The following is a 141,627-nucleotide window of genomic DNA, read 5'->3' as shown; positions in this document are numbered from 1 at the left end:
GTAATTGCCAGAGTTATGAACTCAAGTCCAGAATGTAGTGACAATTTTGATGACTTTGAACTCGACTTGACAATATCATCAAAGACTTGCAACTTGACTTGGACATTTGACATTAACGATTCCGGACCTGACTCAGAATTGAGTCTGATGACTTCAGATCATTGGTTTATAGATGAAAGGTCAAACAATTATTTGGAGGATGGATCGTAAATGACATGTGACTAAACTTGAGGTCTTCTGTCAGGCATGGTGGGATAGTCTGATAAAATACAAACAGGCTCTCTTGGCAAAACACAATTATTTGTCTCAATCAATTGAACTTAAATACTAAACACAGTAGCATTGCTAACACAAAAAGCGGGTTTCAAAAACAGACAACATGACCTGAAAATCGTTAAAGAGCTATATTAGTTCCTTCAATCTTGAATATTCAAAATTCATCGCTGTCCTCAGCTTTCAAGGCTGCAGTGATGAGACCTCCACTCAAAAAACAAACAAACCTCGACCCTGAATAGTATTTCTAATGATAGGCCAATGTCTAACCTCCCATTTATTTGGAAAAATCCTTAAAAACATTGTATCACAACAACTTAATGATCACATGGCCTTGAGCAATTTATTAGAACCTCTTCAGTCTGGTTTTAGGGTGAACAACTCTACTCAATCTCCCCTTGCAAAAGTGCCAAATGATCTTCTGTTATCTATGGATTGTGACGCCGCCTCAATATTATTATTACTAGATCTCAGTGTGACCTCTGAGTACTGCGGTATCCCCACAGTCCCACAAGGATCGGTGCTCGGTCCTGTTTTATTCACTATTTACATGCTGCCACTCTGCGACATCATTTGCAAACATAAGATTAGCTTTCATGCTGACGACAATCAGCTATATGTGTCATTAAAGCTAACTGACAGCACTATGAGTTGTGATAAAAGCACAATACCAAAAGTGGCTTAGCAAAAAATTAGCGGTGTGATATTTGATTCGACTCATTTTTTTCATCTTTGCAACATCACAAAGATGTTCAATCTATCTAACACTGACACAGATTCCAGAGTACATGCATTTGTCATGTCATGCCTTGATTACTGTAATGTGCTGCTTTCTGGTCCTCCAAAGTCTAGTTTGCAAAGCCTGCGGTTAGTACAAAATGCATATATGCATTTAAGATGTGACTTAAAGTGACTTAAACTATTACCATACATCCATTTTCTATACCGCTTATCCTCAATAGGGTCGCCGATATGCTGGAGCCTATCCCAGCTGTCTTCGGGCGAGAGGCAGGGTACACCCTGGACTGGTCGCCAGCCAATCACAGGGCACATATAGGCAAACAACCATTCACACTCACATTCATACCTATGGACAATTTGGAGTCGCCAATTAACCTAGCATGTTTTTTTTTTAAATGTGGGAGGAAACCGGAGTACCCGGAGAAAATCCACGCATGCGCGGGGAGAACATGCCAATTCCACACAGAGATGGCCGAGGGTGGAATTGAACCCTGGTCTCCTAGCTGTGAGGGCTGCGCACTAACCACTCGTCCACAGTGCCGCCGGTAAATATACAATCAAGATAAAAAGGGTTTTTACATTCTTATATCCTTCTTTTCTCTCTTAACAATATAATTTTTGAAGGTTTAATCTTCCCTAGTCTTCCACTAACTGTCTTCCACTTCATTTATAGCCGTCTCCCTCTGGCTGTATCCGATGTCCGATGTTCAGGATGTGGTGCAACAATTCATCCTCGGATTGATTCACTTCCTATTGAATTGCCCCCCAAACTCTAGATGTAATTCAACCTGTCCATGTTAATCCTAGACCTCACTTTACTCACTTTGAAAAAGGAATCAAGGGAACATAGCAAGCGTTTAGTCCACATTTTGTGCAGAGTAATTCTTCTACTCCTGAACTGCTGCACACAAAAGGTTGAAAAAAACAAAAACAATCACCTCTAAGGTTTTGTTTGCTATATTATTATTTTTTTTACGACAAATACACCGCTATGATTAAACCTTCAAGTCGTATTGCTTTGAAATTTCTCACACAGCTCAATGCACTCTATAAACATTCACAGGAAATAGTCACCTTAGCTGAATCAACCAAAATCTGGCACATAGTTTTAAGGGACTGATGAGCACATCTATGAAATTTGAGCAAGCATTTGTAATTTACAACCATTTACTTGACTGTAGCATGAAATGGGGGTTGCTGGTTACTCACATCTTGCAGCAACTAAAGTAAAACTAAGTACAATACTTGTGTTCAACCAGCCGCGGCACTCTGGATTCTATTTCTAGTAGTTTACTGCTTTCATTGTTTATATTTACATTTTCTGCTTCTGTCATAGTACCCCCCACCACCCCACCACCCCATTCCCCGCCAGCTCGTGGCTTGTCTTTGAACCGCATGCCACTAGCATTGCAGTGCTCTCTGTTTTGATTGACAGTCCTGATCTTTGATACTGGCTTTGACCTTGCCTGTTGTTAGGATGCCTCTGGCCCAATCCCTTATCCTTAGCTGCCTGTTTAGAGCTTATATCTTTTACACCTCAATCTGAGTTGTGTACTTTCTGATATTACTAAATAGCATTTTTTTTAGTTTTACTTAGGTTAAGTGATAATCTGTTTTGATCAAATAATCTTTTTAGTATTTGCAAAACAACATGCAGTAGTATTAATAGCTTTAGTTTAGTTCTGTGACACAAATGATCACCTAAATATAATATTCAAGGTGAAAGAAGATGAAAAACACCTTCGCTGTTATTGAAGGAGTATCTGCAAGATTTATTTAAATTGTGCTGCAGGTCACATTTTATTGATGCGGTGGTTGGAGTAGCAAGAGAGATAATATATTTATTTAAAAGCCTCTCGTTGCAATCGATCTTTCTTCAGGGACATGAAGAAAATGCCTAAATAAGTGTTGTCAGCAAGAGCTTTTTATGGCCCACGGAGTCCTGTTCATCATGACTATAGGGCTGCATTAGAGGGCTTCTTTTGATTGTAAGAGAGGCTCATTTGTGTGTTGCTCCGTCAACTAAGATGGCCTGAACCGCTGAATGCTGTGGACAGTATGTTTTGAACACCACTGTGAAACATGAGACACTAACAATTCTAATTCTGCTTCAAAGGCAACGTACTTGTGACAAGTCTTTTTAAAAGCGAGAAAGTGCCAGAGGGACAACCTGAGGGGTGTTCTTTGATGTCGCCTTGTCTATCACTTTTGATAAAACCTCTGACACGAATGAGGAACGTATTGTCACGCCATAATTTCACTTTATGGTGTGTTAATTCATGTGAACTACTTATAGTAGACTCGACTTGGAAGGGGTTTAAAAAGGCAAGATATACCATTTTCACTCATGTTACTTGCATGGATTGGAGTTTGCAGTTTTCGTATAACTTTGTGTTTGTACATATAATGAAGCAGGAAGGCTTTACATTTTGGTACATATCGGAGTAAAATAATGTTTGATATGATATGAATCTATTTTGATTAATATTATTAACATTTTTTTATTTCCAGAATTCATAGTGTTCAGGCGGCACGGCGGTCGAGTGGTTAGCTCACAGTCCTCACAGCTAGGAGACCAGGGTTCAAATCCACCCTCGGCCATCTCTGTGTGGAGTTTGCATGTTCTCCCCGTGCATGCGTGGGTTTTCTCCAGGTACTCCGGTTTCCTTCCACATTCCAAAAACATGTTTAAAAACAGTAATGAATAAGTAATGAATAAATTATTGCTGTTTCCTGGTTGGCTATGGCCTCATAGAAAAAGGTTAAGAATAACTCAATTGTTGTGTACATAACCTGAGTACAGGTAATATTAGAAATGCAGTGAATTTATTATGTCCAGTGAGAATTCGGTATCAAACAGTTCATTTTCTACCGCTTATCATCGAGGGTCACAGGGGTGCTGGAGCCTATCCCAGCTGTCTTTGGGCAAGAGGCGGGGTACACCCTGGACTGGTCACCAGCCAATCACAGGGCACATATAGACAAACAACCATTCACACTCACATTCATAGTCATAGAGTCACCAATTAAACAAATGTTTTTGGAATGTGGGAGGAAACCGGTTAATCATGAAATAATACTTGTGTAGAAAATATGGATTTCTTATGGTGGAATTCATGACACAAATCCATCAAACATTTTTTTTGACATAACTAGCTGCTACAAGAGAACAGATATTTGTTATAGATACAGGCATTTTACCATTGCCATTACCAATAAATAGACCCTACTTACATTATCGATCAACCAGTAATTCACGATCGACATGATGGGCATTAGATGTCATGTTATACTGTCATTTAACTGACCATCCCATCCCACTTGCCCATCCATTATCATCCATGAAAAGAATTAATATTTTCAGTCTGCTACGTCGAGCATATTTTCAGGACAACTTAATTTGAGACCCCCTCAGGGCAATTTCAATCCTATTTAGAGCAATATCCTGCTTCTGTTTGTGTGCTTTGGTCCTTCAGCCTTAGAGTACAATATTTTTCCTGGAAAGCTTACAATCTATCACTTACGGAGGGAAAAAAAATCACTAAAATTTCTTCCTTTTTGGAATCTCAGGACAGCTGGCCTCCAAAAGTGAAGAACAAACCGTTTCAAGCAAATGCTGTCATAAGACTGATGGGGATTCAGCCGGAGACAAGTAACTGTGAACATGAGATGCATTGGTCACTGATCAATAATGAGCTTATGACAGTGATGGACTGCCGTGAATGCAGAGAAATTGGAGAGATAATTTTTTTCAGAGCTCAGAATACAGAGCTCCAGCTTTCAAGGTCATTGTTGTCATCTAGATGTTTATCTACATCGGTGCTTCTCAAATAGTGGGGCGGGGCAGGGAGTACCTTCAATGTTAGTGAAGACCTGCCGACATCTACTGTACATCATATCGTATTCAAAACACTCTTCTAACATTATATTGTCCAAAAAAACAGGCACTCTCCGTTTAGCCAGAATGTAAAAACCAACAGTGGTCAGTTGCTGGAAATTCAACATTACTTCTGAAAATGTAAACGTGCATCTGGAAACCTTATGCTGCAGCATTAAAATTAGGACTGTAACTAATGACTATTTTAATAACCGGTTAATCAGTCAGTTATTTTTTGATCAATCAGATTAAAAGGAAACCCACATTTAGAAATCGAAGATTTGAACTGAGAGAGCAAATTACTGCAGAAACACCAGGTTACCAAGTGAATATTCTGTTAAAATAATGTTAAAGAATAAAAATTTTAAAAAGAGTAAAACTTTAATGTACTCAAAAATAAAATTTTCTTCGTTAATTAAACTGAAGCTTGTTTCAATTACTCATTAGGCCATAGACAGACCAAATTAATATGAAGCCAACACCAACATTTAGTGCCAACAAATCCGAAAAGAGGCAATAATGTCCATCACTGTTCTGTTTTTTCATTGTTTTTTGGGGGAAATATGTTAACTGTCAATTAATTGATTAATTATTGCAGCTCTACACTTAATCTAGGTTGCACTAAACAGGTACAGAAAACACATATGTTTAACTTGCGGTTCTGTGGTCATGATCACATATTTCCTTTTTGACTGGTATAAGTGGAGAACTCAAAATAGCCAAAGAAAAAGCAAAACATACTTGCAGAAGTGTTGCGAGAAAACTGATTTTTATGCGATCCTTTATACATATTGTTCCTGAAAGATTTGGTTGATTATTGTACTGTTTTCTACTGTTAACTTGCAATACTAATAGAAACAGAAAATGTTAGTGAGGGTAATAGTATTTGTCATAAAGGTAGTAATCACAGTATGGTTCTGTGTATTGAAGCCATGGAGGCGTCTGCTGTTATGCTCAATACAACACTAACTTGGAAACAGGAATTCAGAACAAACAAAGAGCGATGCTCCCATTAAAAATGATATACTTTATAACACCTTTTATTTTATATTCATTTTGCCTTATCAGCCCTCACTGTGGTTATTTACTATCCAACAGAAGCAGAGAAATAAACAATATTGGCTTTAGAATTAGCAGGTTTGAAAGCACAAGCATGGACAACATGAGGCAGAAAATCAATACAAGTCTTGGTACATCGTCACGCTACCGAATTCTATCTAATGCTCATACAGACTTGATCCTTAAGTAGTTCAGACCTTGAATCACTTCAATTGATTCTCAAAGGCTATAATAATGTCATCACTTTAGAAAAAACCTGTTTACAAGTACAATTTGTGCCGTTATTGTCAACACTAGTCCTAAACTCATAAACTGTATTAAGAGTATATGACTCTATTACATTTGTATGGATGATGGTGAGAATGATGATGTGTGTTGAAGCTGGGAGCAGAAGTCGTTGAGTATCTGCCAGGAGAAGATTGCATCAGATTTAGGTGACAGCATTGCTTTCTTTCAGCATGGTGGGAGATGGAATGATTTGAAGCTACACTGAAGTTTATGGGTGATGCTGCAGGGTGTCAGCCAGTTTATGTCAAATGCAAGTCTTTTGCCACACACACAGCTTCTCTGATTTCCCACCAAATACAAATTCTTCCAACTCAGCCACTCACAGTCGCAGTTTGGCGCCCAGTTGAAAACAAGTGGGAAAAGTAAAAGAGGGAGGGAAAAGTTGGAAAACCTTTGTCGGAGTTTTTAAAATAATGCATACAGTGAGTCATCACGGACTGTCTAGAGTGAAAGGAGTCGCAAATACCGCACTCATTGGTCCTGTCTGCCACATTGGAACAGGATTCAGGAATGTGTTGGCGGTGTTAGAACCCACACATCACTTTTCCACAATTTCAAGCCATTTCTTGTGATAATAACACCAACACCCTTGTTTCTTGTCAGTTTTCAGATAAAGCCATACAGCATTAACGGTACTTGATTAAACAACATTGACTTTTAAAAAAAATATATTTTTTTTGTCCCGTTCAGTCATTGGGGCAGATAGTATTGTTGATCTAAATGCCCTTACATGCTAAACAGATTTGCTCTGTGTCAGGAAAGGTGTACCATGAAATTGTATTTGCCGCTATATAGCGACCGGACCGGAGCAAGAAGAAACACAGAAAAGAAGAAGAGAAACGGGGTGGGGGGGCAGTAGAGAGAGAGACAAAAACAGCAGCAACAACAACAATTCCCATAACAACAACAGTGACAAACTTTTTACTTTTGCTTATCTTATGCTACTTTCTATGCTCTTTGTCATTTCCTATGACAATTGAACTTTATCAGTAGTATTTGATGGTATTTCTAGTATGCTGCTACATTATAGTCCACAGTCTCCACTTTGCTGAAGTGGTCAGTTTTCTTGCTGTTCTCGGATAAAACTGGTCATCTTACCAAATGTTGAGACGTTAATACAGAATACCCCTATTCTCTTTAATTTTTGTTTGTTTGCGTGTCTCTTTAAGACTGACCGGAATATAAAATACCCATTTAATTATACTGTGGCTCCCCTGTGGCCAAAATCCAAACATGAATTACTTTTAAATGTGCAAATGAATGCAGGCTAACTTTCTCTATGCTTCAGTTCTTTAAAAGTTTGCAGTTTCAACTTTGCAAAAAAAAAAGAAAATGCCATTACAAATCAGCCCATTCAGATGCATGCTATTCCTTCCTTCATTAGATTTCTGGCCATGTTTCTTTTTCTTTGCTTCTCATTTCTTGTCTAGAACGCAGAAAAAAAATATCTTCCCACTCGTCTAACTGCACTTTCTTGCTTTGAGAAGGCTTATGTGTACGTTGAACGCCCTTGAGCACAAACCTTTCTATACAATTCATTTCAAGATAAAATCTTTGGACCCCGAATAACACTTTTCCACCACAAATATAGCAGATGGCTTGTCATAGCAAAAAAAGAAAAGAGTGATAAAACGGTCATATATGGTACATTTCTGGGCTAGACAGCTCACTTAGTGTTGCTCACAAAAATAAACAATCTTTAAACATGCACATGGGCATGCACAGGCCGACATACTGCCACAAACAAAAGCAATTGTGGTCAGTAGTAAGTAATGTATATTATTGATAAAGTGCTCTGTTTTGTTTCAATGTACCGTCCGTCGTCCACTTTTCGCAACATCACTCCATCACAGTTAAGAAAAATATATATATCAATACTTCATACTGATTTGTGGTTGAATATAGCCTATTATTAATCAAAACATGTTGAAGCAAATTGTACATGTTTTGCTTAAATTAAGCATTTTCAAACATAAAAATGGCTAAATTAACAAAAATACAAATATAAGACATTGATAAAATACGTTCAAAGGCACAGAATGTGTAAGATAAGATAAGATAAGATATGCCTTTATTCGTCCCTCAGTGGGGAAATTTGCATTGCACAGCAGCAAGAGTACAGAATCAGTTAAGCAGTACAAAATACACAATATAGAAAAATAAACAATATAAACAACCCACGTATTAACAAAATCAACAGTTTTTCCCAGAGTTATATACAATTCAGTATGTAGATGTATTGTAAACAGGTCACTAGATGTCAGTAATATTACTGTAATATTTGGTTAGAGACACACACACACACACACACAATAAAACACAAGCTACTGTTGCAGTCGCAAACAATGCAAGCTAAAATTAAACTCCGAACCCCCTGTGCCACTTCCTATCCGCCTGCCGCTCAACTGCCCCACGGAATACATTTATAGCAACACACAGGAGCATGAGTCTTATTTATTGTATTTACTTGACCTACTTACTCTTATTATGTTGTCTATTATATTGAGCAATATGAGTGTACCTGTAGGGGTGTTAGTCCATGTCTAGAGGGCTGTAATTGTGTAAAAAACTGTATTTAAAGTGTTATAAACAGTTTTTGTATGCTCTAAATATAAAAATACAAATGGTGTAAGATGTTTTAAAAAGCATGACTCTTCTTAGTAAACAGGAGATTAATATTAAGTAGCAGTTTTGAAGATATTTGTATGGTAGTAGATTCAAATATTGAACACTATCAATTCTGGAAAAAATATAATGTTAATAATATTAATGAAAATAGATGAAAAAAATGAAACATGAAAGAATCCTGCATCAATAACTTTAATAATGATTTGGAATGCATGAGAAAATGGATAGAACACAAAGCTCTCTTTGGCTACATTATTAACTAATACTAGTGTAACCCGACTGGTCCACCTTTGTGCACCAGGTGCAAAGAGCTAAAAGCCCAAACTGTCAAGTCATCGTCCAGCACAGCTCTTAAGGCACCAGGGAGTGATGTTTAGCAATGTAATGTATTGTAATCCATTACATGAGTATATTGCATAACACAGCAGCAATAGAACCAATGTTATCATTGTGTTAAGGGGCAAACTGCAACACTCTAATGATTTCTCAATGATTTTCTGCTCTGACAGATATTGTCAAATTTATGTCGTTTTTTGTAATACGTATGTGATCTACAGCCTGGCATAATATCAATCTATATTTGACTCTTAATGAGAACCATGCATACATGCAGTGAATGTTTCCAATTGTTGAACGCTGCTAACTGGTTTAGCTGTTTACAACTACGTCAGTGCTGTCTTAAGAAAAGCCAGATGTCTTCTCCAGTGGTGAAACACCTTTGTGCAAGCATTTGGTTTTTTTTTTGTGTGTGTGGCCGGAGTAGTAATAACAACAAGAAAGTACCCATAGGGAAAAAAAACAAACAAAGCAGTCCAATAAATCATTACATGCTGAGTGATGTACTAACAAGGTCTGGATTATACAAGGTGGCTTTACTGTAATCAATGCAAGAGTTCACTTACACTCTGCTGTAATCCTTCTACAGCCTTTTCATTTCAGATCAATTTGTCTTCCTTTTGTGGGTACTAGTGGGTACGCTTCCACAGTTCCAGTTAAAGGAAGTAAACATAATACATTTAGAGTGCTTGTTTGTGTCAAAATCACACATTCATGAGCTTTCCTAGATCGTAATAAAAAAGACACAGCTGTTTAATTTGAAAAAGCGCTACCATGGCGATGATACAGTGAATTACCTGTGATTTGTTACGGGAATAGCAAATCTACACCATCTGGATAGAACAAAGAATTTCGAAACCTTTGCTGTTATGGCATAGCTAATTGCATCATAGGTGTGTGTAATAAGAACGCGGGATAATGATCCATTACAGCGGGTGGAGATCATCAGGACATGAAGCACCTAGTGGGCTTGCTTAGTGCTCTCTGGTTGTAAACATATAATAGCTTAATGGTGGGACAATTTGGAAGCAGCTGGAGGCAAAGTCGCAGAGGCAGCTGTTTCAATTTAGACCAGAAGAGGAGAGGCGGGGAGGGCGAGGTGAGCAAACAACATAGCCATGACACTAAATTAGCATAAAGCTCATCTAAGACCGTGTACATGCACATGCATAAACACATTTTCTCATGGGAAATAATAGTCAGTTGCAGGCATAAACTGTCACCATCATAAAATGTTACATTTTTGATAACATTCATAGCGACAAGTCAAGTTGCTTTTTGAAAAAAAAAACATGCATTCCCTCAAACTGTAGGGCTTCGGGTATGTTTAATATAGTAAAAAAAACAGTAATAAGAAGTTCTACCAACATTTTAAAATTGCACAATTAAAATGTTCATCACTGTCAAAATGTTTTCAAGGTTACCTTTTAGCATAAAATGGTATATCGTAAATTTCGGTGTATAAGCTCTGCCCACTAAATTTAGAGGAAAAAAACAACTTTGTATATAAGCTGTACATAATCTTATAATCTGCACCTGCACATGTTCATGTCATAAAATGGCATGGTACGCATGAGTCTGTGAGGACTCATGAGCTATGAAAAACTCACAACAAGCTTGTCAACCAATTGAAATCACAGGAGGTCATTACTCATTATTACAGTCTGACCCACTGTGTCATCTTACAAAACTGACACAGGAAGGAAGGAGGGAAGGAAGGAAGGAAGGAAGGAAAAGAAAGAAAGAAAACGCTCAACTCATCACACAGCAACTTAACACTGAACATTTACCTAAGAAATATACAGAGTATAAGTAACAATACAAGTTTAAAAGGAAGGAAGGAAGGAAGAAAGGAAGGAAAAGAAAGAAAACACTAAACTCATCACACAGCAACTTAACACTGAACATTTACCGAGGAAATATACAGAGTATAAGTAACAATACAAGTTTAAAAGGAAGGAAGGGAGGAAGGGAGAAAGGGAGGAAGGAAAAGAAAGAAAGAAAACACTAAACTCATCACACAGCAACTTAACACTGAACATGTACCTAGGAAATATACAGAGTATAAGTAACAATACAAGTTTAAACGGAAGGAAGGAAGGAAGGAAGGAAGGAAGGAAAAGAAAGAAAGAAAACACTAAACTCATCACACAGCAACTTAACACTGAACATGTACCTAGGAAATATACAGAGTATAAGTAACAATACAAGTTTAAAATTTAAATATATATGCTGTTTGCCTGTAGCCCATTTAGTAGTCCAAAGCATTTATGCCAACCAGTCCGGTAAGTAAAACAATAAATTATGCCAATACGGTGGCCAACTAAAATATCCAGCTAAGGTAAGGCTGTGTACTTTTTCACGAAAACCTGACGTTGACGCGTCAGGAAGTTTAGCTTTAGCCAGGAATTTGACCAGAACATCCAGTTACTGTACTATTTTGATATTCTGCGTAGGATCTAATCGCTATACAAAGGAGAGATGACGGAAGAGTAAACTATACATGCATCAGTTAGAAAAGGTGCAGCACCCTCTACTGGCGGTAAGCACCATTTGGGTGCGTGGTTCCCAAAACCAAATCCAAAGTCCAAGGAAAAAAACCTCAAACCCGTCACTACCATTAACTTCCCCACAAAGCCTAAAAACCATAATTTTGTGGCTTGGACAAAGTGTTTATCTTGGATACAATGTCTGAGGCTTAATGCTTTACTGGATTCTGCACCATTCTCTTCTTGTTTGTTGGCAAGGAGCGTTCAAGAACGCCATTTGAGTGATCCAGCTTCAGCATAGAAGTGTGTTTGCGAAAATTGTGGCCTCAGAGGATTAGAGAAGGACTACACCGTGTCACAGTGGGTTGATTTAAGCCGTCCTGTCTGTTTGATACTCGTTTTTTGTTGGAGTGTGGTGATGCATCTATCCTTGGAACGTGTGTAGAGCTGATTTTCTTTTTGGCACCTGTGCAAACACGCACCATGCTCCACACACCACGCAAAGGTGACTGTGTTACTTCCATTTCCTACAGACAAGCTAGTCATCCTAAATCATGTCTGGTGTTTAGTTTATGTTGCAAATGGACAAATCTGTTTTTATTCATTGCATTCTGCTTCCATTGCCTGAAAGAAGGGACTGTTTGAAGAGTGTTAGCCTCATACTGTGAGACAACAGAGATATCCTACAAAACCACACGGCAGTGCTGCGTTTACTGTCCTCTGTTCCAATAGATAAATGTTAGCTACACACAAAACACAAAGGATGAACAAATAGGGGGATGCAAACAACTGCAGTGATTCTCCGTCTGCATCAAGTCAACACAGCTTTGCTTTTTGCCCTTAAAAAAATGTGAATGTGAATATGCATTCATAACCTGTGAATGTGACAAATAGGAAGCAGACTCTTGGTTACAGCTGTGACCAATTACAAACAGTCAATGGAATTTCTCCCCGAATTCTCTCAGGAATGTGCATCATTACCCTTTGTCCTCTCGACAAATTGGGAATCCACCTGGGGGGGGGGGGGGCGTTCGGTGCATCGCATACATGCATAGATAGATGTACTTTATTAAGCTCACTTTTTTTTTTTACACTTATTTAGCCATTAAATAAATAGGTCATCCAATTACTTAGAATATGATTTTAAATAGTCCATAAAAAAAACATTAATATGATTTGAAAAAACAAAAAAAAAGATTAGTCATTAAATTATCTAAAAGGCCATTAAATAAATACTGACATCCGTGAAATAATGAAATATTGCATTAAATAAAAATAAATGTTATTAAATAATAATAATATAAAATATAATAAAAAATATAATAACATTGTTTCAGTATTGATAACTAAGCATATATAAAATATTATATTTCACAATTGAATTAATATAGAATAATGACATGATGAGATTGATGTGATTTGTTAATATGTTAATGAAGTGTATTGCTTATTTTAGCAAATAAGTATTTTATTATTATTATTAAACAACACCACAACATGTTTTATGAAGTCGAGTCTGTCACTCGCTGTCTCTTTGACCTCAGCCGGCAGCACCGAGACTCGTGAACTCCCTTCAGTGGCGTAACTAGACAAATTGTTGTCTTCCTGCAAAACAGCCCCCCCTTCCCCCCCAAACCCACCCTTTCCATGACACGAGGCATGTCAGCACTGCAGGTGCAGTTGGGCTTGAAATTGCTTTGTTTAAACTTGTCAGTTTGGAATGGAGAGGACACCTGAGGAAACTTGTAGATCTACAAAGATCCAACACTGTTTTTCCTTGAAAGAATGAAGACAATTTATAATGAAAAACGATTCAAGTAAGTTGATAATTGCAGCGTTCTGTGCATTGTATGCATTCGATGAGCAAACAAGATGTTATTTTTAGAATTTAATGAGTTGACACATGTTGGACGTGCATGTTTTACCATGAACATGAGGAAATGCAGTGGTGGATGAGGAGTCATAAGCGGGAAGAAATATTGAGCACAAAGAAAATGGGGAGTCACACTTCCTATCCCCCAATTAATGTAATATGTGCTGGAATGTTCTGTAATGTTACACCCCAATTTTTATTTTTTTAACATCTTAGACCAGTGGTATCCACATTTTTCTACATGCTGAAAAAGGAAAGGATGGAAGGACCACTTTGATATTTTGTAAAGCAACACGTTTTCTTCTTGTAATTTTGGATTTATTCCCATAATATTGTTATAACAACCAAATGTTCCAAAAATTATAACTTTATTTTGTTTGTATTTAAACTTTATGCTACTAAAATGTTGTGGTGTCACAAAATGTGACAAGATTAATCACTTAAGGGTCGTGGGGGTGCTGGAGCCTATCCCAGCTGTCTTCCGGTGAGAGGCGGGGTACACACTGAACTGGTCGCCAGCCAATCACAGGGCACATAAAGACAAACAACCATTCACACTCACATTCATACCTATGGACAATTTGGAGTCACCAATTAACCTAGCATGTTTTTGGAATGTGGGAGGAAACCGGAGTACGCGGAGAAAACACACGCATGCACGGGGAGATCATCCAAACTCCACACAGAGATGGCCGAGTGTGGGATTGAACTTGGGTCTCCTAGCTGTGAGGTCTGCGCGCTAACCACTCGATCACCGTGCAGCGTGACAAGATTATAAATTAATTAATTAATAAGAAAATAAATAAAAACAGGCTGGAAACATGCCGTTATTCCGTGGAATAGGGCTCTTTTGCCAGTCATAGTCTCTTTGTCTCCGTGGGTGGAGGCGGGGCTGCTAGCATACACACAGAGTGGAGAAGAGTGTAATGTTGTTTATTCTCATATATTTTTTCCACATATATTTTCATATATATTTTGTTGTTGTCTTTAAAAGTAAACTTAAACTGTAGTCTCATCTAGTAGAACCAATCTCATGTACCCTCTCATCTCATGAACTGTCTACGCCAATGACATTACATTTCCTCATAATATTATAAATGTATTATTGAATATTTGCCAATTTTTGTTCTCCATTCTTCTGCTATTTTGTGCTGTGCGACAATTAGAATGGCTAATTAAAATGTAAATGGCTTCTGGGCCACACTTTGCACACCCCCGTCTGAGACCATTTACTGTTTGCATCTGATTGACAACAAGGAACAGTGGGATTACTTGCCTTAACCTTCAAAGCCCTCAAACAAAAACATTGTGCTTATTAGATTTCAGGTATTATTTCGCTTCTTCCATAAAGACGATCACATTTCATTTTTCACTTCCTCCCGTCAGCTGGAGGGCGGAGGCTGCTAAGCTATGGTGGCGATCGCTGTGGTGACGTGATGTCCCCACTCTCTGCCCAAGGCCTGATTCTCACTCATCACCACGACCGAGACATACACAGGTGCTCACGCACGCATGCACAATACAATCCCAACGTTTGTACACACACACACACACACACACACACACACACATGCACGCAGGAAGACCTCTTCTATCCGGAGGTCTTTCCGTGGCAGGGCTCTTATCACAGAGAGGCTGTTGTCACTCACTCATTGCTGTGCTGAGAGGAGCTTCAATAGTCTGACCTGATGAGACTCACACAACACCTTGGAAAGCTCTCAGGTGTCAAAGAGAAGCAGATGGTGACAATGACGCGGCCCTGGAAACAGCAGCAGCTATGTTATGTTATGTTATGTTATGTTATGAACAGATAACACCATCCGTTCATAAAGGGTGTGCAGATTTTACAAGTAAGCTCAAAAACACACCATGCATGCTTTAATTTCCCTGTTCCTGAATCTGCTCTAGTTATTTTTATTGATTTTGTGCAGTTCAGTTTCACCATGGAAACAAGCTTGGATTTTGGTCATGATTTATGGCTCTAATATGCAAACAAAATATAACACCCAACTAAAACACATTAATATAACATATTGAGAAACAAAGGCTTCAGGATGTGAAACCAGGAATGTTGCTGTTGCTTTTTCATGCTCCTAATTGGAAAAATAGATTTTTTTAAATGCCATTGTGCGTGAACATCAAACTTTTTGACCCTAAATGGGTTATATATCGATTTAAACTGTATCAATAGCCAAGTGACCAAAATAGCTTAAAATAACTGAATATGTTTTTAATTGGGCCGCACGGCAGATGAGTGGTTAGCGTGCAGACCTCACAGCTAGGAGACTAGGGTTCAATTCCACCCTCGGCCATCTCTGTGTGGAGTTTGCATGTTCTCCCCGTGCATGCGTGAGTTTTCTCTGGGTACTCCAGTTTCCTCCCACATTCCAAAAACATGCTAGGTTAATTGGCGACTCCAAATTGTCCATAGGTATGAATGTGAGTGTGAATGGTTGTTTGTCTATAGAGCCCTGTGATTGGCTGGCGACCAGTCCAGGGTCCAGTCCAGCACCCCCCGCGACCCTCGTGAGGAAAAGCGGTAGAAAATGAATGAATGAATGTTTTTAATTGTTCTTGCAAGTCAAACAACAAATAAATGGACAAATAATTATTCATGAATTGATACAGAGATGTGCAAATTTTAATATATATAGTAACACATTTTAAGCTGTACAACATCTGTGTATTTAATTTTGTCATTTTTTCTTTGAAATTCATAAATGTATGCAGAAACTATATGCAAGTGGAAACCTTTTTCCAACCTGACAGATTTAGAGCTCTGACTAACAGAGTCATAAATAAATTCCTTGTGTTATCCAAAATCGTCCCTTTAAAACAAATCTCCATTTACATTGATATTAATATATTCCAAAAATATTATAGCCGTGAGTGTGAATGGTTGTTTGTCTATATGTGCCCTGTGATTGGCTGGCGACCAGTCCAGGGTGTCTCGCCCGAAGACAGCTGGGATAGGCTCCAGCAACCCCGGCAACCCTTGTGACGATAAATGGTAGAAAATGAATGAATGAATATTATAGCTCAAAGTAGTCATTAGCTCACTGACTGACAATAAACAACAAAAATAACAGCAGAGCAGCAGCTGTAGCTAAATACCCCAAAGCACACATACCTACTGGTTTAAATAGCTCAGGGAATTGTCATCACGTTGAGACACACACACACACACGGCATGTGTACAATGAACCTAGGAGCATACAATGGAATCATGTTTTGCATTCCGCCACTCCTTGTGTGCTGCAGCTGTATCCATGGGCACGCAAACCAGGTCACAACATGAGGCGAGACATATCGACATCACAGTGTCCTGTTTTTAAATAGTTATTATTATATTTATTATTATTGACAAATTATTATATTTTGGTAATATTTTCACTTAGAGGTTGGACAAATAATATTTTTGCATTGCTATGGGCCGCACGGTGGACGAGTGGTGGTTAGCATGTAGGTCACACAGTCAGGGGATCTGGAAGATCTTGGTTTGAATCGCTGTTTGGGCATCTCTGTGTGGAGTAATTGGCTGCCGAAAAAACAGCATCGACCAGCTACCAGCATGACCAGCATAAACCGGTATACGTTCCTCCAAACCAGCATAGACCAACCTCCAGCATAAACCGGCATACGTTCCTCCAGACCAGCATAGACCAGCAACCAGCATAAACCAGTATACGTTCCTCCAGACCAGCATAGACCAGCTACCAGTATGACCAGCATAAACCAGCATATGCTCCTCCACACCAGCATAGACCAGTTACCAGCATAAACCAGCATATGCTCCTCCAGACCAGCATAGACCAGCTACCAGTATGATCAGCATAAACCAGCGTATGCTCCACCAGACCAGCATAGACCAGCTACCAGCATAAACCAGCAATGCTCCCCCAGACCAGCATAGACCAGCTACCAGTATGACCATCATAAACCAGCAATGCTCCCCCAGACCAGCATAGACCAGCTACCAGCATAAGCCAGCACAGCATATGCTCCACCAGACCAGCATAGACCAGCTTCCAGCATGACCAGCATATGTTCTTCCAGACCAGGATAGACCAGCTACCAGTATGATCAGCATAAACCGGCATATGCTCCACCAGACCAGCATAGACCAGCTTCCAGCATAAACCAGCATATGCTCCTCCAGACCAGCATAGACCAGCTACCAGTATGACCAGCATAAACCAGCAATGCTCCCCCAGACCAGCATAGACCAGCTACCAGTATGACCAGCATAAACCAGCAATGCTCCCCCAGACCAGCATAGACCAGCTACCAGTATGACCAGCATAAACCAGCATAAACCAGCAATGCTCCCCCAGACCAGCATAGACCAGCTACCAGTATGACCAGCATAAACCAGCATAAACCAGCAATGCTCCCCCAGACCAGCATAGACCAGCTACCAGTATGACCAGCATAAACCAGCAATGCTCCCCCAGACCAGCATAGACCAGCTACCAGCATGACCAGCATATGTTCTTCCAGACCAGGATAGACCAGCTACCAGTATGATCAGCATAAACCGGCATATGCTCCACCAGACCAGGATAGACCATTTACCAGTATGATCAGCATAAACCAGCATATACTCCACCAGACCAGGATAGACCAGCTACCAGCATGAACCAGCATATGCTCCACCAGACCAGCCTAGACCAGCTTCCAGCATACTAGCCCAAAAACCCATATATCCTGGTCTATGCTGATCATGCTGGTAGCTAGTCTGTGCTGGTTTTTCTCAGTAGGATTTATGAGCATGTGTTTATGTTTATGCGTGTTATCACTGCATTTCAGTAATATTCTGCAGTCACCAGACAGATTTTCCATTTGTGCAGCCCAAAGTGGACTCTTGATGACCCCTACTTTGTGTGTTGTTTTCCATTTAGCATACAGAAGAAAACACATTTGTACTTACTTACTCTTCTAACAGACGTGTTCTGATTTAACACTGCAAGATCTGGTAGTTTGTGGAGCCTACGTGCCACAATGCATGTCCAATCTAATTCTTCTTGGGAGCGTCTCATTGTGTTCATTGGTACAGGTTACTATAATCGATCGTGTCATTTGACGTAGCCATTTCATCGGATACTTGAAATGCCACACAGATTTCAGGGATACAATTCTCTAGCCATCTAGTCTTAATGGCTCACTTCTTTTTCTTTATCAGTTCTGCTATGGTAGGCCTTTCAGAAAAAAGGGAAGACGCTGATAAGAAGCCTGCATTGTATAGCAGCTTGGAGTCCGCTGTCATTGTACAGCAAGTCCTTTGTCGTATCTCGATTGTATGACCTCTAACATGGAGTGACAGTTTAGTTCCAACCTGCCACTTGGTTATACTGTATCACTTGGTATATAGTGGTGTGGAAACAGACGCTCAAATGACGTCATGTTGTTTTTCAACAGCACCATTTTGTTTTCTGTTGATACACTATAATGTTCTTAGATGTTGCTGAATATAAGTAGCTTCTTATACATTCACATTTACTGCCTTATTATATTTTTTATAGTAAAAATGTGACCAGGTAGGAATTACAGTAGAATAACACTATTTTGAGTATAGCTCCTATTGTAAGTATCTCATATTAGCCCTTCTCTTATAGCCTCCTATATTAAACGCCAGTTTTCCAAATAACTTTTCCTTTAAACATTTTTTTCCCACTCCTCGAACATCTGGCAGGAAATTTAGCATCTTTCAGCATCATGTGCTGACTTTTTTTTTTTTTTCCAGATGAGCCCCCAAAAGCTCACTTGAATTTATGGAGTCCCAGCAGCAAGTGGTTCTCATTACCTGCGAAGACTTCCAAACAAATTGCTTTGCTCTCAACTGGGGGGGGTTCATGTTTCTACAATACCTACACAAAATAGTTGATCTGTATACTGTACTTGAATGGCAGCTTCAAAAGACCACCATCAAGACCATTAACCCCACTGACATTTTAATGGAATAAACCAAAACAGCACACATATTACTTCGGAACAAAAACCTGGTTGCTGTTTTGCACTTGTGTCTGCAGCTTAGATCAAATATTCTACCTTCGTGGTAAAACCATGAAATGCCTCAAAGGCAAAAAAGCGAAAAAGGAGAAAAAATGCTGATGGCAGTTGTTCCAGAAGCAATCATTCCAAAGGTAGCAGTTTGTCGTCTCATAGCTTGTGGGAGAGATGAAAAATACTTTGAATGGTATTCTGATTCAGTATTTGATTTAGTTGGTGAATATTCTGCATAAATGTATATAATAATGGTGTTGGTAGTAAATTAACATCATTATTAATGTAATCTACAAAGAAAAAGTGAGATACTGAGGATGATATTGTTTGTGGCAAGCAGGTGGTCGTTTGAGTTGCATCCAGTGATTTAGAGCCGCGTGTCCAACCCATTATCCTTTCTTCATCCATGCCTGTCTCCCCGCATTCCTTCCTCCTGCCAAACATTGTTTTATTGTCCCTCACATATAACCACTAGATACTACTCTGTGTGGCGTTTAAAGTACACAGATAAAATAGATGTTATTTTTGTAGGAGCAATGTCTAAAATTTAGAGAACATAAAAAATAAATGGAGACATTTTTGTGCACATTTACGGAACATTTTAAAGAATTTAGAATATATATATATTTTTTTAGAAAATATTGAATATTTCAATAGACTATAGGGAAAAAACTAGTCTTTGACAACATTTTTGCTGAAATACATGAAAAAATTACTTTATTGATTAATTATTATTTATAATTATAATCATTATTTATTAATTAATAAATTTGTGAGTGCATATTGTAGACATTTTAGATAATTTTTAAATAAAATATTATTTGACTAACAATTTTAAATGGTTACAATAATCTTGCATTACAGTATATTTGTTAATAACATAACCATCATTGTGACAACAGTCAGGGTGATATGTGACATACGCAATATTGAATAGAATTTATTCCAATTATATTTTCTATTTAATCTTGCATTGCATAGCCAAAAATGCCCCCCAAATGGTGTCTTACTTAATCTGTGTACAGTATCCGTTGGGCTGAAGTATTAGTGCCATACTGCAAAGATGTTCACAAGTGTTTTTCTGCAAGTCCAAGTCAAGTCGCAGGTCTTTGTGCCATACTGAGCTAATTCATTTTAACAAGAATTGCAAGTATATAATATATAATGTGCACCAATATCGTGAATAAAATGTTCATGGTACAATTCCCTGAAATATGACAAATGAACTCCGTAGTTGTCACTTTGAGTACATTCAGTTCCAGAAGAAGTGTACTCTCCGTGCTCCTTATATGTGTAAGGATTAACAGAAATTGTTCTTCGAAGTGAAGCCTCCTCAAACTCTTAGTGGAATGTAAAACAGGTGCTGCACAATTGGTTCCTCCATGGAATGGGAAGAAAAACAGACGCCCCTGCAGGAACATGACAGCCAGAACATCACATTCTCCAGCCAGCTGTGTCTCCAGATGATCCCTTAACTTGCAAAAAGCATGATTTAAAGGATCACATATAGTGGGGGGGGGGGGGACTAAAGATAAAGATACTTTACTAATGGACAGATATTTAAGACTGAATTAGTGCAGCGCAAACAAACACAACGTTATTCTCTTTGCTTGACACCTTGTGAGTTCACTGAGTGGTGCTGTAACATCTGGCATGGATTTTACCATCCGAGGTCTGGCTTTGGATTCAAAGAGGTTTTTTTTTCAAAGCCACTCCGTCACGTCTGTGAGACTGAAATGTATTATGGAGAAACGCCTTCAAATCCATCCATATGTTGCTTTTGTGACCTCTCTGACACTGATTGGAACGTAGTACAGAAAAGTACTGAGTGTCTGAAGTTGGTATTTCTGGTGGTATTTTAGTACTATGTCAGTCTAATATAAGTTTGATTTTGTCCAAAGTTGGCCTCTCTGGTGTCATGTTATCACCATCACATACTTGGTGATGCATAAAGGCGACAAAATCTGACAAATGTGTTAACCCAGAAGTCGTGTTAAAGACGGTTTTTCAGACATCATTTGCAGACATCCCTGATTTTGATTTTCTGGTGTTATTTTAGCACTGTGTCAATCTATTATGTAACATATGATGTTGCATAAAAAGTGCAGACCACAATTGTAAGTCAAAAACCTGACAAACGTGTCAACATCGAAGAGTGATTTAAAAAAAAAAAGAGTGATTTTGGGCGGTACGGTGGTCAAGTGTTTAGCACGCAGACCTCACAGCTAGGAGACCAGGGTTCAATTCCACCCTGGGCCATCTCTGTGTGGAGTTTGCATGTTCTCCCCGTGCATGCGTGGGTTTTTTCCGGGTACTCCGGTTTCCTCCCACATTCCAAAAACATGCTAGGTTAATTGGTGACTCCAAATTGTCCATAGGTATGAATGTGAGTGTGAATGGTTGTTTGTCTATATGTGCCCTGTGATTGGCTGGCGACTAGTCCAGGGTGTACCCCACCTCTCGCCCGGAGACAGCTGGGATAGGCTCCAGCACCCCCTGCGACCCTCGTGAGGAAAAGCGGTAGAAAATGAATGAATGAATGAACTTTTATACTTGACTGCTGTGCCCCGCTTTTACCCATGTTTTAACTGCGTATAAATGAATGAATGTTGTATTTTAATGTATCTTTTATTCTGTTTCAAGTCCATTTTTCTGTAAATCGTCTTTGAGTATTTTGAAAAGTGCTATACAAATAAAGTGTATTATTATTATTAATAATATGCATCCTGGGATCATGACTTGAGCCAACTTTTTGATGGTTTAAGTAGCTGTTTGATCAATTTTGTTATTTGATGGGGTCTGTTGTTTACAAAAAGCTCCTTGAAAAGGGGACATATAGCAGATTGCATGACATTTTTATAGATACAATAATTCCAGGTGGACTGTTACGTGTAAAATGTATAGTATGCCCCCCCCTGTCAATTTTGTTAAATCAATGCGGCCCGCGAGTCAAAAAGTTTGCCCACCCCTGTGCTATATATATCACTATATTGACAGTTACTATGGTACACATTATGTCATTGTATGGTCATATCACCTCGTACTTTGGTATGTGACAAAAACTAAAAAAAACAACAACAAAAAACCCCCAAAAACTATATTAGGAAAGCAGGAAGTGAACAAATGTAACAGTTACTGATTGTAAAAGTACCAGATGGAGGGGTAGGATTTAATGAGCTTTGCTTCTCCCTACTCCTTTTGGACATGTGGAACTGTGAACTGATTATGTGATGCACTCAATTGTAATCTGATGCATGTTCAAATGAAATAAAACCATTACCATTACCATTACCATTACCAAAGTTGGTCTCAGCAGCACCTTTTTTCTCCAAACTTCTTGACTGATGTTATTTTGCAACATTTGATGTTGTTTACAAGTGCAGTCAGCACTTAAAAACAAACAAAGAAAAGCTCATGCATTAAACCAGAAGTAGTTTTGCCTCCCTTCCAGCCATCCGGCCCTGACCACAACACACATACCACCACAACACCATGTGCAACAATACACACATTCACAGCACACAGCAAATTGCTTCTCTCATTCCCCACCACACCCTGCCTCCATTCTCAGCCACCTGCAAAACAAAACTGAGCTGGAAATTTCACTACAAATTACCCTGTGTCTGCCAAATCCCCCCGGGAGTGGAGGAAATCAAAACCCTGGATCTGCCTGGTCCCAACCCCCCACCCAACAGCACAGTCACTCTCACAGAAAATGTCTTCATTGTAGCTTAGCCTTATTTTTTTTTTTTTTACATGAATAACCATAGAATATACATTGTGGTCAACCGACTTTTCAAACCACAAATCGATACGGTGCAGAAGTTTTCCAAATGCACAGTAACACTGATTTAATCCTAAACATTTGAGCATATGTCTATGTCAACGTGACATTGTGAAACCGAGCATGCATTCCTGCAAAGAAAGCAAGAAAACTGAGACCTGTTTCGCTTCAGGGAGAGAATCAAAGGGAAGCACATAGTTGAGCAGTGAATAATGAGCCAAACTGCTGTAACCCACAATGGTTGAAGGGTCACACTGCCTCCTGGTGATGGCGATCCAAACAGGCGCGAGGAGCGTCACAGTGGCCGGGAGAGAGACATGAGTGTTGAAAGCTGCTTGGAAAAATGGATTAGTGCTGTTTATGTTGGCCAAGTGGACTGCTGCCAGCTGCTCAAATGTATTCAAGCTGCACCGTTCTCCTCCACCCAGTCTACATAGCGTGTCCCTGCATGGGAAAGCCCCCTACTTCACACCTTTTAAGCCTCAAAAATATGCTTTAAATACTGTGGTTATTTTAGGATGTGTAGTGAAGCCTGGTTTTCATTTTTTTAGTTATGTCCATGAGCAGAGGTGTGGATCACGTCGATCGCGAGTTCAGCAAAGGTAGTGTGGGTCACTTGAATAAATATCACTTTGTACATGTCAGGTGACATCGAACAGCTAACATTAAAAGGGGACCTATTATGCTTTTTCTACTTTCCTGTCCTATAAATGTAGTTAAAATGTTGTATTCTCGTGTTGAACGATGCTAAAGTTTCAGATAATGAGGTTGGAATAATTGGAAGTGAGCCCTGAAAGAAGTTTGGGATGGCTCAAAACGCTTGGTTTTCAGAAGGTGTTGCAAAACTGTTCCTTTGTGATGTCACAGAGGAGCTGGCGCAGTTATAGGCACAATACACTCCCTGCCGAGTCTCCCCCAAACTCTGTGTTTACGTTGCTAGCAATAGCAAGTGTTTCTTTGGATGGAAAAGCCACATTTGTTTACAATTCCTAAAGATGCAGAAATCCAAAGAAATACAACTGAATAGGTGCAGATTCTGAAAGAACTAGAAAGCTTTAGGTGCTGATTATCGTGTGTAGCTGCTCTATATGAGTCCTCAACTCAATACAAAGGGTCAAAAATTACCATAATAGGTCCTTATCTCCAACCTTGACAGCCGTGCACCGAGAATAGGATGGCCTCATTTGTTGCCAAAGGTAACCGTTTGATTTTACGCTAATGTGTATGCATGTGTTTGAGGTGTCCAGAAAAAGTAACATTGCAATTTGAATGTCCTTAAAGGTGTACCGTTACGAATTGCTTAATTTCTCCATAGTTAAGAGGTAGATATTTGGGACTTGGTCATTTTAAAAGTAGCTCGATGTCATGAAAACTTTGGACTTAAGGCTTTAGGAACACATATATTAACACACATTGCCTGTTTGAGCGTTATTTGAAAGTCAATTTTGCATCATAGGGGTTCTTTAATTATGGAGAAATTAAGCAATTCCTAATAGTACAGCTTTAAGGACATTCAAATTGCAATGTTACTTTTTCTGGACACCTCAAACACATGTATAAAGGACGTTTTATACACATAAGCGTTAAATCAAATGGTTAGCTTTGCTAACAAATGAGGCCATCCTATGCTAGGTGCAAGGCTGTCAAGGTTGGAGATAAGGAAGAGTGGTTTATGTATTAAAACTGTAATCAGACCGCACAGTTTTGGTAGCTTACCAGAACTCTGGGCCTGGAATGAGATCAGACCTCAGTTTTCAAGATGGTGTGTCAAGTTTTGGAAGAATAAAAGTACAATTGGAATGGAGCGATAAGCAAGCCTTGATAGTGTTTGCTACCTGCCCAATTCAATTTGCAGTTTTTAGCTTATGCTGCCCTCTCCCGGTGAAGATCATGCACTACAGCATCACCAATTTCAAATATCTAACTTCAGTTATGTTTAAAAGCCAACTGAATTGATTTTTGATCGCAAACTGCTTCTAGGGTGAGCAGAGAACTCCTTTTTAGGGATTAGGGGAGGCCATTTACAGGCTTATATTGAAGTCCAAAAACAACAGTCATGATCCTATATCCTTGTTTAAGACTTAATTACACCAAAATATAATCAAACTCAGTCTAACACAATCCATTTTAGCACATCAGTTTAATAATGTGAGTATGGTGTGAATGGTTGTTTGTCTATATGTGCCCTGTGATTGGCTGCCGACCAGTCCAGGGTGTACCCCGCCTCTCGCCCAAAGACAGCTGGGACAGGCTCCAGCACTGCTTACCCTCATGAGGATAAGCAGTAGAAAATGAATGAATGAATGAATGAATGAAGGTTCAAGGCATCTCTTTTATGTCACATGTATAGGCATCTAAGTACCTCGTATGTTACAAGGTATTGTCAAAGTAGCAGTAATTGTAAACACAGTACAGTGGATCTCTGCACATTCGTGATTCAGCTTTCTCTGCCCCACATTCTGTGATTCTGCTTTCTGTTTTGCTAAAAAAAAGCAAAAGTTGCTTAGTCATTATTTGTGTGCCAAAAATAGACAATCTTTTTTTTCCCACACAAAACATCTCAACCACCCTAAATCATAATAATTTACTAATACAGGTCAAATGTACTACCTACATGTTAAATAAAACAAGTTATGCTTCACTTTTTTCATCAAGTATTGATTTGGCATTTTTTTTCAGCAGCCCTTGAACACACCACAGCTGCTCTTGAGATGCAAAAGTTAAAGTTATAATTTTTGCACAGTGACTCCCACTCCATCTGTCCATCAATTGACATTACCATGTATTGGTGTAGCGTACCTGTATGTTTTATCCATTAAGTGTATAACACAGGACGTTTCTGAAAGTCAATCTATGTAATACAGTCTAATAATTACCAGAGTCACTTTTTACTCCAAATGTAGATTTTAGATGTGAAATCAGTATGTCAAGTTAGCAGGAGGGTTTAGATGAAGAGCCACGTGTCAAAAATAGATATGTTTATGGATGGCCGTTACAATTACTCACAATTTTCCACCATTCACTAATGGTCCCCATACAAAAAGCAGGGATCTACCATATACCGTATACACTTTAGCCAGTAAAATCAGGTTCACCAGACATGAGGACAGACATGAAAATTCCAAAAGCATACAGACCAAAACTGAATAAACTTCTGCCTTACTTTCACATATATTACTGTAAAAAATTAAACTTTTTTTCCATTGTAGATATTTCCAATTAGCGAATAATCCATCCTTGTGTCAAATAATATCGAAGACGCACGCAAACACTTTCAAACTTCAAACCACATGAGGACCAGTAACAATGACTCGAAAAGCAAATGCAGTTGGCATGAATGCAGTGCACTCTGATTCACTCCGAAAAGATTCAAAAAGGTATTGCACTTGATGACAAGACATTTGGCTTTATGTACTCGGCACATTCTATCCTGGTTCTTGAGTTTTCCCAGGTCCACTAGTACCAAAAGCAGTCCCTGAGCTGTTAGACATGATTGATGACAAAATGCTGCCATCTAGTGGAGAGTTTCCCCCGCTGGGTTTAGTTTTAAAGTAAATGATATAAAACAATGGTAAGATGATGCCAATGAGTAGCATGGCGATTACAGCGTTCCACCACTGGATCCCCCAGTCCGAACCGTGACCCTTTAGCTTCCGTGCTCTCAGACCCGACCTATTGGGTTTGTCATCCAACACATCCACGTCTTGATCATCTGTCGTTTGAATCAGCTTCTCAATGTCATTGTCCACCTCGATGAGGAAGTTTGTGACCTCGTGTCTGTATGGTAGGGCTCCGGCCCTCTCCTGAGGCCTGCAAGATGAATGTGGAGTTTCCTCTTGAGAGTTACTTAAGTTGGTGTATGTCTCTGTCAGAAAGCTGTGCCTGGGAATGGGGATTTTTATAGATTTCAGTGCAAATAAATCCTGCTCCTGTATGAGGTTGTTCACTCTTTTGATATCTGCCACCTGTAGAAACAAAGTGGTAACGGGACTATATGGGGAATGTAAAGGATGACAGTAGAAATCAAACCATCCTTACCTTGCAGCCATATTGCAACGCCAACTTGTTGAGATTGTCACCATCCGACACTTCAAGTTCCAGCAAGTGGACATTCCTCAGCCTGTCCTGTTCCTGTGCATGGCACACCTGAGGTCTCAACTCCATTAAACCGAGCTCTTCCTCATCCGACGACATAGCCGTCTCATGGGCCTTCCTGTTGAACATGTACACCTGACCATCCGCGCTGGCGTGGACATCCACGGGGGCCTCGAATGCCTGTGGAACATACTCCCCTCGCTGCATAGCTCAGCCTGGGGGAGAATTATCACAACATTAACATGAAGCACTATAGAGGAAATGGCGGTGGATTCGCAAGAAAATACACTGTTAAGTCACACAAAACTTGTTAGCTCAATGTTGTGTGCAACAATTTTACTTTGTATTTCCTTTGTTTTTTTATATCAGTGGGTTATCTTTTTTGTACACTTGTATGACCATCAATAATGTTTTTACCAGTTAATATTGACAATGGTGAAGTCATTTAAAAACTTCTATTATATTTTAAGTATGTTAGCAACTTAAAATACTTCCTAACTAGGTAACGGATGGTGACAAATTGGGGCTGCACGGTGATCAAGTGGTCAACATGTAAGCCTCACAGTCAGGGTTAAAATCGCCATTGGACAGCTCTATGTGGAGTTTGCACATTCTTGCTATGTGTGTGTGTTTTTTATTTATCTTATTTTATTGTTTTGTCAGCACAAATTATATCACAAAAAATTCCATGACTCCATAGGCTACATCAAACTGGTGTTTACTCCTTTGATTTCAGGCTTTGAAAACAGTGGTTACTATGGTTACCTGCGTTACTATTACTTTACCTGTTACCAGGAAAAACTGTGGTGAGAATTGTTGTACAGCTAGCAATTTAAAGCAAAACCAATATTAATGACAAAAAATATGAATAGTTTAAAGTCCTTTTTTAATTAGCACGAAACCTCTGACTAGCAACATGACATCATATCCGGTCTCCAATGCATCGCAGCGACCTGCTAGCTTGAGCTTATTTAGCATGCTAGCTAGAGGCTGCGTAACATGTGTTGTCCACACGCGCCCAAGCCACTGACATGTCACTTCTGCTACGATCGTCTCAAGAGCTGCTGACTCGGGTAACATATGGCACAACAAACAACCACAAAGTCACCGAACTGTCCCGGTTCCATGTAGTTTACCTTAAGCAACCAGAGGCCACCTCTTCTCTCTTAATGAGCTACTTTTCCGCTGACAAACTAGTTCAAGTTGACGTGAGTGACGGCAACAAGCTCGCCTTCTTCGATGTTTACTGAAGGGGGACACAGGACGCTCGAGTTATTACTGCCACCACATGGTCAACTCTGGAACAACAACTTGTTTCGGTCTTAATAATAATATTTCTATTTTGAAATTGAATATCAAATATATAGGCAAAAATAATTATAAATCATGTAATAGTGTAAATTGTTCTATATTATAATTTTTCTTCATCAAAGAGTAGACAAAATGATGGGTGAAGTATGCTTTTGTTACCATTGTGCAATGCAAATAATGTATATACTAAATTTATAAAAATAAATATTCAGAAAAATGTGGTGTATTGTTTTCACCAAATGAGAGTGTCATGAGGACATATTTAGATACTTATTCATTAAATTTCATAAGCAAAGCGAATTAGAAACACCTCTTTGTAGTCTGTAGTCTGCAAACTGCAGCCATAATAATAACACTACTGTTAAATAATTAGCTTATTGAAAATGTCAATCAAAACTCATCAATTAGAAATCTCCTGAGTCTAGTAGGCAATAGCCTCCACTTGAAGCCTCTGGTCGAATATTGAAATGTTTTGCAGAGACCTGCAGATTCTTACAAAAATCAATCTAAAACATGAAAACCACTGCATTAGTATTTTACATTAAACGTGTCCTCCAGCTACAGTATGATCTTGAGCTTCCACCTGTATCCTCTGCCAGCAACCTGCAGTTTCCACCTTCTGACAGCTGGAGTCCTGCTGCCGCAAAGCCTGCCTCAATAATTCACAGCTGCATGCAGAATATTCTGCAGAAGCTTGAGGTTAGGTGTTTCCTTGCAAGATCTGCACTTAGAAGTGGCAACCACAGGATATATGGCCAGAGGCACGGGGGCCACAGATGGTGATGGAGGCCACTGTTGGTGAATGCAAGTGGTAGCTTTTGCTGTAGTCTGCACTGCAACCTCCTAAATTAGCACCTTCATGTTGTATCATTTAAATAGCAAGGTCCAATGCCTCTCTGGCTCCCCATGTCATTGTTTTGTATGATTGAGAGAGAGAGATCACGTGCAATGTTCTATGCAATATTAGTACACAAAGATGTTTTTGCAGCCTCCTGCCACGTGAGGGTGCAGCAGGACAAAACATTTGATAAAAAGAATAGAATAAAAAAACAACCCAAACATGGTTGTTCACAGTAATCGCATGCTATCAAAGCCAAATAGCCCTATTAAGTATTTATGTGTAAATCTGTGTAAATCTTAGCTTGCATTCTGATAGCATTAGTATGCGACTTCTACCATAGGCTGTCATACTATAGTTGTGAAACTGAAACTTCACAGAGAAACCTGAATAATAAAAAGTCTACATCACATCCATGCATTTTTCGGTGTGATATAACAATCATCAGTATAATGAGTTCACTCAAGATCTATTTGATACTAATGCTCAGTTTTGGTCAAAACAGGTGCAGAGGGAATGCAGGAAACATGGAAGGAAAAACAGAAGGAATCAGGTAAGAATTACTTTACTGTAACCAACTCATCCAAAATCTGGTATATACTGTACAGTATGCATATCATTACATTCACTGCTATATCTTGGAGTTGTAGGATGTCTTCTGTGATACATGTAATAATAGTCACCACCATTCATTTACACTTGTTATGGTTTCATTAGGACTGACATTGTTACCATAGCTGAGATCCAGCTAATCCATTATCAGTCAATCAGGTAATTATTGGATACAAAATACAGTTTAGTAAGTTTTTTAGTAAGAGCTGATAATGGAAAAGTCCACTATATTGTCAATTTTTACACTTCCATAGCATTCTATTCATTCATAGGAAATCATCATTTGTTTTGCATACATTTTTGCCACCTTATTGTAAAATGTACACAACCACAAACACTGAGGTCCTACCTATAGTGTACAGTGTACAATAAATGGTAATGGAAAGGGTTTCCATTTCCGGGTTTTTCCTGTCCTTCAGTCTTTCTTATTGTATCGTATGCCACATTGTATGTAGAAGATACATGGGTTCCTAATTTGTGTACTTCTTGTTGAGCAGGCCCTTGCTACGTAGTAGTGATGTCAAATGTTATTGAATTGTCTTGTGTATTGAATGATCTTTAACATCAAGCACTCTTGCCTGAGCCGGTCCTCTATTTAGTTTGATGTAGATTTTGCCATTGTGCTCCAAGTGCTTTGTATCTTTCCCTGCTTCCTCAAGTCTTGCACTTTCTTGGTGATTCAGCATTGTGTTTTGTCAAATACTCATTCATGTAGACAGTGTGAAATTATTTTGACTTTATTTTTACAATATGTCTTGCAAGCCCAAATGTTGCTTCACTTTAAAGAGCAGAGGTGAAGAAACACTTTGAGGTCCGGCCATCTTCGCTCACATCTTTTGATCCTCAACTCCAATATCACTCAAGGAGGAAATCCTTTCACATGCTCACAGATACGGGCGGCACGGCGGTCTAGTGGTTAGTGCGCAGACCTCACAGCTAGGAGACCAGGGTTCAATTCCACCCTTGGGCATCTCTGTGTGGAGTTTGCATGTTCTCCCCGTGCATGCGTGGGTTTTCTCCGGGTACTCCGGTTTCATGAATGAATGAATGTTCACAGATACCATCTTTATCCTTGATGATGGCCGCGACAGTGGATCGGCTGCCGGTTGTTGTTTCTGCACATAATTTTTTCCACTTTCCTTTTCTTTGACACAATACTCAGGAAATCAGGATATTGTATGTATGAAGTTGTATAACACCCTCATAAGCAGTGAAGTCCGTCAACAACAACTCTCTCCCCACATTGTGTCCTGAGCTGAGTTCTGGTCTAATTTTGGTGCTGAGGAAAATAGTTCCAGCTAATTGCTGGGGACAGTTAAGTAAAGAGTTTGGCTTCTCAAAACAATATGCGTTCAAAAGCATAATATATTTGCATTACAGACATGACTCCTGTAAAACAACAAACCTCACAAATTGCACTGCATTATTTTCTCTGCCGAGTTTATATATAAGGAAGTCTGCTCTTCTGTGACATCACAAAGGTACAGTTTTACCACGCCTTTTCAAACAGAGCGTTTTGAGCCATCCCAAACTTCTTTTAGGGCTCACTTCCAAATGCGCAAACCTCATTATCTGAAACTTTGGCATCGTTTAACACGATAATACCACATTCTAACAACATTTATAGGTCAGAAAAGTGGAAAAAGGTCCCTTTAAAGAAACAACCAAACCAAGTCAAATGGAGAGGAGGACAGGTAGCATTCCCTCGGTCTGGAAGGAGAAGGAGTGAGTCAATACTTTTCCACTGGAACTTAAATAACCTCTGAAATCCTGGGCGACACAGGTGTTCCAGGTCACCTAATCAGCCAACTGCAAACTACAGTAGAAAAGCCAGTCAGAACCAGCACCCCCAAGAGGACCCCAGGGGCCGTAACAGTAAGCACGCACTTAACTAGTTCTCTTTTTCTTTTGTAGAGTATTAATAATAGATGGGATGGCATCATATCCATGAAACATCATAACACGGAATGTCGTAAAATGCGCACTACGGACAGTATATGTAGTTATTGTGGTTATTGGTCTAGAACAATGATTTGTATTACATTTTTGTTTTTTTGGAGAATATAAACATACATTGTACAGTAAGTCTGTATTGTCCCAAGTCCAATGTGATACAGAGCTAAGCTACAAGCGGTTATGACTAATAGCAGTCATGCATATTCTAGTGTTCCTCTCCACATATGCATAACCATTCAGCTGGAAACTACCGATGACCTCCAGTTGACTCCAGACAGCACAGTCGACTAAAGCGTCATATTGTGTCTAGGCATATTTGTCAATGTACAAAACCATCTGATATCTTTCTGTAGTCCTATATGACAACCTATTTAAACCTTTATTGTTGCAAAAATATAGTTTATTTAAATAATTTTGTCCATCATATACCAGCATGTTGAAAAAAATGAGCCGGTCCTTAGATCATCGTCTGGGGAAGTCAACCTTTGCACTTGCAAAGGCGTAACGATCGTAAAGTTAATGTAGCCTTAGAGGGTATCATCATATCATTTACATTGCATTCAGATTCAGGGTGTAACGTGAATGATGAGCAACAAAGCGGCATAATGCGCTATATTTCAGGGCCACTGAGCAGCTTGTCTAACTGACAGAGGGAGTGAGAGAGGACACTAGAGTGGGTGGCAGGAATGGGGGGTGGGTAGGTGCACACACTGCTTGCACATGTTGCCTGCCGAACAACAGAAAGGGCTTTTCTTTGAATGATTTAGAGCAAAGATGAAATATTGATGGAGGTGAAAGATTCATGTATGGCACATCTATGAACTCATTGCAGTGAGGCCGCAATGTATTGGCTTGACTCTTATGTCAAGTCAAGTTGCTGTTTAAATACTTAAAACTAACCCAACCATTTGGAATTATGTAGTACACACTCAAGTCAGAGCTGTCCAGCATAATTAAAAAAACATATACAGTATATATAAAAAAAACAACATATACATACATGCCACATACATACGGTACATACATTATACATACAAATAGTGGTGTGAAAGAGTTTGCCCACTTCCTGATTTCTTATTTTTGTTCATGTTTGTCACACTTTAAGGGGACCTGTTATGCTTGTTCCACTTTTCTGACTTATAAATGTTACAATTCTCGTGTTAAACGATGCCAAAGCATCAGATAACAAGGTTTGGCATTTGGAAGTGAGACCTAAAATACATTTTGGATGGTTCTTCATGCTTGTTTTTGCAAGTTCTGCTAACTACATTTTATATGGGCTGCAGATACACTCAGTAAATGCTGATGTGCGTATCTGGTTTGGAGTGACCAATAACAACGGAGTGGACGTATCCAGAAGAGTGCTGGGGGAGTAAATTAAACAGACCCTCACCTTAAGAAACTACATGGCACAGTTCCATGACGAAAACCACTGCTGAACAGAAAGAACATTAAAGGGGAACTGTACAAAACATTTTCCCCATCACAATCCTTATGTGAAACATTAACATTAACACATTAACAACATTTCTTTCCCTTTTCTGTGCAACCGAGTTAATATGAGCTAGCTAACAATGCACGTCATTGGGAAGTTCCTGTTTCGATTACAAAGCCCTCTAAAATAAACCTCTTACAACATTTTATATACATGCTGTGATCATGCACTAACAAGTACATTGAGGATAACATTTAACACTTACAGTATTTTGCCGTTTGATGACGAACTAAATTTGAAACCCTTATATGCTAGGACTACGTTAAAAAGCCATAGCATTTCAGTATTTGGAATCAAACTATGGAATGGATTGAGTAAAACCCATAAACAATGCACAACAATGAGCCAATTCAAGAAACAATACAAGCAGTTGATGTTTGCTAAATACAAGGATGAAGAGTCTTGAACCAGTCATGATGTGCTATATATATCACTATATTGACACTTACTATGGTACACATTATGTCATTGGATGGTCATATCACCTCGTACTTCGGTATGTGACAAAAAAAAACTATATTAAGAAAGCAGGAAGTGAACAAATGCAACAGTTACTGATTGTAAAAGTACCAGACGGAGGGGTAAGATTTAATAAGCTTTGCTTCTTCCTACTCCTTTTGGACATGTGGAACTGTGAACTGATTATGTGATGCACTCAATTCTAATCTGATGCATGTTCAGATGAAATAAAACCATTACCATTACCATGATTTAACACATTACAGACAATGGAACTGCTTTCCGAGGCGCATTGATTTCACATACATAGCTCCATTGATGGAAACTAACTCTACTTCCCTCAACAAGGTATGACGCCACCTCGGCCCAGGCAGAGAATAATGTTGCTGTTTGCTAGGCAGGCTATTCGGCTATAGTGAAACACACACATACGCATGCACCCCCCACACACACCAACATACAACCACACACACACACACATGCACCCCCCCATATACACAACCACACACACAAAACAATGTCTGCTCTCATTGGGATGCCGACTGATGTAATAAACTGTAACTGTAATAAACTGTGTAAACTTTTCAAAACTAACAACACAGTCCCATCACCAGTGGAGAGTGTTACCTAGGGAATAGCTTAGGGCATAGTGAGTGAGCAAGAAACGTCACACCCGTAGCGTGGTGTTGTTGTGCCAGAAATATAGTATTTCGTGTTAGTTGCTGCAATAACAATATCGTTGTAGCTTAGTGAATATACAGGTCAGTTATGTGAATGGTTATGGTTGGCGTTTGGTTCCCTTTTTTTGACATTTTTTTGCTGGGAAAGGTCATTTTCGGACATGTTGTGCATCGACGTGGCGCCCTCAAGTCCGGCTTTTGAGCTCCAGTGCACCAATGGCGCCTCTGACAAAGTGTGTCCAACAATGAGCAATCTTCCTCGGGCAGGTAAGGTTTACACACTTCTCTTGAACTCCACTGTGCTAGCGGTGCTACGTTCATACATAAACGTAAGTTCATACATAAGTCAGGGGTCTCCAACCAGTAGATCATGAGCTGCTAGTCGCTCCTAACCACTTTTCAATTAGCACTCCAAAGACTTTATTCATTTATTAACCACTTTTATACCGCACTATGTTAGAAAGAGGGGCTTGTTCGTAGTTATGAAGCCCATTGGTCGTGTGACCAATCACAGCAGAGTGGGCGTACCCGTGGGTGGAATAAATTAAAACAGTTTTGGCGGGAAGCACAAATCCAAGGAAATACAGCTGGAATAGGTGCAGATTCTTCAAAATCAATAACATTTTATGTGCAGGTTATTGTGTGTAGCTGCTCTATAGGAGTCCACAACTCATACAAAGGGTAAAAAAATTTGCATAATAGGTCCCCTTTAAGTAAAGTTGATCCAATGTAGAATTACTACAGCTTCTGCTTGGACATCTACAAGTAGCAAGCAGCTACAGAACAGCTGTCCTGTTCTCTGTTTTTCTCCAAACAAGAAATCTCATCACACTTTAATCTCATGAGAGCTTGTGGTACTCAACACTATTCAGCTATTGTTTCAATAATTTTTTTTGTCATACGTATCCATCTTTTCCTGTGCAGATGAAGTCATATGTTGATTGTAAACTAGAACAATTTAATTGTTGTCCCTTGTTCCACCTCATCATGCTCAATCAGAAGCATTAGATTATTTCCCTTGCAAGAACTACAGCATGAGATTTTTGTTTTCACATCAGCCAGTGCGGATGTTGACATTAACAACAGTTGATTGGCGCTTTGCCTCTGAAATCTGCAGGGGGGCTTCTACCCAGTCAAGAGTCTGTGGGGCAGGTGATGCGGTGGTGTGACTTGACCCTAATGAAATTCTTATGGGTCAGGGTCACGGCAACAGTTCAGACATTTATTGATTAAATGTCGACTTACCAGGTGATTGTGATTCACAACTCGAGACAGTGTGATGCAACAATCCATCATTAGTGAAGAAAGCAACACAGTTAGACACCATTACTGCTTGTTGACTAGGCATGGGTTAGTTTCATGGTTACCGGTTTCAAGGTATAAGTGGTATAAACCGTTAACTCTCCACTGAACAACAAGCAGCAACCACTTAACATTTTAGTTACTAACAATCACATAGCACAGAAACGGAAGTTCTTCTAGCCTCAGCAATTTTAATTAAATCATGTGTACCATTTTGAGTAAGACTGGAATACACACTTGTTATGTGTCAGGACAGCAAACAAAACATGATGGCGTGTCAGCAATGGTGTAGTCCAGCCTGCTGCTGGCCTTTCACCAGAAAACTATAGTGGGATGATTTGCTGATAGGTGCAGTGCGACTGTAGTGGTGTAAATTAATTTGGAACCCAAAACCCCAAGGGTGACCCCCCCCCCCCACCTCCTCCCCTCACATGAGACAGACAGGCAGAACTCTGGCAGTTGTGGTCTTCATGCAGGCCACGGGCATACAGTGACACATAACCTTGCCCTGTCACCACCCTCACCAGTGTGTCAGCTAACATTAACGTGATTGACGTTGAGCCAACGCTCCACACTGCGAGATCTGGGGCTCTGTATAACCTCGCCCTAGCTATACCAGGGCTAGGACATTTGGGGGCATGGTACTGGCATTTTGGGACCAATACTTTACCTCCGATTTCATATTTTGAGATTTTCACCCAAAGCGTTTGGGTAGGTTTACATTTTCTATAGGAACAGTAACTGCCTTGTTTAAATACAATTTAAAAACAAACATCAATGCTCAAATAGAAATAAAAACAAAGTCAATTGTCTGCCCTGTTGCCGCTTCAAAATTACCCAATTTGTGTTGTAACATGCTAACCTCACTCCATTCACTTTCCACTAAGTAATTCCAGACTTTGTATTGTTTCCAGTTGGCCTGCACTTTTTGTTGTTTTGTTTATTTATATTATGCCAGGGGACAGTTGTCATTAATAAGTGGTGGGGAGAAGAATCACACATTATAGCTTTTAACGATGCTCACACATACATACTGAATTGTCTGAATGCTTATGCTCGTACTGGATCAAATTTGGGTCGAACAGATTTCGATCAAACTTGCTAATAGCCACGTATACATGGACCCAAATATTCTGTTTGTATTCGGTTTATTATTATCGGTTTATAATTTAACCTTTGTATACACCTCATTCTCCTTCTTCTTCTTCTTCTTTGGTTTATTGGCGGTTCGCAAGCAGCTTTCGGTCTGCATTACCTCCACTTTCCGAACAGGAGTGAACAGAATCTAAACCCTTCTATAATCTATTCACACGGCCAGTTTTTCTTAAAAAAGAAAATATATATCCTTATAAAATGTATCCTGGGTGCGTTTTTTTCATCGTATGCTCAGATATGACATAACACGCAGCTTGACATGTTCTTCATTTTTAAAAATAGAGGTGAGTAATCGGCACTGGACTGCTGCGGAAAGTTTTTGATCCAAACTAAATTTGGACGAATGAAAAACTCGCAATACGGAGTTATTCCAACAAGTGAAAGAACAACTCTGTGAAGCCTGAATAACGGTATGTTGTTGAGTATTCTGTTTATTATAATGTAGCATGTAGACAAGAGATCGGGATATTCCTTTCTATGTATACCATTGTTTTCAGAAAAGTCATTCGGAAAGAGTCCTACTGATTGACCAGTGTGAATACACCCTAGGTTTTACAACAGCGGGTTTCTCTGATTCATTTTTAGCACTACTTTTCACGGATGCTTAATGGATTACGATATGCTGAATTTGGAGGCACCATTCAACATTTCCTTGCGCACTTCTATTAACTGGAGGTGTGTTATCAAGGCTTCTGACATCTGAAGTTGTTAGCAAGCAGGAATAATTGGCAGTGGTGTTTATGTAAGTGGTGTGTGTCAAAAAGTCAGATCTACTTGAATGCCAAGATCCATCTCACAGTATCTCCAGGTTCCATCTTCCCACCCTCTGACCCACAGCAACAACATGTTGTGAGATTGTGAAAGCTTTCTGTCATTAAGTACCAGCGTTCTGTGGCTTGACTGAACCAAGCGTCACTCCTCACATGCATCCATCAGCCGTAGTCTTTAGTTCCCGGGCTTCCTTGACCGTGTTTTTTCTTTTCATTGAAAACCTTTACTAAATATTTGCTTACTACATGACACGGCCAGCCTGCAACCCTTTTTATATAGTCCTGTTATGTTGCAGTGTAGAATGCGTGCATCTTTAGGTCATTTACTAATGCATGTTCTTTCAGACGGTGTACAGTCGACAGGCTTTGTGTTCTGTCATTCTGAGAGAGGCGTAGCTTGTACAGCACGGTGCGAGAAGTGTGTATTTAAAGTGCTGTCATGAGGTGACGCTCTCTTTGTGTTGTTGAATAGTTATGCAAGGTTCCTTGTGACCTTGGGATGTGAATAATGGATACTAGTTTTGTTTAGACACTGCACTGCAATGTTAAGCCAAAACCATTGTGATCTCAACTTCCTTGCCATCAAGGTGGGAATGACATAGATGTATAACATTTTTCATAAAAAAATATTTTTAAATTAAATGTAAAATTTGTGATTTCATTAATCATATTTTTTTGATTACATTAACCCTAAAATTAACCCTAAAATTTAAACATATATTAATAAACCATGCTGTTTTTGTGGTTGAATATGGCCTCTTATTAGTGAAAAATATGCACATTTATGCATATGTTACCGTTTGAAGCATTTTCTAATTGAATAATTGAAGCATTTTTGAAGCAAATGAATTAAAATACAAATATAAGGCATTCAGATGATGCATTCACAGGTGAAGATATGTAGTACTCTACACTGGTCACTAGGTGTCAGTAATGTTACTGTAATGTTTGGTGAGACACACAATTGCCAGACTTGATCGCCAGAACAAAAGACATTTATTGCATATTGGAATTATCTCACCGCAGGGTCAAGAATCATAACATAACAATTATAATACAATAATCCTAATAATAACCCGGGCAGCTGTAATCCACTCCAAGATAAAACTCAACTTTGAACCCCCGGATGGATATTTCTTATTCTCCACATGCTTATTTTCTCTGATTATGTCTATTACATTGTGTAATTTTGCTGGATGATAATTGTCCTTCAAATTATTGCCGATTAACAATATTATTTTGATTAACATTATTTTGAGACTCTTTTTTAATTAATATTATGATAATTTATGGCATACTAATGCAAATACACAGTATCAAAATCAATAAAGTTTTATTTCTCAAGAGTATTTAAAAATATTTTTTCAATCTCAAGAGCTTTTAAATAAACTACATTAAACAAACAAACAATATTATAAATTAATCAAACAAAAAAGTCTAAAGAATAAAAAACCCAATGAAAATAAAATTGACTATTTTAGCAAAAATTTTCGCACTTTGCTGAATATTGAATATATTATAAATATGTTTATACACATTTTCACCCTGCTGTGTGCAGTGGTTCATGTCAAAAGATTTAATGTTTTCCATATGACATTTCATGGAAATACAGATATTTTGTGTTTGTGTGTTTTTAAAGGTGTTGATAAATATGTGTTGTATATATATATATATATATATATGTATATATGTATGTATATATATATGTATATATGTATGTATATATATATGTATATATGTATATATGTATGTATATATATATATGTATATATATGTATGTATATATGTATGTATATATATATGTATGTATATATATATGTATGTATATATATATGTATGTATATATATGTATATATATGTATGTATGTATATATATGTATATATATATGTATGTATATATATATATGTATGTATATATATATATGTGTATATATATGTATGTATATATATATGTATGTATATATATATGTATATATATGTGTATATATATATATATATATATATATATATATATATATATATATATATATATATATATATATATATATATGTATGTATGTATATATATGTGTTGTGCTCCTTCCACTTCTAAGTTTTATTATTATGGCTACTTTATCCAAAGACTAGAGTTCTCTGCCCAAATAAAACAAGTAAACTCAATGAATACACAAGTTATCTATTGTTTGTATTGCATGTCTAAAGGGAAATCACAAACTAGACACAGTAATAACACTCATCTTTCTCACAATTCATTTCATACAGCACAGTAAAGAGCAGTACTGTATTAACCTGCTGTGTAAAATGTCAAGACCTATCTCCTCTGTCCACATGTACTACTATATGGCCATCCTCTGGGAGAAAGAACAATTAGGCCCAAAAAACGAAATTATCAACAAGAGGAAACAATACCTCTGTTTCCTACTGCGCTCTCCCATTTCCTGCTTTGGAGAGGGAAATAAAAGAAGACAGGCAAAACTGAGAGTCAAATCAAAGGTTAATTGGAGCCAGGAAAATGTCAACCAATTTTACCCATCACCCATGAGGGAAAGTGCCCTTGGTGGGGAAAAAAATATGGTGAAATGTCTTCACTGTGTATTCAGTTGCCATCCATAATGGCCTCCTGAAGAAAGCCATGATGACATCTTTTTAGCACCCCCTCAAAACCCTTTAGGTGTGCATAAAAGTGAGACTGTGTGTGTATATGTATGTATGCATGCGTTATATGCTCTTCAAAGTTCGGACAGGTGTTGGCACCAGTCTTTGACACCTCTGTGACCATGCCTGTCTAAACTGCAGTGTTGGTTGGAGATCCATATTGCGATAGAAAATTCATATTGCTGCCTCTCATGAAAATGATATAAAGTAAAAGTACTTGTGATTTATTTCTGAACTTTAATTCTTACAAGAAATGAATATGAGAAGAAAGTGTATTGCATGGATTATTATATGGTTACACCAGCAATCGTCACCAGTTTTGTCAGGCAGCCTGGGAACCGCATTAACTGATTTCACAAGGAACTCTTGTGGGATGGAAGACATAACTTCTCGTATTCGGCATAGAATTAATAATAACATAGTTTTAATTCCCATACATTTTCAAACAGAATGGAGAAGAATAATAAGGAAGCTAAAAACGTACCATTTCCACACGGTATGGGAGGAGAACCTACTTTTGCTATGTCATGTTAGACATGCAATGGTTGACTTCATGCAGTGTTAAGGTAATCTAATGTCATGTCTTATCAATGTACCATGACTGACTCCTCGTGACCAAAATACTACATATAACTTGTCAGCAATATATATATTTTTTACTAATAACCATGAAATAACCATGAAACCATTTGTAAAGCTACTACTTTTGTTGTTTTTCACATGGGTTTACTTGACATGACATTGCACAGAACGCTCTCGTTCTGCAGGCCTTGGAGATGTCATGAAATTGCTCCATTTAGCACTGTGTCAATATGGCAATAACATAAAATACCTACAGTATATCACTGTTAAAAGATATACAGTAACTGATAAAAGATGTTCATTGTCATTACAGTACGACTATTAAATCTAATTGTCAAGCTGGATTGATCTTCCTGTGCCTTTGACAAAGGACAGCCGAGTCTTGATCTTCCTGGTAGGACTCATGTGAGGAAAGGCAATAAAAAAGGATTAAGTCTTGGAATAAGAGTAGGTGCTGTAGTCCAGTCCTAATTGGTGAGTCTATCTAGTCTTTAGGCTGCCAGTTACTGAACTGGTCAATTAATCTTCCATGCCTTATTATAATGAGGTAGGGGATTTCCGATGACTGGTCCTTCACACAAAGACAGACCATGTGCCCAAAGGATCTTCTGCCCCGACACACAGTGACCTGACAATTAAAAAAAATATCCCCTTTACCCCCTGCCTCGCCAGTTGGCAAATTGCTCTGACCCAACCTCATATCAAAAGGACTCACAATGACTTCAAATCAACCACCATAGGCACAAAAAAATACGAGAGAGTGCACAATCCTCCATGAAACAAGATTGTTGTATCGTAAGACGTTTGTCCCCCATCACTCTGCCTTCCTTCCCTTTGAGGTTAATAAAAAGAGACTTCTCGGATCCTCCCCGCTGTGGAAAACAAATGCGCTCGAGGCTGATATTAATTTAAAGATAGATGACAGTGGAAAAGGCTAAATATGTAGGGTTAAACGTGTTTGACCTTGAATTGTTGCTGGCATTAAATCCATTGGGTGGGAAAGAGGATAATGGAGGAGCCAGACACAGTCAAAGACAACATATAAACTAGGGACTAAACAACTATGATGTTTGACCTTCTCACAAATTTGCTTATTCTATGTGAACACCATATGTCTGTAAAGGAACAATATGGTGATTTATTTGGTTGATGTTCTTTTTTTATTAACTGTAGAAACACTCCCAGTGACTTCATACCCGTTGCATTCTGAGTGTTTCACCCACTTAGTAAAACAAAAACAACAAATATTCCAGAAAAATCTGTTTTTCTCAGTTGTGCCTTGGTTACAGTTCAGTGGCTAACCATTAAGGTTTCTGATGACATTGTTAAAGTTCACCTTTTTTTATTAACTGTAGAAACACTCCCAGTGAATTCATACCCATTTCATTCTGAGTTTTTCACCCACTTAGTGAAACAAAAACAACAAATATTCCAGAAAAATCTGTTTTTCTCAGTTGTGCCTTGGTTACAGATCAGTGGCTAACCATTAAGGTTTCTGATGACATTGTTAAAGTTCACCTTTTTTTATTAACTGTAGAAACACTCCCAGTGAATTCATACCCATTGCATTCTGAGTTTTTCACCCACTTAGTAAAACAAAAACAACAAATATTCCACAAAAAAATCTGTTTTTCTCAGTTGTGCCTTGGTTACAGTTCAGTGGATAACCATTAAGGTTGCTGATGACATTGTTAAAGTTCACCTTTGTGACAATCCTCAGTGATCCATGTCTAAGGCAGGTGCTGCCATGCAGAACACCGAAACAAAACCCCTCCACCACCTCAGCGTGCTTGTTTTGACCGCTGGCATTTTGACATTGCCTGCTAAAATGTACGTATAGTACAACAATTGGACTGTGCAGGTTCCAATGTAAATTTATCTAAAGATCAAGATTAGCTTTGTCTCCTGTAGAAGTCATTTTGAACTTTTGCTTGCTGGTCTAGAAACTTGTTTTTAGGTGTAAACACAGACTTACATAAAGTTATGGCTGTAGGCTGCATTTAATTATAATCATAAGTTGTCATGCCTGTGCTTTAAAATGTTGATTGAGCTACCCAGCCATTGTTGAAAAGCTTGTGTGTCACAATGCTGGTAATTTTGATGCTCCTCTTCGTCTTCTTCTTTCTCTTTCGACTTTTCCCTTCAGGGGTTGGCACAGCAAATCAGTCGCCTCCCTACCCTCATGTCCTCCTTCAGTAGATTCATAACCCTCCTCTTTGGTCTTCCTCAACGTTTCCTTCTACCAATATATTAATTATCTCTCCTCTGGACATGTCCCAACCATCTCAGTCTGGCCTCTTTGACTTTATCTCCAAGGCCTCTAACATGTAATGTCCCTCTGATGTACTCCTTCCTGATCCTATCCATCCTGGTCACTCCCAATGAGAAACTCAGTATCCTCATCTCTGCTGCCTCCAGTTCTGCTTTCTAATAGCGCTTTTATGATTTATGATAATATTTTCACATGTTTTCACCTCTGTGCAAGTTTTGAAGCTGGATTAATTGCCAATGTTAATGTCAAAGCTGGACATACATTTGTGTCTAACAGCACACAACTATTGCATGATCAAGGACCGCCAAAAAAGAGTGAATTCTCAACCCTTGACAAAAAAAATCATTGTCAATGAAGCTGAGTATATAAACATGTAAAAATGGTTGGCTGTACATTTTACCTGTATTATCACACATTTATCAATTATACCATATTTATGGTAATTGAAATGTGTTTTCTGTAGGGAAAAAAATACAATTTAAACATTTTTGGTGACAAAAAATCTTTGACTTTAGTATCTTTAACACGCCTGTGTCTTTGGCCACGTAGTGGCTTTCAGTCAGCTTGTTTGGTGCGCATCAGAGTTGTCATGCATACCATGTAGCGTTCACACTTGACACACACTGGCAGTTTAATGACACCAAAGTTTGTTATGAAGTGTGAAATGAACATCCATCCATCCATTTTCTATACCGCTTATCCTCACTAGGGTCACGGGCATGCTGGAGCCTATCCTAGCTGTCTTTCGTCAAGACAGCCAATCACAGGGCACATATAGACAAACAACCATTCACACTCACATTCATACCTATGGACAATTTGGAGTCACCAATTAACCTAGCATGTTTTTGGAATGTGGGAGGAAACCGGAGTACCCGGCCAAAACCCACACTTGCACAGGGGAGAACATGCAGACTCCACACAGAGACGCCCGAGTGGGGAATCGAACCCAGGGCTCCTAGCTGTGTGGCTAGGTGACCACTCATCACCATGCAGCCTGTGAAATGAACACAAATGTAAAAATAACGGTCAATAAATAAAGTTACATAAGAATATGTTGATTTGTGCCATTTGTAATCTTCAACCAAAATCTGTACTAAATTATGTACTCAGACCTGTACATTTCTGACATGAATTTGATGTCTGAGCATCCATCTCAGCCTCATTCATTTAATGACGACAGGATTGTTCGAGATGTTTTCATAGCGGGAGCACCTTAAGTACGGGTCAAAATCCAAGTCAAGTCTTTTTGGCTCTGCCTTGTGGAGCGCAGACTCCACAGAGAGTAATTATTTGTGGAGGGTTTAGGACCCCGGAGGGGGTGACGGAGTGGGCGGGAGGGTGCAGAGGGTGCGCTGAAACGGAAAGCACGCCAGTCCCACTCATGGTTGATGCTCAGTGAATCTGAAAGGTCATGTCATGTTTTCTGGCAATTGACTCGATTGGTTTGGATTCTGCAACATAAGGCCGGAACAGTATTGTGTACACATCCTTATTTGTGTATGTGTGTGTTTCTGCTTATTTGCTACGAAATGTGCCCCTGGGTTGGTTTTTGCATTGACCTTATTACCCTGCACAGTGACGTACTTGCCACATCACTTACATCCTCTGACTTGGTCATATGCAAACAAACACATCTAATGTGACAACGGTTAACATCAACACACACATTAATTAAAACTGGAATTTTATGACTGCAATGTAAAATCTACTGTTCGATTTGACTAACCGTTTTTAATAACATCACCTGCAGAGGTGCTCTGTAAATGAACTGAGGCGCAGACTGTTTTACGCTGATCACAATCATCAAACATGGATAACCAACAATAGAGCACTCTTGTCAAAGATGTGTCCTCTTCTGCCTTGCAGCCATGCTGTGCAAGTAATTTAGCAGAACACAGTGATGGTAACCTCCCCCTTTTATCCATTAATTGGCCCATGTACGCAGCTCCACGCATCCGTCGAGTGGCTTTGTACATTATTATATTACATAAATAGATTATCAAAATATTCTCGTGTATGCTATTTATTTATAGAAGCAATTCATGTAATTATGTATAATGCATAAATTAATAAATACATACATAAACCTGGTAATGGATTATTTTTAAGTTATAATGACGAACGTCATGTTTACATTCAGGGCGGCACGGCGGTCGAGTGGTTAGCGCGCAGACCTCACAGCTATGAGACCAGGGTTCAATTCCACCCTCTGCTATCTCTGTGTGGAGTTTGCATGTTTTCCCCGTGCATGCGTGGGTTTTCCTCCCACATTCCAAAAACATGCTAGGTTAATTGTCCACTCCAAATTGTCCATAGGTATGAATGTGAGTGTGAATGGTTGTTTGTCTATATGTGCCCTGTGATTGGCTGGCGACCAGTCCAGGGTGTACCCCGCCTCTCGCCCAAAGACAGCTGGGATAGGCTCCAGCACCCCTGTGACTCTTGTGAGGAAAAAGCGGTAGAAAATGAATGAATGAATGAATGTTTACATTCACACAATTCAATATGTCCAATTTAATCCTACACTTTCTTCATGACTCAACAATTACTGATAGTGTTGGACATGCAATATAATAAATATATAAATAGAAAAAAATAATTCCAATGAATAGGGATTAAAGATTCCTGAATACATAAAAAATATAAATAATGTTGCTTAATTTTTACTTTTAGGGGAATTATTTATTGAATTATGTTTCAGGTCATGTCTTATTTATGGAGAAAGCCAACAAAAGAAAATGTGTATCCCCTCGGCACTAGCCCGCTACATGTAGTTTTACCAGCACATCCTTACCAAGACCTCACTCTTCCATGCCCACGCGGTTGACTTCTGCACTCCAGCAGATCGGTGGCAGAGGTCCAGAATCACTTAGATCATTTTACCCGGGGCACAAAGGGGGCAGAGAGGAGCCACTGACCCTGTGCTCGTCAGGCAGGGCTTTACGCCTCGCTGGCTTCCCTGGTGTGACATTTCTCCTGTATTTGCCCCTGCCCACTGCTTCCCTGCAAATAACCACCAATGCAGCGCAGGAAAGAAATGGAAAAAAAAAGATCATTGTCTGTCAAGATATCAATCAAATGCACAACATCTTGGGTCACTGCTGTCAGAGCTCCCCTTTTACTGTCTCTGCTCTCATGCAAAGTGACAATAATGACAGAATGTCATAAGTGTTAGCCAGTGTAGTCCGTTAACACACTGCGACGTTTTCTGTCGGAAAAAAGATATATCATACCTGTCTTACGCCCATCATCCATCACCTTCAGCGGCCAATCCCCACCCCCAACAACAAACACCCACCCACTGAGGGTCATACAACAGTCATGACCTTATTAAAGGATCAATTGTGCCTTAAAACATGGCCTTTCCTCCATGAGGATATGTTGCACAACAGATGGGGCTTATGCCAAGCGGCTTGAACGTCTATTTAAAGTGCTTTTGAGACAATGATCTGATGAGACGTTTACATTTTGCTCAGAGGGCATGGTCAAGAAAGCTCTGACCAACAAAAAACCTTAGAATAAATGATATACTTGGTGTCATTTTTGCTTTGTAACAATTAAATTTTTCACCCTAATTGTAAAAACCACAAAAACGGACAATGGTGAGATGTGGCGTTCTCGTGATGGTACACAAAGTAAAAAGGTCTGCACGTTTTCCCGATCTATAAGCTGCTATCAAGGGACTTGTGAAAACAGCGTTGGGAAGATAAAAGCATGGACATGCTGTGCTGGGATCAACACGTGTCTGCGCAAACCCGAAGCTTCCACAAAAAAAAAAATCTGTTCCACTTGGTTCAACTCTAGTGTTGTGACCTCAATTTTGGACCGCTGTTCGAGCCTCCTCACTCTCCTTTTTTCACGATACAAGTCAGAGTATCTCACACTCACCACTTCTGAGCAAACATAATGGAGAAGCTGTTCAAATATCAAATAATGAAGCCGCGCAGGAATGATGCATCCCACATCCTGGGCTAGGGCGGCTGCATGTCCGACTTGGCAACCCTATGAAATGACACTTTCAATTGGGGTCAATTGGACCCCTGCTTCTGGATTTCTGGCAGCCTCCCCGCCAAGGGGTATTCATTGGCCACAGATATAATTAGAGTAACAGGCTTCCACACTGTAGATCAGGTGGTGTAACTGAATATTTTAGCAACACTAGGGGTCAGTGGCAGTCCATCCTATCATCCGGTGACCATTACCAGCTTGGGCATCACCACTTGGACTTTTCTGCAGAGTTATTTTAGAGCTGCACAAGCTATCAACAGTACATCATTGAAGGGACATTCAATGCAAAAAATGTCAGCATGGACATCAAAATTGGACAAATTACATTGATTTGTCCAATCATATTAGTTGATGAATAGTTTGTCAAGTAATCATGGCATGAAGCAATTAAGGCAAAATAGATTTTGCTAGTTGGCTGCAACCAACCAAAGCACCTGAACTTTTCTTCCTGTCAGCACACACAGGAACATGGGAGCATGTAGACGCTATGTAGCACTTTTAATGCAGGAGGAACTTTGATTGTATGCAAGCCTGCGTCGGACTATGCATGATATGTGCTGTGTGACGAGTGAGTGTTTGCACCACACTCGAAACGGGCGTTGTGCACACTGATATCACATGATCTCCTCTCCAGGCACAGAAGAGGAAGCTGACTGCATCTGCGCTTCAGAAGGCAGCTGATGCGTGGATAAACCTGATTTTCATTCAGGTTTTCAGTTAATAATGTGAGAAGATTAGAAATAGATGCATTGTGAAATACAAACTGTTAGTTGTGGATACCAGCCTTATGTTCATTCATTCATTCATTTTCTACCGCTTATCCTCACGAGGGTCACGGGGGTGCTGGAGCCTATCCCAGCTGTCTTCGGGCGAGAGGCGGGGTACACCCTGGACAGGTCGCCAGCCAATCACAGGGCACATATAGACAAACAACCATTCACACTCACATTCATACCTATGGACAATTTGGAGTCGCCAATTAACCTAGCATGTTTTTGGAATGTGGGAGGAAACCGGAGTACCCGGAGAAAACCCACGCATGCACAGGGAGAACATGCAAACTCCACACAGAGATGGCCGAGGGTAGCATGAAATCCAATTAAACAATCATGAAAACAAATAAACAGCAGTTAGTCTACCGCCGCCAAGTAACGTTAGCTCATTTGATCATATACATTCCATAATGTGGTATACATGAAGTGGTGCTATAACACCATACCTTTTATCTTTGGCCTGTTTCTTCTCTAAATTGTGCACCTGATGGCTTTGACTTTGTCTTTTCCATGTTTTGTTGACACAAATTACCAGCACTATCATCATCTCCTACCATCACCCAACTATTTGCAATTGGTTAAACCAATTAGACTTGTGAGGACAAGCGGTAGAAAATGAATGAATGAATTTTTGAATTGAAATAGCATAATTGTGGCGCTTGGTCATTAAATCATTAAAATGATTTAATATCAACAATCAAATGTGTTTTACTCTTAAGCCATCACTGTTGTAAGATACATTTTTTTACCTATTATTAACCTGAAGGCTGAGGTCAAGTTGTCTAATTTTGCAATTGATCGCTGATGTTTGATCATGTTTGAGGATGCTAGTATAACGCCTGGAAAAGGATTTGGTTAGCACTGAGTATTATAAATTTACTTTTTTTTTCCCCCTCCGCGGCACCCCCTGGAGATTGCTACTCTGGGCAATTGCCTTTATGTTCTATAGATGGAACCGCCACTGTTTGTATATATTTCACATTGTTTTCTACAAGTAAAACTGTAATTATTCTGTATGTAATATATTTTTGTGCAAATCTTTCAGAAAAAATATTTCGGAAAGGATTCATTGGATTTACATTATTCCCTATGGAAAAAAAATATTGGATTTTCTGCAGACCTTTTGAATGCATTAAAAAACCAAGGTTCCACTCTAAGCTGCGATGTAGCAGAATGATGCCACAACTAATGTGTATTCAAAGCTAAAAGCAGTTCAACAAAATTTTTGTTTGTGACCTTTTTTTTCTGGTCAGGCAGTTTATTAAGGCCTTCACTTTAAATTTATAACCAAAGTGGTTGCTTTCTTCCGTCCGGTCTCCGAAACAAAAGCATAACATCTCTGTTGCGGTGACACGGTGGTCTAGTAATTATCTAATTGTTCAAGCCATGTCCTTTTCTTATGATTTATGGTCTTGTATCAGAGGCTGACCTGATTTATAATGAGGGTCCCCCCCCCACTCACTCCCCACACACTTGTGAAAATATGAACCTGAATTATGTGGCATCAGTCCAATTATTTCTTTGTTGGAAAGACGCTACTTGTGACATTGACAGCGTGCATCAACAAACAGCTGCCACTGAAGCTTTCACCTAATAACAATAATATGATCCATCATTTTAGATTGGCCCCATCACACCTCCCACCGTCTGGGCACACTTTGGCCCAACATTGGGTTTTAATAGATTATTGGTAGGTTTCATTGCTATGTTTTCTGTTTGAATACCAATCATATCTTCCATTAATCCATCACACCCCCAATTACCAGGTTCAGGACGTGAAGTCAGAAAAGTGCCACTATGTGGAGCAGGTTGTGTGGCACAAGGACAGAGCTGACAGAAATATAAAGCCCCCCCTGCACACTGTGCGGACAGCAGGAGGCTGTGAAGAATAGACTCAGCCACAAGCACATCCACTATACAAATTAGCAGCAAGCACGGAGACTGGTGCCGGCGTGTCTGATGAAAAGATGCACGGCTGCCACTATTTGTGCCGCTAAGGCATTCATCAAATTAATTACTGGCGGATCCCAGCACCTCTCTGATACCTCTTTATTTTGAGTCCGGTAAATGGGGACTCACACTGGAGCTGACAAGAGAGGCCTAATACAATGTTTCCCTGCACATAATTAATCGAAATCTTTGCCAGCTTGACAAATTGGAATGATGAATCTATCTTCTATGAATAGCTTAAGAGAAAATGCATAATCAGTCAAAGCTATACAGTTTGAAGCAACATCTCACTCGTTCTCACCCGACTCGCTCACTTTTGCTCGCCACAGTCGGGTATGATCTATTAGGCCGAGCAAACATGCCTTCTGAAAAAGACTTCCATGCTCTCAGCACCTCGATGGATAACTTTGGCTTCTTGCTGTAATGGAGCGGTCAAGGTGGAGAGTTCTTTCCTTATAGTTCAATACCAGTAGAAGGGATATAAATCACATGCTGGTGTTCTTTACCTTTAGAAACACATATACTATGTTTTAGTCATCCAAAGATAAAAAAAAATGTTATGGTACTTCTGTAGAAATGTGCTTTGCTTCGAGAACACATCGATACACTGCAAAGCCTGTCAAAATGAACGTAATTATTATTTTTTTCATTGCAACTCATTCATTCATAGGATATTACAGGATATATTATCAAGGGACAGTACTATATAAATGAAAATGTAGTACATTTTAGAGTAGTCGGTGTACATCTTTACTACCCAATGACTCAACACCATTATTGTCTAAATAGCTGGCAACACCAATCACGTGTTGTCTCCATCTAAAGATGGTAGTGGTAGTGTCATGAATTAGGTATGCATGAGTGCTGTTGGTATAGGGGAGCTGTGGTTGCTTGAGGGAAATATGAATTACAACATGTATCGTGACAATGTGAGAAACTAGACCACATGATAACAACCCTAAACACACCTCCAAGATGACAAGTGCCATGGTGAGGAAGGTGAAGGTGATGGAGTGGCCAAGTATGTCTACAGACCTGAAGCTAATTGAGCATCTGTGAGACATCCTCATGCAGAAGGAAGGTGGGGGAGCATAAGGTGTCTAACATGCTACCAGCTCTGTGAGTCATCATGGATGAGTTGAAAAATATTCCAGCAGCAACCTGTGCGGCTCTGGTGAATTCCATTCCCAAGAGGGTTAAGGCAGTACAAGATATGGTGCTCACACTAAATATTGACACTTTATTATTTTATTTATTATTATTATTATTATTTATTATTATTATTATTTTTATTTATTATAATATTGACACGTTCACTATGTGGTTTGCTGGCTTTTTAGACAATGATGGCTTTGCGTTATTAAATAGTAAATATACTGTACACTGACTACTCCTAAGGCATATTCCAGTGTTATTAGTTTAGTATTGTAAAACAGTCTCTGAAATGTGATGGGTGTACTCGTTTTTGTGATAAAATGCAAAAGGCTTCTAAAAAGTATTGTGAGTTGGTATATCCCCTCCCTTTTGGAAAGGTGGACGCATACTAGCCATTACGCTTCCTCTCTCACACACATATTATAACGCTACATTTGTGTTTTTTAAGAATACAAGGACACCACCATCAAGGACACCAAAATCACACAAACAATATGCACATCAGTGTGTGTGTGTGTGTGTGTGTGCGCACGTGTTCGTGCATGCTTGTGGCTGAATGTGAAGGTTGTTGCTTTGAAGGACATATCTTGTCTATGGTAAGTAGTCATCCCCTAATAGGTTTTGGTTTGGATGTGAAATATTGGTGTGCCAAGTCTCGATGTGACATTATTGTGTTCTCTGGGGAAAAGTGCAGACTGAAGAACCACAACAAGAAAGGGGGCTAAATAAAGGCTCAGCTCCATGATACAATGCAGAAATCCTTACCAGTCCCAAAACAGTGATTTCCCTTCTGCATACTGTATATGGCAACCAGGGAAGACATATAAAAGTCACAACTTTCAAGTAATGGTTTTATTTCATTTGAACATGCATCAGATTACAATTGAATGCATCACATAATCAGTTCACAGTTCCACATGTCCAAAAGAAGTAGGAAGAAGCAAAGCTTATTAAATCCTACCCCTCCATCTGGTACTTTTACAATCAATAACTGTTACATTTGTTCACTTCCTGCTTTCCTAATATAGTTTAAGTTTTATTTTGTTATTTTATTTTTGTTACGTACCAAAGTACGAGGTGATATGACCATACAATGACATAATGGGTACCATAGTAACTGTCAATATAGTGATATGTATAGCACAGCATGCTATACATTCATCCTTGTATTTATCAAACATCAACTGCTTGTATTGTTTCTTGAATTGGCTCATCGTGCATTGTTTGAGGTCCTTACTCAATCCATTCCATAGTTTGATTCCACATACTGAAATGCTAAGGCTTTTTAACGTAGTCCTAGCATATAAGTGTTTCAAATTTAGTTCTTCCCTTTGCAACACATTAAACATAGAAAGTGAATCAGTAATTGCAGAAATATGGAGAAGGGGCAGGATATGCTTTGCTTCTTCTGCCTTCATTCAGCACGTCTCCCATCCCATTTTTGTTGCAGGTATGGTATCTGTGTGTGACTCCAAGTGATTCTTCCTGAGGAGTGATATCAGATTATACATATTAAAGCAAGACACCTTACTACCCCTTGCGATGCTTTACAATCATTTCCATTTCCAATCATAATTTCCAATCCAATGGCAAAAGTTGGAAATACTGCGGACATACTTAGCTTGCCAGCTTGTTGCTGTGTGGAGGATCAGTTCAAATCATCACTTCCGGGCCAATATCTTTGGGCAGCAGAAAGACCCATACCAATATACAACAATATCATATTCTTATGCCAATTAAATATCCATCCGATAGCTATCCATTCAACTAGTCTGTGTTGTGGGAATAGCAGTTCCAGTAGGGAAGCCGAGGCTTCTTGGCCACTTCTTGCAGCTTCACTGAGGGGGACACAAATACTAAGTTGCCTCCTTGTATACAAGGTTTGTCCTGGGGCCTCCTCCCAGCTAGGAATACCAGGAACACCTCACCAGAGAGCCGTGCAGAAGCCATCTCATCTGGCTCCTCTTGATGTGAAGGAGCAGCAGCTCTACTCTGAGCTCCTCCTGGACGACTCAATTGGGTGAGACCAGCCACCCTATGGCGGAAACTCATTTCATCTGCTTGTATCCACAATCTTCCTCTTATCGATCACTACCCAAAGCTCATAACCATAGGTGAGGGTGGGAACATAGATGACCCCGCAAATTGAGAGCTTTGCCTTCCAGCTCTGCTCTCTCTTCACCATGATGATCCAGTATAGTGACCGCATTACTTCAGACGCTGCATAGATCCTACCCCAGCCCATGAGCAAAATCTTTAGATACTTGAACTTCACTCCCAACCCAAAGCTTAGAACCATGACCACAGATTTAGATGTGCAGAGTCTCAGCTACAAACCTCCCCAGTAAACACTATAACTCACCATCATCAGGACCACATTATCTGAGAATAACAGTGCTGAGATCCTAAAGCACTCAAACTAGACGTCGTCAACACTGTGACTGCATCTACAAATTCTGTCCATAAAAATTATGAACAGAATCGTTGGGGGGAGCCGTCACTGGGAACAGGCTCCGCTGACTGCTGGCAATGCAAAGCAGGCTTTTGTTACAATTGCACAAGAACCGTATGGACTTACAGGATGCTAATGTGAAAGAGCCATTGTCCACGAATATAGTACCTTATTTTTGCAGAAGTTAATTTTTTGGAAAACCCCCATGTTAATATAAATTGTTATATTTATGGAATATAGTGGCCATATGTCAAAAAGATCCTGACAAATTAATTAGAGTCTCACTTCCGTCTTTAAACAAGACTAAAGGTTTTAAAGAGTCTTGGCTCCTTGAGTGATGTGGCTCTTTGATCGAATCATCACTATGGAGCGTGACGTGAGCATTTCCTCTCCGTCCTCCTATTATCAGCTGAGCCTGTGGTGAACAACCTAATCCCTCTTCATCAAAGCGGCGTGGACAGCCGTCAGTGAGATGTGACCGTCAATTAATCACCCACTACCCGAGCTGACCACGCTTGGTCCCAGCACAGACATGAGACCTCATTGGTTTCGAGCGGTCTCCCTGGGAGATCGGGTACATGTAAGACGATTGCAAAGTGGCTTTCAAAAATGTTGGAGTGGACAGTGGAGTTGTCTGCTGAATGACTGTCAAACTACTTGAGGGCAACTCAATCGTAGACAGCATCATCTGATTAACCTTCAAGCTGATTTGCTGTTTCAATACCTTAGATTTGCTTTTAATTGAAAGGAATGTCCCGTTTCCTTGTGTTCCATTGTCAGAATGGCCTCTCAGTGAGTAAGGACCAGCTAGCGCCATCATTTACTCAGTTTCGCTCTCAGGGCTTCAGTACTGTGGAGCTAAGCTGCTTTCTGAGAAGTCCATTGTCTTATTGCAAAGCTTCTGAATATTGGATAAACCAATTTCCCCAAAGCCCTTATCTGAAAGCCACCCTCCCTTGCTCCAGCTCCCCTATTCCCAACATGTACTGAGCTGATAAAAATTCCCCCTCGCCCACCTTACTCTTCATTTAAAGTCAGGTAAATGTCATTTCAAAGTGCATTTTCATTCATCGCCGTATACTTCAAACTCCAAGCGCACCACACTTTTTAATTTTTTTTTTTTTTTGCCACATAGCCATACGATATTCCTTGTAAATTTAAGCATCTCAGGATCAGTATAGCTTCCAGCGTTGCAGAACAGAGAGGTTGCAGAGTTCATAAATGAGTAAGACTCTCCAAATGAGTTTGGTGACCTCTTAAACTCCATGAAATTAATATAAGCAGACATCCTTCTCGCTGTAGGCTACTGGAGAGCTGGAGAAGATCACTTAAGCTCTCTGAGTTTCATCAAACTTTTATAAGCTGACTTTCAAGACACATTGTTGTTGCTGTTGGTGACGGCGGTGAGGGCTTTATGGAAGCAAACAAACCTGTACTACCCCCACTTAACCCTAAATCAGGAAAATACGGGGTAATGTAACATCACCCTTGGGCCTCTTTGCTCTAAGGGCAATTTCTGATTTATTTGAACAAGCTTTCCACCAACTCAGCTCACACTTTTAGGTAGTCTAAACATTTTCTTTATTAGTTTACCCAACAAAATAGAACACATTCTTAATACCTTAGTTCTAAATCCAGTGTACTTAATTATGCCAAAGTGTCATGTCAATGCAGTTGGAACAATCCTCGGCTGATCCAATTCTAATTTGTTCGGATTCAGAAACCATTTTTCTCATAGGATTAAATTGAAATGCCAATAATCCGTTTCAGAGTGAAACTTTGACCATAATGCCTTTATTAACTGCCTCGCTCTACATGCGGAACACACGCTGTGCGTAGGGCCCCATGGGGCACGTCATTTTGCGCAAGGAAGCACATTCTCCACAAATGTGCAACCAGTCACCTGTTGGTCCTTGGTTGTGTAATGGTACAGCTGCTGCCTTTTAAAGCAGAGCATGTGGGCTTGATCCCAGCCCTGAACATTTAAAAAAAATATTAATTTTGCACTAAAAACAATTAATTGAACAATGAATTACCATATATTTGGGTTACCCCAAAGCATGCATGTAGCTAAATTCAGATACAAATAGCTTTTAATGGGTCAGTCAGGTCCAGTTAGGACCACAGCTGCACCTGGGTTTGCCCAATAGGATTTTTTGTCATGGTGCCTTGGGACCCATAATTTGTGGTGGTGGGAGTCGTTTTGTTGTGTTCAGTTTTCCCAGGTGCCCCGCTGTTGTTTTTTTTTTTTTTCATTTTTAACAGTCTTACTAGTATAAAAAGAAGTTATCCACTGCTATTAGTATATTGTAAAAGCATTCAAACTGAGTCATAACTTGAATGACAGAAGACAAATTTTAATAATGATAATAATAAATGTGTAATGAGCCATGTAGTAGCCCCCCCCACACATCTCCCTTTTTGACATAATTTGTCAATCAAATGTAAAAAGTTACAGTTAAACAGTAGCCAAGGTGGACTACCGCACAGATGGACCCAAATCTTCCAATTGCATTCGGTTTATTCACTCAAACGGAATATTCTTTTCCGCAATCCGATTGAGGTATTTTGTACCCACTCAAATGGAAAGTTGTCAGGGTGCATTCTTTGTCATGCTCCGATATGACATAACAGACAACGAGAGATGTTCTTCAGGTTTAAAAATGGAGCCCAGCAATCAGCACTGGACTGCTGCGGAAAGTTTGTGTTTTGACTGGATCGACGAAAAACTTGCAATATGGAGTATCATGGTATCACGTGATGTTGATGTTTACATTTTACTGCGCATGCCCCATTGAGTATTCAGTTTGATTATTGTGGTACATGTAGACCACAGATTGGAATATTCCTTTCCATGTATACCATTGTTTTCGGAAAGGTTATTCGGAAAGATTCAATTCCAAAAGAGGAAAAACTCATTTAAACGTGGCTACTGTTCATTGGTTAGATAATAACACACTACAGTTGTAGCAAGAATGTACATGATTAGGCTGGTTCTGCAAAACAATTACAAAAAAACGAAAGAAAAGCAAAAGTATTGACTCATTTTTTTTCATCTTCCCCTTGCACCGCATGTTTTGCTGGAATCAGGCATGATGTCACATTTGCCGTCAGTTTGTATTTCGGAACAGTTGTTGCAGAAAAGCTAAAAAGCGGTTTTCATGAATATTCTGGTTGAATTTGAAATTGTATGACCATTACTATGAATTTGTAACTTTGTCATATGTACACATGGATATAACATGATTAGTTGTGTTATATTCAATTACTTCAAAGTACCACAATTGGTGTATTGTGACATCAACATTATTTAGGTGTTTTTGTCACCGTTGGGATACTGCACATTATTTGTACCTGTGTCGAGATATCCTATAATTACTCCCCGAGGAATGGAAGGAATATGTTAACCACCAATAAAGCGCTAATGCCTACTCCAACCTCATGAATCTTAATGTTGAGTTTATAAAATGAGCTGTTTTAAATCTCTAGTGTCAAAGAGAATAACTCTCCCAGCAGTTGGTGGGATACTCATCTGAATGTGCCTCTGGAAACTAAGAGATACAAAGAGAATTAGCTGCTTAAATATAACCAAGAGGAGAAAATACTCTAGGTTGTTTGCCAGGGGTTTTCCAATCTTCAGGTTCAGCAGTGTGTGTTTGAAGAAAAAGATAAATGGGGACACTAAAATGTATTTAATGACTTTTTCAGTATAAGACGGCGCTTAGGGAGTTTTAGCCCCAAAGTTAAACACAAGATTTTTTTTTTAAACAATATTACGTTTAGATAAAATAAAATAGAATACATGGCCTGCAGTCTCACAATACAAGAAAAGATGGTATAGAAAGCTAAACCCCAAGAATTTCTGCCATTTCTAGAGATTTATGAATATGAGATAATTCCATTTCTTGTTGCTGCTTAATTAACCTGTTAATCCTGTGATAGTGGATTATTAAAAAAAACACATGTGTAGCTTATGGACACTGAGTTAATGGGCTTTACTTTTGTGGCGTAGCGCAAGGTGGTGCAGGGCGACGGAGCATAGCGCACCGTGTGCCGAGAAGGGCGTGGCGGGGCACCAGGTTGAGGTGCAGTATATTATATAATGTAATATAATATTTGGTGACAAAACGCTGTGCTCACCTGCTCCGTTCTAACCTATTAGCGCAGGCGGAGCGCACCCGGCGCAGTGGTAAATTGGCTGACAGGCGCACGTTTTTTCCATAATGTATTTTCCTGGGTGTTATGTCATGTCTTTTAAGTGGTAAAATACTGTTGATCATTAATAGTGAAATGCATATGCACCGTTTGATTAATAAATGAGCTCAGGCATGAGAAGACGCTAATTCGGGATCTCTATTGTTCGCAGTCCTTATGTTGGCTACACAACACTCTCTACCCTCTGTAACCTTTGCTACTGGTCCAGATTCCCCTAGATCTGGTGCCGGTAACATTGTGACAAAATGTTTATTTTCCAGTATTCCCACTTCCATTCTGTGCTTTGTCATCTTCATCGTCTTCCCACCATCCATGATTTCAATAAAATCAAGGCTCTTTAAATATGGACGCCACATTCATGACTTCATCAATTTGCATTGACCTTCTATGTTGAAGCGGAGTTGTGGAAAGGGCATAACTTGAGGCAGAGTTCCGTACACGCACTTCTCCTCAAGGTGGAATCTAGAAACCATAAATTGTGTGAATGTGTGCATATGCCACTTTATATAGGTCTGAATATTTTCATCCATACGCACATTTTGGGTTTCTGGCGTACGCATACTTTTAATCAGATTTCCACACACATATTTAACAGCTAACAATATTTTAGACACTTTTCCCATCGATTGTTTGTGTTGCAGGTGCATCTTTGCAGGTTGCTTTTAGGTTTGTGAGTGACAGGAAGAAAGGGGCGTGACCTGCTTATTTACTTTTACCAATCTCCAGACACCAAAGATAACTCATCTTTTTGTCGTCTTATATTTTGGTCAATACTGTACTTATTTAAATGTATTACCATCACATACATTACTTTTTATTTTAGATTCGATCCAAAAAGTTTCAACCTGATTGTGTGTATTATTTGTAAATTTCCAAGTAGTTCCAGTGAAGCAACAAAATATCAATAAAAGAACAGTTTCTGCTACATCAGAACAGTCTTTCACTATTTCGTCGTCCCTCTCTCCCCCTTCTGCTCAGATCTCGACACATACAGTTTTATAAAAACATACACATCAGTGCGGTTTTAGGAGAAAAACTGTCACAGCAAACAACCGACTCCCGTCCTTCATTTCAAAGAGCTGTCTTGTTCGCGAACTACCCATTACTATTTGACTCACCGTTGTCTCCTGAGGAATAAACTCGGTTCTCCACATGCTTCAAAATTGCCCCCCTGCCATTTTATCTGTAACCTATGAATGTCACATGACTGTCCACATAACAGAGAGGAGCATTAAGCAAATAAATAATTACAGCCATAACCCTATCAGCTCATCTCTCTCAGCAGGGTTGTGAGGTGGGGTGATGTAGTAGTGCATGGTGTGATGAGATCATTAGGCATGAGTGAAAAAGGCAGGGTCAGCACTGGGGCATTGTATGTAATCATCTCACTTACATGCACCATCAGTATGGAAAATTTGTGGGTTTTGAAAGCTCACCTCGTTCATGTGTGTGTGTGTGTGTGTGTGTGTGTGAGTGTGAGTATGTGCATGTGTGAGTGTGTGTTAGAGAGGGAGTGCAACACAGACTGAATGCTGCAGTCTCCCCTGTGGGCAAATAGATGCGAGATGACATGCTCTCTGCTTCTGTGCTGAATGTTCACTGAACTTTCTGCCAAAAGAGGTTGCCGCTAAAGAGGGTTCAACCACAGGTTAATATACACAAACAGCAGAAAATGCAGAGATGGGATTATTAAATACTGGCATGACTGACAAAAGCCCTCTGGCCTCGACCTTTGCCCCCGTTGCCAAACGCTCTTATTAAGGTGTTAATGAACAACCATTGTTCTTGATTGTGCCTACATTACTGTAATGGTGACTTGCATTACTTTTAAATAACATCATTGTGTTAATACGGAGAAGAGGCATAACGTACTGTATAACAGTGAGGACATGACACCGCATCATACGAGTACAGTAATGTGTCACAAACACTGCCCTCTAACGGTTGTTGTAAACACACCATTGAGTCGTCGCTGATCTCTTCGGGTAATTTTGGTTGTCCAGCCACTCCTGGGAAGGTTCGCCATTGTTGCATGTTTTCACTGTTTGTGGATAATGGTTCTCTCTGTGGTTTAGAAATGGTTTTATAACCTTTTCCAGACTGATAGATCACAGTTACTTTTGTTTCTCATTTGTTCATTAATTTCTTTAGCGCTCAGTATGTCGAGTTTTTGAGAATCTTGTAATCTACGTCACTTTGTCAGGCATGTGGGTTTAATTTGTTTCACTAAAAAAAATGAAAAAAAAGAGTAAAATCTACCCCAAATAGTTGACATTGAGAGTTATAAGGCTGCACAGTTGAGGAGTGGTAATTACGCAGGCCTCACAGCTAGGAGACCCGGGTTCAATTCCACCCTCAGCCATCTCAGTGTGGAGTTTGCATGTTCTCCCCGTGCATGCATGGGTTTTTTTCCGGGTACTCCGGTTTCCTCCCATATTCCAAAAACATTCATGTAAATTGACGACTCCAAATTGTCCATAGGTATGAATGTGAGTGTGAATGGTTGTTTGTCTATATGTGCCCTGTGATTGGCTGGCCACCAGTCCAGGGTGTACCCTGGCTCTCGCCTGAAGACGGCTGGGATAGGCTCCAGCACCCCTGTGGCCCTCGTCAGAATAAGCGGTAGAAAATGAATGAATGAATGAGAATTATAATTTATTTCACTATACTGTTCTGGCAACATAATCAAAATATCTAGCTTCATTAAACATTACATTACCACTTACTATAATAAAATTATGTTCATTCAACAAACCATTTTTCAGTGTACTTTCCAACTAAAAAGCATCACCAAATAAATAATACACTTAAAAATGTACAATAACAAAAACTAAATGTAACATTATATGAATGTCTAGCATATACTGCTGTTGTTGTTCAATATACAATACATAGGTAATATACAGTACAATACATGCAGGTGTATATTCCTGTCAGAACAAGCCCTGTACCATTTCATCCTGTTTTGACATCTTGTTTATGTACTTTTATCCATTTTTGGCCGAGTCTTTTCTTGCAACAGCTTTATAAATCACGTCCTTGATGGGGCAAACTCAGAAAAATCTTTACCGTCACTGCAGGAGGCCTCAACAATGGAGCCATTCCCTGTTTTTGTGCTGCACTTTCAATAAGAAGGTTCAAGGCTTTTAAATCAGAATTGCTGCTGTGATGAAAAGAAAAATAAAAGAAAAAAATATCAGGAGATAGAAAAATATTTGGGACAAATATTTTGGTAAAGTTGGGGCATTTGGTAAAAGTATAAATCGTTTGTTAAAGGGTGTTCACACTTAAAATAGCGGCGAAAGGGTGAGCATAGGCAAGGAAACAACATGCAAAATAAACTATTAGGTGTAAAAGATAGCATTTTTGGACATTACAGGAAACACAGTCGTGAGTATTACATGGCAGGCGAGTGGTTAGCGCGCAGGCCACACAGCTAGGAGACCCGAGTTCAATTCCACCCTCGGCCATCTCTGTGTGGAGTTTGTATGTTCTCCCCGTGCATGCGTGGGTTTTCTCCGGGTACTCCGGTTTCCTCCCACATTCCAAAAACATGCTAGGTTAATTGGTGACTCCAAATTGTCCATAGGTATGAATGTGAGTGTGAATGGTTGTTTGTCTATATGTGCCCTGTGATTGGCTGGCGACCAGTCCAGGGTGTACGCTGCTTCTCGCAACCTTCTACGCCGCAACCTCATTTTTTAAAAACTAAGCTTTGCACTTCGAGATTGCCAAAATGTAAAGTGCAATACAAATAAAATGTATTATTATTCTAATTTCTGTGATGTAATGAATCAAAAACCTCCTCCTCATAAGAGTTGGCACTGAACCTAAACTGCAGTGGTGTCCATCTAGCACAGTTGAGTGAACTAGGGTCTTCCTTTCAGCGTGTGCCGTGTGTCAGGGATCATGCCAGGAGCTCATCTAAGGGGCACAGCAACACAGGCCACCTTACTGGGAGTCAAATCAGAGGCGCTCTGTTGGCACCTCATGCCTGACTGGCCCATGACCCGCAGGGGCGAGACCCATGTCTGGGTCATGTACAGTCCTGTGACCTACTTAGCAAGTGATGGGTGTGTGACAGTCAGATTTTTTTTAACGAAGTAACATTCACTGTAGACAGAAAACCTGCTTACATGTTACGTTCAAATCAAATAACTTGTGCAAACTTACTGGCAAACTTACTTGTTTCCATTTCATTATGAGACAGCAAAGTCCATTTTACTATTGAAATTGGTTAACTTCTTTTTACACTTGTATGACCATTAAGAACACTATATGATATGTAAAAGGTAATTAGTGCTCGGTCAAAAACATTGTCATGTACAGCTATGGCTGTAGGAAACCTCCTGATCTGATCAACTCCACTAGATGGTGGTAGCTACATTCGTATCCTAGGTGGTGCAGCAGTATCCATCAGCTTTATCCACCTCTAAATGCGCTTTAAAATATTGGTTGCACTGCTTAGCTGTCTTGTGTGTGTGTTACACTTGCCACACTGTTGTTTACAATGAACTCGTCAGCGGTATGTGCCCTGTGATTGGCTGGTGACAAGTCCAGGGTGTACCCCGCCTTGCGCATAGACAGCTGGGATAGGCTCCAGCACCCCCGTGATCCTCGTGACGATAAGCAGTATAGAAAATGGATGGATGGACATCCTGTCTTCAATGATCGTGCACTTCCAATTTCAAGGAGTGCATTTCTACATTTACATTATCTAGTCATTTTATATTAAAACACTCATAGCATCAAATTAACAACAGTATATGTGCCCTATCATGTATGTTTTTTAAATTAACGTTTGACCACCAGTATTTTTTTTACGTCGCTGCCTCTTAACACGAAATCCATGTGCACTCTCGTGCATTCCGAGTCATCTTCCTGTGAGTTGACATGTGATCTCTTGCGGGTATGAAGACACACACAGCAGGCAAAGTGGTGAAGGGGCCACTTGGAGCACATCAGCTGCTTCCCTTGTTGTCACTTTCTCCGCCAGCAGCCGCCAGGCACCACACTGCTCCGTCAGCCAAGCCCAGCGACCACCATCCCCCTCCTCTCTGGCCCTCCTAATGGCCTTTACACTTCAATGTCACTCTTCAGCTCCCTTTCACTGGAATTGGAGCACTGGAGCACATCTCTCCTTGGCAATATTATGACTTTTATGCCTTTGATCTAATGTTTCAATGTTTAAAATATACACCACTAATCCCAAAGCTCAGGTTAGCATGAGCACTATTTGACTGACAGGTAAAAAGAGAACCGTTTTTAGCTTCATTTGATTAGACAGGCTGTGGTCGCTACTTGTGCGATATCTCAGAGCTGAGCGACATGCAGCACACTGTCATTTGAGTATTTTACGCCGGCAAAGCGCCTCGTTACCCCCGCTGCCTTGTTGTGCAGCTTGACCAATTACTTTTGATTTTAAGAGGACATGACATTTGTAGGTTCTGCACTCTGAAATGACTGCACATGTTAAAAGATGCATCATGCCTTTTCCCTTGCAAATAATTTATATACTGCTAACCCCGGGGTTTACTCTTTGAACTTAAAAGTGCACCCTCTAAACATATGCACATCTTAAACACGCCACATTTGGGATTTTTCACCTCAAAGTGGACATTTTCCTTACTTTGTGCGTGTTACAAATAATAGATTTGTTTTTTGTATTGAGAGGGGAGAATCTCCTAACGTTCTGAGCTCCTGTCTTCATGTCATAGCATGGATATGTATCAGCTGGCCATATCTGAGAATCATGTGGAGGCTGATTCAACAGCGCCTCTGCTGGTTGCAGCCAAGTAGTGCAGTCAAGTTTGCCTCCAATACAAATGATGGATACTGTGATGATGAAGTGTATAGGATTTAGTCAGTGATGTGTGGTGAAACAGGTGATGCAGGGCCATGATGAAAAATAAAAGAATAACATAGATTAATATGAAAATGATTTTTTTGTCCAATTTAATTGTATTATAAATGTATTTTCTGTATGATTCCAATGGTTTTTAAAATTTTCTTAAGTAAAAATTGTTGAATTTGCACATTTCTTGAATAACTACAGGACACAGACTTAAGATGAAGCTGCAGCGAACGTCTCTTTTCATCTTATGGCGCATGCTCACCTTTGAATGGAGACCTTTCATTTATACATTTGTTGGATTATAGGTGATCATATGGCATGACAATAATGGTAATAATAGACTAAAAGGAATTGAATTACAGGGTGCATTTGCATTTAAATACATTATGTAAAATAAATAATTGCAGTAATCAAAATAAATCAGTTAAAGGGGACCTATGATGCTCATTTTTTTGTATTGTATTGAGTTGTGGTCTCCTATAGAGCCGCACAGAAAACTTTCTAAATCTTCCAGATTCTGCACCTATTCCAGCTTTATTTCCTTTGATTTGTGCTTCCTGCCAAAAATGGTCTGTTCTAATTTATACCACCCAAGGCCCGCCTTGGGGCATCCCCACTGTGATTGGTCATATGACAAAAGTGCTTCCTTCCTAATGAACCATATAAGGAAGGCAGTTTTACAACGCCTTTTGAAACCGAGCGTTTTGAGCCATCCCAAACTTCTTTCAGGGCTCATTTGGCATCATTTAACACAAAAATACAACATTTATAACTACATTTATAGGTCCGAAAAGTGGAAAAAGCATAATAGGTCCCATTTAAATTAATTGAATTACATTCAATTTCAAATTAATTTCAATAAAGATGCATAAATCATGAAAATGAATCTTCCAAAATACTATTGTATTGTATTTATGCAAAACCACATTTATGGAATTATGGAATGCACTTATTTGATTTTTATAATTTATATATATTTTTATATATAAGAGGTGTATTGATTGATACATTATGTAAAATAAATAATTGCAATAATCAAAATAAATCAGTTAAAGGGGACCTATGATGCTCATTTTTTTGTATTGTATTGAGTTGTGGTCTCCTATAGAGCAGCTACACACAATAACCCACACAGAAAACTTTCTAAATCTTCCAGAATCTCCACCTTTAAATTAATTGAATTACATTCAATTTCAAATCAATTTCAATAAAGACACATAAATCGTGAAAATACTATTGTATTGTATTTATGGAAAAACTGCATTTATGTAATTATGGAATGCATTTATTAGATTTTTCTTAATTTATCTTTTTTTATACACAAGAGGTGTATTGATTGATATGACTGTAGTGTGGTCCAGCACAGCACAGACTGGATTTAGATGAGAGATGCTGAGAAGCACGTTCTCCTTGTCACGTGCAGCCTGTCACCATGCAGCAGATTACGCACATATAAAATCAGGCGTGGGTCATTGGAGACTGATTGTAACAGCGCTCAGATTTCCGCTTTCCCTTGCTGAATACATGTTACCTCGATGGCAATTTGTCAAACACAACACTGCACGCTTGAGGAATCAAGTGCCCCCTGGTGGTTATGTAATGGAGCAGAAAAATAGATTTTGATTGTTCACATTGGGCTGTACAAGCAGCCAAGGGCGATACACATCCATTTGATTCATTTGCATAACAAGAGACAGCGTGTCAGCAAGTTATTTGTGTAAGCCAAAATGATATTTTTTGTGTAGATTATTTGCAGGAATAATGCTTATTGTACAGAAATATAAACAATGCTGAGAAGGCAAAGCATTGTGACATACTTTTGGCTCTTTTATTCTGAAAGCATAATCACGAAAATTGCTGCCGTCTCCCAGTTGGAATTGTTGTGAAGTCCCAATGTGGATGAGTAATCACCATCTCACTGTGTGCACCAACACAAAAGAGACACAAACAACAGGAATGCCCAGCCAGATGTTTTTATTTTTTATTTTTTTTTACTATGTTATTACTCTGTAAATTCACTGAATGAAAGAAAGCCATAGAGTGAACATTTAATCCCATCAGCAGCACTGCATTCCCATGATGAGAAATAAATAATATGAGCATGCTCGTAGATTAAACAAAACAGTTAGGACCATTAGATCGTTTTCATTGCTGGCATTAGGGCACCGGATCAGTTTTTCCCCCCTCACATAATCCAACAAAGTAGGTCAGTGTCTATTGAGTATTAATGCTGTGGCTGTGATCCTGTTGTTTCAGCTTCAGGACATGGAATTAACCCCAGTGCTGGCTAAACTGAATAGGGCAGAGGTTACTGGTAGGGTAACTATGGGTGGGTGAGTGGGTGGGGGGGGGGGGGGGGTGGAATTTAAGCAACCCCCTGGATATTGTGATACTCAGCTACAGTTCTGAACTAGTTGGACCGTTTTTTTGTCAGATACCACCACTAAGGCACAATAATCCAATTTTGCATCAAAACCCCTGTCTATGCACAAACCTTGCCAGTAGGAGTCATGCATTATTCACAAGACATTGAGAAAAACTTGTAAAAAATGGCCACAATATTAACAAATATGTAGAGGTACTTTAAACTGCCTTATTGGAAATTGGGTCAATTGTTTTTGCATATTACACCTCAAAATTAAAACAAAATCTTGTTGCATATACAAAAATATATCAAATGTATTTAATTGTGTGTACATTTTTTTACATATTAATGCAGGCACAAAACGGGTAGCAAAACCTCTCTATTAAGACGGTGTATGGAGGCAAGTGTAGCGTTCCCCACAGATACAAACTATAATCCTACCTTAACACATCAATAGCAGTGCTCAGTTCCAACGCCATATACAGAATGTATCACACAGCCACAAACGCATCTCCCCGTCCATCGTCTATTTTGAGGTGCATTCATGGTAACTCAAATGAACACCCAATGCAGGTTATAGAAGACCACTGAATGTCATTCAATATTCTATTGTCTGCACATGAAAAAAAACAATAGCTCAAATGGCCCATGAAATAAATAAAAATAAAAAATAGAAATAAAATGAACTGGTAGCAGTGGGCAGCCAATGGAAATTGGTAGCAAATTAATTAATCAATTCATCGTAAACTGTGATTAATCTGATTAAACCATTTAATCATCATGGTAGTCAGGTGCAGTTTAAAACAGTTATTATTTATTATTATTTCCCACAATGCTAGTTAGTTGGTAGGATTATTCTATGATACCTTGTGGATAAATGTGGATACTACATGGTAAATTGTAAAAAAAAAAAAAAAAAACAATTAAATGATACAATACATTACAGGACGGCAATTACCTAATTCACTTAATTCAGTGCAACAGGCTTGAGTCTTGCATGTCGTACCTCACTCTCCAGCAGGGGCAGGAACACTCTCCCAGCTGAGTGGATCCATCCTCAGCTTGCCCAGCGAGCAATCAGCGCGTAAGCAACAGGCCCGTTTTAGATCAATGTCCTCAATTTACCACACCCAATGTAATGATGTGTGGGGAGGGGGAGTTACAGATCATGACGGATTAGTGCATCTTATGCTCTTTGGCCATTGGAGCACCCATGAGTCTCTTATTTGCACACACAAACACACACACACACAAACCGGCCTAATGTGGAAGCAAGTGTATTTTGACAGATGAAAAGCGAGTGGCAAGAGAACATATCACAACTGCTGTCATGTAATTGGGACAAGGACATGACAGCCAGACCGTGAATGTTTTATTATGCTTTTTTAAGGCAAACAAATGTGAAAAATACCAAGTCACTTTGCTTTATTGTCTTTGTAGTAAGTGGTTTTCTTCCGGTAGTGCAGTCGTCCTTCACAACTTTGCAGTTTGAATTTTGTGTCATGGTTTTTATTGCTTTTTTTGTGGTTTACAACAGCTTATTATTACTTAAACATGCATATTTAATCATTATTTGCCTAAATTAAACATATTCAAGCATAAAAACGGCTAATTGAACAAACATACAAATATAAGGCATTCAGAAAATGCATTCAAAGACGTGATACAGTGTCTTATTCTATACTGGTCACTAGGTGTCAGTAATGTTACATTTATGAGATACCCAGAGCAAGAAATACGCTATCCAGAATAAAAAGACTGTACTGGTGGCTATATGAATATATTTCATGTCTCTAATGAGGTTAAAAACCATATTTATAAGTTTTTAATGCCATAACTCCAAAAATATTCCTTTTATAAAGACGAAATTCTCAATTCACTTATCACAGTTGACTCTGGGATCAATTAACTGCGATAAATGATGGTTTACTGTACTCAAGTATATACTTTTTTGACTTTTACAGTGGCCAACACAGCAGGGTAAACCTTTTATTATAATGCAGTAGTTGGTGTGAGAGAGACAGATGCAGAAGACAGGGTTCTGTCGATCATGAAAAAAAATGTTTTTAAATATTTTTAGATTTTTCAAAAGATTCCATGAGGTGACACAACAAGAACAGTTTTGGTGCTCACTGCAATGTGTTTCAAGTGACAAGTGACTCCATCGTTGCTCCACCGTGCTCCATCCAGGCTCGTCCAATTGACCTCCAGCTGGTGGTGCAAGACTACTAAATAAATGTTTGACGCCATTGGAAGTGACAACAAATGCTCTTTCTGTGTATCCTCTTGGCCAGTGATTCCCACACAGCCATTCCACCTGCATTTTTTTTTCTACTATACAAGCAATGGACCCCTTAAACTCCATGATCTCTTTTCTAGATTTGTTTAATAGTGAAGATCAGCATCCTGTGTGGTGATACGTCATGGGAGCTAAATATAGCACAGTTTGATTCTTTTACCTCATATGCCCCAGACAGAGTTACAGAATACCAGAAGACAGTAAGAGAGTACTGAGGAGACCGTAGTTGAACCATGAGGAGAGAGAGTGAGGGTGGAGGGAATGAATGAGAAATGTTGTAGCAATGTTGTCTTCAATTATTTTACTATAGAGTGTGTGGCTCGTAACCCCCCTCTCCAAAGGGCAGTATTTCCCCAAATTACAAATTGTACACAACATGTTTTGTAAAAGCGAGATCAGGAATATAAACATTTTACACATATGTTTTTTTTAGCTCATTTGAACACACTTTTTAATCGTAGGACATATTCTTGAAATAGTGAACATTAACGGGGGAAATTCAGACAAAGCGGCAATACAGCTGTCCCAATTAAGACACAATGGGTCACAGCTGAAAACACCTTTGCCAATGATCTAGTTTAAGATAAAGCAATAGAATGTGGGCCAGATTTTTTTTTCCAGAAAACATCCTTTCTTGTTAAAAGGGACATATTATGCTTATTTTTCGACCCTTTGTATTGAGTTGTAGACTCCTACAGAGCAGCTACACACAATAGCCCGCATAATACTTTTTCGTTTTTGCAGAATCTGCAGGTCTATCCGCCAAAACAGTCTGTTTTAATTTATTCCATCCACGGCCCGCCTCTGGGCACGCCTACTCTGCTGTCATTGGTCACACGCTTCCTAACAACTTTCTTATATAAGTCAAAGGTTTTTAGGTAGCTACTGACAGCTCATGAGCTGCTGGCTGGAGACCCCTGACTTACCATGTATGAACTCAGACAGGTAACGTAGCACTGCTGGTGTAGTGGAGCTCAGGAGAAGCCAAACGTGTGGCGACCTCGCCTGCCATAGGAAGAGCACTCATTGTGGGACACACTTAAGGAGAGGCGGCGTAGGTGTGGCGGAGCTCAGAAGCCGGATGTGAGGGCGCCGTGTGGATGCACAGCATGTCCGAAATGAATGCACCTTCTCCAGGCCAGAGTGCGCTGCTTCTGGCTCCAGCAACAATTTGGCGGATATTTCACATTCATATTCACAGTCCTGTGTAAAATGCCGTTGACAGATGTAAATATTTTTCTCTTGCTGGGAATCACCAAATCCAATAACTTCTGCCTGAGCTTGTTTCATAAACAGTGAAGCACAGCTTGGCTTACAGCCATGCCCATATAAGGATCCCACTCCTCTGTGACATCACAAAAAGGCAGTTTTACGGTGCTTTTTGAAACCGAGCGTTTCAAGCCATCCCAAACTTCTTAAGGGCTCACTTCCTTTTTTGCCGGTGAAGCCACGCCCAGTTTTGGTTCATGGCATGCCCGTTTTTTAGAAAATTATACCCATAATTAAGATGGCAGATTTCAATTATGCAGGCTATTTTGGGAACCTATTCCCCACGAAAAACGAGGGAACACTGTAACTGGATTAACAAAATGTCTTATGTGAAAAATTGTTTTGGTTAGCGTCCATTTAGGTTAGAATCAGACCTTCTGGAAGAAATTACAAATTAGATATGGACAATATCAGTATTTCAAATGTTGGTAAAAAAGCCAATACAGAGCATCTATAGTTTACATGTTATAGTAATGGTAATTGTTGAATTTTATTTTATTAGGTTACATAAATTTCACAGTTAAAATTCACAGTCCCACATGTCCATTCATATCAATTGCACATACATTTGTTTGTGCACTTCCTGTATTCAACATGTACCATTTACCAATTTTGAAATAGAAAGCAAATTGAAATACTATAAGGAAATGATAAGGCAGTATCACAATGTGCTATAATAGGAGTTAAGGTTGTAAATTATGTATGTAAGATTCATTATTAATTATGTCACATTCTTTTTAAAACATCAAATATCAACTGCTTCTTGAAATGGATCCTTTTAGTACATTGAGTTCATTGCTCAGTCGTTCCATAATTTGATTCCATATACTGATATGCTGGAAGTTGTTCGTGTTTAATTTTTGCCCAAGATCATATTCCTTATCTCGAGAAGAATTGTGGGTAGCAGGTTATAGTTTGCTTTATGGCCAAGTTTAGCTGTTTGAAGGTTTACCAGATCAGAAAATGTTAATAATTGTGATTTTAATGATAAAGTGTGTATTAGTGTTTTCTCTATAAGCGACATTATGAATTATCCTAACTGACCTTTTTGTAGCACGGTGAGTGAAGTGTACTTTTTTTTCGTAATTTCCCCATATCAACACACAATATGGGGGAAAACACAATAAAAGTACACTACCGCCACATATTTAGGTATACAAAATTATGAAAAAGTATTACAGAGTGATAAACATAGTTTACATTACTGCCTGTATACAGCTTAACCTTGCAGACAAAGTGGACCCTAATAAGGCACACATTTGTCCAGCATTCCCCAAAACAATTATTCTCCATCCATTCATTTTCTATACAGCTTGTCCTCATTAGGATCATGGATAAGCTGAAGCTTGGTGCCTTAGGCGGAGAGCACCCTGGACTGGTCATCAGTCAATCACAGGGCACATATCGACAAACAACCATTCAAACCCACATTCAAACCTACAGACCATTTATAGTCTCCAATTAACCTAACGTGCATGTTTTTGAGAGATGGGAGTTAGCCGAGGTATACCTGCATAAAACCCATGCAAACACCACACACAATAATTAATCTTTATATTATAAAGTCAAGAAACTTTTGTTGAATTTCATGTCGAGGATGTAAAATAAAGTTTTATCTTTAATAATCATGGAGTGTGCAAGTGTAGAAATAAGAGAAGCGACTGATTCAGCAGGGAAAATCATATTGGTGGCAATAATCACTAGTTAGTCTCCATCCTGCAGAGGGCAGTGAAGACACATGGCAGAATGTAAAAACCTGCACTAGTCTCCTCTCATAGCTGTGCATGTGATGTTGTCCAAGTGTTGAGCGGCACACACATGCATCCTTAGTGGCATGTAATAAATCAAACCTTTTATGGAGCCATTGACCTTCTGCATACACTTGATGACATGATAACCTAACGATTGCAACATTAAGTTTTCTTCATTTTATCCTGCTTTCAAATGTAATTTTTTTTGCTGTGTGTTTTATGAAAGTAACACTTAAATGGATCACTAACTTTAAGAGCTATTATTGTTTCGGTGGTCATTAGAGCAAATATAACAGATGCCTTTCTCATTCCCATCCAGCATTAAAGTAAGATTTTTATTCCAGAAATGTTTGTACAGTTAAATGTTTGGATAAACAATATGATATAATCCCAACTTTCTACATTTATTTTTATTGTGAATGCAGATTTTTATGCAGGAAGCACAGTTTTAGTAGCCCATTACATGTTGAATTGTTGGGGGTCCATAGCGAAACATTAAATTAAATAATAATTACAAATATTAATGGAAATTTCAACACAACTTTTAGCACAATGTGATCTAATATACTTTGTTTGTGTTTGGACCTTTCCATTTAACCCCTGATTTATCTCCCTCTACGAGGATTCCTCTGCATGTCTTGCTTTATTAAAATGGATAGGGCTGTTGTGTGTTGTTTCACATTATTAACAGTTGGACAGAAGAAAAAAAGATAGTAGACAAGGCTGGGTCACCATGGCAATCTTCCAAACAGCTTTTAAACACTGCTTCACAATTGATAAACAACCGTGCCTGTAATTAATATTGTACATTGCCAGTAAAAAGCATTCTGTATAATTACTCCAGTGTCTCCCTCCGAAATATGCACATTCAGTGTTATTATAAAAGTACACCAGTATATCATATAAAGCCATAAATAATGCGTTAGTCGAATTAATTAATTTTATACACACCCCCTCTTCATCCCTGTGCGATACTTTACATTTAACTGTGTCAGCAGTTATTGATGCACTCTTTAAACAATGACTGTTTACGTGCCTCGTAAACGGAACTACTCTGTTTTGTATGATACTGAGACCAGAATTTATCTTAAGGATTTTGAGGGAAATTAAACAATTATTTGGATGTATAAATTGGATTATCGTATTTTCCGCACCATAAGGCGCGGTATATTATAGGGCGCATGCTTAAACATGCGGTCTACCAAGATGCAACGGAAGCAAAACAGTGAGTTTAATTGAACTTTATTCTACTATTTAACAATACACACACTGTATTTTTGATTAATCTTCTCCCACAAATCCATCAAAATCCTCATATTCTGTATCTGAATTGAACAGCTGGGCAATTTTGTCATCAAACATGATGGGTTCCCTCCCATCATTGTCGGAGTCAATCTCGTTGTTAGATAGCTTTTTCGAAAGCTCGGACAACAGTTAAAAACAGATCCCTTAGCCTGAGCATCTACAATCCATTCACACATGGTGCCATAACGTCGCTGGCGTTTCCTCCCAGTCTTGGGAAAGGTGTGTTGGTCTTTCAGCCATTGCTCTCACGCCGCTCGTAACTTGGAGTTCTTCTGTTAATCCTCTTGGAATTATTATTGCAATTTCAGAATTCATTTGTTTCACTTGGTTTTTCACAGCAGCGGAGAGATGGGTGCAATGTTGTTTTGCAGCGTACCGGTAGTATACCTAGTACGTATAACTAACAGGTGTGTGGCAGAGGTTAAGCATAAGTAATTACGTATTGCGTAATGTTCTTTGATTCGGTATTCGGTACGTATTACGTATTGTTGTCTGATTGGTTTATTGCTGCCAGTGTACGGATTACATCCCTGTGTCAGTGGGAAATTATCCGACAATCCGTCAATCTAGTGACACGCTTCCCAAAATTACACAACATTTTTACCGATTTTGGAACTCAGTGCACACATAAGGCACACCGGATTATAAGGTGCACCGTCAATTTTTGAGAAAATTAAAGACTTTTAAGTGTGCCTTCTAGTATGGATAATACGGTAGTTCAATGCCTGCACACAGAATAATGAGCAAACCCACTTGTGTAGTTATTGTGTATTACTATTTTATTAGGTATTATTATGGCTTCAGGCAGACAGACACTGCTGTACAGCAGTCATTCATTCATAATAATAAATAGACAGCCTAATAATAGCCCATATCGTGGATTGTGGATAGGCTAGGAAATAGTAATAAAATAGAAGTAACTTGGATAATATACTATATAATATAATCAATGTTGTGTCACAAGATCGACCTAGAGTAAAACTTGACAAGATATCTTGTTCAGAAAAAATGTCTTATAGCCTTGTGTTTTTTTTCCTCCAAACAGTCAGGAAGAGGTTTCACTCTGTTCACTGCTTTCAGCACCTTGTTCCATAGAACAATTTCATGAACAGAATGAGCCATTATGCCACTCATACAGTCACTTTGTCTCTGTGGGTGAAGGCAGAGTGCACAAGATAGTAGAAATATTACAAATGTAATTAGCAGATTGCAATATATTGTTTGCAATATATTATTATATTAATATATATTAATTAATATATATTTATATTAATATATTTTATATATACATTATATATATATGTATATATTATATATATATATATGATATATGTATATTTTTTTAAGTAATGTCAAAATTGTTTATGCAATGTGGAGGTAATCATTAATAACTGGTGGGAGGAATTATCACATTAAGTATATGACTAATTTACTATGTGATTTTGTGTGCACCATCATGCTGGCCCCAGGCCCACCTCTTTCAAGCATGCCTGGTCCAGGGAAATGTAGCGTGGCTGAGTACAAAGCAGAACATACTTTAATTGTCAAGAGTGCCCTGCTTATTTACCTAGTACACACCTTTAGTCTTCTAGTATCATAGAATACACTCCACTGTTTTGCATGGATGCCACCCATCTAAAATATATTTTGTAAGTAAAGCAGGCTGTTTATCCCGTAAGAGATTATCATGTTTTAAGTCCAGAAACATCCCCAGTTATTGAATTTATAGTAAATTGGACAAAATCTGATTAACCCTGAGACCATTTGATACCATCTTTGTACGTTTTTCCTTTTCTTTTCTGTGTGTGTGTGTGTGCGTGTGTGATAAATACGAGATGTTGTCTTTGATGGCTGCTCAACAAAGAGAGGGCTGTCTTCAGCTGTAACCTTTCTGCACCAGAATCTGGAACATGACACATGTCAGGCTGTGATAAATGGTGCAGAGTCTCAGTAATTTCACCAGGAATGCCCTTGAGATGCCCAAAACCCCAATCGTAAATGGTATTGTTGAATTAAACCATAAAAAGAAATCCTTCCCCTCCTTGACACCACGGCAGCGACACTGAAGATGAAAGATTTTTTTTATTTAATTCTGTATTTACTTGTAGTTATTTGCCCCTTGTGTATCACATACATATACAGTATATTACCTTGCTTGAAGAAGCACTTTAAGCATGCCTTGTATGTGTTATTATTAGATACCTTGTGTTTTCTGCTATTTTCAAGTAACTCACTGTTTACTCGCAACTAGCGTAGACCATACAGTTGAACCTGCTACTAACAAATTCCTCTGACGTTGTACTATTTGGAATGTAACGCAACTTTTTTGTTCTTTTTGTACTTGTATAATAATCTATTGTCATCAAAATTAAGGTTTAAATCATTTTTTTTCATATTTAAACATTGGTTGATGAACTTCTTTTTACACTTGAATCAGTTAAAAATGTTACTTAAACATTGCCATTACTGCTTATAAAGCTTTTATCATGATTATTATTAGTTTTACTATTATTTTGTTGTGTTGGTGTAATACTTTTCAATACAATAGATCAGTTCTGCGTAAGTCTTGTTTTGTTCCATTACATAATAACAAGCTTTTCTTAGACATTAAATGTAAAGACTCCAAGGTAATCTGATTAGGACAAATCTGCACTTCGTTTGGCGACAAGGCATTTAAACTAGGAATATAATGACTGTGCAATTAAGCTTGAACAAAATAGGTGACGTCCGGTGACAAATAGTTTGGATGTAACTCCCCATGGAGGGTCTGAAAAATCACACAAGGCAGAATTAGAGTCCCTGGGAGTCTCACCCATGGGCTCACCACGTCCATTGCGAGCGGTAATTTAGCTGGCAATTAATCCTAAAAAAAATACTGTTGTTAAACTACCCTGCACTAAAAAAAAAAAAAAAAAAATAGAACATTGAATCTTAATTAGGAGGGATATATTAGCGAGGAGCAATGCGGGAAACAGATGAGGCGGCCCCGTCACACGGCAGGCAGCTGAGGAGTGTGGCCCCCCCGTTGCTGTTTGCTATCCATAATGTCACGAGTGTGTCACGTGCTGTTGCTGTCATCTGCACAGTGCAACCCGCAAAACCCAAGGAGTCCCCTCCATTGTCCAGATCTTGAGTTTCACCATTTTTACGCTCAGATCACGTTGATGGGTCAGTTTCCATCTTTTACGGCTGATGTTAGTTCACAATTCATAGTTTACAGGAAGTGCAGCTTGAAAACAAATGGCTAATAAATCATTCTATCATATATGCATAGCTTTGAACTATGTGCACTATGTGCCGAATACTCTTTTTTTTTTTTTTTTAATGTATTTGTTTTTTTGGTCATCTAGGGTCTGTTTGTGAAAAATAGCCAGGGTTTGACTATGCCTGTTCAGCTGGCTGCTTTCAATTTTATACCTGCAAAGTTTCAATCTCGGGCCTCCCTGCGTCCTTTAACACTCAGTTCCCACACTAGCAGACCCCCCCACCTTTTTTTACCCTTTTTTTTCCAGGATTACTGGTGGAGACCACTCTTGTGCTGTTATTTTCAACCTTGGCGGATGGGGGAGGATTTGCTGTGTATTCTGGAAATACGTCAAAGAAAAGCAAAAAGGCAGCAATTTTCTGCTTGAATATCCCTCTGACTAAATCCATTGATCATCCTTGGGGTTTCTGTGGGAGAAAGGGAGAGAGATGGAGAGGCATGTTTTATCCTCTAATAACTCCTACCTTCACCCCCTCTCCTGCCTCTCTGTTGTTCTGTTGTTGTTGGTCGCACTTCTGCTCTATTCCTTGGAGAGCCTGTGAGATTGAAGTTATTTTATGCTTCAGCTCCCCGGGCCCCAATTTGAAAAGTCTTGTGTGTCAGTTTTCACACTCCGCTGTCAGATGGCAGCAAGCACCACAGAGTTTTGTCTTTTTTTTTTTTTTTTCTTGTTGAAGGCATCTTGTGGGGCACTGTGCTTTGACAAATGGGTCAAGTAAAACCAGGCTGGTTTATGTATGTTTTAAAAATGCATAAAACTTTCATTTTTTGGACTTAATGCTTACATGTTTTTGATTTATGTTTCCTAAATAACCTTTTGACCAGGCCAGGTAGGGAACCACATAGCTGTTTTGATTGTGTATAGTTAGAAAGTGGAGGTGTGGACTCGATTCACATGATTTGGACACGAGTCAGACTCAAGTTATAATTTTGATGACTTTGGACTCAACTTGACAACATCATCAAAGACTTGCGACTCAACTTGGACTTTGACGTCAGTGACTCGGGTATTGAAACAGACTTGAGCTTGAAAATACTTGAGATTTTCAGTCCGTATGTTCTAGGATGGCTCACAGCTAGAAGACCCGAGTTCAATCCCACCCTCGGCCATTTCTGTGTGGAGTTTGCATGTTCTCTCTGTGCATGCGTGGGTTTTCTCCGGGTACAACAAAAACATGCTAGGTTAATTGGTGACTCCAAATTGTCCATAGGTATGAATGTGAGTGTGAATGGTTGTTTGTCTCTATGTGCCCTGTGATTGGCTGGCGACCAGTCCAGGGTGTACCCCACCTCTCGCCTAAAAACAGCTGGGATAGGCTGCAGCACCCCCGCGACGCTCGTGAGGATAAGCGGTTAAAAAATAAATGAATGTTGTAGGGCTGTTTGATTTAATCGATATTGCAATATATATTTATATTTTGCTTTCCAAATATATATTTATGTTTTGTCTCTGTCTTAACACCGTTACTGCCATTTTTTGTCATCGAGATTCCGACGTCTTCCTCTCCTGGCATTTTATTTGGTAAACACAAAACAGTGCTAATGGCTTGTATGGACTTGAACATTTCAAGTCTCTCAAGTCTTGTTTTTACTTGAGAATTGAATTGGAAGTCTTTATTTGAGACCTGACTCAACGACTTGACACTTACAGTACTCATCTCTGTTAGAAATTCTATTAGGGTATTGGCACACTGGCTCATTTCAACCATGCCCCAAACTAACACTGTGCTTCTGCACGAGTGGCATTGCTTCATTTCATACATTTTTAATATCTTCTGCATATCTTTGTTAATGCAACTTTCCTCATTAATTTTGAGTCATTCTGTTTCTATTGTGCAAAGTGGCGGTTATCAGTCGGAAGTGTCTCAGAATAGTCATTCTGTCATCTGACAGTTCAATTTCGAAAACCACTGTACCATTCTAAATACATGGGAGATGTCCATGGCTGCTGCCGAGCATATCTTTTTAAAAATAATGTATTTATGTTTTTGTTGTGGATAGCCTGTTCTGATGCAAAAACAGCCTCATGTGTGCTGATAAAGACGTGTGAAAATGACGTGTGTTTAACAGAAGACCCATAATTACCATCCATCCATCCATCCATTATCCTACACTTATCCGGGTCCGGGTTGTGGGGGCAGCAGTCTCAGTAAGGAAGCCCAGATGTCCCGGTCCCTAGTCACCTCCTCCAGTTCCACCAGGAGGATACCAGGCCAGCTGTGAGACATAATCCCTCCAGTGTGTCCAAGGTCTGCCCCGGGCTTTCTTCCGGCTGGGCATGCTCGGTACACCTCACCAGGGAGGCGCTCGGGAGGCATCCGACCTAGTTGCCCGAGCCACCTCAATTGGCTCTTCCTTGATGACTGAGCTCCTCATCTTATTTCCTAGGGTGAGTCCAGCCACCCTACGGAGTAAACTAATTTCAACCGCTTGTATCCGTGATCTCGGTGATTCGGTCACGGCCCAAAGCTCATGACCATGGGTGAGGGTGGGAACATAGATCGACCGGTAAATTGAGAGCTTTGCCTTCCGGCTCAGCTCTCTCTTCACGATGGTCCGGTACAGCAACCGCATTAGTACAGATGCTGCGCCGGTCCACCTATCGACCTCACACTTCAACCTTCCCTCACTTGTGAACAAGTCTCTGAGATACTTGAAATTGGGTATTTGGGTACTTGATACTTCAAATATGAAGTACAAATAATTACCACACATTAATAAAATCACCCGCTTCAGCGACACAATACAAAAGTGCTGAGGTGACCGTTATCTTTGAACAGCTTATAATGGTTACTAAATTGCTGGTACACCAACCGTATGCCGGCAGTGAATTTTAATACAGGAAATTAGGCTGCTAACTGATTTTTGGCAAAAAAAAAAACATTTTCAAAACTGAATCAAGGATTGTTTCAATATCATTGAAGAAGTTAAAAAAGCATATATTTCTTAAGCTGTTTTTCTTAAAGGAGACCTATTATGCTCATTTTTTGTCCCTTTGTATTGAGTTGTAGACTCCTATAGAGCAGCTACACACAATAACCAGCACACAAAGCTTTATAGTCCTTCCAGAAATTGCACCTATTCAGTTGTATTTCTTTGGATTTTGTGGTTCCTGCAAAAACGGTCTGTTTAATGTATTCCACCCACGGCCCGCCTCCGGGTATGGCCACTACGCTGTGGTTGGTCGCATTCCTGCGTGCATGGATAGAAACACTTCCGGTTTGTGCCACTAACTTTAGCAGAGTTGATAAACAGTACATGAGTTGATAATAAATGGTGATTTTTTTTTTTTTTTACAGTTTTACAGAGCCTTTTGAAACCGAGTGTTTTGAGTGATCCCAAACTTCTTTCAGGGCTCACTTCCAAATGCGCAAACCTCATTATCTGAAATTATGGCATCATGAGAACATAACACGACAGCATTCTAACTACATTTATAGGTCAGAAAAGTGGGAAAATACTGTAGGTCCCCTTTAAGCATTAACAGTTGTTTGATGACACTGCATCATTGATCACTATTATCTTAAAATTAGATTCATAACTACTCTTCTGTTATTTGCTAATTTTCTAACAACCTTCAAGACACTTTGGTGCTACGACTACATCTCTCCAGGTCACTGGTGTAAGTGAATAAGAGGGAGAAAAGCTCTGACTTGACTGGCGAGAAGCCAATGTATGCTCCCTGTTTGTTTGCAATTAGATGTCTGGCCACAATACTACCATTCTTTTTCTGAAAAAAAAAACACTCTAGATTTTAGACATGGTATTTAACTCTACTCAGTTGGATCAGTTCTCAGTTTTGGGTCAGTTCCTACATTTACAGAACTGGGGTTATTAGGTCCAAAATCGGTTACATCTGATGTTCTTCTGGATGAAATACACACGCCAACATACTGTAGAAAGTCCTCTTAGTGTTGCAGCAGGAAATTGTTGTTTTATACAGTTTTCACTTCCTGTATAGGTAGCCGTAAGCTGTCCAAATATTTTGAAAATATACAGTGCGTGCCTATTCAGTCACTATGATATTTTGTCTGGCCTCTTTCGTCAGTGGGTCAAAGGGGGACCTAGTAGTGGACGTCTGGATGACAATTTAGCTCAGTGTAATCCTGCTTTAGCAGCAGCGGCACCTTCCAGACAGCCCTCTTCACCTGCCAGCAACCTCCATCTCTGGCAGACTCAATAAACTGCAGCTAATTGGAACGCGATGACAGACAAGCCAGTGCCAATTTATTGCAGTTTGAAGACAACCATTCACCTTCCCTCTGTGCTCCTCTTGAGTCATAATGTTGGAGCGTCCCTCTTAGACAACCCACCCCTCACCCCCCACCCCAAAGCAACATTTGGCATGTGATGTCTCCACTGTGTGTGATGCAGTGAACACGGCAACAAACCATTAAGGCAAATGAGCAATCTCAATACCATATGTTTATGAAATAAATGTTGAAGGTGCTATGCAGATAATCTTTGCTTATAAATGAATGAACAGTACAAGGAAACGTTTTGTTTTGGATCCCCCGACTGTTGTAGTGTAATTTATTTAGTGGACAGCTGTTTTCATGTCAAGTGACTAAAATATACGATTTAGCTCTTACTGACACAAATATTGATTACAAAACAAATTTCAAATATTGACAAATATTGATGGACAGACCTGTAATTGGCTGGAGACCAGTCCCTGGTGTATTGTGCGTCTCGCCCGGAGACAGCTGGGATAGGCTCCATCACAGCCGTGAACCTTGTGAGGATAAGCGGTAGAAAATTAATGGATGAATAATTATATGTAAAATAAAATGGTAAAAATTTAATATGGACATAGTTGATACATTTAATGTAATATATTTTGTGATATTTCTCATTGTATTGTAATACATAAAACAATCTATACCAATAATAATACTCATATTATAATATTCTATAAATTTATATTAAAATCACCATTATTAAATATAATTACATTTACATTGAAATAAATAAGGATATAAAATCACAAAAGCATATTGTATTACAAATCTTTCCGGCACAAAATAGTATTTCAAAATGTTTCACTTTTGAACATTTTAAGATAAGATATTTACTTCTGGTGTTTTTATAGTAGTATTCCATGTGTGAAAGTTCAGCACTCAACATTAAATTAGCCAAATAGCTTTCAAAATGCACAGTACTGTGATATTGGGGTATTGCAATATTTCTTATTGAGGGCTGATGTCCAGGCCTTGACATTTTTGATGTAGTCTGCCAAGAACATTAAGTATCTGAAAGTGATAAAGCTTCAATTTGCTACACCATTAGACTAATTACCGCTATAATTAAGCAACTACTTGATTAGAACTAATGGGTACCTAATTATCCAGGAAGAAAGGATCAGGTGGTAATTAATAGAGTCAAGTTGATGTCTTCTGACTTACCAGCGGCCATTACCAAGCATAAGGGACCGCAAAGGATGAAGACACAAAGAATGATAATAGTTGAGTGTTTGCTTAGCCCCTTGTAGCGAACACAAACACAAACGTGCTGCTAATGATAATGTTAATGTAACAATTGGATGTATGATTTTTGAATTGAATTACTGACCTGCTTGATTTTCATATGACTGGAAATCATTACAGAGGGGAGGAGGTCTGTGCCACAGCACACTGGACAAAACCTCTTTTGATTGCTTTGTTTGCACTTTTACACCACCTTTACTTCTGTATGTGTGTGTTTAAATGCCTTCACTCCACTGTAATTGCATTCCACAATGAGATGAGCGATAAATAGTGACAAATCTAAAATTTATAGAATTCCACCATTTGCATAAGGTGTATTATCTAAGCATAAGTGAAAAGTGAGGGTGCTGAAAAGGTCATTAAAATTTAACTGTCGTGAATGCAAGAATACAGACATAATCAATCCATCAATCTGCTGCTTATTTAAGGTGTGTGATTGCAATAAGACGGGCGGCAGTCAAGCAAAGTCTGGATAGAATATGCATGACCATATGAAGGGAAAAAGTGCAATGTGACTCTTTTTGATGTATAGTTCTTTTTTACATTAATAGTTGAATAATACATGCCTGAAGGGGGTGGGCTGTGAATGTAAAAGTGAATTGAAGTATTAATTTGTACAAGTCATCTCTACCATTGTACATTACGTGTTTAAAAATGCAACACCTGGATTAGGCCGGTATTAGTTACACAGCTAACACACCAAAGTTCAAGATAGACCGGCCATAACTGGTCACGCATATCAGACAAAAATATCGTCCTGCTTTTCAACATAGGTCAGTATCATGTTGACGACATATGCAGACTTTGTGTTGAAGAAAGGGTTATTAATGTAGCCGTGGGGATTGCCTTGGGAGAAGACGGTGAGAGGAAAGTGTTTGGACTGTCTTTCGGACAACCCTTAGGAGTGTGTTTTTAACAAGATGCAGACAGTGAAGACAACATGTTATCCCTTAACCCTATTCCTGCAAGAATGGTAAATATAGCATGTGTTGTTTCATTTCTGTCACACTTTAACATTTGACAAGTTCATATATTCACATGCAGTACACCTTCTGTAACTTGCGACATCCTACAAACATCCTAATAAATGTATGCACTTTGTGGGACGAAGAAAGACATATTTTATTGTGAGGTATTTTTGTGACACTTTTGAACTCATATTGTTATGAGAGGCCAAACTGTTTATTTTAGAGGCCACACCAACTAACTAATACTACTACAGTACGTTCCTCATCACCCAAATCCGACCAGAACTCGGCTCACGGGACAAAGTTCATCACTGTTCATTGTTGATGCACTACACTGTTGATAAAACTTTAAGTGAAAAAAAATCCCAACTATCCCTTTAAAGTAGTACTGCACTTTTTTTTTTTAAATTTTGCCCATCATTCACAATCCTTATGTGAAACATGAACATATATTTCTTTCCCTGTCATGTGCATTATTACATGAGAAAACAAGTTAATTTGAGCTCGCTTACAATGCTGTCATTGGGATACACATTTTGACTATGATGCCCTCTACAAACTTTGCATTGTTTGATATCCATGCTGTGATCATACATTAACATGTAGTACACTGATTTTCAGATGTAATAGTTGCAGTATCTTGCCGTTTTTTAATGATTTAAAACACTACCGAAACTTCTTTCCTATAAGCGCATTGATACACATACTTATGTTTGTTCTGTCAACAACAGCAGCGACAATACTTACGATGTCTGCTCTCCTTGGGATGTCTGTGTCTTCCAGCACATCACCTTTTCCAGTCTGTGAGTGTTCTGTGGGGAGTGGCTTGTCTGCTCTTGTTAGTATGCTAATGCCCCTACTGCAGCACCCATTCATGACAGACAGCACCTTTAGCATTGAAGACAAACAGCAAAGGTGTAAAGTTTGTCATATATCTTATTAGTAAATATATTTTTGTATAATGCAAATGTAAAAAGAAGTTAGCCACTGTAAAACAAGTTATTCTTTTCACTTTCATAAGGATATGTACGGTGATGCTGCTTTGCATTCTACTCCTGAATAAGCAAATAAAAAGCACAGCTAGGGTGGCACGGCGGTCAAGTGGTCAGCGCGTAGACCTCACGGCTAGGAGACCAGGGTTCAATCTCACCCTCACACCATCTCTGTGGGGAGTTTGCATGTTCTCCCCGTGCATGCGTGGGTTTTCTCCGGGTACTCCGGTTTCCTCCCACATTCCAAAAACATGCTAGGTTAATTGGTGACTCCAAATTGTCCATAGGTATGAATGTGAGTGTGAATGGTTGTTTGTCTATATGTGCCCTGTGATTGGCTGGCTACCAGTCCAGGGTGTACCCCGCCTCTCGCCCAAAGACAGCTAGGATAGGCTCCAGTAACCCCCGCGACCCTTGTGAGGAAAAAGCGGTAGAAAATGAATGAATGAATGAAAGCACAACTAATCACTGTTGAGCCTTTAATGCTCACTGAACTGAAGTCTCACAAAGTATGATGAGGTATCTTGTGACGTCATGCATGATTATTGTCTGAGCTTCAAAGTTTGTGTGACTTTAGGGTATCTTTTTCCTGAAAATGTTGGTTAAATAATGGATTGTTCCACTCAAGGGGCCCCCTATTCTACTTTATTGTATGCTGCATATAGAATTAGCTGCATATAGAATAAGACTCAATAACTGAGTCACTTTCCCAGCTCTTACCCCACTGAATTGATATGCAGTCTAATCATCTGCTTGGAGTTGATGAGATGTAAATGGAAGTAATTAGGGAAATGTCAAACATAATTAATAAAACAGGTTTACGGTGTGAAAATACTTGTCAGCTGGATGAATAAAGATTTTGCCTCTTGTCTCTCGCTGACACTGCCCTCCTCTGTTCAATTAGGTCACAGGCTGCTCCTAAGTCAACGCTTTCCCTTTTACACTATGCCTCTTGTTCTCGGAGCCTTCCTATTCTAGCATGGACGAGACCTGAAAGGAGGTGGGGATGGCGGTGGGGGGAGCCACCACCATCCTCTGGTAGAAAAATAAATTTGCCTGTCTATCCACCGCCTGGATGAAATTAATTGCAGACTCCTCATGCTGTCTGGGTACAACTGGGGCATTAACATAAGCAATTTGCGTCCAACTTCTTCTGCTGGCTGTTTAATAGAGCATCGGACCTGGCCCGATTAGGCTTTAAGGTCCCTAATGCATTAGCATTTTCATAATATCCAAATATTACATTGCTGTGATTCACGTAGTAAGCCCATTCATTATTGATAAGAACAAAAGGTTTTATAAATTACAAAAGGGGAGCATAACCTATAATTATGGCTGGCAAATCAGGGTGCGTGCAAAAGTTGGTTTAGGTGTTGAAGGAAAATAATGATACTGTGGACCTTTTTTTTTGTCCCTTCAGGATTGAAACAAATAATAGATGCCTTCACCGGCGCTCACATTGGGGTTGAAGAGCAGCACTTGCAGGTTCAGGGGGAACAATGTCTGCACAAGACAGAGAGCAAGCGTTCTTGGCCTGGACACTGTTGTAACAAGCTATAAATGATGTTACACTATGTGTAGTTAGGCAAGTAAAAATGCAATTTAAAACAGTTGAATAGTCGTATAGTATGAAACCTAAAGTCTTAAAGCTCCTATGACTGGATAAGAGGAACAGAGACATTTCAGCGGTAACATTCCCTTCAGTGTTTTGCTTTCCAAAATGCAATGACTACTTCACATTCAATTTACAAGGGCAGTACTAATTTGAAACATACAGTATAACCAAATTACTAGTATCTAGTTAGTAGTCCTAAATGATAAAGAATAACGTTATGGAGTGATCTGGTAGGAAATGTTCCTGTTTCTGTCTAATCCAAAATGACCATGGCAGTGTAGAACTAGATGTACAAAACAATAACTGGAAAGTGAAAATTAATTGGTTTGTGTTTGCTTTCAAAATGATATTTACATGTAATTGATGCTGGAATTTTAATTTAGGCAGACAAGATAGCTATAATTTGACATGCGCCATCCTGTGTACTTTGCAGAAAATGAAATTAATTGGAAAAAAAGGGAAGAAAAGCCAGACATATTCCACCTTCTTCTTCAATATCAGACTGAAGTGCCTTTGGGGATTTATTTTGTTATCTCACTTATTTTAGGAAAAATGGGGCTAAGAGTTGGAATGCCCCATGTGGCCCACGATTCACCAAACTCCTTATCGTTCATTAGCCTCTCTTTATAACGTCACTCCACCACGTCCATTTCACTCGTGCTGCATTTCAGGTCATAGATAAATGTTCTATGAAGAAACACAATGATCATATCAGGTGGACTTATTGTGAATCAACAGCTTTGTTAAAGGTGACTCTGTCTCCTTGTCCCCTTCCAAGTTTCTAATCTCCTTCTGTCTATAACAATAGGAATTAATTAGCCTGCTTATTTTTGTCTGCGATGTGGAGAGGCTCCCCCATCTGGATGGAAGACAGTCCTCTGTGGGCCTGATTAATGGAGGGATGAGACAGTTGCCAGTTTCCGAGCAATGCCATGTGGCCCAGGTCAACACTTCCAGAAGGCAACATAATGGTTAAAAAAACAAAAGAAGACAAAAATAGTCCCAAGTATCAAGAAGTTATTTTGACTTGAGATGACTAAAATACAATTATTTTAAAAAAAAACTTTCACACTGCCTGTAATTTTCCCACCTTTTTCAATGGTGTTGTTCTGTATAAAAGGCACTGACATTGCACCACTGACATATGGATCAGAAGATTCTACGTTTGACTCCTGGCTAGATCAGAATACTTTTCAACTAACCTAAAATGAAAGCACTATACGATCACGGCTGTTACACAGCTACCCTTTTCCAGGCGAGGACCATTAACCCGGACTCCGAGGTGCTGATTGCTCATCCCAGCGGCTTCATATCAAATTTAAGTTTAATTTAATTGAGAAGTATGCTGACTAGCCAGGAGTTGAACCTAGGATCTTATGATATGTATTCAGACGCATTATCCATTGCGCCACTAGCAACCTATAATTGAAGGCTAGGTTATCACTGTTTGCGAAGAGTACATTTGGTCAAGAGAGAAGTGTTTTCAGACAAGACAATAACAAAATCAACACACACCTGCCATGACTCAAAACCGTGGTTGCTGCGGCCACAACGCAGAGAACTAACCACTATACATTCACGGCTGTTACACAGCTGTTCTTTTCCGGATGACAACCATAAGCTCAGACTCGGAGTTGCTGACTGCTCATCGCAGTGGCTTCATATTCATCTGCAAGCAAAACTTGTATTTTAATTTCTGCTTAATTGAAAATGATGCCGAGCTAGCCAGGAGTCAAACAGAATCTTCTTAGCCGTAGTCAGATGCATTATACATTGCACCACAAACACATCTATACTGTAAAGCTTATGAGCAGAAACGAAACGTACGAAACGTATGAAAATCAGGGTACCACTGCACGTTATTGCGTTTTTTATTTAATGTCAAGGAGGAGGTGACATTTCCAGCCTGCCTAAGTCACTGCCTCCAAACCCCTCAGGGAGCTCTCTCGTAATAAACTTTTACCATTTTAAGAAAGAGGTCTGTGGGTTAAGTTTTGTTTATTTTCTCTTATTGTGACAAATGGTTTATTTATACATTAGGCCCCATTGATTGAACTTGCGTCATTATTCATTGTATGAATTACTTCATTATTATATATACATATATGTTGACCAACACTGGTAAAACTGTATTTCCCCCAAACATATGAACAAACAACTGCCAACTCCATATATTAAACTAAACCGTTGGAGAGCAACAGAAAAAAAACCCTCATGAAGTGGAGATGAGGAGAACTGCTGTGTTTAGACCTTGAGGGAAAAGCTGAAGCGCACCATCACACTAGACTCTTATCTGTTCTTGCATCCTTCCCCAGAGAGCTCAGTGCACCTCAGCAAACAGAGGGATTCAAAGGTATATCAGGTGCATGACCTTAGGCTTTAGTGAATATCCACTGCCGAGCAATATCAGCACTCTGACACAGAACTACACAGCGTACCACTTACACGCGCGCACACACTCACACTGTACAATTTTCGCTTCCAAACTTTTAGACTCTGTCATAAAATATATGATATAGTGTATCTCATTTTTAAATCTGTGAATCTTTACATATATGCAAGTAAGCTATCCTTCACACATACACACATAATATACCCCATTTTAACTATGTTGCTAACCAAAACACCAGCTTATATTGAGTCCACAGTCTCTTATGGTTCTTATAATGTGAATTCTCCTTGCAGTCTTTTTTGGTGAGGAGGCTGACAGGTGATCGCTCCACAATGTTGTATTCATGTTTACATTACTTGGAATCACGCAGCTTTTTGGCTCCACCTACTCTGTGTCTGTTCTTGCTGCTTCTCTTTTTGCATTTTTCCGTGGTGGTATTTTTAAACTCTAGTTTGACTTCATATACTGTATATTCTAATAGCCTAAATGCTCCAACTAATGCTTATGTGCAGTTAACCGCTGTCTTATACTTCCATGCCGGTGTTTATAATGAACTCATCAGTGGTGTTAGCGTTGGCTGATCGCTCCTACTTGCCATTCTAACACTGGTGATGTTGCTGCTGTGTTGAGAAACACATCTGTTAATAAATGGCCATGTGGTCAAGAGTATTCCTTTTCACTTTCTCGTGCACTCCCAGTCATTATTCAAGTAAAAAAATAAGTTTTGTTGTATAAAAATTAAACATTTAAGAAATTACCACCTGCACAATTACATATTAACTGCTTCCAATTAACAGTTAACAATTCAAAGTATAGAAACAGCTCACAGTCTGACTTGCCATGACGTGTATGACAGTCTACATACTGTACATATTGTGATTTTGTTTGCAATATGGCAAAGCTCTTTTTAAGTTTATTGAATGCAAGTTTTCTTCCATTGACCCATAGTTCATTGCTTAATGAGTCGCAGGCCAAAGGCCATTGTCATTTTTCTCAATGGACACACACTGTTCGTGATCAATATGCCTCGTGCTGAGCGACTCTCATTGTTTTATTTTCCTGCTGACGTTCCAGGCGTCCCAAGGTGTGAAGGGATTATTCCAAATCTCAAAGGAGAGCCTTCTGTCAGTACCCTCAAAGTAGCGGATCCCACCCACTCAATTGTTCCCCACATAATCATATAAAAAGATTCAGGAAGAGTTGTTTTTTTATTGTTGTTGTGTTTTTCCTCTGTTGAACAATGCCCTTCCGCCACAGGGTCCCATAACGGCTTCCCAGTCTGCGCTTGGCGCACCTCCGCCCCTCATCCCGCCCTTGCTATCTCGTTTTCCTCATCTGGCCCAGGCCCACTTCCACGTCGACATCCCATTGTCTGTGCGCAGGCAGCACGCGCAGGGCTGGGGCCAGTCCAAACATACTCATCTCTGTCTCTGGACGGCTGCCAGCATTATTTAAAACTGTTACCTCCGATGCAATTTAAGAGTTGTGTTTGACAATGGAACAAAGGTTGCGGTCAGCGTGACTATCAAAGAAGAAATGCGAGAAACAAGGGCGCCTGTGATTATTTACTTGCTGTCCTTTACGTGTGTATGTGTGTCAGAGAAACCAAACTTCAATCTATCACGCCTCCCCCTGCCGGTGTATGTGTTTGTCACCCATCCTCTGTCAGGAAAGCGGACCGGAGCGTGTTCTCCGGACAACCCTCCTTTGGCTGAGGAAGTGCTCCTCTATATTGGCCTCTTTGTGGCTCGCTAATCGAGCTTTCCTGTCAGCAGACTGCATACTCCCTGTACAGGGTGCACTACGTGATACAGACCCACTCTGGCGCTCCAAGGGAAGTTCTGGGATCAGCAGATAACAACACAGCTCCCTCATCCTCACACGCAGAATAGTGTGTCCCGGTGTTGTCCCTCTGTCTTTGTATCAATAAGAAAAACACACATTTTTACCATTTTGATATCCTAGCTGCCAAACTGTCCCTTTTGGACCCCTCCACAATTTCCCCTCACACCTAAAAAGCAGATAGTGTTCTGAACATATCATTTATGTGCTTAATATCTTGCTGTAGTTTGGCAGAGTCTGTCTATGGTTACCAATTTAGTGATTAAAAGAGGCTAGAATCCCTCCCGCCGGAATTCTGTACTCTACTGAGGCCCATAATGCACACTGTTTAACACACTTATCAAATGTAAGCGGAATCTGGCGCTATCTGTGAATAGTGGCCACAAGAGGACCGGGGCTCCACTATTCAAAACCAATTATAAAATGATAATCTGGAGGTGTCACTTCTATTTAAATTTGCCAGTTATTCAAGCATTTTACGCTTGTGTCAGGGGGATTTCTCAAGGACATTGTCACTGTTTTGCTAACGTCATTTAATATAGATGGGGATGTTACTGCTTATATTAACATATTTCACTAAAGAGAGTGAGCTTGAGCAACAACCTTAATGACTTCAATACAGTCAAACCCCGGTTCTTGAATATATAATTCATTTTTTGACAAACATTTTCACGAAGATTTTGCCTCAGTTCTCATACAATATTAACCAGCGGTTATATTTTACCCCGTGGTACATTGAATCTTTTGGTAAACATGTGGACCGACGATACTCCCTGCATTTTTCGTTTATTCAGCCATCTTGGATCACACACCTAGCTTGGCTTGAATGACGCCCTTGGCAGACCCAAGGTGTGCCACCCCAGACCGCCATGTAACGTTGGTTCATTTGACCAAATACATTACATATTGTGGTTTACATAAAGTGATGCAGTAGCTCCATTACTCTTTATCGTTGGCCTGTTTCTCCTTTTTCTTTCTAAATTGTGCACCTAATGACTTCGTCTTTTCCATGTTTTGTTGACACAAATTAATACCATTTCTATCATCATCACCTACCTCCCCCAACTAGCAATCAAGGCTAAACCAACTCATATTGCCTCACAATTCCCTCCTTTTTATATAATATTTTTTTGTGAAATTAAATGTTCGATACTCTTGGTCTCTGATATAATAATAAGTTACTGTTACTGTTGTAATTTCTGCAATTTTTTTTAATTAACCCGAGCGCTGAGTTCCAGCGGCACCCCCCTCCTCACTACTCATTTGGTTTGATCCACATCATGTGGTCATCACATGGTTGATCCTATCACGTTTGTGGGTGCGAGTATCATACCTGTAGAGGGCGCCTATAAGCTATAAAAGGATTAGTAAAAAGGATTTTTCTACCCCCCCCTCCCCAGCCCCTAGACCAGTGGTTCCCAAACTTTTTACAGTCACGTACCCCTTCAGATATTTGACCTGAAGCCATGACCCCATACTCCTGCACGCTTCATAAACCTTATTATGTTAATTTACTTGAACTATTGAACATAATTCAATTGTTCATTCATTTTATAGTAATTCCGGGTGCAAAATGTATTTTGCATGGTGACTTTAGGATAATTTTTTACATGAGCACTGATAAATGAATAAGTTATCATCCTGCATATTTTTCATTCCTCTCTGATGTTGGCATTCTTCCCTTTGGATCGATTCTATTTGAATAGCTTCACTTTTTTTGTCCACTCAGGATTGCTATGGTTGAAGTCTGCATATTGAATTCATACTAAATAGAAGGGGGAATTGAACAATCATGACAAAGCAGTATCTGTCTAAAGGTTTGTTTTACAAGTGCAGCACTGAGAACAGTTTGCTAGTTTTGATCCTGCATGTTGAGTGGTGTTGAGAAGTGTCCATTATCTGACTGGAATCTGTCCATGATGTCCCAACTTGAAAATAATCTGGATTATTTAAAAGTCATTGTGGAACATGTTGAGTTTGTCTTATGGTGCAGCATGCTGGAACTCATCAATAAGCTGTAGAAGGAATGATTGCATTGAAGTACAACACGTCTTCTATGTTGGGTAACTGTGCTTGTTCATGAGCAAAAGTAGTGTCCATGCCAATGCCCAAGTGGATGCACCTGTGATGCAGCTCAAATAACTGTTTTCCATGATTGCCATTTGCCTCGAGCTAGCTTGTGGTCAACCGGGGAAAAAACAAAACAAATTAAGATGCTAATTTGGAGCAAAGCACCACCTATGGTAAATAGCGTGATTTCGTGTCTCAGTCATGTTATTGTTTGAAATCATCAACTGAAAAAACACACACAGGCACACACACACATTCAAATTTACATTGTGGGGTTTCAAAGAAGAACATCTAATTAAAAGGGTGTAAAGCCAAAAATTAATTATCCATCTCGAGCAAATGTACTGGAAAATAGAATTTATGGAATAGTTATGAAAATGGTACATGTAAGTGAAAGCCTACAATGATGTGATTAAAATGAAATTGGATTACTCGTAATTGTGAACAACAGCAAACTGTGCCATGTACACTGGCAGTAATGGGAGAGATATTTTAGTTTGAAGAGAGCTGTTAATGTCAGACATGTTTGTAGATGTGAATCCAAAGGTGTATTGGTAGACTAAGTGGGTTCGCCGTGTGTGTATGACCACTGAGTTCAAATAATTCTTTGCTCAGTGTCGTTCTTCTACACTTTGACCCTTTATGTGAAGAAAGGACTTGCCCTTCTTCCTGTCTTCCTGTCCACTGGGAACGCCGCTCACGGCGTAGCCTCATTGGCATGCTAAAGAGTCCTGATATTTTTGTATTACGTTTAAAGAGCGACTTACACTGAGCTATTGAGAGCTTACATCCAGGGCGTTTTTACTTTTTTTTTCTCTCTCCCAGAGTTCTTGGAAGTCATCCAAGTAGATTGAAAAGATGGGAAGGTTAGAGCTTATTGACAGCGCCGAGGTTGTACATGGAGGGACAGACGGAAACAATATGCTGACTGTTAGCCAACAACAGGCTTTGCTGTATTGCAAAGGCAACACAAGTGTCCTGAGTGTGCTTTTACAAACGGTTTCTTTCCTTGTCGTGAGCCATTGCCATGAAACCCAGTCCAAAGCCGCAATTTGTGAGTCAAGAGCTCAGCAGAATGACTAGTGTGGGTTTAAGGGACTTGAAGCTGCTTGTTATATAAAGTAAGAAGGCTGCAACAGCCACTTTTGCATGACTGTATTTGTTTCTACATGGAATATAGATACATATATTATTGTTTTGATTCCAATTTTGTCAATACCCTATTATAATATTCTATTTTTTTAAAAAGAGACTATTTATTTAAAAAGAGACTCTTAATATTCCCACTTATTAATTAAATACAGGCTGCACTTTGGACAAGTGGTTAACATGCTGGCCAGACAGTCAGGAGATTGGGAGAACTGGGAACCTACTACCAACAATACGAGATTCTCAGACTTATACAATCTTCAAAAGCAATCTCAGTCACTTAGGATTTTTTTGTTTGTTTATTATTGTTTGTGTATTGTTTTTACATTGTTTATTGTATTTTGTTTTTACCTGCCAGGGTACCACAGATGGAAGCTAGCAGTTGTTCTATAATCTGGCATATTTACATCTGTGTTGTTTGCAGATGTCCGTCAATATGCATTGTACCTATTAAATAAATAAATACAATCCAGCAAAGCTTAAGATTAATTGACAACAATTTGAATTCAACTGATTTTGAACGTCCTTAATAAACCATTTAAACTCAATATGAAGGTTATTCTGCTTGTTACTGTGTTCATCTTAAGAAGGCACAGAGAAACAAACTGTATTGGAGACTGAAGCAATGCTGATTATCGAAAACACTGCTAAGTGTAGTTTTTCACCTTTGGAGCAGTTTCGGGGTCAAGATGTAATTTCCTTTTGAAAAACATCTCTCAATATAATAACTAAAGTGATTTGATGAAGGATGCAAACTGTTTTCAGTATTGTGCATGTTGTATAAGGTTAATCTGTTTAGCTGCCACCTTTTTAGTATTTTTTCAGTGGAATGAGAGTCGAAGCCATTGTGAATGAACTGAAATATGCTACACACTCTTAATAGAAATCTAGACTTTATCGGTGCTTTTGTTGCTTGACGTGGCAACTTTCTCACCATGTGACATAAAACCCTGACATATAAACCAATCTTCACAGAATAATTTCACTACTTGGCCACAGCTATTATTTCCCATGCGTTCTTTAATTCTTGTTCTAATTTACTTGTACAGCAGTCGTGCCAAATGTATGCCAAGGCTGTTTGTACAATTCTCCAGCAAATGTAGAGCAAATAAATCAGCCTTCAGGGTGACATGTTAACTGTGGCCTCTTAGGCGAGTGCTCTTGATAGAGTCCCTAAAGTACCCAAACCATTACAGTATGAGAACTGCGGTGCTGCTACTGGAAACAAACTCAGTGACACGCTGATAAAATCCTGCCCCGTGTTTATACGCCATTTTGCAAGGAAATCAGGAGGTAATCATGTATGGAAGACGAGGTTAAGACGCAATGTAACAGACTATTAAGTTTAATATAGATATGTAGAATAAGCATATGTGTGGGGGGACATTAGCATAAATCTCAGTTGCACATGAACAGTGCTGTGCATTACCATGCCAGCCTGCACACTGTTCACTTGAACTTTCAATTATCCTCCCCACATGTACTGTATGATCCTATTTATTTAGTTGCACATCAGCTCACAGTAAAAATGTAAATAAACATTTGGTGGAAGCATGTGAGCTATTCTCTGATTTCCCAGCTGAAGACTATTTAACTTTAAATAATATCTACCAATATTATTAATATGTGTGTATATATATGTACTAATTGCATATTAATATTTATTTAGTATTAAAAATATTAGCATGTTTACAACATGTATATTTAATCCAATACTTACGTACATAGTTACAAGTTTGGCACGAGCACTGCTAAAACTATTTTGTTTATTCAGTATAACACAGAGCAATGAGCAACTTCATGCTCTCCTTTCCTTGTCTCACTTCTCCTTGTGCTGTTATGCCTTCAGGTGCACTCATAATTGCACTAGAAAGTTTCCTTTAATGGCGGTAATTTATTTACCCTGCGATTAACATGCGCTCTTCCTATTTGACCCTCAGCCCACACCGTAGTTTGATTGAAGCACGGTAACTGTGTAGCCACAAGCTGGAACAAATATTGATGGGAAATGGAGAAAGAAAGTAGTATTTAGTTTGGTAAGGTTAGCTTCAAAGTCCTGGAAGATGGCTCTTGTAACAAGACCAAAGTTATTTGTATCTACTGTCGCTGTGTTTGACTTATAAATTACATGGCCTGCCAGAGACTGGAGCAGTGCAGGAAATGTTTTTATTGTCATGTACAGTTCTAGTGGCCCAACTAACTAGTGTTTTTCACATTTTATATCTCTCTGCCGATTTTTGCATTGAAGTGCCAGCTAAAATTAGAATTACAGCTGCTATTGACGGGTTGTCAATGTGATGACTGTGGCTGAAGTCCAATGTTTTGCTAGCGTTAGCGATTTAGCATCAAACTAGCTCGGGGAAGATTTTCAACGTCTTTGCAAAACATATGTACATTATAGCGATGTGATTGATCCTATTTATGATGCATTGTATATAAAACTATGGCAGGAACAACATCAAATGAAAAGCACTAAATGAATACAGAGCTACCATCTCGCTTGGTGGACTTTAGCACTCAAAATTATCAAATCTTACCTTTATGCATTCCCACATATTATCAGCATTTGGGAGCAAGTTGAGGTGAAAGAAAAAAAGGGGTAAAATACATCCAAATACATCCATACATCCCTCTGATTGAGTCCTAATACATATATATTTATATATACACACACACACGCAGCAGCGTTCTGAGTATGAAATGTAACCATAGAAAACAAACACACACGCTGTACGAAAGTGTTCGGTGTAGTGCTTTGGGGGCTAATTGGATTGGTGTTTAGCAAGACCTGCAGACGACGATGACTCTCATGCATAAAATCCTCTTTTGTTTTTCTCCACTGATGTTTCGCTCCCATTTTCCTCCTCGCTCTGCTTTTCCCACCGCCCCGTTCGCACAGGCCACGTTAGGAGTCATGTAAGCATACTTTTGTGCCTGCATGGGAGGCAGAAGAAATGATCTGGTATTAAATTTCAATAACACGTTTTCCCAGGTCCTCCAGAGTACAAGCAATCAAGGGTTAAATTGGATCTGTAACGTATGCTCGCTGACCCACAAATCGCTTAGCCATCAAACAGACTCATTACGAGGCGGGAAGCAGATGAGTGTTTGTGAGCCTTGCCTTGTGAGCAGTGGGGGTGGGGTGGGTGGGTTGTGTATTACTGCTAACACAGCCGAGGTATTTAAATTTTTATTTTTTTGTAATAGGTTTTGACATGTTTCATTTCCTCAGGGGGGAAGCGCTCCAGACCCCGGAAAGTAAATGTTGCTAAAAAGTCATCAAGGCAGAATATTAAAATGCCATCAAATAAGAATTCCGCTAATGCGATGGGGCTTGGGCTTCAGGTACGCAGAGGCTGGAGGTCAGAGGGGCATGGTTCCGGGAGAAACACTATTTGTTCCCCTTGGCTGGCTTTTTTCCCTCTTAAATAATTTATTGTACTAGCTCTGCCTCGAACCCCCGCCCTTCCTTTTTCTTCTGTACCTGTCTTTCTCATAGCTTACCTTTTCTTTTGGAAATGGAGGCCAAGACGAGGCACTGTTGACGAAATAGCAATGGCAAAGCAGTCATCCAATATTATTATTATTAAAATAAAGCTCATTTTTGCCGACTTGACAGTTAATATGCATACTTCCATATATGTACAAACAGTGCTCTGGTGTTTTATGAAATGGCCGCATAGCTGCTTGTGTTTGTATTCCATGGATACTCCTTTTGAGGCCATTACCAAGCTGACAAGCCACCAGCTGTCTCTAATTGCCCACTAATGGGGTTCAGTGGTCTGATGGTTTGTCTGCACCGTTCCAAATTCTACACCGGGGGTCCTTCTGGCTCTCCAAATCAAAAGGGACACACTTAGAAAAGCATGTCATGTTACTCTGCTATTACCTTTAACCAAGTCCCTACTACAATAACAACAAGGACGGCTAATTTCAAATATGATTTAAGGAAACCCTAAAGTGGTACTATTTTGGAGTTCTACTGACACTTTTCCGAAGAAAAAAAATGCTTTGAGGTTAAACAAAGGTACTCGTGATGAAGTGTGATGATAACCACAGATTTAGAAATTAAACTTATTGCGACCTGGGAAAGTGTCTGATTGCTCAATACAATACAATACAATGCATTACAATGCATTGCATGTGAGTCATTGACCAAGGACTTCTTCAGGGAGAATAACATCACTCTTTTGGACTATCCCCTGATTTAAATCTCACAGAAAGCATTTGGGGATGGATTGCAAGGGAAGTTTAGAAAAGTAGCCATCATTTCCAGACAGTTCACGCCCTTTTCGAAGCTATCTTCATCACTTGGAGCAATGTCCCCTATAGCCTCCTGGAAACACTCGCATCAAGCATGCCCGAACCATCATTTACCCACGCCTTTGGGTTCGGGAAAGGGTCCTGACTGTTGCTTGTGTGTATCTGCCACACAGTAATTTAGTGTACCCAGCCTTCTTGGAGTTCATCAAAAGGGTGCTGGAGAGCACCCCATCTTGTGACTCTGTCGTTCTATTGGGAGTCTTCTAAGCCCATGTGGGCAGTGACAGTGACATGGAGGGGCGTGATATTGAGGAACTGATCCTGATCTGCACCTTTGTGGTGTGACGTTATTGGACTTCTGTGTGAACAACAGTTTGTCCATAACTAACACCATGTTCAAACACAGGGATGTCTATATAGCAACAGGACACCCTCAGCTGCAGGTCTATCAACTCTCACCTCCGGCAGACCTTCGGCTGTATCCCAGAGGAGGACAAGTATATCAAGTCTGAACGGGCCATATAACGTGCCTCCATTGCTGAGGCAACTGATTGGAGCTGTGGCCGCAAGGTGGTCGATGCCAGTTGTGGCAGCAAGCCCAGAACCTGACGGTGGACACCAGAGGTCAGGGTTGCTGTCAAACTGAAGGAGTCCTATCAAGCAGGTATGGCTTGTAGGACTCCAGCTCGCAGCTGACAGATACCGGCAGGCGAAGTGGCACGCGACTTCGGTGGTCGTCGAGGCAAAAGCTCAGGTGTGGAAGGAGTTTGGTGAGGCCATGTAGCATGACTTTTGGTTGAGCTCAAAGAAATTCTGGCAAATCGTCTTATGCCTCAGAAAGGGGAAGCAGTGGCCTGCTGACCTGGACTGAGGATGTAGTTGGACTGTGGAAGGAAGACTTCCAGCCCTTTCTCAATCCCACTAACAAGCTTTCCATAGAGGAAGAAGAGTCAGAGGAGATGTACGTGGACAGTTCCATCACCCTAGCTGAGGTATCTGGGGTATTCAGAGTGTTCCTCACTGGCAAAGCTCCGGGGTTGGACGAGTTTTGCCCTGGATTCTTCAAGGTTCTGAATGATGAGGAACTGTGTTGGCTGACATGTCTCCTCAACATTGCGTGGAAGTCGGGAACACGACCTCTTGATTGGCAGACCAGGGTGTTGGTCCCTCTTTTCAAGAAAAGTGACCGGAGGGTGTGTTCCAACTATAGTAGAGCTGCTGCTCTTTTACATCGAGAGGATCCAGTTGAGGTGGCTCGGGCATTTATTTAGATACCTCTTGGGCGCCTCCCTGGTGAGGTGTTCCGGACATGCCCAGTCAGGAGAAGGCCCGGGGAAAACCTAGGACACACTGGAGGGATTATTATGTCTCACAGCTGGCCTGGGAATGCCTTGGTGTCCTCCCGGTGGAGCTGGAGGAGGTGGCCAGGGACTGGGCAGTCTAGGCTTCCCTACTGAGACTGCTGCCCCCGTGACCCAGACCCAGATAAGTATAGGAGAATGGAAGGAATGGAATGGATTTTACCCTTCTTTTCCGTCAAGCAATTTGAATTACCTTGTAGTTGTGTTGTGTCTTCCATTTGTGTTGACTTGTTACTTTTTGTTCACACTGCAAGTTAGCTGGGCGCTTGTGTTTATGTGTTTATGACCCACTTCTTTGAAGCAAGCTGAAAATACCTCTGACTATTTCCTGTGTGACTCAAGATCGTCACAATATACTACCAAACATTGTCGGTCGTCTTTTATGAACGCGGGTTTCAAATAGCGCTATACTGAACGTAGTATCAATGACACCCCGGAGCATGAAAATAATCCCCTTCAAAATAAAAGTGCAAGGATATTTTTGCATGATTTTTGCTCAGGCACAGACCCAAAACTCATAGAAGATAGGTGCGTGGCCCACTTTTGGGTTTCATCTCATCAGTTTGGAATGCTGATTTAAACTATAATTATTCATTCATTCATTTTCAACCGCTTTTCCTCACGAGGGTCGCGGGGGTGCTGGAGCCTATCCCAGCTGTCTTTGGGCGAGAGGCGGGATACACCCTGGACTGGTCGCCAGCCAATCACAGGACACATATAGACAAACAACCATTCACACTCACATTCATACCTATGGACAATTTGGAGTCGCCAATTAACCTAGAAGAAACCGGAGTACCTGGAGAAAACCCACGCATGCACGGGGAGAACATGTAAACTCCACACAGAGATGGCCGAGGGTGGAATTGAACCCTGGTCTTCTAGCTGTGAGGTCTGCGCGCTAACCACTCGACCGTCGTGCCGCTAAACTATAATTATGTCAATGGCAATAAATGTTTGGAAATTAGAACAACTCAGAAGTCAACCAGCATTTCAGAGTAGATTGTGTTCAACATTGGAGGTTCCACTTTATCTTCCCTCATACCATATTCACATGACATTACCTTGCATTGTTTCAAAAAATGAGGCAAGAACGGCTGCGTTGGAGGCAAGCACCATTATCATGCATGCTATTTTCTCCTCCTTGTCATTGAAATCTTTGCCCGAGACAGAGAGGGGCTTGTGTCTGCCCTCCACGTCAGCCGGCTCGCTAATAGATGTGAGAAGGTCATCTGGCATTAGTGGCACAAGTACGTTAGCATTTACGCCGAGCGGCTCTCTCGCCAGACTGTGTGCATGTTTGAAGGCGCTTGGACAAGCAGGCCTTTTCATGGTGATGAATGGCTTTTTTCAAGCGTTCTGCTCCCTAGTTATGAGAAGGGTGACCTGGTCATTGGACGACTTTATGAAGCTATAAAAAATGGATGTCAGTCTGCAGTCTCTAATGCCATCCCTAAATGGGGGAGGGGTGGTTGAAATGGTAAAAAGGCCATTTACCGTCATTCTGAATCGTTCTCTGACTGCCCTTTTATTCCCTTTTTGATTTTTCACCTTTTTTATAGGTTGCATTGGAATCAAGGGTAGACAAGCAGGTATTTTTTACTCAGTATTTTACAACTTGTAATAAACTTCTATTAGCCACGTTGTGCATTGTGGATTGCAATGTTAAAAAAAGATTTCAAATACAAACCTTAAAGGGAACCAATAATGCTCATTTTGGGGCCCTTTGTATTGAGTTGTAGACTCCTAAAGAGCAGTTACACACAATACCCCGCATAAAAAGCATTCTAGCATTCTAGCAATCTTTACCTATTCCTTTGGACTGTAAAACTAACCTGTCTCACGACGGTCTAATCCCAGCTCACATTCCCTATTAGTGGGTGAACAATCCAACGCTTGGTGAATTCTGCTTCACAATGATAGGAAGAGCCGACATCGAAGGATCAAAAAGCGATGTCGTTTTGGAAATTTCTTTGGATTTCCAAAACAGTTGGTTTTAATTTATTCCACCCACAGCCTGCAGGCAGGCTCGCTGTGATTGTTCACACTGCTAAGTGCTCCGGAGTACTTCCGAACAACTGGTATTGGTCCTGATACGGTATTACTTAATATATCACTATAGAAAAGTTCCCTGCTTTTGTAGTATTAAAAGTAATGTGGGTCAATCATATGACATCCATGCTCACTCTGACATTTGTCACTGGATCGATATTTTCATGCCAGTCTGACATGCATCTGTCAAAACAGCATCTCTCTAAACCGGGCTAACTAGTTAGCCTCCAATTTAACTATGCATAATGTAAGAATGGGTTTGAAACTGAGTGAAGAGTAAGTGAGTAACAAAATAAGCAAGCGAAAACGTACCACTTCCACACGGAATAATAGTCAACCACAAAATAAAGATAATTTACTAATTAATAATGATGACATATGGCTACACAGTTATACACATGCCAAGTAATTCTGCTTTGGCCATGTAGATTATGTCATGCCTGTGAGCTGCTGTTGGTATTCCAATGCAACTTTTGAGCTATTATTTAGACTGCACTTGTTGGAGCTGCAGCACCTTCCATTAACTGAAATGCTATAAAATCCTTCCAAAAACTTTGACAGAATAAAGGAATGTTTCCATTACCAGATTAGAGAGGCAAAATAAATACATTTGGGAGGTAGTGGTGGTGTTGAACCACATGACTCTTGTCTCCCGGTGAACAATCAATCATGGCTCTCCCTCTGCAGTCTCTTTAATCTGAAAACAGCTGTAATCTGTGCTCATTGTTGCTCGAGTAGATTGTTTGCCAAACTATTACCATAACTGTCAGCCCAAATCGGAGAAATCATCTCATGGCCGTGGACAGATGCGCTCCCCCTGCATTATTGATATGGTCATGTGAGGGAGAGGGGGGAATTATAAGACGTAGCTCTATTTACAAAGGGAGATTGGCCCGCTCCTTGAGAGTGACTGACTTAGACAGGCACCACTAGAAAGTGAGATACAGCCAAGTTGAGGGGGGAAAACACATTTCCTGCCTCTTTGAGGGTCAACTCACCCCATGGGTATACCTCTTTCCTGGAAATGAGTCACCAGGATCCACAATGGACTCATTTCTAGGAAGTGCTTCCACATTCACCTGTTTAGCCACATTATAATATGTATACATGTATCTTCCTTTTTTTTTTTTTTTTACTGGTTTCCATGACCCCTATGGCATGTATTTACTCCAACATTCATAGCTTACAATACATGTTAAATCGAAAATGTTTTGCACATCCTTGAATGTTTCCATAAGTGCAGACGGTTATGCCTTGAGTGAAGGTTCAGATCAACTAAAACATGTTTGTGTAGCAAGGAGGAAGGGGGGGCATCATGTCTTAAAAGCAATGTCACAGTATTCACAGTATTAATAAAGGTCACATTGTAAGGAAACATTTGGTATTCGGACACAAAGTCAAAAACCTTTTCTTTGTTTTTCCACTAAACTAATTTAATTTTTTATTTAAATGAAGAAATATGTACTGGTTATATGTTGACTAGTCTTTCTGTAGAAATACACAGATAATATAAAGGAAATACTGCCTATATTTTATGAAACATTTGTGGTTTCAAAGTTCCCCCCTTCTGGAGGGTTATCTAAATACTCCCGCAACTCCCAACGGTAGCCTACTAAAAAGTGGTCATGGGAACGTGCAGTCATTCATAACAACCATAATTATTTGACCAAAAAAGACTCAGAACATTATTATTATTATAAAGAGGAATTTTTATAACAATATTAGGGTATTTCATAAAAGATACAGCACAGATGACAGCTTCAGTCCCAGCGGCGTGAATATATAAATTTAAGGCAAAGAGCACAAAAGCAAACAAAGCTTTTCATAGATATTCTACACTGAAATCAGTCATCGAATCAGTATATCATAGTTTATCCAATTTTACATGTATGCATCATTTTGATTAAATACACCTTTATAAAATTAAAACTAAGTAACTGTCCTGATCCTCAGTAAAAAATAATGAAACAGCGAGCAAGGAAGAGATTTTTTTTTAATGCATTGACTTTAGCGGGAAGTTTTTGTGCTCAGACCTCTACAAAATCATCAGTGTTCTGTTTGCCAGACTTTTGCTTTGTCGCAACATGTGGCCCTTGTTGGCAAAGGGCAACATTTGGCAGGGTCCAGAGAAAGCGATTACAAGTGTTGGCATATGGATCTACAAATAGTTCCCCATTCAGCGCATCAGGTCTGTGCCATCTTCATGCCGTGAAAAAGAGACATGATAGATGTGCAGAAGTGCCCGCTGGGTTTGGGCCAGCGAGTACTGCTGATGCAGCCAGCGTGAACCTTCTGCTTTTCTGTTGATGTTGTTCAAACTGATGTATTTGTTTATACATTAAAGTTTATTTCAACAACTTTTAAATGACTAAGAAGTTTAGCCCATTCTAAACCCAAGATGACAACATTGACATGAATTTTTTTTTTTTTTCTGAATCAGAAAACGCTGTCTTGTCGTTTTCGTGGCCACCACGTGACCAGAAATGACCTTAGACAACAAGCCAACATTTAAACTGGCACGACTCGCTCCATTTGACATTCTCCTGTATTTTGTTGTCTCAAACTCCAAAATGACTCGCAGAAGTAATTCCACTTCAGACTTATGTGTGTGCGTTCATTCTTCTTGTATAGTTTGGTGAGTCATGTGACTCTGTCTGTGCGTCTGTTCACAGCGCCACATGTTGGTGTGCCTTGTGTATTACATGGCTTTCACTCTGTCTGGATGCAACTATTTACAAGTCCGCCACAGTGTGAAGACAAATTTTTTCATTCATTCATTCATTTTCTACCGCTTTTCCTCACTGGGAGGGGGGGGGGGGGGGTGCTGGAGCCTATCCCAGCTGTCTTCAGGCGAGAGGCGGGGTACACCCTGGTCGCCAGCCAATCACAGGGCACATATAGACAAACAACCATTCACACTCACATTCATACCTATGGACAATTTGGAGTCACCAATTAACCTAGCATGTTTTTGGAATGTGGGAGGAAACCGGAGTACCCGGAGAAAACCCACGCGTGCACGGGGAGAACATGCAAACTCCACACAGAGATGCCCAAGGGTGGAATTGAACCCTGGTCTCCTAGCTGTGAGGTCTGCGCACTAACCACTAGACCGCCGTGCCGCCATCCAAATTTTTTCATCCTGCCAAAAAAAATTCCCATTGATGTTCTCGTGTGGACTTCTCCCATCCTATTGTGTTGAAAGTAGGGATGTTCAAATCAGGATTTTATGCTGCCGATACCATTCCCAATAATCCATGAGTGAAATCGCCCGATTCCGATACCAATGCCGATCACATACATGTAGTGTAAATGTTTAAATGTACTACTGGCTATATTAGGGGTCACCAAGTTTTTTTTTCTTGTGAGAGCGACTTTTACAAAATGAAAATGGTCAAGAGGTCCTCATTTTTGTAACATTTATTTTCATGGCTTATTTCAAGCCAAACATGTTTGTTTTACCAGAAAATGAAGAAAATGCAGTTATCCACAACTCATTTTTGTATTTTGCAATGCATGTATTTCTAGTTTCTCATTATTACTTGAAAACCTGAATGAAAAGAAGGTTCGTCCACCTCTGCTGAAGCGCAGATGCAGCTGACTCCCTCTTCCGTGTCCGGACAGGAGATTAGATTAGTGTGATATCGGTGTGCACAACACCTGTTTCAAGCACGGAGCAAACGCTCACTCATCACATGTCACACTCCTTGCGCATCACACATAATCAAGAGTCCGAAAAAGTGCTACATAGTGTCTGCATGCTCCCAAATCCGTACTGCAAGTATAGTGGGTTGGGACCGCTGCCTGCAAAGTGTGCAGCCCTAATGCTGCACCAATTTAAAGCTTTTCAAAGCGCCACTTTGGTGAGACATTTTTAGACACGTTTTGCATGTTGCAAAACTTATATCACTCTCACAATGACAGGAAGTCCCACACAAGTGTTAAATTTTACACTACGCGCTATTGCACGCTATACATGTTATTGCTATATCCTTCTTGTTGGGTTCTGTGTGAAAGTAACAGGAGCCTAAGTGTCAGAAATCACTCAAAATGGATGCATAAGAGTTGTAACAGTAGATCCCACATTTATACTAAAATGTCACAGGCATTATGGGATACCCTTTCCCTACTGTGGATTTTTTTCCTTCCCGCTCACAAAAAAATATTTAAAAAGGCAATGACATATAATAAAATACAAATAAAATACACAATGATTATCTTCACAAATAATGTCATAAATTAAACCTTACTGCGGCGGTCAAGTGTAGAAAAGAGTAGAGACGGCACAGACGCTGAAAGCAGAGCCCCGATCAATACGAGTCAGGAAATAAGGTAGAAAAGGTTATTTACTTGACATTGATCCGTTGTAGCAGCCACAGTGTTTGCCCTGTTTCTCTTTTGTTAACCTCTAATCCTGAGTATACTCACAAATGACGGGGGGAGTCGACTAACAGGTGTGAATTATGGATCGAAGGGGGTCGTGCCACCTCTGCCGCTGAATGGCGCCTCTATGGCTGCAGCCATGAAGAAATGTAACCTTATGGAAGAATGCCCAGCATGTTTTTAATGACATTTTATTGCTAAAATGGTAGGTGAACCACATTTGACTTTGATGTGAGTTTATTAAGATAGTCAAAGTAGAATTTAGTGAAAAGAAATAAAAACAGGAAATCAGCATGATTAAGCATGTTCAAAATAAACAAAAGCATTACCATTACAATAATTGTCTCACTGTAACTGACTCATTTCTGAGTCAGGTTTTTAGCTTTCATATAGATAAATGAAGCAGATTTAAATGCACCATTGCTGTTCGTCAGTGGGTTAATCCTCTGTGTCATTATGTCCTCAGATGAACTTGTAAATACGTTACTTGGCCTGTGCGTCTTTGAGCCATGTGTCTTCTCAGTATAACACAGTGCAATCCTACACCGTCGCAAACTACAACCAAAATGATAAGCATTTTGTTCAGCAATACGATCTTACCTAAGATTGCATCAGATTGTGCAGCAGCAGGACAATAATAAAGACAAGCATCTAGTGTGATTGTTAAACAAACCATTTTCATTAGCTGACCCCATGTTTGGTGTGCCAAAGGTGCCATAGTAATAAAGAGCACCTGCTTGTGTCACACAACACGGCCGAGGGCTTTTCAGTTCTGACTTCTATGAGTTCCCTGTGTAATTCTATATGTTCCTTGTGACATAATGCCATGAAGACCACCGGTGATGGCATTCTTTCAGGGTGAAACCTTAGCAGTCAGTGGTTGATAAGATTTGCTTTAAGGTTTTTTTTTGGAAGCTACTCACATGGTTGTGGGCAGTACTAGTTGTTTAGAAACAGAAATATTTAAACAAACCAATCAATAAAATGATTTGACTAACATATATATTTGATTTGATGATGATGACGCATCAGAATCCATGTTTGCTGTGAGTCTAGTTTTATACCTTGCATTGTTGTATCAAGTTGTATCATATAGACTAATCTAATCTCTCTATGATTTTAGAAATGTTATAAGTTAACTGCTGCAACAGAAAGTCAAAGCTAATTATTAATTTAATTAATTAAGTTAATTAGACAGACATGAAAAGACATGATTTAACTGCTCAAGCTATACGTTTGAGTCACTAATTTCCTGTTACAAGTCCTGAAGTTTAGTAATGTGGTTAACACCGTCAAAACAAATCAGACAATAACACAACACTTCTGCTCTGTGTGGACTTGTAATGCTATTTGGTGAAGACAGTGCTAACAGAATAGCAATGTGCCTGTTTTAATGTCTAGCTTCATGTAATGACAAAACTATGCATTGGTGGTGCAAGAGTAAACATTTTGACCCGCCAGAAAGTTTGGTCATGAGCGGCTCATCATTCCTTGTACCGGTACACTACACGACTAACAACACCTGACCAGACTTGATATTTTAATTAAAGTAAACAGACAGTTTGGGTCGGAAGCAGAAATACTGCAGGAAGAGGTGCAGAAACTGGAAGCCCTGGAAAGCTTTCTGTGTTATCTTTTATCTGTTATTATGTGTGTAGTAGCTCTATAGGAGTTCATAACTCAATACAAAGTGCTGAAAATGAGCATAATTGGTCCGTTAAGTATTGCTGAATTGTTAGTATGCTCAATGCTCTGTGCGTAATGTAGTGTGAAGCAAGTTGAGTATTTCATGTGTTGCAGCAAGAGTGCAAATAATTATCTTCAGGTAATACTTTGACCTAAACAGTGGTGCTTATTCTCATACATTCATTCATTCATTTTCTACTGCTTATCCTCACGAGGGTCACGGAGGGGCTGGAGCCTATCCCAGCTATCTTCGGGCGAGAGGCGGGGTACACCCTGGACTGGTCACCAGCCAATCACAGGGCACATATAGACAAACAACCATTCACACTCACATTCATTCCTATGGACAATTTGGAGTCGGCAATTAACCTAGCGTGTTTTTGGAATGTGGGAGGAAACCGGAGAACCCGGAGAAAACCCACACATGCACGGGGAGAACATGCAAACTCCACATAGAGATGCCTGAGGGGGAATCGAACCCACATCTCAATGCCTTGTGGCCTACGTGCCAACCACAGCAGCGATTCTCAAACATACATTCATAATCTGAACAAGTTTACAATCAAGTTCTTTATATATAAATACGTTGTGTTCAGTTCATTATTGGACAAATTGACCTTGTTCAATGATCCTGTTCATTTGAACTTGATAAAGAACAACACTGATGTCCAGTTTGAGATATAAAATGTGAAGCTATGGTGGTCATTACTCTTTGGTTCCATCAGCACCTCAAGCCAGCTGACTGTCTGCAAATACCTGTTTAGCCGAATCACAGGAAACAATAAACTAGTTCATAGACATTTCTCCTCTTTGTGTTATAACTGATAGTTAAAGCAGATGTCTGGCCTCTACTCACAGTAGTTTAGGCATCTGTAACTTCATGTTTGACAATTGCATTGCGTTAATGGCCATATTTTATTATACATGCTATAGTAAGATAATGCAATTTAAACAGGCGCAAAAATCCAATAAAAAACAAATCAAAATGTGACAAATACAGAGAAACATGAACGCAAAGGGTGAAAAACACACAAATGTCTGATAAAATATCACTTTTCAGCAAAAAGGGTTTGGTGGAAAGCCTTCTTCTGTGTCTCTTTTTGTCACATCTTGCTGCCTGCTGTGTACACCCCCCCCCGAGCCATTCTGCCTAGTATTCCCAGAGCTACTGTGACACAGTCGCTCTGTCATTTCAGAAACCAATGGAATAATTTGGATAGTTCAAGACTTATGGTCATTTGAAATAGCATTTCAAATCCTATTGTAATTGTGATGTTAAAGGTTTGATTACAGCAAGAATTCACTGTGGAATTGTTTCCACAAACTACTTAAATGTCACATTTTTTTCTTGTTGATGGGAGATTATAGCGATTATTTTTCATGCTTGATGTATGTCAATTAGTTGACCCTTCTGAAACCGATTCATATCTATTTAATCATAGAATGTGTGTCTTTGGACATTGATGTTTAATAAATGAGAAGCTACACACTACATCAGTTAGCTTGGCAGCTAAAACATAATCACCCATGCAGTAATTATCCAATGGGAAGCACGTACGTTTTGCTTAGTTAAATCCAGGTGGTGACCTTTTTCCCTGGTACATGCCTTGTCCTCTCTGCGCTTGAGTAAATAAACTCCTTGCGTAAACAGTGTTCAAACCGTACCACACAGAACTGAACCTACATTGAATGACTTTATACTAAATCATTCATGCTGCAGAGAAAGTTGGAGCAAAGGTTGTGGGAAATGATCAATAAATGATTTGTGTCTCAGTAAAACACTATTTTGCAGCATTTTATACACTTGGTGAAGTCGTCTTATTGTTCACCAGTTTCTGCTAAAGAACCTTCCTGCTAAGTGAAACCAGGCCCTCCGGTTTAAATGAAAAATAGAGAAGGAGAAAGACGTTCTCCACGGTCCAAGGTCGCTGACCTTCTCTGTAGCTGTCTCTGTTCCACCTCAGGGCACCTGCTAATGTCAGGCCTCTTTTAGATTCCCCAAATCGTGGCTTGCCACTGGTTATTTTCAGCTGCGATAAGTGATCCCTGTGACCCCAGAGGTCTGACACACTGCTTTTTTTTTTTTTTTTAGCTAGAAGTCAAATGCCATAGCATCGCCTCCGGATCAAAGCCTTCAAAGTCAAACTCTACTTAGGCATCCATTGAAATCAGAGCTCCAAGCCCAGTTAAGTGTATGGAGTCAGAGCGTGGCCTGACTTGACTTACTCCTTCACACTGCTGCCAAGTAGTTGGCCGATGTGCACAAACATAAACACAAGGATTGTGTTCATTTCATTCTTTAACAGCTCACCCATTACACCTATGAACTGACAGATACTCAGAAAGCACAGACCTCTTATAATGTCAATAGCCCGATACACAAATGTACTTAAACATGTAGCCTCTTTGTAGGATGTGTAATGAAACAACAAAAGACTTGTGTTGTCTAATATTGCCGAATTTTTGCAGATAACAGATATTGATATTGTCCAACTCTCTGTTTCCGATTCCGATATCAACCGATATCTGTAACATCACATATATTTTTCTTGTGCAAGACTGTTGTAAAATAACAATACTTTTAAATGAGTACAGCTGTTTTGTGTGCTACTCCAATTCCATATTGGCACATCCAATATGGCGGCGACGTTGACGTATGTATGTATGTATGTATGCTCAGCGCTCAATGCCGAATCTCTTCCTGTTTCCCAGTATGCTTTGCTGTTACAGCTGTTGTTGTAAATAGCTAATAAGTTATAAAGCTCACATAGTTGTTGGTTATTCTGCATTATTTGTCGGTAGAATCTTGTCTGCGGTTACCAACTTTCTGTATTGCTGTGTGATGTTTTCACACTTTCTTTAAAGGGGACCTATTACGCTTTTTCCACTTGTGAAATCCAAGGAAATACAGATGGAATAGGTGCAGATTCTGGAAGATCTAAAAGGTTTTTTATAGGAGTCCACAACTCAATACAAAGGACTGAAAAATGTGCATAATCCGTCCCCATTAAGACACAGTGACTAAGAATAGTATGCGGAATATTAACCCAATGTGATTTCAATGAAGCTAGTAAGCTCATTGTTAGCTCTGATGTTACTCTGATTTCTTAAGTAGAATGTTTTTTTTCCCCGCAGACCCAGAATGTTTAACTGGCACACTTACTGAATTTTGCTGCAGCATTTTTGCCTCATGCTCTTACATCGGTTTGAAAAAATGCAGATACTGTATCACCTGATATCATATTTTTTGCCGCTAATTTTGTAAAAACAATCTCAAAGCTTGAATCTGACCTATTGTGCCAGAATTTAGCATAACTTACCTGAGCACACCTCATTTCAGCGAATATTAAATGGTGTACTCTGTGCATTTTGCTTTGTTTTGGCTTTTTATGTTCTCTATTTAAAGAAGCACTCGTCATCAATAACAACTGTTAGAGAAAATAACATAATAAATTGACAATGTTGAGTGTTTTATGGTTCACAGCTCACTTCTTTTTACACTTGTAAGAATTAAAAAAAATGTGATGCTAACTGGACATGAAGCAAATTTGCTTTATGGATTTTATTACGCTTTGTGTAGATCGGGACCCTAGATGCAGAGGTGAGACCAAAAGCCAATTATACTCTGTATTAAATTACCAAATGTCCAAAAAGTAAAAGAGGTCCAAGTGAGTGTGTTCTCTGAGAATGAAAGCACCATGGGTACCCATTCGTCCCACCACCAGCTGGACCAAGGGGCTCTGAAAACAGAAAAAACACGAAGAGGCGCCTGTACTTATTTTTACATTTCACTATGAATAGTTAACTACACAATGACCCAGTGGGTAGCAAGTCACACAGTCAGGGGGATCTGGAAGATCTGGGTTCAAATCTCCTTTGGACATCTCCATGTGGGGTTTGCATGTTCTTCCCGTGCATGCGTGTTTTTTTTTTTTTTTTTGGATACTCCAGCTTCCTCCCACATCCAACACATATGGCTGTATATTAAGAGCGGACATTTTAAAAAGATAAATTGTTGTTTGTTATCAACTCCTACACTGTTTATCAACTCCTATAAAGTTGGATTCGGTAGCTATAGGCACAACACCGGAAGTCGTCCTAAGCACCAACCACAGCGGAGTGGGCGTGCCTGAAGGTGGTCTGTGGGTGGAATAAATTAAAACACACCGTTTTCGTGGGAAGCAGGAAATGCAAAGAAATACAGCTGGAATAGGTGCAGATTCTGGAAGATCTAGCTGCTCTATAGGCCAAAAAAGAAAAGGTCCACTACAAAACATTGCTTGTCCAGTTATTAAAAGATTGCTATCTGTAGTTTGACCTCATGTGGAAAACTGTTGCATTCCATTGTAGTATATAATATATTTGCAAAAAGAAAGTCCATAACACATTCAACAAAAATGTATGAAATAATGACCAAAAAAGTGAAAGTGAAAAATTGGATCTGCCCCTGTAATATACTTTGTTCTGCTTTGGAATAAACTCCACCCCTCACAATTTTAAATAAACAGATGGATTAACAAATAAAGAAATGACACAGAATTCATTCGAAGGGGAGGAAAATATCTTACATTGTCACACGCAGATGATGAGTCAGTCAGCTTTTATGGTTTAGAAAATATGACACAGTTGTTTAAGTTATTGAAGACAGACGGAGGAGAAGATATTGTACTCTGTTCCTTCCATTCTCTCACCTAATCCTGCTTGTGTCCACTTCCTTTTCCTGTGTCCAGTGTTGCTCCGCAGCCCCTCCCCCACCTGACAGGATGCAAAGTCTGGCCTCTCAGCAGATAATGTGACGCACACGTGTGTGAGCGGAAGATGGGGGGCCGGCCAGCCACAAAGGTCCGCTCTTGGATGCCCGTGCTATGATAACACGAGGAAGCAAGGAGAGGAAGACCTATCTGCGGGAAGTTGGCAAGTCTATGCCTGAAGGCTTCACTGACGATCACACTTATCTTTCAGAGGAGTCCTGGGTGACACCCTGGACTCTGACACACCAGTCACGGGTGAAAGGGTGACAGACTTTATATTGGTTGTCATCACAGGTCAAGGCAGTTAGAAAGTGCCCAGCTGTGACTACTCAAATTGTTGTCAATTGGCCCTGGTGAGGTGACATAATATGAGCCCCCTTAGTGTTGCATTCTTGATGCTCAAAATAAATGTCTAGATAGCCTCAAATACCTTAGCTTGAGCACAAGTGATTTATGAAATTATCTAATAGTGCACAGTGGAACCTCCATAGACAAACACATTCTGTTCTGTGACACGGGTTGCCTTCCAGTTGTTCAAATTTCAACACAATTGTCCCACAGGAAATACTGGGGTCAAACTGTTGTCATTATAATGTTTATTAATTTGGCAGGCAATGTGTTAAGTATTGTATATTTTGACTATAAGTTACTCTGGAATATAAATCGTATCAGTCAGAAAATGTTTAATGAAGAGGAAACAAATACATTAGCTGTAAGTGGCATTTATGATAGCTATTTTTATTTTTTATTTATTGAGTGTCATGGCACCTCTCCTATAACATTACATTTACAAGAGAAGAAGAAAAAGCAAGAAAGACGGGACAATGTTGATGTCTAAAGCTACAGAAGCGGAAATTTGTCAAATATACTGTAAATCACACCTGACTATAAATCACAGGACCAGCAAAACCATGAAAAAAGCCTGCATGATGATATAAAAAAGTAAAACAATTTCCCCTTAAAAATACACACATAATGGAAAGTGTTTTTAAATTATAGCAAGAATTCTGGTCATTAGCCGCCATTAATCTTACATTGAGGAGACATGACGTTAGATCAGATTACGGTCACACTGCATGGAGTCAGCCATGGTCGAGTGAAAAAACGGTTCTCCTCTCATTCCATGTGGAAGTGGTAGGTTTTTGGCTTATTACTTTATCCTTCTACTCCACTACTTTTGAAACACTTTGTTAAGAAGCTCCTCTTCTATGAAATTCTTGTCAGAAGTGGTTTGTCCCAAGTCCATCTTCCTGTTGAAAGGTCTTTCTTGAGTAGCTTGCTATGCTAGCGGCGGCTATGTCTTATGTCCCTGCAGTGATCCCGTAGCCTGCATAATAAAAGGTGACTATAGGGGTGTTGTTTCATGCCTACAAGGCTCTAATAATAGAAAACACAGATTTTGAAAATCCAGAGGTTTTCTATGCTCTAACTACGAAAATATTCAGTGTATTAATACTTATTTAAAATTCACTTTGTGGTTAGGTCTGGGACCAATTAACCGTGATAAACGAGGGACGACTGTACAGTATATCTTCTCCTCTGAAACCTTAACCGCATCAAGATCTGCTGTCCTGTCATTAATCCAGAAGTACTGTATAAAAGACAGCGTGGCTGTAGCTTTTCTTCCCCCTGCTGTCCTACAACTCCTGCTGTCTGATAAACTGATGAGCAGACCTAATCCTGTAGGACTGCTCCCCTGCTGCCTCACTTTACATCCCCAAACACATGTAGTCTGGGGTGGAAATTTGCCATGAAATTGGAAGCTTGTTGGGGAAGAATTCCTCTTATGACACTGCAAGTGAGCTCATACAATTGATACCCCCCCACAAAGACTTCACCCAACCCCGAACCCTCAAGCCTGCATGGGACTCGAGCCTCCTAGTTTTTGTTATTGAAGTGGGTGGGCTGTGCATGTCAGCGTCAATAAATCCTTATATGGTTTTGTGTATTATTTCAAGCACAAATTACTTTTTAAGTATGCAAAGCAAAACTCTAGAACATCATTCACAATCCTCATGTGAAACATGAGCACATATTTATTTCCCTTTTCTGTGCATTTTAACGAGAAAACGACTTACGATGAGCTAGCTAGCAATGCACATCATTGGGACCTTCCTATTTTAAGCCCGAACAAAAAACATTTACATAAGTGACTTGTATATTAAGCAAGCTACAGTGATATTGTTATTGGAGCAGTGAACACGCAAAACTATATTTATCTGGCAGACTAACAATAACACCTTGTCACTCATGCTCGTTTGCTGTCAGCATTTTTTAACCTGAGGACTGTGCTGGCAGACACAGCCATCCCAATGAGAGCGGACATTGTATATTAAGTGCTGTGTATGTTTTTATGCTATGTTGACGAAAGTAGTGTGAGCACCTGGGCTAAAACAATGCTCTTCATAAAGACGTTTTGGTAATGATTTACATCATCAAAACACATCAAGATACTGTAAGTATTAATGTTAATATGATATTAATCTAGGATATTCAGTGCACAGCTTCTAATAGCAGTATAGATTTTTTTTTCCTCGGAATGACGCAACACATGTCCTTTTATAGCGACAGCAAAGATAATTTTGTCTTGTGTCATGGTGCGGGGGTGCACGAGTGTTGCCAGCATTGAAGCTCGCATAAATTCTAAAATGTACTTTGACATAAGAAAACAGAGAATAGGGACAATTTCTTGCTATGTAAAAAGCAATTTTACATAATATACACAAAAAAATGGCCTGTGTTGTTGTTGACTCTTGTGTGTTATCGTCTGTGCAAAGCAGAGCCTCCAAAGCCAGTTAGGGTTCCTATCCTCCTCTGGTCTGAGCACCAGCATGGATCTTTTGCCGCTGGCTGTACAGATGACACTTTATTATGATCTCTCTGGCAGCATGTGCACCCTGGGGGGAGAGCGAAAACTCATACTTCCCTGAAAACACACACATGCCGTACTGAGAACTGACTGCCTGTCATGCATGCTTCTTTTACATTTCCTTTTCATGTCCTTTTCATGTCTCCAGGTGGGAAGAATCTTTGGACAGTTTGGTTGTCTACCTTGTAATAGATGTATATCTAACATATAGTATGCAAATATCATAGGCCACCAATGGTTTTGGACAAATAGCAGGATTGCATGAAAAATACAAAACAAATTTCCAACAAAGGGGTGGCACATACCACAGAAGAATGCATGAAATGTTGGTGAGTATTTGGATAAAGAGGCTAATACTGATGAAATGATGATGAAACTGGTTGTCATTCTCCATGAACCAGGAAGTAGCCTGATAACTAACAAAGAGATGGACAATGGACCCCACTTCTCACCAGAAGACAGGTGGGATATCCCGGCAGGATATCTTCGTGACCCTAATGGTGATCATACGCCCGGTTTTAATATGATTTTTGTTGACATTTTTTGCCAACATTTTATGTAGGCTGTCTTGGTTTTCATATAATATTGCATGGGGTCCGTCTACCTTGTACTGTAAGAAATTCACTCTCTACACATCTTTTAGTTTGTGCGACCCCTAAGTAACATGCCATGAGGCCAAAGACAGGTAGTTTTGAATGTCTGGAACAAATTCATTGGATATACATTATTAATTTGGTGAAAAATTGCCTCAAGTTTTGTATGTTTTAATTTTGGTCAGACTTTTTGGAATTAATGACGAAAACCGAGTAGTGTAGTTTAATTTTTGCACCAAACATTGCCATTGGAAAATGACAGAAGAAGCTTTTTGTTATTGAAAAATGTATTTTGTCATAAATAGTGTTTGATAAATGTTCTTTGGTAAAACTGTATTGTCCTGAATCACATTTTAGATGTGTCCTATTTACCAAGCAGCAGTTTTAAAACTTCCATTTACAATGTAATGTACTCTATACTTGCAAATACACCCCCCTCCCTGTTATGGATCATGTTGAAATGATGTGAGTACAAAAGGTTACACATGTAGCGATGAGTTCCACCCCACAGGTGCAGTACGCAAGACCTCAAACCCATAAAGGTGCTAAATTGCTCTTTTATTCAGCACGTAGATTCTAGTTCTTTTTCACCTTTTGCTCCCATCTCCCCTGGAACATCCTTTGGGGTTTTGTTCTTCTCTCATATTTTGCTGTCATTGTCTTGATGTTTTTGTCAGCTCAAGCCTGGAGGGCAACAGAGCAACAGTGGCTTCGTCCTGAGTCCTCACAGTTTGCTGCTTTTCATTAGGACTCTATCTGATGTACTATTTTGGGAGTGGGGGACACAGACGCAGACACAGACACGGCTGTAAAAGTCGGGACCGGTGAACCTCCTGAGGGGGTCATGGTCATGGGTCGCTTGGTGGATACATGCTGGAATTTGCCTCACTAAAGGAAATCCCTTTGCAAGGGCTTTTGGTGACAGACAGTGGGGAGGGGGACACAAAGAGACACTATCATGATCCTTTATTGGTACATGTGCATAACGTAAAATGTGATTTAACACTGTAGTTATTTTACGATAGGGCTGCTGAAAGTTTAAGTTATTACTCACTTTGCTGTGGTTCACCTAGCATTCACAATGGTAAGTTTTGCAGGTTCCACATGCAGAGCTATAATTATTATCTTTAACTTTTATTTTTGTGAACATTTGTGATAGGATTAATTCAATTTACATTATTTCCTATGAGGAAAAAACGCTTGCATTTTTATATATTTCAGTTTTTGTTGTCCCTTGTGGAATGAAAACCAAAGTACCGATGTAATTAGATTTTGCTTGTTGAACTCCTACACATCAGTTTGACCTGCAGTGTAGCCTTTTTGAATGCATAAGAGACAAGACAGTATATAGTTATGTAACATGTTTAGCTTATGTTGGAGAGTGAAGAAAAGACAATAGCTTTTTGTATTTACTCTCATTTCCTTCCCTAATTGAGTCAGGGACCAAACTGAAGCCTTAACAAAGGCTTTTCTGTGTCAGCTTATAAGAAACACCTATCCAAACACATTATGTGTTGGAGACCATGTTGGAGCAATTAATAAATACTCTGAGGCCAGCAACTTGTGGACTTTGTTGTATGCTACCTTCTGCCTCAGAATGGTTTGTAAATATAGACATAATCAGCGCTATATATTATTACTGAGGCATATGTCTTGGTTTACATCATACAGCGTAGGAATTAAATATGTTTGTGTATGGAAAATGGGTTCATAATGGCTTTTCATGTAGACATAGACTGGTCTAAGATTGTGACAGTAAGATAACCTTCGGCTAAAATATCACAGTTTCACAGTATTATAATTACAGTTATTTTGAAATATCTTTATTGAAAATATTTGGAAAAATATTTTCTTTTGAACAGTCAATCTTAAACAATATACATGATGGAAATGGAATATGTTTATTTAAAATACAAAAATGTAATGCAGTTCTTAATGCAGTCTATGGTGGCCAATCCTGAGACTCATGCTGCATGACCATAAATACTATTTTCTAACAAGAAAAACAAAAAACAACACAAAAGGCAATAAATACATGCAATCAGTGGATCAAAACAACATCACAACATAAATAATAAAAAAAAACTTGTAATGTTATATTATTATTTCATTGTGAAAGTGCAGGTCCCAATTGGAATGGTGGATTTGTGGAGGTGTTATTGCTTTGTTTGACTTCCGTTTCTGGGTCTCCACATTTGGTCAGCGGTAATATTTTTGTCATTGTCACTTGTCATTGACTCCTACAACGCATAGTGCCAATAATATTCACTTTAACATGTCAAAAAATGTTCTTTCACATATTAATTTGTCTAAAACTGCAAAGCCATGTAAAATACACACAAAAGCCACATACTAAGGGATGTAGAAGTCGACGAGGCGAGGCGTCTTGTCGCACCGGCAGCGTTTGATGCTTACGAGGCAGCTGACGTCATTGCTGGCTATGCCGCGACGGTTAAGTTGCTCGACATTTGGCAACGCATATGGACCTCCACTTTCTCTCATACTGTAGGATGGTGTAGCTTTTTCGTACCGTGGTATATGTACCTAGAAACCGGTAACCTGACTGCCCAATTAATGTGTTCCATTGTTAAAATTTGAACTGAATTCACACATGAATAAATATAACTTGTATGTACAGTAAAAACATGTGTGAGCCCAGCTTAAGTCAAAGAAAAATCTGTCCTGTTTTATCAATGTACAATAGAAACATGCTAAACATGGATGGCATGGACACGGATTTATGACAACGCATATGAATCAATAAGTCCTGAGCCCGTTTTTTAATGACTAATAAAATAGCTTACAGTATTTCAGTCTTGCAACTCCTACCAAATCTCCAATGTAAAAGGTATCCATCCGTCCATCCATTTGGGTTGGGGGTTCAGAGTTGAGATTTATCTTGGTGTGGGTTACTGCAACAGTAGCTCATGTTTTCATGAGGGATTATTGCGCCTGTTGTGAGTTCATTCAAATGTGCAAGAAAAGCCTGCTGTTCTGGCATTTGTGCATTTCACCGAACATTAGAGTAACATTACTGACACCTAGTGACCAGTCTAGAATATGACATATCATTCACAGCCTCTTTGAATGTGTTTTCGGAATGTCCTATCTATGTATTCTAGCTCATTTGGCCACTTTTCTGCTTGTAGATGATTAATTGGGCAAAAAAATGGTAAAAATGTGCTGAAATAAGAGCTGTGTTGCATAAACCCTACACATAGCGTACAGTATTCCCAGGTTCCCTAATGCAGCAAGAAAGCCCATGGTGGTTGTTGAGCTTTACAAGAGCAGACTTTAGGACGTGTCCTCTGACAAGGTGTCCCCCTGGCACATACTAACTTGATTTAACCGCTGTGGTCCTGATGGTGTTATGAAGTGATACCGCTTTCCTTTCTACAGAGATGATCTGTTGCTTCTGGAGCTGTTAGTTATTTCCTCCTGTTTTCCACTGCGCCCGCCATCCCTCCTTCTCCATTAACACGTAACACTTAAGAGATCGGGTAAATGATCGACTCGCAGGACAGTTATGGGTCTCTGGCTGCAGATGATGGGGTGCTTTAAAGGTGCCGTAAATTATTTTGAAAGTAAAAGCAAAGGCGGGTGGGCGCACCATTAACATGCTCTCTATTAGGAAATACACACTACACATTTCATTTAGTTGACATTTGTGTGGGCTGCTACAATTAAGGGAATATGAGGCTTTTCAACACACTTTGTAACACATAATTGTACACAGGAGCCATGTGGGGGAGAGCAGTTTTAAAAGAGTTAATTGGAACAGTGAGGGTTTTATTGAGGGGGGGGGCTGTCTTTTGTCGCTGCTTTTGCAGGCCTTTGACCCCCAGGCATACACCTGGTATGGGGGTCAGGTTACCGCCAGGCTCCAAAGCTTGCAGGTCAAGACCCAGTGCTTTACACTCGCCTAATCCCTTGCATGGCAACATATTTGACCGCAAAAAAAGTCTTCTCCCTATTTTTCTTGTCGTTTCTCCCACTCTTTCCCACAAAGTGATGATTTAGCACTTAAAGGATGGGGAAGGGATTTTGTGGAGCATTAACCCATCATGATTTATGAGCGTTCTGTAACATGAGGAGTACATTTTGTCTGTACACATGTTTGAGTGGGTGGAAGCTTGTACAGTGTGTGTGTGTGCATGTGGCAAGAAGAATGTCAGCCTTTGTGTGCTTTCTTATGAAATTTTGCATTTATATTAACATTCCATCTATTTAAATACAAATATAGTGTTTAAAAACCAAGCAAAACAGGTGAATGGAGGTCCCTGTGGACCACGTGTGCACTTTGACCCCAGGGTACATGCTCATAACACTGCAATGCAGCAGTGAGCACACCAGGGGGAGCAGTTACACTGTTATTTCCATCCTGATTGGGAAGCAAAAGAAGAGTTTGGAGTTGCTCTCACTAGAACTAGAATGGACATTTCTTGCATGATTACATAAATAAGCACATTTCTGCTGGCACCCCGCTTCACAGTTTGCTCAATTGCCCTGCCTGAAGTGGCCCCTGCTGCTCCTGTTTCAGAGGATTTTACAGCGTAATCCTGTCTGACTCCTGCACAACACGCTCACTCACACGCCGGCACACACACACACACACACACACACACACACACACACATATACGTATTCACTAAAACATACTGTTAAGAATTGTGCTGTTTTTCCACAAGCACATGCCGTTTTAAAAGACGTTGAAATGATCCCTCAACAACACGTTTAGCGTTAACAGCAGCGGTCTTGCCTCCGCTCTTCCGCAATCATTTTGTTGTTTATGTCGGTCACATTACTCAGCACTTCCACTGTGCATGTTTCAAAAGACAGAAACACAATGAATGACCCCCCCCCCCCCCCCTCCACACACACCACCACAAGTAACACAACAATCATCAACAATTTAAGAAACACAACTCCCACTGCAGGGAAAAAAAAGGCTGATATGTGATTATATGTCACCAGGCAACACAATGGAAGCATGTAACAATACTGTCCGTTACAGTAAACAGTACTGTTCTGTATACACTTACAGAACATAGTACAATTATGACAAATACATAGCTTTTTAAAATTCATTTTCACCATCCAATTTTGTATTAAAAACATTTGCACATTTTGTAATTATCATTATTTGGTTGAAGTGCAATTTATTGTTTATTTTATTATTAATGGTATTTTTTATTCCCTTATTATCTGTTATTTAATGTTGTTATACATTCATTGGATTTTGTCATTGGATTTTTTTCAGTGGCACTTGAAAAAATTATGATAATTAGCAGTTGTATTAGTAGTACTACTACACTTTGGACACTTTTGCTATGTAAAGTAGTTTAAAATACAATAAATTACTTACAGTAAATGCATGTACAGTACATATTCTTTGTATTAACTTCATTGCCAACAATGCATGCTAACACACATCAATACTTTTACAATAGAATCACGCATTAACTTGCATTTTTGAACATTTTATGTGCCCCTTTTGGTATGGTTTGGCTGTTAATATGTTTGTCTTTTTTCTCTTAATATCTGTTACTTAATGTTTTTATACATTGTAAAGTGTCATTAGATTTTTTCAGTGGCACTTGAAAAAATAAATTATGATAATTAGCAGTCGTAGTAGTAGTACTACTACTACTTTGGACACTTTTGCTATGTAAAGTACTTTAAAATACAATAAATTACTTACAGTATATGCATGTACAGTACATATTCTTTGTATTAACTTCATTGCCAACAATGTATGCTAACACACATCAATACTTTTACAATAGAATCACACATTAACTTGCATTTTTGAAGATTTTAAATGCCCCTTTTGGTATGGTTTGGCTGTTAATACGTTTGTCTTTCTTCTCTTAATATCTGTTATTTAATGTTTTCATACATTGTAAAGTGTCATTAGATTTTTTCAGTGGCACTTGAAAAAATAAATTATGATAATTAGCAGTCGTAGTAGCAGTACTACTACTACTTTGGACACTTTTGGTATGTACAGTAGTTTAAAATACAATAAATTACTTACAGTATATGCATGTACAGTACATATTATTTGTATTAACTTCATTGCCAACAATGTATGCTAACACACATCAATACTTTTACAATAGAATCACACATTAACTTGCATTTTTGAAGATTTTATGTGCCCCTTTTGGTATGGTTTGGCTGTTAATACGTTTGTCTTATTGCACACTTTAAACTTGTTTGTGTGTGTGTGTGAGTGTGTGTGTGTCATTTGTCAGGATCAGCTAAATGGCTCTATTACCACACTTCTTTAAGTTGGTTATTGCGCCATATAACTGACATACGGCACAGCCTCCATTTTTGTGCCAGACAGTTATGGGGCTGTGGTGATCATGTGAGGAATTTCTCTGGTGCCCTTGGTTTTAATAGGATGTGTGTCTTACATCGCTGATAGATACCGCCATTTGAGCAAAGTAGTGCAGAATGCAGGCAGCCTAAACCCCTCCTTTTTTTTTTTTTTTTTTAATCCTGTTCCTTTTAGTGTGCAATATAACCGGCACTTAGCTATCTCTACACAAGCGTTTAAAGGATGTGAAAAGGAAAATGCAACTGCTCATGAACTCCGCTTCACCTGATACAATGGAAGTGTAGTGTTGGGAAGATCACTGTTTTCTGGCAGAAAATACTCTGCTTCTTTTTTTTTTCCATAGCGATTGCTGAACTCCGACTCTCCGATTCCCAGCACTCACCCCTGACTTCCTGTCTGAACACAGACGAGGACGCCGGCGTGAGCCTCTGTCATTCTGTTTGCTCTTGCCCTTTCCTTTCCTGCGGGAATTACCCCGCCGTTGTGCCGTACAGTGAAACAACAGTTTATTAAGTTTCCACACTGTTAATTTCCCGCTTTGTTGTGCCTCTCCATAAGCCGCGAAGGCTTCACCCCTCCCCGTCTCACACACACACACACACACTCAATGTTATGAAATACATCATGGCTATTAAAGTGTGCAGAGCTGTCTGCTATAGTCCTGCATACAATATGTTTATGTGATTATGAATACATACTTTTCAGTAACCTTGCCACTAAGCTTGCTTGTGAGCAACTTCTTTACTTTTTTTTTATTCACTTTACTTACTGGAAGGTCAACGGAATGGAACTGGACTGAACGCAAAATAACATGTCGCTCATAGATTTTGCCTCCTGGGAAGAACTTGACTCATGAGTCGCAAGTTGAACTAATCGATAAGCAACATTAAATATCAAAAAATAAAAATACTGAACTGTATTTTTAGAAATGCTTTGCTTAGATTTCACTTTTTGCAGTGTAGTCTCAAAGGGACTGATTGCAACTGGCTCAAGATTATTTCATTCATTCATTTTCTACCACTCATCCTCACGAGGGTCGAGGGCATGCTGGAGCCTATCCTAGCTGTCTTCGGGCTGGTCGCCAGCCAATCACAGGCCACATATAGACAAACAACCATTCACACTCACATTCATACCTATGGACAATTTGGAGTCGCCAATTAACCTAGCATGTTTTTGGAACGTGGGAGGAAACCGGAGTACCCGGAGAAAACCCACGCATGCACGGGGAGAACATGCAAACTCCACACAGAGATGGCCAAGGGTGGAATTGAACTTGGGTTTCCTATGCTGTGTGGCCACCGTGCAGCCTCAAGATTATTTTTTCAACCAAAAACTTCAACTCATAACTTCAACAACAGCTAGCATATGTTACCAATAGCAGATTGTGTAAAAAAAATTGTATATTTTCCATAATTACAATTCAAACAACGGAAAAATTGGCATACATCGTCATGTGGCCCAAATAAGATGATTGATTTATCGCCAATTTACATATTATATACATTGACAGACTATAGATTCAGTGATAGCTAATGTTAGTAACTAAACTTTGTCAAACGGCTATCACTAAATTGACAATTATATACAATAAGAAGCACATCAGGAAAGTCATCTGCGTTTAGTCTCCATGTGTGAAAAGACACACCTCCCAAGCAGATCCATTGCTATGGATTTCTTAATATTTTTCTAATTTCTTGCAAGATTTGAACAAATCATAGGTCAACCAGCATTTGACTTATTTATACTTAATGGGTGTTTTAATTGTAGTTTATAGTGCAAAAGATGCAGCGAAGCCTCTGAGGAGTCAAATTATGCAACATGATAACATGATTTTATCAAAGAATTACTTTCATTGCAGCCTTGCTAGCTTGTTTCCTAAAATGAATGCGATAAACAAAACCACTGATGTGATGAAGGCTGTGACCATCTCTAATGATGAAGGTGAGCCCTAGAGCCATTTTCACCTTTAATCTAAGTTGTTGTTTTTTTTTTACTCCCACGTGTTAAATACTAATAATTACCCCCCATTCTGAGTTCAACCCCCACTGGAGGCCTGTTCAACATCACCACTGAGGCATTTGTGTGTCTTTCGTCTTCTCCCTTTCTTCTCCTTTTAGCCACACGTCCTCCACTTCACAAGGTGGTTGACAGCCCGTGGACAGCAGATGAAAAAAACTTAGTCTGCATATCTCGCCCCTGTTAAAGTCTTCAGCTAATTAGTAAAAATGGTGTCCTTTCTTTCTCTTTTTAGGGGTTTCATTCTCTGAGGGGGTGGCCCAGAGAGAATAAGATGGAGAGGAGGCGGCCAGAGAGGGCTAAATAGTGAGGGAGAAAGGAGAAGTGGGCTTACACTGAGATGGGAGGAGAAGCATGTGAGCTCTCAGCTGGGCTGTTTTCAAAACACACTGCTGAAAGCCTCTCTGTTAATTCAAAGACTTTTGTTTTTAGACCTTTTATGTTTGCCAGTTTGACCATATAACATCATACATCTGCTGTATAGATTTCCCTGCCTCTTTTTTTTGAGGGGGTGGGGGGGGTCTACAGAGCCCACACCCTCACCATGGGCTCAAATTCACAGCTTGTCTGACATGAAAACACCTCAAGTGTGTGGATGATAGGGATGCACTCAGAATTTGAAGGCAAGAGAATTTTCCTTTTTTTGGGGGGGGGTATGGTAGTAATATAAAGTGTATAAAGTTTGATTTTTTTTCATTTTTCTTGTTTTCAATATCCGTGAAATAGCAAATGGTAGATTACAGCAAAAATGATATCATATTTCTCAGAAATATAATTGAAAAATAATGCACAATAAAATAGGTTACATTTATTTAAACATACACTAAATAATAATTTTAATTTTAATTTAATTATATATCATTTATAAATATATATATATATATATCTATATATATATATATAATATACTATGTGTATATATACATAAGATATAATATATAAATATATATAATATATATATATATATATATATAAGATAAGATATGCCTTTATTCGTCCCTCAGTGGGGACATTTGCATATATATATATATAGTATATATATATAGTATATAGCAGATAATGTTGGTTATTAATTTAATTAATCTATTAATCTATATCTATTCATAAATTCATTTATTGATTTTGAATTTAAGTATTGTATTAAGACTGGACTTGGCAGCACCTAGACATGGACTTGTAGTCATCTTCTCAATGGACTCCAGCCAATAAATCAATATATTAAGTGACCAAAATGGTAATAGAGAGAAAATGCATCTTTGGTTAATGTACGTAATATGAAAAGCAAAAGAATGCATGAATGGGGGAAAAGGGAAAACGAAGGAACCCCAAACATGCACTTCAAGTTATAAATTAGAATCTGTCAGTATTACAATGTGTATTAATAGTCATACCTCTTTTTAATGAGTTTGGCATTGGCAGCTGTGAGGAAATACAAGCTATCGTAGTATACCCCCCCTCCTTCCAATGAAAGAAGCGCTAATAAATCTCAGAGAGCAAGGCTCACCATAAATATGTATCGCATAAGGCATCTGTTTTACATTCTGCATATAAATCAGCCCCAGTGCTGAATAGCAATGAATCAGACGCCCCGACGCTTGATTTGATAACAAATCGACACAGAACTTGGGAGGGGAGAATTTAAGGCCCCGAACAGAGGTGGTGAGTGTTGGGGTCACTTCAGAGCTGAGAGACATTTGTTTCTCCTGGCACATATTGGCTATGTTTTCTTTCTGCACTCACGGTTGCATCTTTTAATATCTTTTGTTGACTTGTATTTCTATACCAAAAACTAATTTTCACCTTAATCTCAATGAGGAAGGGACTACAACTACTCTTTTGCTGCTTGGAACTCTCCAAGTTAATGTGGACACATTGCTTTTTCTGTTATTTAGTGTAATTATTTGAATTAGCTATTGAAAAAAAAGGCTAAAATAACAGTGACTTATAACTGCATCGGCTAGCTTTTAATGACAAATGCACACAGAGTTTGTGGTGACTTATTACTTTACACTAAAATCGACCCCCTGTTTTGCAAACTGAACGCTTTTACTGCGAAACAGCAGCATTACCTGCTGAGTAGTAATTTAACTCCGCTCTGACACAGTGCAAAACGAGTGAGCATTAAACAGCCTGCCTGTTATCTATGAGATATCACTGCTGGGTGCCTTGTTTCGCTCTGAATTTATGTTTTTGTTTAGTTTTTTTTTTTTTAAGGGAGTCCATTGAGTGGAAATAACAAAAAGCAGATAGCAGTAACTTTTTACAATGCAAGGCGTTTCACTAAAAATGTATGTAGTCATGGCCAAAAGTTTTGAGAATGACAAAAATATTCGTTTCACAAAGTCAGCTGCTTCAGTTTTTATGATGGCAATTTGCATATATTCCAGAATGTTAGGAAGAGTGATAAGATTAATTGCCTTTAATTATTTTGTCCCTCTTTGTCATGAAAATGAATTTACTTGAAAAACATTTCCACTGCATTTCAGCCCTGCTACAAAAGGACCAGCTGACATCACGTTAGTGATTCTCTGGTTAACGTAGGTGAGAGTGTTGATAAAGACAAAGGCAGGAGTCCATTGAGTGTAAATAACAAAAAGCAGATAGCAGTAACTTTTTACAATGCAGGGCGTTTCACGAAAAATGTATGTAGTCATGGCCAAAAGTTTTGAGAATGACACAGATATTATTGTCAAAAAAGTCAGCTGCTTCAGTTTTTATAATGGCAATTTGCATATCTTCCAGAATGTTAGGAAGAGTGATAAGATCAATTGACTTTAATTATTTTATCCCTCTTTGTTATGAAAATGAATTTCCTTGAAAAATATTTCCACTGCATTTCAGCCCTGCTACAAAAGGACCAGCTGACATCACGTTAGTGATTCTCTGGTTAACATAGGTGAGAGTGGTGATAAAGACAAAGGTTGGAGATGAATCGGATTGGAAGCTTTAAAAGCAGGGTGGTGCTTCGTACCTTTGTTCTTCTTCTGTAACTATGGCTACCTGCTATGAAACACAAAAAGCTTGTCCAAAGAAAGCTACTCACATTTTGGATAAAGAATGGTACCAAAAACAACTCCCCTCCGAAAGCAACTTTTCCCAACCATTCAAAGCACAGTTTGATGATGAACAATGTTTCTTACCGGCATGATGAAGCACCTCGGCAATACTTCCTGTAACCAGTATGTCTGGCTATCAAAATAAAAGCAAGGCAGCTTGCTACTTTGGCCTTTTTTTCTTATTCCAAGAATGAAAAATCGCAGTTTCACCTCTTGTTCTTCTGTTCACAGTTCACTTTAAAAGGACCACTTTTTATTTAGTGGATGTGGCACTGCCCGTTTCAGAATTGTGTTGCAAAATCATCCAGAATAAATTGTGTGTTTATTTCATTTACAGTTCAGGTCGGATTTTATTTTGTGCGCTGCATGGATTTGCTCTGCGCTCACAATGCGGGAGAAGTGTACGATTTAGAGGGAACATTTGCTCATGGGGCATGACGCACAGCACGCAAGGAGGGGCAGCCCGGGTTGTATGGGGATTTAGGGACACATCATTTGACTTCCAATGCATTTCGGAATGGATGGCGGATTGAGAAAGTGTCTGGCTAATGCTAAGGTATCTTCAATGACGAGCACAGTGGGCATCAAGATGCGGTAAATTGCAAACGTTATATACCCAATGAGCTTGCAGACCTCACAGCTAGGAGACCAGGGTTCAATTCCACCCAATTTTTCTGTTGTTTAAATTGTAATTATAGAAAATACATAAAAACATTTTTACACAATCTTCTGTTGGTAACATATGCTAGCTGCTGTTGAAGTTATGAGTTGAAGTTTTTGGTTGAAAAATAATCTTGAGGCTGCATAGCGGTAGAGTGGTTAGTGCGCGGGCCACACAGCTAAGAGACCCAAGTTCAATTCCACCCTTGGCCATCTCTGTGTGGAGTTTACATGTTCTCCCCATGCATGTGTGGGTTTTCTCCGGGTACTCCGGTTTCCTCCCACATTCCAAAAACATGTTAGATTAATTTGTGACTCCAACTTGTCCATAGGTATGAATGAGAGTGTGAATGGTTGTTTGTCTATATGTGCCCTGTGATTGGCTGGCGACCAGTCCAGGGTGTACCCTGCGTCTCGCCCGAAGATAGCTGGCATAGGATCCAGCACCCCCGCGACCCTCGTGAGGAAAAATTGAATGAATGAATGAATGAATGAATGAATGAATATACCCAATGTGGCCAAAGGTTCAGAAAATGAGTCAAATGGAGGCTCTATGCAAAAAATATACACAATATTGTTATATCACCTAGGGTCGAACCATCTGCCTGACAAGTCCAACATCCACAGAGAAGCATACAGTATAATACAGGCAGTGGTGTTTTATTTTTTTTATACTTCATACTACTGGTTGTTATGCCAAAAGAGATGTTCTCAACTTTGGTACTGGTTAAACAATACTAAGACAGCAACTATATCCTCTATCCATTGGCAGTACATGGAGCTGAGTTGTGTAATGTGCAAATGATTGCACTGTAAAACCCTTAAACCCAAAGCACAGTGAGTTGCATACTATCAAGTCCACTCTGAGGATGTGCTATCTCCAAAGACAGGACGCCAAAAGGAGCGTTCCAGGCAACAAGAACCAAAAGCCAAAGCAAGTTACCACAAGAGCATGTTGTTATCCCCTGTTGTTCAGAACAGACAGATGGTGTTCAGTAAAATTCAACAGTCTTTTTCTTGCTCCAGGGGTTTGAAAACAATTGGGAGACAATGCCTCAGCATATGAACTATAAGGCAGCTCACAGTGCAGTCTCCTTGTATGGACTCTTAACCCAGTTCTCATTTTCAGCATTTTGTCATAGAGCATACGCAGCACTCACATATATACAGTTTGAAATAAATCCTCTTATTTGAATGTTCATTGTCTTCTGTAGCTCATCTGAAGTATTTAGTTTTGGTCACGAGTTTTGGCATAGTTCCTCACATTGCCTTAGGTTTCAAAACTAGCTTGGCAAAGTTGACCTCTAAGGTCATTTACAAGAGACCAAAATACATTTCAGATTCTAGTATGACATTGTGCGGTCTAGTGTACAATCAGAGATAATACACCTTTATTATAAGGGAGATATTTGATAATGTATAAAATTATACAACAACAAATTCCATGTGATTGCTGAGACACGTTTTTGCACGGTTTAGTGCCACATATGTCCTCAGATAAAGTCTAAATAATCCCCCCTTTGAGGCAATATTATGACATCATTACAGTTTCATTGCACATCTTTGCAAAAAAAAAGAAATACATATTTTTATTATTATAAATTGAAGCCACAATTAGTAGATTAATGGCCTTTATGTGCAAACTACACATTTTGTGTGAGGGAGCAACTTTACGTTAAATCAGTAAAATAGTTTTGCATCTTAATTATGTAAATTCTACCGCAGCACAACAAACAATATTTTTTCTATTCTCCTATATAGTATACCTACAATGAAATGAAAGGTGTACAAAACTGTGGTTAGACCAGCGATATTGTTTGATCTAGAGGCAATGACACCGAGGACAGGAAGACAGACAGGAAGCAGAACTGGAGGTAGCAGACATGAGGATGCTGAGGTTCTCATTGGGAGTGACCAGGATGGATAGGATCATGAGAGGGACATTACATGTTCGAGGCCTTGGAGATAAAGTCAGAGAGGCCAGATATAAATATATTGGTGGAAGGATGCTGCCAGGTAGAGGAAGACCAAAGAGGAGGTTTATGGATGTAGTGAAGGAGGACATGAGGGTAGTTGGTGTGAGAGATCCAGATGCAGAAGACAGGGTTGGATGGAGGAGATTGGTTTGCTATGGTGACCCCTGAACGGAAAAGACAAAGAAAAAGACTATAAAGTATACCAGTTATCTTCTTCAAATAGTGCATAATCAACATGCAACTGGACCAACTGTATCTCTACTATATTTAAGGGTGTGAGGGCAGGGGTGCAGACTGGACTGGGGTACAGGACCACAACATTCAAGAGTCTGAAGAGGGTGAGGAAAAAAGACTATTGTTTTAGCACCCACTAATACGTGTGCTGCCTTTTGGATGCAATGCGTGGTTGAATATCTATCTATCTGCTGTACACCTATTTACATATCCTGCTTTAGTGTGTTGATTTATTGTGTGAGCTACCCATACAGTCAGTAAACCATTAAAATGTTTATGCTAATGAAATCGTGTGATCAAACCACTTTTAAAACTATAATTCTTCTTGAATATTACCCACTAATAACAGCAATGTTGCAGTGAGTAAATTTAAGTTGACATAGTGGAGGAATTCTGTTGGATACAGAATACATAAAGCACTCGCCATGAAAAATAAGGGAGATTACAGAAGAAGTTTGCTCTGAAAAATCTCCACACATGCACACGCTCTGCGGCAGCATGTTCCGCAAGGGTCGTCTGTTGCACGGCAGGAGTATTTGGGGATGATTAATTGCTCTGTCTTGTCAATGGTGCGCGCAAAACAGCGGGATCCTGTGCATATGTAAATACAAGCGGTCTCAGTGCGGCAATCTAGAGCAGGATTAACACCAGCCTGCCTCAGGATTCAGACCTATTCACCAATCTTTTCTATTAGCGCTGACATCCAAGTCATGTTGGGTAGACAAAACATCCTTTTCCTTTCTCCTGATCCACGTGCATACATCTTGTCACAAGACATCCTACATCCTTTGTGAGACAAGAGATTCATCTTGTACAGTAGTTTGCTAATAAAGGAGACATTGTCCTCAATATGCAGTGAGTGATATTGGTACAATGAAATGGCCAAGTCACCATTTTTTAAGTGACATGTCATTTTGGAGGCTGCACGGCGGGTGAGTGGTTAGCGCGCAGGCCTCACAGCGAGGAGACCTGAGTTCAATTCCACCCTCGGCCATTTCTGTGTGGAGTTTGCATGTTCTCCCCGTGCATCCGTGGGTTTTCTCCAGCTTCCTCCCACATTCCAAAAACATTCTAGATTACTTGGTGACTCCAAATTGTCCATAGGTATGAATGTGAGTGTGAATGGTTGTTTGTCTATGTGCCCTGTGATTGGCTGGCGACCATTTCAGAGTATACCCCGCCTCTCGTCCTGAAGACAGCTGGGATAGGCTCCAGCACCCCCGCGGCCCTCATGAGGATAAGCGATAGAAAATGAATGAATGAATGAATGTTAGAACTCCAAATTATCCATAGGTATGAATGTGAGTGTGAATGGTTGTTTGTCTATATGTGCCCTGTGATTGGCTAGCGACCAGTCCAGGGTGTACCCCGCCTCTCGCTCGAAGACAGCTGGGATAGGCTCCAGCACCCCTCGCGACCCTCGTGAGGATAAGCGGAAGAAAATTAATGAATGTGATTTTTGACTGGGCATACTTTACATTTTAAAATCTGTAAATATAGCATACAACATTACAGTCTACTATATTGATTCAAATACTAGCTTTCACTGTAAAAGGCAGGCAAAAAGAAAACGTGGTGTCCCTTCAACAAACACCGCCTGTAGAGAAGTCAGTAAAGTTGACAAAAAGCTGCTTAGCTTTTCAGAAGTGATACAAAAATCTGGAGAATAGGGAAAAAAATCACGTACATTTCTGCAGATGTAGAACACGACATAAATTTCTTCTTCTTTCTCTTTCTCTGATTACATCACAAGCCTCAAACTCGCCACGCCCTGCCAAGTGTAAAGTTTTTCAAAGCGCCAAGAGAGAATAATCCAAAAAACATAAACAAGCCAGTGATGAAAGGTCTCCCAGCATCTTGAAAATGAAGGTGAATCTGATCTCCAGCACCTACTGGGACAACCCTTTCCTTTGTCATGTCTCATCATGTAATGCCATATTGGTTTTTATGGCTGAAACAGCCTAGTGGCAGGTAAAGAATTATGGGTGTTCCATTATTATTAGGAGATGGCATGGAAAGGGGGGGCAAATCACTATGGTTTTCCTGAGGATGTTATGACCTCCACCTAGATTACGCCTTCTGACAGGTTTGTCGTCGCTGTGCGCTGATGTGCCGTGTAGAGTGCTGTGATATTGTTAGCTTCATTGCTCCTAAGGTGTCTGCTTCTCCCCCTTGGTAGGAAGACAGGTCATATATCGTGCACATCAGAGAGTGCGAGATTACCGAAAATGCTCATAAGTCGAATTTAACTATTTTAACCTCATTTCCTTAAGACCTGATCGGATGATAGTAACATTACATCGACTTATATTTTTAATGCAAGCCTGTCTAGGATCAGGTGGGTAAGCCTGGAGCTCTTTTAAAGGATTAGCAACAATCCTGCAAAGCAAAAAGTCTTTTGGAAAGGCCACAGAGGTCAGGTGGCAACAACAACAGAGTGGTGGGATGTGAAGGACACACAGGATTTTAAATGATTACCCACAGGAGTAACATGGTGACACTGCACTCTACCATGAGAACGAATTTTGGACTTATTTTACAACTTGAATACTTTAAAAAGTTGTAGTACAGGTACCACAGAAGCATGATCCATATCTGATCCATATCCGAGTGACATGCAGTGAGGTTCATGGCTGGTGTGACTCTTTTTGTTTTTTTCATGTTAATACAGGTTGTTCAATAAGAAGATAAGCATACTTGCTTTTATATAATTTAACATTACGTGGAAAACATTCATGTGTTTATCTTTTATCAGTATATAAAGTACATGCAGCCTGTCCTTCTCAAGGAAACATTGTGATAGATACCTTGTTGCAAAAGTCTGATCACCTCTTGGTGAGCTTGTATAGTCCTCCATCTTAGTCGTCAAATCTATTCATTCATCCAGCAGAGCATAAAAATAATGCACTTGCAATTGACTTTCTGTTAGCTAAAGCTGCTTTAAAAATCCCAAAACAAACGCTGGCTTTTTCTCTATGGAAGAACGGCAGTGACAAGAACCCTCCTATATAACCAACCTATATAAATCGGGTTATGAGTTCTGGTCCATATTGTTCAGCTCGGCTGACAAACACAAACTGGCAGGTACCATGATCCAACTGAGTGTGCAGGCATGCTCAACTGATCAGGAAATTTAAAAAACGATAGTACTCATACACACAAAATACTTTACATTTAGAATACAGTGGACAATGGACGAATATTACGATTTATTTTATGTTATCATTTGTTTTTAGAATCTTTAATTGCCTCAACAGCGTCCGCTGTCTGCGCATCACAGGATCACTTGTGAATCTTAATACTGATCATGAAAATACCACAATGGCTCAACAACAGAGTAATCTGTGTGCCTTTATTGGGTAGACAAAACATCCCTTTGATAATCGTGTACTGTAGGTTTTGGGGGAATACATCTCAAAAGTTGTGGTGTCAGATGGTTGCGTGCGTGTTCAATAGGATGCACATTTTGCAACCTAAAGTGGAAATATTTGTGGTATATCTAGTGTGGGTATCACGTCAAGGCTGCTATCATTGGATACAAATTGAACAGTGGAAATATTTATGCAATTGTAGCGAATCTTTATGAATGGATGTACTTTAAACTGCAGTTATTCTTCATAATGATGCTTTATTTGTTGGGATTTTAAATTTACGTCCATTGTGAGAAGTCTGAGACATACGCCAGCTCATCATCCAACACTGTAGTTACTATTTATTTGCCGCCTGCCTCTGTCAATCAGTTCCAAGGGAATGATAGAATTCCGCTAAGGCCAAGAGAGGAAAAAGTGCTGAAACCACCACTGTTGACAACATACAGCAATTTAGGAAATACCCATTTTCTCTGAGACTTGTGAGCTTCACGAGCGAGGAAGCCATGTATATTTTGGTTTGGAAGGAGAGGGGAGTTGAATCGAGTGAATATTGCTGAAAGAGCGTCGGTCACATTCAGAGACACACAAAAGGTGGAAATGAAATGACTTCCTTTTCTCTGGAAAACACAGGAGCTCTTGACAGAATAATAGCAGCTGGGTAGATGAACAAGGTCCTGCACCGCCGCCTCTGAAACAACGGAAACTCTTGTGCCGCCTGCTTGCTTTATTAAATGTGAAGGGACACACTCCCCAAAACAAACACCACATCCTGAACATTTGACTTAATCACTGGCAGGATATTGTTGCTAAAGATTATATTATGAAATTATTTTTAGGTGCTTAAAGAAAATCTCATAAAAGTTGTTATAATCATTGCCTCAGAGATTTTCTTTCCTTTTCGATGGTGCGTAGGTGAGTATAACACAACAAAATATCAGCCAATTGTCGACTGACGAATTATACAGATTAGGTGTGCTCCGATCAATCCGCCACAGATCGGTATTGGCCGATATCAGTATAAAAAAGGATGGTATCGACATCGGAGGATGCTTGATTTAAAATGCCGATCCCCTTCATCGGTCAGCTCCGCCGCCGCGGCAGCATTCAGAACAAGCATGTCTGCAGGACTTCCTGTCTTTGTGAGAGTGATATAAGAAAAAAATATTTAAAAAAATATCTCACTGGGGTGGAGCTTTGAAAAGCTTAGATTGGTGCAGCATTTTCGGATGAACACTTGACAGGGTGTGGTGAGTTTGAGCCGTGCGAGGTGATCATGTGTCTGGCATCGGCTATAAAACCTGTTTTTTTGCGTCTGTGGGCAAAATTTGGGGATGAGTACCGCCTCAGTACGAGTTTGGGAGCATGCAGACACTATGTAGCACTTTTAGTGCAGGAGGACCTTTGGTTGTGTGCGGGGTTGCGTTGGACTCAGGATGATGTTTGACACGAGCGTTTGCACCGATCTTGAAACGACCGTTGTGCACACTGATATCACACTGACATTGTATCTTCTTCCCGAGCACAGAAGAGGGAGTCGAAGGCAGCGGATAACTGCTTTTTATTCAGGTTTTCAATTTAAAATGTGAGAAGACTAGAAACAAATGCATTGTGAAATGAAAAAATGTGAGTTGTGAATACCATCATTTTTCATGTTCTGGTAACACAAGCATATTGGATTTGTTTGCCTTGAAATAAGTTATGAGAATAAATGTACCAAATGTACCAAAATGAGTAGCTCTTGGCCATTTTCATTTTGTAAAAGTAGACCTCACAAGAAAAAAAAACCGTGGTGACCCCCAATATAGCCAGTAGTATATTTAAACATTTACACTGCATGTATGTGATCGGTATTGGTATCGGTATCAGTATCAGCCAATTTCACTCATGGATTATCGTATTGGCAGCATAAAATCCAGATGAAAACAACCCTAGATTGTACCATTTTTAATAAGGTGGGGCCACTAGCTGGCTAATAACGAGCTTGTTAGCTAGTAATATTAAAAAAAGTACAGTTCCCTTTAATTCATTCATTCATTTTCTACCGCTTTTCCTCACGAGGGTCGCAGGGGTGCTGGAGCCTATCCCAGCTGTCTTCGGGTGTGAGGCAGGGTACACCCTGAACTGGTCGCCAGCCAATCACAGGGCACATATAGACAAACAACCATTCACACTCACATTCATACCTATGGACAATTTGGAGTCACCAATTAACCTAGCATGTTTTTGGAATGTGGGAGGAAACCAGAGTACCCGGAGAATCCCACGCATGCACGGGGAGAACATGCAAACTCCACATAGAGATGGCCGAGGGTGGAATTGAACCCTGGTCTCCTAGCTGTGAGGTCTGCGCGCCAACCACTCGTCCGCCGTGCCGCCCCAGTTCCCTTTAATTGTAAAAATAAATAAAATAATTTCAAATTCCACCTCCTGTACAGTTTCATAGCATAGAAACGTTAGCAGCAGGTGGCTACACCAGCATGACATGTTTTGCATATTTCATGGATATCAATCTGCACACTGTTAATGATATAGGACATTAAACAACCTCATTTGAGTACCTGGACCTCTCCCGTTTTTAAAAGCTATGTCCAATCAAGCAAATGATACCTCTTGTGCAATATGATAATGACTGTGTGTGTCTTCAAGAGGACGGGGGGAGGGCCTCCATATATTATATCTATGCAGTAAAAGATAATTACCATATGTCTGCGCATCCTGTAAACTGATGCTTTGGTTGTTTGTATCTCCAGTATTAAAGTGTCTCTCCTTAATTACTTGAGACTCTTCTGGAGTGCATATCAGGAGATGATGTTTTTTGAGCGACAGGCTAATTTATACATGCAAACATGATGTTTTTGCTAACAATATCCTGGAGATTGAGAACTCATTGTTCATGTGCAATGTTTATAACGTCATTATTCTAAAGACAGCATACAGGTACTCCTTTTTCCCCCCCCACACAGTCCACATCATTGTAAGCGTCATGATGATGTGATGTTGATACTTGACCTGTCCAGGTTATCATTTGTGTATACCTGGGCCTTTCCCTCCGCCTGAATCAATTGTCTACTAATCTCTTGCTCTTGCTTTCAATTGTGAGAAAATGTAACCACTGCAGGGCAGACCTGTAATGGCTTGACCCCGTGTGGCTTTTTCTCACACAAACAAAAGGGCTTGTAAGGAAATTTCAGCGGGGCATAATAAATGTTGAGAACTCTTCACGGCACGGGTACTCAGAATAGATTATGATGTATCGTCTATTCATAATTTTTATTAGCTGCTAATGTAACTAATAAATCCCAGCCATTAAATATTTCACCGTAATTTTTAATCCAAGCTGATGGCATCTTTTTAATGGAACAAAGTCTTGTGAATACTCAGTAATAATTTTTTTACACAGGTAAATGCATGTGTTATTTCATTGGTAATTTAACGCTTTTTTAATGGTGAAATAAAGTCCATACTGAGAGAAACATCTATGACTATAATGGAAACTTTATTAAAGCCATGGCCATCGCCTTCTCTTTTCACAGACTGACATTTCCATTACTACGTTAACATACGTCTTGGTTAGCATGATTTTCAGTTAATAGCAATAATTTACTTTACAATTTTTATTAACTTGTTTTTATACATCTTGCACTTGTTTTCAGATCTTTAGTTTTTTGTATTAGAAATCTCTTATATAATGGTTTTTTTTCTTGTTACAAGAAAAAACAAGAACAGATTTTGTTATTTTGCTTTTTTGTCAATTTCCTGAATGGACTGTGCTTGTCATGGGGCTTTATGTAAAAATGTCAAAAGTATTCATACGCTTCATCTTCATAATCACTGTGCAAACCCATTTCATTCTTAAAAACGTCAGTACCTTTCTCTGTGTATAGTCTTTGAAATGTCTTTTTGTCCTCCATTTTTCTTCTTTTATACAACCGTAAACGCTAAGATGATCACTGACATCATTAATTAAGAGACCACTAGTTGTGTTATCCGAATTTTGAGTAAATATATTATCAATTAGTGTGGCAAATGGTGTGTTATTCTGATTGCTTTTCCGATTTTACGATATAGACGGTCTATACACGGTTGGGCATAAAGCATCAATGGTACTAATGTTACGATTCTCCCGTGATTGTTCACATCTTTTTATATCAATGCCTAGATTTGAGGCTAATGTCATAATTAGCTGTGCCAATGAAGAAGTTGCACGCACTAATGATAGTCCTTTAAAAACAAAAGAAAGTGTAGATTTTTTTTCTTGCATTTTCTGCAGATAGGTTGATGGTCAGAATCCTTTGTGAATCCCAAATATGTCTACACATAAGATGTTCTTCTCAGGAGCGCTGGGGTGCCACCATGTTTTTACGAACCACACATTTCAAACTGAGCATGCATGTCCTCTTTTGCTGCTGCTGCTTGAAGAAATGTGTTTATCAAAGTGAGGTTATCAAACACAGTTTTACGATATTTTGGATTCGCAATTATTGAATTTCCAACAATAATACTAACCTTCAAGAGTTTTATCGTGTTTCATCATTAATACCGCTAATTGTTACATCCCTAGTCTGGACCCGAGTATTCTGCGACTGACTGTGTGTGCTATTGTTTTCACTTAGTGATGCATACCCATCACTTATGGGATGCTACGATTTACTAATCCGCCACAGTGTGGACACAACTTTTTTTCAACCTGCTACAAAAGAAAATTCTGTGTTGACAGTGTTGAGAGCAACATTTGAAGTTGTGTTTCCAGGTATTTCAATCTGGATTGGATGCATTGTATAGATAACGCACACATTTTTCATATCAGCAAAAGTATTGGAACATGTGCTTAAGAGCTGTTTTGTTATTCAGGTATATCCTATTATATTGAATATTTATCCTTAATTAGCACTGAGTCTCTACACTCACTTTCAGAATAGGTAGGCTAGGTTATGCCTGTGTAGACTGCATTTAGGGACGAAAACAACATGAAAACCAGATAGCTGTTTATGGGTGTAAAACACGCATTTGTGAATTTGAGAGAAGATGAAAAATCAATCACAATAATTGCACAAAAATTGAACATAGCCAGCACGACCATTTGGAACATCCTGAAGAAAAAAAAACAGAGCACTGCTGCACTAAGTAATGGATGGCATACAGACAGATCAAGGAATGATCAGCAGCTGATGACAGAACAATTGTAAGACCTGTAAAGAAAGACCATGAAGCAACTGTAGTTGATAGGTATCACTATCTACTCTTCATAGTAGGTTTCATGAACAAAAGAAGAGGGGCAATGCATTGTGCATTATTGTTTTTTTTTTTGTATCGACCTTGGCATAACTCATTAGATGATTGGTGTTTTTAATTCATAGAATAATTTCTGTATATGACTATGAGGTCAAAATTGTTTTTGCAAAATGCATGATCAGGTTTTCCACTTATGAGAAGAAGATACCATTCACATTGTAGTGCATGGCTGTTTACAAGGATACAGTATATGCTGCATACATAGCTGTTATAGGCAGCTATTAAACAGTCGAGTGGTTGACATTGACATATGAATGAAGAATGAAGCAAAAATGAAAAATTGTGAAAAAAAAATGTTATTTGTGCTCTTCTTCCCTGTTTTGAAGGTCTGATGGTCTCATTTATTCCTTAAAGGCACATAATTAGTCTGTGTAGCGACCTTTGGTTCAATGAGTGCCTACCTGAAGTAATTGGCATCATGGCCTTGTATGCTGATGTTTTACTTGCATACAAATTGTCTTGGCCCTCATTTTTACCTGAGGGCGAATATATAGATGAAACTAACAATGTCTGCTTACGATGATAAAATGGGTAATGTATGATGAAACTTCCTATTAAACATATGGGTAATTTAGCTAATGATGTGTTTTGATGTTGCTGAAAGGACAATTGGTCATATACTGTATGTTGGCATATGTCACCCAGAGGGCAAATGTTTTGTCTCCATATACTATTTGCAATTAGGTCTTTCGTTACGTATTATTTATAATAATGTATTTAAATTGAATGACTTTGTTCTCTTTACAAGGCCATTGCCTCTAATCCATACACAATTATTTTAAAAAAATAGAAATACTGTCAAATACTGTCTATAAATGAAAAGAAGACAAGGTTGAACACATAACGTAAGTTATGTTGCCTGTCTATCCATATTTTAGCATCAACAGATGACTGGACTGCACCATTTTTATTCTGGAGCGTAGGAAAGGTTTCATCACAGCTCAAAAATGATATAACATGAAGGATGGCTCATCTTCCGATTCTGACAAAACAAAAGAAGAAAACTGAATTCCTCTGAGAATGTTTTTTTTAAAATATGTTTTGCGTGGTGAGCATGACCGCATTTTTATCCTTGAAATGTATTTTTGTCTTATTCCATGAAGTTATCATAAAACAGGTGTGCTACAAACACAATACAATTTTCGCAGTATGCAGAAAGTGGCAATGGTAACTTGCATTGACTGGCCACAACATTTGGAAAACTTGCACAGTAGCACAAGACCGGCATCAAGCATCCTGCATGGTAATGGTAATGGTAATGGTAATGGTAATGGTAATGGTAATGGTAATGGTAATGGTTTTATTTCATTTGAACATACATCAGATTACAATTGAGTGCATCACATAATCAGTTCACAGTTCCACATGTCCAAAAGGAGTAGGAAGAAGCAAAGCTTATCAAATCCTACCCCTCCATCTGGTACTTTTACAATCAGTAACTGTTACATTTGTTCACTTCCTGCTTTCCTTATATAGTTTAAGGTTTTGTTTTTTGTTAAATTTTTTTAAATTTTGTAATATTTTGTCCCATACCGAAGTATGAGGTGATATGACCATACAATAACATTATGTGTACCATAGTAACTGTCAATACAGTGATACATGTTTATAGCACATTATTATGCTATATATATCATGCTTGCATGTATGGCTGACATAAGCATTCTAAAATATTACACACCTATGCACCTTGCAATCTTAACTTACATGGTGCATTTTTTTTCAAGACAGCCGGCACAATCGTGCATCAGTCACTTTTTGGTCTGCTTGCTTCGGCTGGTTTTGCAAGTCAATTGGAAAGCTGCTTGTAGTACCGAACGCGGTGCTTTTAAGAGAAATACAGTCAACAAGGCTGACTGATTATTGTGTTTATTGCCATGTTTGCACGAATCACCAACTTCACACAGCTCATGTATACGTACAGTAGATATAAAATAATTATAAAATAAATAATTAAAGAATGAAGCCTGAAGGATCACTTACACACATACACACAGTGCACATATATAAACAATAACAAACAATCCATATCGCAACTTCTGATCAATCCAAGTCCATTTCAGACTTTACAGCTGTTTCCGGTTAAATCACCATCACGAATACGGATACAGATAATTAAGATGCGTAAACAGATATAGATACAGATAGTGGTGTACTCGCTCATGAGTTAGGTTTTTCCCATGCATTTGAAAAATATATATACAAATGTCAAAGTGTGGACAAAGTGTCCAGCAAATTTAGATTTTTCAGTTTCCCTTTGTGGAAAAACTTTGGACACCGCTGGTCTATATGTTATTTAGCAGATACGTACCTTCATTCCCAAAGTATCTACTTTTTTTTTACGACCATTCACAAAACCTCTACAGCTTCCTTCCTGATATACAGTATTTAGCACACCTGCACAAAGTTTCATTTGAAGAAATCACAGAATTCTTGCTGGCAAACAAACAGTGATGAATCAATAGAGAGAAAATACTCGGCTTCTGAAAAAGATTCTCAAAATAATAACTACAAAAAATGACAGTCAACAGCTGAATTACTTGTTGATTGTAGCCATTGTCATTCAAGGACATTTAGTCAAGTGCCCATCCCTTGGCTTCGGTTAAATCTGAAATACGGCAGCTGAATGGCCATGGTTTGCGGTGTTAAGCATCCGCATTTCTCCTTCCCCAGTCATCCCGATTTTCTTGTCTGCGCTCACAGAGACAAATCCCCAAGCCTTGCCCACTGCTTTTATTAAATTCGCCTCAATAAAAAAGCTCAGACAGGATTTATTAGGTACTCAGCACAACCGTTTAGTATTTCCCTCCGTTATTAACTGAAAATCAATAGAAAGCAAAGAAAATGGAAGTCATACAAGTGTTGTCGCCTTTATATTATGTCGGCTGTCGGTTTAGATTCATGGCGGCGTCTGCAAGGTGGACTTTCTGCTTACATTGCAGGAGCTAAAGTGGAAGTTATTCATTAGAGTAAGCCGGCGGTCAGATACATTTTCGAGGCCCTTTCACACATCTGTCTTGGTAAGACCGGAATGGAGTGAGAAAGGATGCTGATATGGCCTGATAGAGATGTCAGACGCAACACGCAGCTCACCGGATTTATGATTATTTTGTTCTTAAGACCTTTTTTAACACCATTATGAGGCCTGTACCCTTGGAAAGTAAACTGGAATAGCATTACGCTTAACCCTCTCCGTGCAATAAAAGCCATCATTCATTATTTCATTGTGCAATTCATTTCCTTAACTTCCGCCATTGTCACCTCGAGCGCCATGACAGGGCTTTAATCTTTATCTTAAACAGAGGGGCGTTACATGCTAATTTAATATACTCAAAACACAAAGCCCCACTAGGGGTGTCGAGGCGGATTCTGTACCTGAACATGTTTCCATCCAAAGGCGAAAGGTGCATGCGCTTAATATGCTATGAAATAAAAGATATTCACTCAGCCTGCAAAGCAATTCCATCACTGAGAAAAGTGGCTTTGTTCACATATTAGGCCTTTTCTCTCACCAAAAGTCGTAGAAAAATGTGGGAATAAAAAGCTTATCCTCCTAATTGAATTACTAGTAGAGACCTCCATGACAGTAATGTAAATATTCCATCATGCAGACCCAAGATACACCGAGTAATTACTTAAGGCTTTCCTTCACATCGCGCCGGACCTTTTTTTTTTATTACCCAAAAGCTTTTTAACATTAGCACTCTCTTCCTGACAAATTAAATGAAATTTCATTACCCCAGCCATCCTAATGGCATGAAACTATCAGCTGTTGTATGCCTGCTCTCTCTTCCCCCGACCACCCTGGCAGATTAATCAAATAGTCAGCTTCAGAGTCAAACTGAGGGGAGCATCGATCGGTGTGTCCGTGTTTGTCTAAGCTAGCGGTGCCCAAAGTCTTACGTATTGATCGCCATATCTTTAACTTGTACAGTCCATCACAAAACAATTATTCCAATCAAGGGGAAATTGGCTGCACTTAATGAGAGTGATGTTCCCCAAAC

At 39.4% G+C, this 141,627-nt stretch overlaps 1 protein-coding gene and 1 long non-coding RNA gene across 2 annotated transcripts; one reads left to right on the top strand and one right to left on the bottom strand.

Moving 5' to 3' along the window:
• Nucleotides 1–25,832: 25,832 nt before the first annotated feature.
• Nucleotides 25,833–28,731, bottom strand: lysmd4 (LysM, putative peptidoglycan-binding, domain containing 4). The gene is made up of 3 exons (XM_058076665.2): nucleotides 28,583–28,731; nucleotides 27,390–27,661; nucleotides 25,833–27,316 (listed from the first exon to the last, which is right to left on the bottom strand). Exons 2-3 carry the CDS (start codon nucleotides 27,651–27,653, stop codon nucleotides 26,777–26,779), a joined length of 804 nt encoding a protein of 267 aa, XP_057932648.2. The 5' UTR covers nucleotides 27,654–27,661; nucleotides 28,583–28,731; the 3' UTR covers nucleotides 25,833–26,776.
• On the top strand, nucleotides 28,477–89,195 carry LOC144898321 (uncharacterized). The gene is made up of 4 exons (XR_013627226.1): nucleotides 28,477–28,519; nucleotides 30,101–30,148; nucleotides 88,725–88,774; nucleotides 88,908–89,195. It is a non-coding gene; the product is annotated as an uncharacterized LOC144898321 (long non-coding RNA).
• The last annotated feature ends 52,432 nt before the right edge of the window (nucleotides 89,196–141,627 follow it).

Source organism: Doryrhamphus excisus, linkage group LG1 (assembly GCF_037039965.1).
Source record: "Doryrhamphus excisus strain RoL-2023G ecotype Guam linkage group LG1, RoL_Dexc_Guam_v1.1, whole genome shotgun sequence".
NCBI lineage: Eukaryota > Metazoa > Chordata > Actinopteri > Syngnathiformes > Syngnathidae > Doryrhamphus > Doryrhamphus excisus.
This window is presented reverse-complemented; position numbering and strand designations above follow the sequence as displayed.

Coding starts and splice junctions, on each gene's coding strand:
- lysmd4 (XM_058076665.2), bottom strand. CDS start 27,653: ATGCAGCGAGGGGAGTATGTTCCACAGGCATTCGAGGCCCCCGTGGAT. Junction 27,317..27,389: donor CGTTGCAATATGGCTGCAAG/GTAAGGATGGTT, acceptor TTGTTTCTACAG/GTGGCAGATATCAAAAGAGT.